Source organism: Xiphophorus maculatus, chromosome 4 (assembly GCF_002775205.1).
Source record: "Xiphophorus maculatus strain JP 163 A chromosome 4, X_maculatus-5.0-male, whole genome shotgun sequence".
Classification (NCBI taxonomy): domain Eukaryota; kingdom Metazoa; phylum Chordata; class Actinopteri; order Cyprinodontiformes; family Poeciliidae; genus Xiphophorus; species Xiphophorus maculatus.
In genome coordinates this window covers 4683921-4828099 of record NC_036446.1, presented here as the reverse complement: position 1 = coordinate 4828099, position 144179 = coordinate 4683921, and the positions used below count along the sequence as shown (strand labels likewise).

The 144179-nt window shown below is 38.1% G+C and overlaps 1 protein-coding gene across 3 annotated transcripts; it reads left to right on the top strand.

The window, feature by feature from the left end:
• The first annotated feature begins 30851 nt into the window (after positions 1 to 30851).
• On the top strand, positions 30852 to 142890 carry lrp4 (LDL receptor related protein 4). 3 transcript variants are annotated; one of them, XM_023332433.1, is made up of 39 exons: positions 30852 to 31207; positions 78598 to 78744; positions 99558 to 99674; positions 105154 to 105267; positions 105356 to 105472; positions 106913 to 107041; positions 112051 to 112170; positions 112262 to 112387; positions 113033 to 113158; positions 114081 to 114215; positions 115520 to 115645; positions 116006 to 116236; positions 116767 to 116923; positions 117458 to 117675; positions 125468 to 125644; positions 128373 to 128498; positions 129689 to 129897; positions 130519 to 130600; positions 130704 to 130809; positions 130894 to 131095; positions 131186 to 131375; positions 131990 to 132121; positions 132604 to 132744; positions 132835 to 132921; positions 133000 to 133171; positions 133286 to 133448; positions 133580 to 133805; positions 134620 to 134923; positions 135118 to 135336; positions 136212 to 136346; positions 136953 to 137061; positions 137365 to 137557; positions 137749 to 137862; positions 138825 to 138936; positions 139464 to 139525; positions 139969 to 140056; positions 140145 to 140286; positions 140457 to 140518; positions 141689 to 141773. In XM_023332433.1, the coding sequence occupies exons 1-38, from the start codon at positions 31147 to 31149 to the stop codon at positions 140496 to 140498; spliced, it is 5457 nt and encodes a 1818-aa protein (XP_023188201.1). In that variant the 5' UTR covers positions 30852 to 31146; the 3' UTR covers positions 140499 to 140518; positions 141689 to 141773. The 3 variants fall into 3 exon arrangements, with proteins under 3 accessions (XP_023188201.1, XP_023188199.1, XP_023188198.1); XM_023332431.1 differs by lacking the exon at positions 140457 to 140518 and having other exon boundaries at positions 137413 to 137557; positions 141689 to 142890; XM_023332430.1 differs by lacking the exon at positions 140457 to 140518 and having other exon boundaries at positions 141689 to 142890.
• Positions 142891 to 144179: the final 1289 nt, after the last annotated feature.

The window sequence follows — 144179 nt, the reverse complement described above, 5'->3', positions numbered from 1 at the left end:
GACACTTGAAATTGAAATCAAACACCATCCCCTTATGGGTGGATGGATGGATTTTTTTAAACAAGTGTGTAGGCAAACTGGATCTCTAATCTACGTGTAAATAACAGGCCTGCAACTCTTTCTTGCCTGTATTTGTCAACTTTTCCAACAGATTCAACATGTTGATTGGGCAATTAAGACATGTAGTGGTGGAGGGCAATGCAAATTTCTAAAGAGATTTAGAGTTTTGCAAAGGAATCCAACTTAAAATACAATCTATCACTTTACTTTCATCAGACTTCACAAGCTCTAATAAAGTTTTTGCCAAGTTCCAGCCATAAGTTATCCACAGACAGTAAATCTCATTGTGTTCTTGGGTTCCTGAACATTCCTTCTCTTCAGCTAAGATGAAAAGTGGAAACTACTCATGATGTACCTCGCCTCTCTTGCACAACCAGGTAATTGTGGGGGGAAAACAGCATTTATCTTTTGGTATTTCCACACTAAATCTTACATGCATCACAGAAAAATAATGCTCAACATCTGGTTAAAGTGTGACTGTAATGGGGAAAAAATCATTTGAAATCTACACTCTTTTCAATAGTCTGAAAACAAGGGTTTATGTAACATTTCTATTATTCATTTTTTATATCTTTTTAATAAATGTCAGACAAGAAAAAATACTTTTATGAAGCACAGGCTTTTTGCTTTATCTTCTCAATGACTTACACATTTTCCACATTGTCTTTTTTGACACCTTTAAAACAAACCCAATATGGCAATTACAAATACACATTCCAGTGTCTGGTATTCCCCCTGTTTGTGTGGGAAAAAAATTCCCTTCATCATTTTTCCCATTGAATACTTACATTGAAACTGAGGAGGATGTTTATTTTGGAAATAAGATGTTCAAATTTCACGTTTAATCATGTGTTCATTCAGTGATTTACAAGTTCGTGCTGTGCCTTGCAATCCACTGAAAGTTCTGGTCACGGAATGGAGGGCGTATGGTGAAGGGCGTTGGCAGGCGGGTCGAACTTGACCCACCAAAGTTAATAAAATTGTAGATCTATGATCTGTTGTTGAAGTCGCAAACTGCAGCCAAGTCAAAATAAAGTCTTTGAAAGCTGAGTGTATAAGTTACTATTGCTATATATCTTAGTTCTGGTCTGTTTTGGAAACTGATTTTCTGTTTACTTCAAACCCAAATTCTTAAAGACTATTGGTTGAATCCTGATCATTTTTCATTTTGAGTTGTGTCTCTGGTTTGCTATATTTCCGTTTACTTCTTTCCCATGTTCCCTGTGTATTCTGTCAGCCATTTCTCCTTTTTCCTCAGTTCAACTTCAGCTACATGCCCTCACCTCAAAGCAGCACCCAGTTTCTAATCAACCACCTGCTCCTTGTTCAGCAATCAACTCTCCTGCATAAATATCTCCCAGTCAGCCAGCTCTGTGTCAGATCCTCATGTTGTGTCACCAGTTTGATTCCTTATGATTTATTCATTTGGATTCATTCTTGGGTTGCAGTTTTTGGGCTTCCTTATGTTTAAGTAAACCTATGACTTTCAACTCTGTGAGAGATAATCATATTCTGTGTTGTTGGTTTTTTTGGGGGGCGGGGGGTTGTAAATGAGTAAAATCAGAGAAAGTTTGGTCAGTCCTGCAGCACAAATGCTGCAGCTCTTGTGTGTAGCACAATATTTTTCACAGTTCACAATTGGACTGGAGAGGATGGCAGCCAAGTAATTTGACATGGACTGATTTCTGATTTTCCCTCTGCATACAATAGCTAAGTTTGTGTGGGGTTTTTCCAGCTAATAGAAGTTTTTATCTTTTATCTTTGCTGTAGGTCCTGCTGCAGTACGGTTCTCTGCTGTTTGCCACAGTTGCACACAAACAGACCTACAAGAGGAAATCAATACCTGCTTCACCATAGTGACTGGTAATGATCCTCACAGCTTTGCTTCTGTCTCTGCCAAACTGCTGAGTCGGGAGAAAAAAATAGATAAGAAATGCATCACACACCTGTCTTGGCCACCACACAATGCATTGTATTGATTTTGGTATTGTGAAAGTAGTGTTTTACAGGTCTTGCAAGACTCTGTGCCATAGAACATATCAGATAGTCAACATGATTGTGTTGTTTACGACTCTACCAAAAAGAGAACCCTTTGTTTTCTGCTAGCAATAAAAAAACCATGAAGGGGAACTTGTTTAGCTATTGACTTCCAAGGACGGGAGTCAGTGGTGCAATCCCTCCTGTTAAAGTCTGACTGGATCTTGAAGAGTCCTAGCCTGGCCAGTGATGCTTTTGTTATCTATAGAAAAATAATTATAGAACAATACCCTTCAAGCTTTTCCTAATGTCCGTACCACACTTTTAACTAGTGGGTATACACTCACAATCCATCGAAGTTACACTATAAGTTCTGGATATCCTTGGACACATTCCTGTCTTGTGCTTTTGTCCACTGCATGTTCCTGACTAGGAAAACTCCTGGCTTATCCACAGCCTCAGTGATAATCACATCAGTTGCAGGAAGATGTGCTTGTCTCCCAGCCATATAACATTTCTTAGAATTCATCTCGACCACTTTCTGGTGATTCAGAATGGTTTCCACACAGTTGCATGCTGGGGGAATACCATATGTGGATGCAATTTTTATACTCTGCTCAGCTTTTGGGATAGAGAAAACCGATAAATCTGTAGACCAAGCAGAGTCACTGACAGTGCAGATAGTTTTAAAGAAAGTAGGTCAAGATGAGCTGCAAACTCAGTATGAGTAGACTGGTGGATAAAAAAAAAATACAGCAGCACAATGATTGAGAGGATAATCCAACTCAACGAGTATGTGAGGATGTTTGTACTGTTGCACTTAAACACTCAACTGCCATCATGGCTACTGTATGATGGTGTATTTTGGTACCAGGGCAAAGATGTTGTTTTGTGTGCATTTTGCACTACACGCTGATTATTTTTCAGTTTTATTAAAGAACCTCTAATAATATATCTAAGATCTCCCTGAAGGTATCTTGCAGCAGAGAGTGTTAAAGTTATGTATAGCGGCAGTTTGGGTTTCATAAACCTTTTTAATAAATGAGATCCTCTCAGTATGACTTTTAAATCGATACGATGCCTTTGCCATAACCTGAGTATTTTGCTCCCTCCACTGATTCTCTTAGTTAATTTGGGACAAAACAAAACTGTATTATTATTTCTGCTCAGAAGAAACATGTTTGTAAAATTAAAAGCCTGCTACAAACCTGAATCTGCTAAGTGTGTGAATACTTTTGGGTACAACTGTAGAGCTGTTTCATGTTGCCGGGTAAATTTTAGAAGTAATATTTAAAGAAATTGAAATATTTAGCTGTCAACATTTCAAAATTATTGTATGTTATATACTTTGGTTTTACTTCTGGTGGTAGTTACACAATGTGATTGTTTTTCATATCTATTAATTCTGAAATAAAAGTCCAAAAATTGGATTCACGGTGACTGATACCGCTGACAACCTCAATTAGTATAATTTTCATTGTCATATAAATAACACAAATCTTGTCAAGTCGATAAAAACCAACAGTATATATTAATATCACTCTGTATCCTATAGATATGAACATTTTTAATTTGACTGTTAAATGTGTAGGCTGGCAGGAAATTAGCCTGTCAGCCTACACAGGCTAATTTAGCTAATTTAAGACTAATTTAGTCTTAAATTAGATAAAATGGGTGCATTCTCTCTGATTAGCTGTTAGCCTCCTAGCGCTCTAAAGAGTTTCACTCATTTTCCACAAACTTGATTTGTTTGGATGTTTTGGGCTTGTTAGAGACATAAAACACATTCAAGCACATGTTAGATGTACCCTCTATGAATATTGGAGGATTAGAAACATGAAGTAGTTCTGCATAATGTACCCCTATACTGAGATTCTGTCCATACGCCTCTTGTACCAAACACGCACCTGCTTCTTGTGACAGGTTCAAAAAAATTGACAAGGGTGACAAGAGTGTCCAACCACAAGATGAAACTTCATCTGTTTACACAAGTGATGTTTTAAATTGAACTGCAGACCCCAACTTGTTTTTTTCTTCAAATCCTTTCAGCATGGAAATATTTTTTTTCTTTTCCCGCAGTAGAACCCGGGACCTTAAGACAACATTGACTTTGGCACAAGGGCAACAACTCTTGAAGTGACAGGACTCCTAAAGAAGTTTTCTTCTTTCATGACATGGAACTCTGATCAGTGTTAGCTCACACTTGACATTCCCAACAAGCAGGCCCGCTGCCTTCTGTCCCCTGGCGTGTGTTCGTGTCTTACAGATGAGGTCACTGACTGCTGCAAAGGTCAGAGCTATAAAGCTGAAGTGATTGCCTTTACTGAGGAAATCAGACAAAGTCTAAAAATATAAAGCATAAAGCTATATTTATAGCTTTATTGTGTAATGATTTCCCATCCTGTTCATTTTGCTAAGAGAAGTTGTCGGTTTTGTTGCTACTTTTCCACTTTAAGTTGATATTTTGTGACAATATCTATTAGCCCAAATTTTTATACTTATTTTACCGTTGCAGATTACTAAAATAAGTCAGAGGAATAACTTTGTCCAACCTTCATACTTAGGTCTTGGAAAACCCTTCTCTTTTTTGGCTCATTGGGAATTTTTGTGGTCGAATGGGAGTTCATTAATTTCTCTAGTGCCTCAGTTGTTAAACTTTCACTCATTCGGACGTGCTGTGGTGGCGTGGCCGTCGCAGGTTCAATTCCCGGACCCGGCGACATTTGCCGCTTGTCTTCCCCCTTTCCTGTCAGCCTACTTTCATATAAGGGACACTAGATCCCACAAAAGACCCCCTGGAGGGGAGAAAAGATAAGATAAGATAAATCTTTATTGTCATTGTCACAAGAACAACGAAATTCAAAAGGTGCCATCAGTCAGTGCACATGCCCAAAAACAAAAAATAACTGTCTCACAATTCACACACAACGCAAGAATCAACAAACTGGCAAAAAAAAAAAAAAAAAAAAAAATTACTAAATAAGAACAGCCACATTCTCACATACATTATTTATGATGATTAATGGTTGTTTTTGATTGCATTTAGTTTTGTTATTGCTATTGGGTAGAAACTGTCTCTGAGACGATTGGTTCTTGTTCTGATTGCTCTGTATCTTCTGCCTGAAGGCAGCGGTGTGAACAGAGAATGTCCGGGGTGAGAAACAAACAAACAAAACTTTCACTCATTCTTGCTCTAAAAATACATGAAATTTTTGGGCTTTCTGCTGCATCGCGGCTGGAAAGGTGTTTTTTTTTAAGTTCACCACTGCTGAATTCACCAGATCTTTGCTGATATTTTGCTCTCAGGCAAAGACTCTGGCTTTTTTTTTTCACTGGAAAGTTTTTCGTCTTCTTGAAGTCTTTACCTTTATGTCCGCCCTTGCTGCCCCGTTTTAAAATATTGCCATGTTTATTTTCTTCAAGGACCATCTGTGTGCCTGATTAGAATACTGTTTGAAATTATATGCAGCTAGTTTGCATGTATTACATTCACAGCTCAGGTTTGTGAAAGTACTTGGATGCCATGTTTTCTTTGCAGGACGAAGAAATTGATTTCCATTATCTTTGGTTATCTGACAGTCTGTTCCATCACATTTGGACCGTCAGACTTCTAATTGCCGTGTTATCTTGCTGACATTTTGTCCTAAAAGTGCCACTTAAGGAGATCTAATTTTTTTATTTGTCTCAGGATGAACAACATTATTTCTTGAACATTCCAGCGTGGAATCGATTGATGTGATTACTCCCAAGGGTAAGCAACAATTTCTCTTTATACTTTCCAGTAGCTTGTATTTTGTTAATTATCCATTATCTGTGCTATATTTTTAAAACATATACTTGTAGTTAGGAAAAAAAAAACATTTTCTATTTTTATTTAGCAAAGGGTTCAGCTGTATTGAATTGCAATAAATTTTAGTCCAGGTGGATTCTGCAGCAAACTGTGAATTTATTCTTTTTACCAATTGTATTTTTCCAGAAACTTTAGTGGGGTGGATGATGTTACATTTGTAAAGCAACAGTCTTTTTCTACTGTTTTGTTGCGTAAGTAAAAATCTATTATTACTCTGACATCGTCACCCAGGCCAAGCTAAAGAAAACCAGCTGATGAGCAACAGTCTGAGGAAGCTAGTCCCCCTGCAGTGCGCAGAGACTGAAGCTGAACCATGGCCTTAACACACACTAATCATCCTCTCTGTCTTTACGGCACCCAGGGGTGAGATTTAATGAGGCTAATGGTGGTATGACTAAACATCCTGCAGCCGTCATCCGTCAGGAGAGCATCAGGTCACAGGCTTTTGATGGCTGCCTGTGTGACTGAAGAAGTGGAAGTTGCTCCCATGTCCTTTCACATGACTTTGCAGTCTCACTTTTGTATTAGGAATGTGAAATGCGATAAAGAGGAGTTTCTGGAGCTTGTTGTAGTAGAGATTAGTAGATTTTGTGAGAAAAATACAAAATATACTCCAAAAGTATGCTAGGATTTTAGAAAATCCAGCAATCAACATGAGCAAATGTGAAGTATGTAAAAGAAGCAAATGTCAAAGCCAACAAATGTATAGCTTAAGGAGTCTTAGTTTGCCTGTTGAAACCAGAAGCCTTCTCCTCAAAAGCCAAGCCTACAAGCAAAGCTGTGCAATGTGGAAAATCCAGTTCAACATGAACAGGGTGATCACTTATAAGGGTTGACTTTCAAACACAGACTATCTCCTCCTGTTACTGGATTTTCTTTTCACTTTTTCTTCAGAGAAGCCCAACAAGCTGATTTGGTGTTTTGCCAGAAATCCCAACACCAGCGTAAGATTCCCACAAGTTAAAGTTTTTATTTCAGCTGTTTAGAAAAGGTTGCATCACATAGCATCACATTTCTTCTTTCAGAAATAAAAGTAATAGCAGAAAATATGTTACTGCATTGATTCCATGTTGATGGTTTTTCTGCAACATGTTGAATAAATAGTAGACTTATAATTTCAATTATTTACTAAAGTAGAACTGACATTAGATATAAAAATAATGATCTTTGCAGTTTACAGATCACACTGTTGAATGTGTTGTGTGTGTGTCAGAGAAAACCCAGATTTATGCTGATCGTACCCATTTTCTCCCTTGGAAGAAGGCTTGCCAGCTTCCACATTCTTTATGGTGTTCTTTGAGAGGAAAAACTGTTCCTTATAAGGATGGTTTTCTTTTCATGGAGTCTGCTAAGAGCACTCATATCTCATGGTTGCACCTGGTTTTCACGGATGAAGCATCAAAGACTAATTAAACCCAACAAAATTGAGTCCCCATGCATGAGAGAGCTGCTAATCCTGATGTTTTTCCAGTTTACATTTTGATCAGCATTTTAAGGTGCCATGACTGTCCACAAAAAAAAAAAAAATCTGATTGCTTCTGCATACGTATTGAGATTCTGATCAGTTCTATGTATTTTCTTTCTCACAAAATCTCACAGTGAAAACCTGAGAACATGTACCTCTGTTGGAGCTGTGTCCTTGCTGTCCTCTACTGTTTCAAGGTTGGTGTCCTGGATTCAAGGCTAATTCATGCCATGTTTTGGAGGGGGGAGGCACTGAGGTGTGACCGGCTCTTCCAAAGTAACCTCACCTTAGGGAAGAAGACAAAGATGGCAGACACATCACAGCACCAATGAATATGAATGTTCTGTGGCTGAAGGAGTTTATGTCCAGCAGCAATATAAAGCAATGATACTTGAAAGTCATTCAGTGTGTATAAATATATTCCAAATATTAATATGATCAATTAAACTTCTGGCTTTATCAACCCTCTTATAGAATGTTTTGCACGCATGAATGTAATGAGAAAAAAAATCAATTAGTTAATTTATCTCTAAGTTGATGTGTGCTTGAATATTTAAATGAACTTAAAGATTCATCTATAATTTCCATTTGACATGCTCAGGTAAACACTGTCACATTTACATAAAGAGTTTCTCTGGTGGAGGTTTGCTCTGCAATTTATCTGAACATCATTTAATTTAGACTTAAATGATGTTAAATTATAGGGTTAAAGAACTGAGATCAGTTCGGTTTCCCCAGTGGCATTTTTCTTTTGGTGTGAAATGTGAACATAAGCAAAGGACCTAGTTAAAACACTGAATGAAAACTGTTATCAGAATTGAAACAAATCCTGAAACATCATTCGGGGAGGAAGAAGCCAATATTTCAAAAGCAACATAAGAAATGTCAAGTTAAACTTTGGAAATGCACACAGTATTAGTACTTTGCATTACCCAAATCAGTTTTCTACATTTTAAGAAAAAATATACATCTCTTATAATATTCAGGCATTTAGCAAAGACATTTTAAATGGCATGAAACAGAGAAAGTGTGTTCTGTTTTAGCATTATATTGTTGGTGAAGGCTTTCTGTGAATGCTTAGAAAAACTCCCACATTGAACCATTCAACTTCAGTCTGTTTTATCCATTTTGAACAAGTTAAGTATATTAATGTACATTATAATGATTTTATAATAAGAGCCATGTGGTTGAACGTCAAGGTTTTCCAAATGTAAAGAAAGCCTTTCTGAGATTTAGCCTCTATCAAACTGAAATGTCCTTTTTTCCCTATTTTGAAATCCTCAAAAGATAAGCAGCAATTTATATCATTCCTGGATCTACTTTCCTCAGCAAGTCTTGTACTGAACTTAAAGGCAGGCAGAGAAATAAATCTTCATCGAATTTTTCTTTGAAATGTCACAGTAACCACTGTTCCTCAGTCTGCCTTTGTTCACTTGCATTTCGTTCAGGTGCCTCGTGCTCTTCGTCCTACCTTGACAAACCTGTCTCCTGTCTTGCTCATTTTTCTATGTCTGACAGCAGAAGACTCTATTAGCTGTGATTTGTTACAGTTTATGGCCATGAAAGGATGTCGAGGAAACGACAACTTAAAAAAAAATCTCACATTAGCTATAAATCTGGAAAGTAACAGAAAAGTCATCTGATGGTGTCACCATTGCTTTATGTGGCGTCTGGAACTAAGCTGTCCAATTACTTGTCTCTCTTTGTTCAGGTGGGGAGGAAATTAAAATAAAATTGCCTTGGCATAGTTTTATTAAAAATATGGAAGACAGAATTTTCTTCTTTTTCTTGGAAGAACTGTTCCAGTTCAGACCTTCACATTGTCTAAAACCCTTAAAGTTTTAGACAATGTGAAAGTCTACAACAAAATTAAAATTAACATCAGCAAAAAAAATTATATGTAAAATAAAGTAATTTTAATTTCTCAGAGGAAAATACACCTCTCTGTGAGCTACCTGTATAAGGAATATTCTTACTTTGTATCTACTTTAAAATTTGTGTACCCTGTACTCAGTTATGTGTGTAAATCACACATGTTAAAGAGGAAAAGAGAGCATGCAATCACGGACCTCTGAGGGAGGAGTGCCTGGGAGATTTAGTGATGATTTAGTGCGAGTTGTTGAGGAGTGGAAATGTTTTCCTAGGGCTCAAAGCTCTTAACAGAAGTGGGTTACAGTCCTGAACACAATCTCACACACCCAAACTCACACAACCACAACTGAGTTTCTCAGCTGCTGGAGAACACCAATAATAAAGTGCAGACTGAAAAGCATTTGATGTGAGAACCTGGCAATTATGGCCGCTCGCACCTACTGTACATTCACAAGTCCATGCGCTGCATATTTACTGTTTGCAGAGTTTTCAGTTGTGAAATATCACAAGCAGCTCACAGCATGCCCTGCACTAAACATGGCAGCGCTAACAGTGATGACAAATATACCGGAGTGAAAGGATGCTTAACTTTTCCACTATAAGTATCTGTTAGCTCCCTCACATCCTCCCCCCTCGGGAGCTAATCTCCTGGCTGGTTCCATCTGTTATCACTGAAACAACACTGCCAACGTTCGTGTAGGCCTCTTCAGTGGAAAACCCATAAACACTAATGTCTACAATTGAGCGTCATAGAGGCAAAGGCTCTTTGTTTTTAAATGTTTGCGGTGAATTTAATGTCAAGCCAGCTATTAGCTGATCAGTGCATGTGTCACTTTTAATTTGAACGAGTTTTGTATCTTAGGTTCATGTTCTTGGTTAAATTGTTCACGCTTGGTACTGTTGCATGAAATGAACATTTTAACACAGCACATTCAGAAATATGGACAACACTTGTTTGTGTTGTCCAAAATATTCCAGTCTTTTTTCCCATGGAAACAAAGAAACTCCAAGGGAAATGGCTGCAATAAATCATATAACTCCAATGAAAATGTTTTTAACTTATTTTTTTAAAAATTATCAGTTTGGGGATCTTAAAGTTTAAAACTATATCCAAAGCAACCCCTCAGATGTGTAGGTCATTCAAAAATATTTTTTGCATCAACATCTGTTATTTGAGTGGAGTGACCAGAAGGATAGGACCATCTCCATGGCCAGTTTTTCTAAATCAAATACATATGCATGTGTGTGATTAGTACTGTAAAACACTACCTGATGTAGCTTGGCTTTCATGTGCATTAATGCTTAGTTGGGTGACATTAAATAAAGAATTTATCTCCAACAAAAGATAAAGCTTAATGGATCTATTGAAAAGGTATGCTGGTTCATTCCGATTAACTGACTCAGTGAGTACCTTCTGGGCCAATCAGCATCTTCTGTGTTGCTTTGTGAGGCATGCATTCAAGTAGAACCTTGTCAGATAAAGTAGCTGGTGGAAAATTGCCTTCAGGTTAATTTCCTCAGCTGAAGCTCAGATGTAAAGCAGAGAATGTTCATAATAGTTTATTTTTTCTCTTTTTGATAAATAAATTCGTTATGATTTGAACTAAGGGTTAAAAATATTTCTTTGTGAATATTACACTGTTACAATAATTTCCCCATGAGGGACGTGGGGCTACTGATGTAATGTAATGGACTCAATTCATAGAACACTTTTCTAGTCTCTTTACCCCCTTTAAGCACAAAACACTACAAGCCAAAGTCATCCATTAACACCCATTCATTCAGGGCTTTTTAGGATGTACATTGGGCACGTTCCTCAGTCATAGACACACTCACACACCACTGAGCAGAGTGGGGTCATCTTCAGGGACAATATCAACATCCTTCCAATTAGTGGATGACCTGCTCTGCCCTCCGTGCCACAGCCTTTCATATACTCAAATCGTTCATCGCCACCACACTGGGCAAGAGTACAGCGAATAAATCCACATGAAGCAATAAAAAGCGGCTCTTGTTCAAATGTGGATTCTGGTCTGTTTTTAGCACTGGATGTGGTTTCGTCTACTGTTATGAGAATAAACACATTTGTGAAATATTTCTGTTTAAGTAATGGCTGCCGTTCTCCTACTGGTAATTTAAAGTAATTACCTGCAGACAACCCTCAAACAGAAACTAAATCTTGACCTGCTGGTGAATTTATATGTCATAGCAAGTGATAGACCCATAACTGGAGTGACTTGCATGAAAACATATTGTCTTGATAAAAAATAATCCTTACTTATCTAAAAGTATTCAAGTGAGTATGGTAAACAAGGTGACCTTGAACACATTATCTGTGCTTGTAGAAGAACTCCTACTCATCTAAAGTTAAAATAACAGTTGAAATGATTTATGTAAGTTTTTCAACACCTTATTTAGCAACACCTTATTTATCACTGTATAGGGAAACATATTAATGCTTTGCTGTGATTTCCACTTGTAATATGAACATACATAAAAAAAAATTAGAATATGAAATCTATGTGAAGTACAAAGTAAGTTATATGCCTTTGTCATTGTGATTAAAAGCACCTTGTTTTGTTCAATAAAATCCCACCTCATACAGCATGCTGACATCCAGTAAAATGTTCTGTCAAAGATAATGGCTGTAAATGAGATTAAACTTCATTTACTGTAATTTATGAAGCTTTAAAGTACATTAAAGAGTCCACAATTGAACAGATCAAGGGATGACCGCTTCTTGTTTCTTTGATGTTCCTCTTCAACTCTCCTCACAACATGGATTTATGAATTGTGAATACTGGGAGGGAGAGCTTAATTTCTCTTTATTGTCTCTCTGACTATCCGTCTTTTACAACAAAACGCTCACTTTGAGGCAGGTTCAGACTCGGGTCTAGTGGAGCCTCCAGCAGAGCTGGCTGCTGTGTGTGTGGGACAATCAATTGACTACAATGGGGGTTGGATGGCATGAGAGTACTCAGAAATGTGAGCGTGTGGAGCGGTGGGATGGGAGGGATACTGGCTGTACTAGAAGTTACAATGTGTAGTGCATCAGTAGTGAGAGAAAATTAGCCTGAGGTGTTTGCAAGACATCTATGAATCTCTAAATTTCAACAACAGACTTTAGCAGCAACTTCATCCTACACCGAGAGAGCAAAATGGGGAGATAGCAGCAGCAAAAACAAACAGGAATACAAGTACTTGTTCACATTTAGCATTTACACCTGCTATCATACTGTTGATGAAACTGATTAGACATTAAGAGGCTTCAGGTTTGAGCAAGTCACATTTATATATATTTTTTTATTTTTTATTTTTTTAAACGTTTTGATAAGGCCAGTCACAAAACACATATAATAACAGAAAAGGTGATTTGAAAATATGCTTTGTCAGTTGGCTGTGTTTTACAGAACTTTGCTGTGTGTACTACTGTAGTTCCATGCAAAAGAAAAATTGTAAAGATTTTCACAGTGCATTAATTTTGACAGGGATGCTTAATATCTGCAAGAATCAAAACACAATAAATCTGATTGACAGGCCTGTTTGTCATCTGCTTAACTTTCAGATGCTTTTTGTTTACATGCATGGAATGAATAACTATCAAGTTCAGTCATGTTTTTAGCTCTATAGGAAAGTTAAATAGATTTGACTATTTCTGTTTTTGCTTCTTTATTTTTTTACTTGTTGAATGTCCATTTTTACATGTACTTTTTTATGTGGTCTATGTTCAGTACTACAGCATAGATAGCATACTGTACATAAAATTCCTTTGTTGTAGTAATATAAGCTGTAGGTGTCTTTAATATTTATCAGATTTCTACATGAGATTTATCTTCATATAAGGGGAAATATCAGAACCCATTCACATGTAAAATTTAAACATGAGGCAAAATGTGTAAAATTCAAATACTAAGAATATTATATGATCTCGCTGTAGCATCTGCTTGATATATGTCCAGCGTTTACCCCAATCTAGTTAGTTTTGATTAATCTGTTTCTCCTTTGACAACTTTTGAAAGCCTGAGATTTCTTCTTGTGTCTCCTAAGTTTTCATTTAAAACAAAAGTTTAATCAATTGTGAAACTTAAGCATAACAGACATGTCGGCAACAAAATGCAAATACTTTTTAAGCAAACATTGTAAATGGAAAGCTGCAAATCATATAAATCGAATGTGCATACATATCCAATTCTTTCAAATTCCTTTTGATCCCATCATCTCTAATATAGCTCTTAAAAGAAAATCTTACTATTGTTTGCTAAATATACCAGCATTTAAAATCTCCCCCCTGATTTAAGCTTCACCAATTTAAATAAAACATGAGGTTTACATTCACAGGAGGTCCCTGAAACAAGAAGTAGTTCATCCTCCAGCCTACATATTGCTCTATTATTTCTGACAAATAATGGCCACTCGTGTGTGGTCCTTTAAAAACACAAAGCCTGAACATCCTAATGAGCTCTGGGTCCAAACAAACTGCTCTCTGTAGCTAATTCAACACTGAAGACAGAGAAGCTGGACAAGAGACCCCAAGTCAGCTGGTTGGAACACAGAGCCGGCAGGATCTCCGAGGCGCCTTCGCCTCACCAATCAGGCCAATTTGTAGGCATTCATTTCCTCCAATCTGTCAGGGTGTGGTGAAGGGAGGAAGGTGGAGCTGTTAGGAGAAATAAAGCCAAATGAGACTCTGGGGGATTGGAGACAACAGAGGAGTTGGCTGTGTCCCTGTCTCTTCCAACACTGGTCTCTACAACATTCTCCCTTTCACTTCCCAATTTCTGGGACAAAATGACTCCTGCAATCCTTTCTCTGCCTCCATCCTAACAGAGGAAAGATAAGCATTCAAACACTAATAGCTGTGCCCTTGAGATCTGCAGGGCTAACCAACCTTCCTTTAAGTAAAGCTGAGCTTGTGCTTCTCTTCCCTTTTGTTTCAGAGGCCACATACTCTAGAGAGATTGATAAGGGTATTGAGTGTTGCTGAATATGTTGCCGGCTTTGTTTCTGGTGAGTGTACCCTCCAGCAGGAGTAGTGAAACACAAGAAATGTCCTTTTTAAACTTTTAAAATGTTATGGTGGTGTGCAAACATTTAACGAACCCCAAATTCTTTTTATCCGAAATAATAGTAATAATTCTGGTGCTTTCAGAGAGAGTCATGCAGAATTTATGACAGCTTAATCAAATTTATTTTTCTGCTGTGCTGGAAATTTTTCTCAAGCTACCAACTGTGCTACAAACTGAAAGCAAAATCAATCTTCTCCCAGCTCTTTTTATTCCTCCTTTTGAGCAATAATTACAGTGCACAGCAACCATTTTCACATTTCTTTTACCTTTTCACACGTTGTGCCACCACAATCATGTCATTGTATGTAATTGGGGGAGGTCTATGGTGCGCTAATAAAAAGAATTACAAAATGGTGAAGCAGAACTAAAATTTTATATTATTTTCCTATCTTTTTGCAAATAAAATTCCGACATATGTTACATGCAATTGCAATGCAGCTGAACAGAAGTCACAAAAATATTTAATATCGAACTATGGTTTTATCATGTGAAAGTATGATGATGATCACACTTTTGATCTTACTGTGGGAATTGTCTTTTTTTTTTAGCTGAAACATGGAAGTTGATCAGAGTTGATGGGAAGATAAAAAGAACTTGAAACAGACAAATCCTGAAAAAAAAACTGTTTGAGGCACCAAAGGACTCAAGACAGCAGCAGAAGTTCGCCTTCCACCTGTACAATGACCTCTAATATACAACCAGAAGGAACACAATTCTATCAATTCGATAGAAAGAAAAAGAAGAAAGAAAGGGAGAAAACAATGAAATAAATTAGATCAATGCACATTTTTACACCTTTGTTTAACCAATTGTATTATTTACAACTGTCTCCTGCCAAAAGCCAAGTTCTTTTGAGGGGGAATAAGAAGAGCTGTAACATAAAAAAAATTAAGTGACGCAATTTGGACAGTATAAACATAAAAAATAATCCATGTGTCAGAATGGTCACCTCAAAGTCCAGACTTAAATTTAACTGAACATCTGTGATAAGACTTGAAAGCTGTTGTGCACAGATGCTCTCTGTCCAATCTTAGTGTCCTTAGATGATAAACAAAACTTCCAGTCTTTAGATGTTGAGACATACCAACCCAATGTACAGCATTCATGGCAGTTAAATGTGGATTGACTCTTGGGGCTGAATATAATGCATGCCACACTTTTCAGATTTCTATTTGTAAAAAGTTTCCAAAAAACTTGCAGAATTTTACTCCCACATAAAAACAATAAAATGTTTTGTGTTTTTGACTTTAAAAACTTTGTTTCCAATTAGGTCCTGGCCAAGATTCAGCAACAAATAAAATACAGAGAATTTAGTTAGTCAATCATATGAAAGTTTTATAAAATACATTTTATGAGAAATATATTATTAGCAATTTCATATTTATTTAATTTGGAGATGTTCAGGGGTCTGCAGATAGACATTTAGAGGAACCTTCAGAGGATACAATAAGACATCTTTCAATTTGCCGTATTTAAATAAAGTTCTGTCTCTTGGTCCATGCGACAGTTAACCTCCAACATTCTCCCTTGGTTGTTTGCAAAGTTTGAAATGTATCAACTTAATGAAACATGAAGCTCTGTCAGCTTCAGTTTTGCTTCTGCTGCCTCTCTGCAGATTCTGAGCCCAGTTTAATTCTTCAGAGGGACATGTGAAGTAATTACACACTGTCTGCAATGCCCAATATTGTAAATTGTTCCCTGAAATTCCTAAACATTTCATCACCATGGACTCTAGCCCACAGCATTTGCTTGGCCTGTTTGACTTAATGTGGAATTATTGAAGCTGGTCTGTGTCGAGCACTCTGGACTGACACAGTTATGTTCTCAAATTTTAAGTGTGGTAGGGGTCTGCTGAGCTGTCTGGCGCCATCGTCTTTCTAAGCGTGTCATTACTGTAACCACGAGAACAGCACAATGTAGCCCCACAAACACACATACACACATATATCTCTGAGCTACCAGTCAATCCATGCCCTTTTGCTGAAACAATAAATACTTATCAAGCTTTGTGAAGCATGCCAAAAATAAACCACAACAATTATCAGATCTGGAAATTGCTGTCAGTTAAGCTATGAAACATTAGAAGATATGAAATGTTTTACATAGCTGAGATATTTGTAATAAATAGTTTTTGTCATACTAATCTGAGTCAGGAAGGATGCAAATTGCTATTCTACACTACAAAGACACATGGCAAAGATTGTTGCTCTCTGTAACGCTTACATTAAAAATGTGTTTTATTTGCACTGGGTTCGACTGCGTATTTATCAGTATGAAAGTAGTTCCAGAAATTTTTGAATATTTTTGCATGACTACATGGAGGGTTACTGCTATAACTACCATGGACAATGTTGTGCATATGTTGTTTGCAATTTTGTGTATTTGAAATATGTCTATAATCGTCGCCGGAGCTAAATAATTTTTTTTAGTAAGAGGACAGATATACTGTAAATTCATGCTTCTTTCTGCTTTGTTTCATTATTTTTTTTGGCTGTAACATGAATTATTCATATTTATTATTGAGTGAATAAAATTAAAAAACTAAAATTGAATGTTGATCATCTTATACCGTTATTTCTGACAAAGCATGATGAAGTTTTTGAGTACCATGACAATATTATGTTTACATGTCTGATTATTATTTAACCATAATTATTATTCATCATTTCTATTTTTCTTCTTTTTCCCAGATATTTATTTTCATGTGTTTCAAAGAAATAAAGATTTAATTTAATCAAATTTCTTGACTAATTAGGAAAAACAATAAATCATGAGAGCAGTTCAGTCCTGAATACAATAAACAAACAGCTGCATAATATACATTACTACATATATTTGCGTTTATGATAATGCAACATCTGTTTTGAATGTCCTTTGACTTTATCCCTACCCTGGAATCAAATCAGGTTTCTTCACAATATTACAATAACATTACCAGAGGTTAGAGTTACAGTTGTGTGTCAAAAGTGAAAAAGCTTGTCATTTCCAGATAGGCTCATTACCTTCTTTCTCTAATGTTTTCATGTTATATGTCTAAAATATATTTGAAACTATGCTGTATCTGATTCCATTACTGAAACTAAGTTACCTAATTTAGCTAATTGCATCTTGTGTTTTGCTAATTTAGTGTATCACGTTCCCTGGCATACTGCAGTAAATAAAAAATGTGCTAACCATTTTCTTAAAACCTTGAAACCTCTGTGGTTACTCATGTAGAGTTAATGATAGCTTTCTTGTTGAAAAGTTATAAAATAAACCTTTTCCACATCCGCATGGAATGTTAAAGATTCCTTTCCTTCCACTACCGTTCAAGTCAATCCATTAGAGATAAGACTTGCCAAAAGTTCACAGGGTCCTTTCTTACCCAACAGGTGCTCCTCATCACTCAACATGTACGCATACACACCTTCACACAACCACTGTCCATGCCTCCCTCTCCAAGCGCAGGTGTTGTATTTTATAGAAAGAGCAAAGTGTAAACAGGCCGGTCTTTTAAACAGAAGGGAAACATAAAAGGCAGTTTTGCAGGCTTTTGAGGCTGCTTTAGATTTGCTTGGTAGCCTATTGACACAGCTGCAGGCCCCACCCTCTGCCCATATTGCCTAAAGAAAAGAAGCTTGCATTGCAGCCTACATGCTTCGCAATCTGTTATTATGAAAGCTTAAAGAAAAACCCTGACACGCAGAAGATATTGTGAAGAAGCCAAACAAAAACCTGACAAGCCTTTATAAGCTCCAGAGGATTCAATGCTTTTGTTAGTTGAAAAATTGAGAATCTGTGTGTACACATGCATACCCCGGCACATTCTTACATACATGCTGATGTATATACTGTAGCTTTGTGGTTTTGATTATGTGCGTGTGATCTTTGTGTGGGCTGTCACTGCCCAGCTGTTGCATAAAAAAAAAATGCCATTGCCTTAGAAAATAAGTGGCACACAATTACAAGTTCCAGTCGGGGGAGCACAAAGAGAAAGCAGCGGGGGACTGGCCGATAAAAGGAGCCGTATTTATAGGGAACTTCTGGGCATTTCAGAGCTTTGTATTTGTGATGGAACATGTACATGAAAGAAATTGGCACGTAATTACACCCTGTTAAGCATATGACCTATCATTTTGTTGGAAAGTGGAAGGCTTGATTTGGTGAGAGCTTGTAGAGATTACAAACTTTCAAAAAGAATGAAAAGAGGGTTGAATGAAGTTCACGTCAGTCACTGGGAGTTTTAAATGATGCAATAATGTATTTCTGCATGAAAAAGATGGAATCTAAAACGCACGAACCTTTGAATCTCGGACTCACAAAGAGATCATCCCAACGTAAACAGTGCATTGCAAAAGTATTGATACCTTATGAACTTTTCTTCAGTCATAACATACACTTTCTTGCTTTTTTTAATTATGTGTTGAACAAATACATAATATTGCATAATTATAGAGTGTAATAAAAATTATACAACAATTTAGAAATAGTTGCATCTCTTTCTACTCTTCCCCTTTTATTCTGATTCTGATCATAATTATTATCAGAATCAGAATTATTATTATTGTAATAGTTCACTGCAAGTTTCCTAGTTGTCACCTAGGCAGTAAATGTAGTTCACATGTGTAATCTGACTTTATTATGAGCACTGCAGTATTAAGTACCTACATTCTTAGGTATCAAAGCTGTAAAATATTACATTGAGACACCATAAAACTTTGTATTTTACAAACTGGGCTATCCAACCTGGTTGGGTTAGCAACCAGGTTGGGAATGATCATTGAAATGTTTGACTGGGGCAAATTATGTCTTCTTCTTTTTTGTGGAGGTGGAATAGCTTCCACAGGTGAAACCCAGAGGACAGAAAATCATCAGCAGCTCTGGTAAACATGAGAGTTTGTGAGTATTGGATGTTAATATTTGGTGCCATTCCCTGTGGTCAGAGCTGCAATCCATTCATACCGAGTTGGATTTGTGCTGCAGCTCCTCACAGGATCTCCAGTCAGCAGACAAACAAGCTGCTGTGCCTAGATACACACTCCAAGAGCAAACACGATGCACTACTGTCTTATTGCTCCAGACCAGCTATTGTGAAAACATTCGTGTGCCACACACTTATCTTTGGGATCTGTAGAAAACTGGCTCAGCATATTATCTAAAGGAAAATGCTTTCTAAAGTCCATTATGCAAAATTGCATTTGGTTCCCCACAGACATACATTGTAAAAACTGATTTCAGTATACTGGAGCTTTCTGACCCCTGCTTAACTTGTTTCTTTCAGTATATACAGTATTTACTGTATATACAGTATATATATAAATATATATATATTTTTTTTCTTTTTTTTTTTGCTGGACCCTCAACTAACATTTAAACAGGTGGAAAGGTGAGGTTCCCTCAAGAAGGAGTGCAAAGGTAGTTGTTAGCTTTAGATTTGATCGTTATATGAGCGGTTTTATTTGGAAACCACCAAGATGAATTGCAATTTCTGCATCTCAGATGGGGGGAGGGGAGGCGATAAACACTTCTGGGTCCAAGTTATGCATACATTGATTATGTTACAGCACAGCCCAGATGTTATGTGATGTTTCTGAAGGTCAGTGAGATGCATAAACTGAATGTGTTTGAAAAAAAAGTCCAGTTTTAGAACCAGTCTGACCCAGCTGTCTACCTATCACAGTTTCACCTTTCAAATAAAGATCATGTAGCACATCAGCTACAGGGACAAAATATCCACTTGCTGATTAATATTCATTTTACCAGTCATAATGTTGTGCAAAATGAATGCAGGAGAAATTATTGTATTGCGAGTTGAACTGAGATAACTCAATAACTCTATCCAGAAATTTCTGAGTTTCGTAAAATTTTAGGAAGTTCATTAACATTTTAGTAATTTTCACCTGCTCTGGGCAGTCTAAACTATTTGTCAAAGTCAAAGATCAAATCAACAAATCAAAATTATTATTAGAACAGAAATGTTGTATTATGCCATATTATGGCCATTACCAGGGGTGTAATTTTGTGGCCTCCTGATTGCAGTAAATGGAACTGATTCAAATAGACACTTAGATTTCCTTAGGATTAGATTTTCAAATGTATACCTTACTAAATCAAAAATGTCAGGTACAACACAATATGTATGTATTTTACTAGTCATTCATTTGTTTAAGTACAGCAAGGCTTAAAAAAATGCTCTTGTTGCTAAGACAAAAATTAAAATCTTTTCTAGAACATCAACTGTAAAAAAAAAAAAAAAAATAATAATAATAATAATAATAATAATAATAAAGCAAAAAAAGAGAAAAGTTGTCTGAGACTCTGTCTTACATAGATTCTTTTTTCTTTTCTACTTTTTTCTCAAAACATTGCATTTTACATTTAATGCTGAGCAGATACAGTAAAAAGGAAAAAAAAGAACAATATGATTGTTTTGCATTTTTAATTATGGTAGCATAATTAAAAATTGGGAGGATGTCTGGCTCCTAAGTATTGTCAACTTGCCAATTTTGGCAAGAGTTTGAAGAGTTTTTGAGGATTCTCAAAGAGTGGATTATGGCAGGATTCAGAGTCATCACACACAGACGTATCCAGCACAGAGGCTGAAACCGTCGCAGTCATTTTGTTTAGCTACTCTGAAACCAAAGACAATGCCAGAAGTGTTTTGCCTTAGCTGCAGGATAAAAAAAAATTGTTTGACAAAAAGTTATGTTTTTGTCAGATTAACCTTTAAGTATTTTGGGCTATCAAACATCTCTGTCAGCATGGCAAAATAATGTAAAATCTTCAGTGGAAGTCTGTTGATTAAAAAAAATCTGAGACCACATCCAAGTTTGTTTGATGCTTAAACCTAATCAGTTTGTGAAAACAAGAACACAACCACAGTAACTCAATTATATGAATAAATAAAACTGCACCATAGAAAGCTCACACTGAGAAACAAATGAGGTTCAGTCATCGAAAAACGAAAGCATATCATGAATGAAGTTAAAATGAAAAGTGCACCTCATAAATCTCTGTTCTGTAACCTTTAGATGCATCCCTGTTCCAATGTGCCTGAATCAGGAGACTGAACTACATCCTCATTACGTCATCAAGCGCTGCAGAAGCCTGGTGATGATCTATTCATCTGATCCAGATGTGTTAGAACAAGGACACATCTAAAAGTTCAAGACAGAAACAGACTTTTCAAAATAGTTGAGTCAAGGCAGGATTTTCTTCAGAACATTTTCCCCATATGTTTTAACCTGTTTTATAACTTTTCATTTTTTTAAATATCAAACCTAAAGAAATGTTCTCACCTTGTAGTTTATATTGCCCTAGAATCATATTTTATGTAAGAACTTCTCTCCTTCCCTTTAGTAGCTTTGCTTCTAAGTGGTATCCAGAGGACATCATGCGGTGAAACACTTTGAAAAGAGGCAGGATTTTAATTATGCTTATTATTATCGACATTTTAGATTTTAATCTTCCTCACGGGGGATATTTCTTCATAAAGCGGCATCAAAACTCCTGGCTGCATTTTCTTATTGAACTGCTTTATTTTTTCTTTTAACAAACCCAAAGTCCAAAGTCACAAAAGTTTGAGCCTCCCCCACTCCACCATGCGCAGGCTCAGATGCGCATGGTGAAGCTAAAGGGCAGCTCCTTTGGTATCGCCGGTGCCTCCAGCTCTGAGTGACATAGAAGATTTGACGTCTTTTGTATGAGGATTTAAAACAGGCCAGGTGTGTTTGGCAAGGTATGATAAACTGGAAGTGTGTGTGCATTTTGCAAGCATGTGCATGTGTTTACTTGAGCATCACCAGACAGATTCCCTCTCATGTACACCTGCAGGAACAAGTGTCTGTGTTTGCTCGAGCACTGGAGGTGATGATAGTGAACCAACATGTCTAAATCTCTCAAGCACCAACTGCTAATATTAATGACACATAAATCATGTTGATTATTAAGAGTAATCCTGTTACTATGAGAAAAAAAATCTATTATCTGTTTCAAACTCAGTTTAAACCAATCAAACGTTTCCAGGAGATGTTTTAGCAGGTGAAAGTAAATCCAGTCGTAAGTGGGCGACTGTGATATGAGGTTTACTTTATAGCGCCGGGGGGTTAATCCAGCTTTTCCCTCAAGAGAACAACTTTCCACTTTCCTCATATCACTTTTTGCACATCTAGAGACTGCAAATAGTACATTTTCTTGTTTGTGAATCAAGTTGGATTAGATGGAGAATATCTGTGGAGATCAATTTTCAATTGTTCCCATAAATATTGAATTGGATTTACAGCTGAACCTTGAGTAGGCCGTTGTAAAATATGAGCACTCTTTCATCTAAGCAATTCCATTGTATTTGTGAATGTTCATTTGTGATTGGGTTCATACTGGAAAGGTCAACAGATTCTCCTTTCTGAGCTTGGATCTCTAAATGAAACACTACCTGTCAGGTGGATGGTCAAGTTTTTGCAGGTTTGTGGTTTTTATAATGTTTCCATATTTCTCTGACAGATGAAATATTGCTCTGTGAGATGTAGGGTGACTGTTTTATGACTTCGTCCCGCTTTTCACTTTTCAACAAATATATCCTCGATGTGTCTGCTGTGTTTCCTGGCCTTCATGACTGATTTTTTCTGGCAAACTTTTGATGCCTTTCACAAAGCACCAGTGTTATATATTAAAGACTAAAATGAATTTACACAAATAATGGACTTCACTTGCTTAATAAGTAACAAAGTAAGCAGCTGAACATAATTTTATTTATTTTTAGATTTTCATTTGTAAAAGAATTATGTGAACAGTTTCTTTTTTCACAAGCATAAAATAAGAACCACCACAAATAACTCATCCTAATTGCCAGCATGACTTTTTGAAACAAAGCAGAGAGTTTGTGATTGGACCTGAAATTATAGTAGATTCACTTTTAGGAAAGAAGACCTTCCTCTTAGGAAATTGTGGTCAAAACCCAAGTCTCCACGCTATGAAAGGTCAACAGTGAGGCAAAAGACTGCATGTGTGGAGCCCATTGTACAAGGAGAACAAGAAGAGAGCAGAGCATCCACAAAAATAAACCGTACACAGAAAAGCCCTGTAGTTATCCAGGCCACAGAACAGGCTGCTAGGCTCCGAACCACACCGCAGCAGGATGGAGAGAGGGCGTGTGTGCGTGTGTGCGTGTGTGTGTGTGGGGGGGGGGGGGGGTGCATGTACCAGGTTTTCATATCCTTATGGGAACATATTTCTGTCTACAATATGGGGTTATGGGGACCATTGCTCCTTGTGGGGACATTCTCTTGGTCCCCATGAGGGAAATTGTTGTTTTTGGGTTTGTAGTTAGGTCTGTGATGGTTAGGTTTAGGGTCAAGGTTAAGATAAGAGTTAGGTATGTGATAGACAGGGTTAGGGTTGTGATCATGGTTAGGGTTAGACTGCAGAAATTAATGGAAGTCAATGTGAAGTCCCCACAAGTGATGAAAATATGACTGCGTGTGTGTGTGTGTGTGTGTGTGTGTGTGGAGGGGGGGTGCGCGTACGTGGTGTGCGTGTGCATGTGCTTGAGCGTGTGTGGGTGTGTGTATGTGTGTGTGTGGTATAGCAAGCCATGTGGACTGCGGTGTGGTCGGGTTCCCCAGCTAAATTTAATAAGGGTGCCTCTGGTTACATCATGGCCAGAAAAACCAAAAGACGGAGGAAAAAAGATCCCTGCATCAACGCTGACATTTTTGAAGAACCACTCAGTGTACTTGAAAGTTCCAGCTGCAGATTAACCACTGTCGTGTGAAAAAAAAGAGAAAAAGAAAAGAAAAAAACAACAACTTTGTGGCCCTAAAGACTATGAGATACGACCTCCTTTCCAAATAAAATATATTGATTTCTTGTTTGTCAGAGAAGATGTTTATTTGTTGTTCTTTCTTTCAAGAAACTCACTGAATTTTGTTTATATTTTATCTTAGTGCTGTTTTCTTCCCAAGGTGGGGTCATTTTAACATATAATTAGCATGATGTGTTAAGAGAAAACAGGTTTTCAGGTCAGGATAATCAGGGAAATAGACCATGAAAATCATTTAAATAACAATTAAGAACACAGAGCTAAAACATATTTTCCAGGGATTTTATTTGCTTTTTTTGCTTCAAAAAAATAAATACTCTCAAGACTAAGTATTGAGGAAAAATCATTGGTAGGTGACATTTTAGACTGGCTTTATGCATATGCAAACCACTGTGAGGTGTTGAATGATCAGAGTTATCAGGTCAAAGCCAACATTTGTTTTTTTACTCTCGTACTTCTGCGCTTCGAAATTAAAGTGTACTATCATATTCAAAAATCAAAAACATGGCAAAAAAAACCTGAGGCAACAATTAAGGTTTATAGGACAAAAAAATGCAAATGAGGTGACAATCAAAAAAGGTATTTGGAAGAACATTTGCATTTTCACAAATAGTTGGAATTTCACTAACACTTAAAATTTGTTTACAAATCATCCATCTATTTTCTTCTGATTATCAGGGGTCAAGTCACAGGGGAGGCATCCAGGAGGCATCCCAACCAGATGCCCGAGCCACAACAACTTTTGTCTTTTAAACATTTTTTTTATTTTTTTCCTGCATATTAAAGAACAATGAAGGTAATTGTTTGTCTCCTTTCAAATTTAAATAGACTTTGCCACACACTTCATGAACTATCTCAGGCAGGAAAAAAGTGAGGGAAAAATAGTTCTGAAAACCAATAAACAGATTTATTGGAGACACATAAGGTTCCGAAATTGATATAAAAACCGCATCTGCCAGTGGCAAAGTCATTTTGAGAAAAACAGTTCAGCACTTTATTGCAGCAAATAGCAGCTGGATGCATATGAGCATCACACCCGCAGTAATCAGGAGAAAGTTTGATGAAATATTAACTAAAATAGCCTGAAGGTATCAAGAGTAACTTGGAAAAGCACCGTCAGTCAACACAGCTTGATGACAAACCCAGAAATGCACCCAAAGCTATAATATGCAAAGTGGAAAGCATCAATTAACTTGTCTTATAAAGTCTGCTGCTGCCGGAACAAAGCTCATCCCAGATGTGAAGGAGAAGGAGAAGAAGACACACGTTGGTCTAATGTGTGATTTGGAAGTTTTAAACTAAATGTTTTTCAGGAAGTAAAATGAAAAAAATGTTTCTCTCACAACTTGCAATTTTAAAATAAACCTTCCAACAATTACATGTTGAGTTTTTGTTCCCTAGCTTTTCTGGATGTGTGATGTGTTGCAGGGAATCGCTTTCATTTTGTTGGTGAATTTTTAGTTTACAGGTTTTATTCAGAATGAGGAAATGTAATAAATTAACCATAAAATAAAAAAAACTACAGATCTTTTCTTTTTTTGGACTCTCAGATTGAATTGTTGTTTATGTTCTAAGCTCAACTTTATGGGAAAACTTTTTACAGTGCTATTGGCACAGATAAGAAAATATCTAATTGTTAAATCACTTTGATAGTGATTTTGAAGAGTTAAACTTGTAATTACCTACTAACTGTGGAACTTAAAGAAAGCAACGAAACATTGCTTAAATCAGAGGAAGAGTTTTGTAGTTGAATGAGAGAACTCAGTTTGCAAAAAATAGAAACACAATACATAGGCTTTATAAGTCAACCTCAAAAACTGCTGAGATTAAACCAGAATGAATGTTCTGTACATTTCCTGAGACATGTGATCCCTCTTTAATTCACCCATCCACACTCATTATCCTGAATGTCATTTGTGAAAGAGGGAACATTTGTGGGAGTGGGAAAAAAAAATCCTCCGAAAATAAATAAAACCATGTGTTAATATCATCTGATGTTTTGGTTAAGCGAGTGGTGAAGAGGAAAGGTCATGTCTCTGCTCTGTACCCCACAAATACACATGCAAATACACACAAACCATTGAATACGTCCAACATTCAGCTGACTCTCGCTCTGTGTTGCCCCTCTGGTCTCCCTGCTCACCTTTTCATTTATCAGCTCAAGCTAAAGTGATTAAGCAGCAGCTGTTCTCTCAACACCTCTCTTGCTCTCTTTTTCTCACATACACATTTAATTTAATCTAGCAGTCAAATTGTGCACCGTCCAGAATGTGCCAGAAACCAAAAGTGCCTTACAGTAACAGACGCCATACAAGTCAGGTAAGTATTGTTCCAACTTTTTGCCACTTTAAATGAAAATGAATGATCATTTTATTTTTCATATACCCTTACAGGTGGATCTGTAATTTATGTCTTGCTAACTAAATCTAAACGTTAAACGCTTTCACCTATTTGGCTTGACTCTGATGTAATGAGAATATGTTTCAGGCTTTCCACACAGTCTAGAAAGAAGTGTGTGTGGAAAAGGACAACTGTTACATGACAGACCATTAGGAGAGGTAGAGGTTAAACCTCAAACCTTTTTAAACCAACCAAGAGGGTCGAGATTGGAAATGACCCAGACGTGATCCACAAGAACGTTCTTTCAAAACGTTTCTAGCCCCATTTAGTTGTTTTTTGTTGCAGTGATCAAAGGTAAACAGAGTGTAATGACATGTTGACTTATTTTTACATTAAATGTTTTCACTGTATTTATATTTTGCTATGGACGCTCCAAAAATTTAGAAAAATGCCATTACTCCACTTTGGGACAGTTCCTCATTAAAAATAGAAATTAATAGATTTTTATTTTAGATTACATGTCAAAGTGAATATTGGCCATACACCCACAGGAGGGGTGAACAGATCTGTTGTCTCTGCAGCATTTTAAATTGAGCAATAGTTGAGTGTTGAAAAGCAGCATTCAAAGCAGTGCAGAAAACAAACATTCCTTTAAAAGACGCTTTGATTGAGTAAAATGTATAGTAAAAAACATACCAAAAAAAATATTGTAGGTAAAACCACAAATGTGACCCTGCTTACCACAACAGGCTCCAACAACATCCTAAAACTTATCTGAAGTTTATGTCAGAAAATTGGATTAATGTAAAATTAAAGATTCATTTCATTTTTATTTAGCACAATCTAAACGGCGCAGTACAGAACAAAAATCGAATAGAAATGTTGATTGCACTGAAAACTGTTTTGAGAAGCAGCTAATTCACAAAGATTTTTCTGCCAAGTTAATTTTTTATTCTACGAAACAAGTTAAATTTAAATGTTTACATTGGGCTTGTATTTTACTGTCCTGGTTTTATATTTGAGGGGTGCAGTTGGTAGCACTGTTGCCTTGCAGCAAGAAGGTCCTGGGTTCGATTCCCGACCGGGGTCTTTCTGCATGGAGTTTGCATGTTCTCCCTGTGCATGCGTGGGTTCTCTCCGGGTACTCCAGCTTCCTCCCACAGTCCAAAAACTGACTATTAGGTTAATTGGTCTCTCTAAATTCTCCCTAGGTGTGAGTGTGTGTGTGCATGGTTGTTTGTCCTGTATGTCTCTGTGTTGCCCTGCGACAGACTGGCGACCTGTCCAGGGTGTACCCCGCCTCTCGCCTGGAACGTAGCTGGAGATAGGCACCAGCAACCCTCACGACCCCATTAGGGACAAAGGGTGAACAGAAAATGGATGGATGGATGGATGGATTTACAAGACAATCAAATTTATACCAAAGAACAGAGAGAAAAACCTCAAATACATAAAGTCTAAGTTAAAGTTGAATTTCACACTCAAGAGTGAAAATCAGAATTAAAAAAACTAGATAGAAACTAAAAATTTCAGATGTGCATCAGTCAGTCAGTGAGGAATAAATAAAAAAAACATTTCTATATACAACAAAAAATGTTATATAAAAAAAATTAATTTAAAAAGATATATGGTGCTTTAGGCTGTTAACAAAGCAAAAACAATCAATCTCAATCAGCAATTGCTCTTTTTATTCACCTGAGGATAATTACACCCCTTTGGCCATGGCTTTGTTTGTCAGAATGCTCCGCATCAAATCTGGAGTACATGATGGCACAAACCACTTCTGTTGGGATGAAATGTAATTCTCTGATGGACGCTCCACAGGAAAGTGGAGGAAAGGCGTGTGCGGAATGATGATGGCCTGTTTAGGAACGTAGAAGCTCCTGTCCCAACTAGAGCTGCTCTATAATTAGATAGTGGGTTCTGCAGCGCCATGTACACTGAAAAGAATAAGTAGGAATTAGACTGTGGTGTGTGTATTATTAACAGTGCAGTTTTTACTCATGGTTACCATGCTTTAGATAATCACCATTAATTTGACATTTATCCAGAGATGTTTTTCTTTGACAGTTTATTGTTTTTACATTTTGGGAGAAATGTGAAAACAAAATAAGGTAAAGCAAAAATAAATGGAAATATACTCTAATGGTTTTGTTAACTTTCATTTTAATAATATGGAGGAAATATACAGTAATTTAATTCCACTCCTTCTTAAATTATCATTTGTTAAAGTGGATAAAGAAGAAGCCTAATTTCAAAATCTGAGAAGGTTGGTGTAACAACACTGTAAATTAATAAAACGTGAATGTAATGTATAGTTGCAGTTATTATCCCAGACCTTTCAACAGCAGCTTTAATTAAATTAACCACTAAACTTTCTTGGAAAAACATCTTTTACTGAATGTGAACAAAAAAAAAGAGATTATTGTATAATTCAAGAGAAACAGGATTGGGTCAAACACTATTTCCATCATCATGGGAGAAGAAGTGCAGGTAGTGGAGGATAAATACCTTAGTGTTCACCTGGACAACAGACTGGAAGGAGATGCAACACTAGAGACTTCTTCTAGCAGGGACAGAGCAGATTGTAACCTTAGGTTATTCAGTGGTCGCAGAAAAATGCAGCATAATCTTCTGTATGTCTGTTGTGGAGAGTGTAATCTCTGCTGCTCTTTTCTTCTGCTAGGGTAGCAGAATCAGAGCCAGGAATTTAAAAAGGTCAAACAAGCTGACAAAGAGAGCTGGTTCTGTTCCGGGGACTATTCTGGAACATCTGGAGATGATTGTGCAAAGAAAAATTCTTTATAAAATGAAGAACCTTACAAACAACTCTGAGCAAACTCTTCATGAGGATGTTATACAACAACAGAGTGTCTTCGGTCAGACGTTTGCTCGGATGTGCTGCAATACAGACCACTACAGGAGACCCTTCCTGCTCACAGCCATCAACCAAATAACTCTTAAAAAACAGGGCTGGTAAAAAAAAAAAAGCTATTTGTAAGACAATTTTACATTTCACATGGATAAATATTTTAATTGTTTCTGAGTACATTTTTTGTGGAAGTATTTCTGCTAAAAGGCAAAAATAAATCAGTTAATTTGCAGACAACTATTTAATTGTGCTTCCTGAGCTAAATTTGTTGAATTCTACTTATTAAGATAATTTCTTTGATTTGGCTTTTTGTGCAACAATGTTAAAAAGAAATAAAACATATCAATTAGTTTCTGATTAAGGTATAATAAATTATTATATAGAAATCTATTCTCAAAGTTGTCATTGACAACCAGCTAATTTGTGTCACACTTCATCAATATGATGCTCTGCTTGTTAATAAATTTATCTTTACCTTTAACACTGATGGTAAATCAATTAATGATGGAAATCCGTGCTCCAACACAGAAATGGTCTTAATTACAGCTCTTAACTTTTACTGTGTATGCAGAGCAGAAGCGGGGAGAGAATTTGTTCTGTTTTTGCTTTTTTGTCACTTACATGTTTCAGACAATCAAACGAATGCTGATTGGACAAAGAACATATGAGTAAATATAAGATGGTTTAGTTTATTAAGGGTGAAGAGTAAAGTAAAGGCCCGGATCAGTACACAACTACCACCATGTCTGACTGCTGTTATATTACATGTGTCTGCCTTTTTATCTTTTAGTGCCTGATGGATTTACTACGCTGTTATAAAGCAGGATCTTTTGGGCCTTTTCTGCCAGGCATAAACTTGTGATACAGTTATATCATTCTCATTCAAGGGGAAGTGGTGCAATTCTAGGAAAGCAAGCCATGCATCTACGGCAACATTGTTGGAATTAATCAGATTTTAATATTACCACCAGATCCCTTTGGTGGTTTTGTGTAAATTTGCGGGATGAATGACTGTGTAATGACCTCATCTTTTAATCATTATTCTCCACTATAAAAACCGCCACTCTGTCATTTGCCTCCATTTACTTACGTGAGAACAGAAAAGCTTTTTATGCTTCACTTCTTCTCCTTTGCAACCTTCATTGTGCAGAAAAAAAAGAAGAAAAAAGAAAGAAAGTAAGAGAAGAAGTTTGCAGAGCAGACAGGGACAGGCTGTTTTATTTATGCCTCTGATGCTCTGCTGTGTTTTCTGCGAACCACCAGCGTTTTAAAAGACGTAATTTAACAAATGACACAAGAGCAGAGATTTTGGACGAGCCCATTTTGTAAGGGACAGGGGAACACAGACAGGCATGAAATGAGACATGACTTAGCAAAACATGACACTAAATCACTTTCATATATGTTCTTGTATTTTACAGCTTTCTAAAGTTAGCCACTCCCTACCGTCGTTGATGTATTATAGTGTTAGCTCTCATTTACTTCATTAGCTAGTTCAACTACCCTCCCGGCTCCATGGTGGTACAGCCCTCGGCTCCTATTGGTATCCACACCGTCGGGAACGACTGCACAACATGCTGGAGACCGTGGCCGCGCTGCTCCTCTCAGAGTTAACTTTTTAATCCCGGTTTTGTTGCTTTATCACTATAGAGGAGGAGGCGGAGGAGACAGACGGGGAGAAAAAGTCAGTCATGCCAAGAGGTTAGGGTGAGAGCCGGGGGAGCGTCTTCTTGTGAAAGAAGCCCGTCGGTATTTGTTTGTGTTGAGGGGGGACAGAATAAAGAGAGACGAGGGGGAAGCAGGGGGTCGAGAAGCCCGGAGAAGAGCCAGAGAAAAGTGGGGTGCAAGATGCAGCTGGCCGCGGTGCTGTGGGGCGTCCTGGCAACTTTGTTCCTCAGCCAGAGTCCAGGTAAGAGAGTCCGAGAGGCGACGCAGCGACGCGGGCTTCAAACTGCATGTGAGCGTGTTTTGGAAGAGGTGCACAGAAATGGATATTTTTAAAACTGCGAATTGGACTGTTTGTGGCACTTTCAGATAATTAGATCCAACAACACTTAACTTCTTCTCGTACTGGGGACACTGGGTTGGTGAAATGTATTTGATTTCCTTCTACAAGGTATTTTCATAACCAAAAATGCGCCGATCAGACTGTAGTCTTTCATTTTTGTGTATGAATGTTAATATGACTTGCAAAGTGCATAATTTTTTTTTGTTAGCTTCAACACTTTGATTTATTGTAACCTTTTTGCATTTGATTGTGCCAGCGCAGTAGCCCAATGCTAGACTACAACAGTACATCCCAAGTTTTGCGCAGAATTTCCCGCATTTGAGCGCATTATATTATGATAAAACGTGTTTCTGGTGTGTGGAATCTGCATTCAGTCTACTCCAGCATAGGAGGTGTGTGCGTATGCCAGTGTGCTGTCAGATCTTCGCCTTGAGGTTGATTTTTACCAGCACAAGCTGATGTAGGAATAAATTATCCGTTCCTAAATCGGGCAGAATGCCTTTGCTTGACTTACTTTCGTAGATGCTGGAAATGAGGCGTCAGATGCAGGAAGTCCAAGATTTTCACATTGTTTTTGTGTGTTTTCTATGAGCTAGAAAGTTCTGAGCACTTCTTTGAGTATCCTCTCCCAGGGCAAAAAAAAAAGGGGGGGGGGGGGAATCCATGGGATTAATCTCTCATAAACCTTTTGTGCTTTCATTGCAGGTGGAGAGATGTGTTTATCTCTGATAGCTTAGATCTTGTGCCCCAACCCTGATCCCCTTTAGCAGCACTTGTCATAAGTATGAGGGTTTTCCACCACCCCCTGTCCAATGTTTCTCCAACTCCTTGTGTTTACAACATGTTAGAACAGCCGCTGGAATGCGAGGACTCACTGCTTTTCCCAAACACACACACACACACACACACACACACACACACACACACACACACACACACACACACACACACACACACACACACACACACACACAAACATAGAGACAAGGCTTAGCATTATTATATACATGGGTGCCCAGTGCCGTGCTGTCTGACACATCATGAAGATTTACCTGACAGCCAAACCAAAATTACACCTGTAATTATCTGGTTAGATCTCAAAGGGAGGTTGGAGCAAATGTGACATCTCCTAAATGTCATCAGAAAACCGTCTTCAAAATGTCACCCAGATAGGAGTCGATATCTCAACTGAAAACAAAAGGTACAATGGATGATCCACATCCTATTAATAGTTGGGCTTTTCATCTTTTTTTCAAATGTAGTTTTTTATGTCCCGCTCCCCAAACACACACGCCAACCCCTCGTTATCTGGGGCTGGGAGCCGTGCTGGTTTGATTATAGTCTTGTTCTGTCATAAAGCAATTAAGTCTGCCGGGCGTGTGTCATGTATCAAACACGTCTTTGTCTGTTGTCTCTGATTGCGATAGGCCACCGCTGGCATTTCAAGTGGAGGATAAATTGTATAGCTCCACTCTCTGTTTATGTGATGACCGCTGATAGATGGTGTTCACCTTTTAATTTTAAAATTATGATCTTAAAGTTTGCCATGTTTCCGGCCAAGTTATTCACATTGATCATCTGTTTTCTACAGCATGAGGTACTTTCTAAGTATTTAACTTAATAAAAAGGAAAAATGTTGTTTGGCTCAAAGGATGAAAAACAAGGGTAATACCATAATTTTAGTGTTGCCTTTTCTAAATAAATGGCAACATTAAAGTCAGCTGCTGGTTCCACTTGACTGGACATAGCCTGAAGCTATAATTTATTAAACTGTTTGTCTGTGGGCGTGGGTGTGTGTGCGTGTGTGGGTGTGTGTGTGTGTGTGTTTGTGTGGTGTTCATGTTAATATGTATGTGAGGTCAAAATGCCTTCTCAGCCAAGTCCACTGGCCTTGCAGTAATAGGCTGAGTTGGACTAATGGTATGTTGGCAAGTGTGTTACACAGTTTAATGGTGTGCTTTGGGACGGTGCGTCTCCTCACCCATTCCTGTGATTCCCACAAGGGCCCTTTTTCATTCAGTGATCAGCTATTGATTGGAGTCGCAGGTTACCTTAGAACCTATGTTTATGTTCCAAAGAAGTCATTCCATGCTTAGCATTTTCAAGAAAGCATGTCAGAAATGAGATTTGATATCTTGTAAAAGGTACAGTTTACACAATAATGCTTTTACTGTAGAATGAGATGTAACACAATAAAGAAAAATACAAATGTTATTTTAAATGCAAACATCTCCTTTCTGTCTTCCTGATCTAAGAGTCTTGGAATTTGATATTTGGTCTAAACTCAGTGTCCTAAGCAGAGATATAAATGAAATAAGACCATCTTTGCATAACATGTTCTTTGATGTCTTTTTGCAGCTTTTTCTGTAAAAGATTTGTCGTAATTGCTGGCAAACGGCAAGAAACTGATCTAAAACCTTTTGGTAAGGTCATAAATGGAAGAACAAGGTACCAACTTACTCTAAGAAACTTAATTTGCATTTGATGATGTAGATTGAATGAGCAAAAACAGATTTGATTTGTAGTTTTTGCACCTATAACTACACTAGATCTTGATTGACTGTTGGAGTGAACAAGATGCAACATCTTGTCCTTGTGGAATTAAGTTTCAAGCTAAGTGGCTTGGAGAGGGCAGAGTGAAAGTTTGATCTTTGGTTCAGGTTGCTTCCACCTGCTGTGCCCTTTCCTGCTTGTTATACCCTCTCTTTGGATTGATTAGTCCCCTGACAATAGACAGTTTAAAACAGCCTCACACCAGTGTTTTTAAAAAAAATGTTTTATTATGAACGTCCAGGCATGGTTGTGCATACCCAGCAAGCTTCAGAATGTAAATTTATGACTTCGTCTTGCAGAAATGCTCCAAGTCACATTTAATTAAGTGTCCTCCGAGTAATTGTGTTGATATTAATAATGTTGCAAGGTTGACATTTATGACTAACCCAGCCCACAGAGAGATTTGTTACACTCTTTGTATTGTTTTTGGTGCAGATTCATCTCTATAGGGCACAGTATTTCTCTCTCATGGGGAAATGTTGACCTGGAGGTTGTAGCTATGGCTAGTTTCTATAAAACAAGTTTTTTCTTTTCTTTTTTTTTCTTGAATCTGATTGTTTTGGCACATGTGCGCGTTCACCTTTAATTCTGGCTGCAAAGCCTATGTTAAAGGCTTTTAGGGGACTTATGAGGTGGAAAAAGCCCAGATTTATTGGGATGTGTAAGACTTAAGCTCCTGTGTTGGGAGGGTATAAATGTTCTATACCCTCTTCAAGTCTAGATGGTTAGGTTGGCATTGGCCAGGCTGTTGCTTACGCCAGAGGAAGGGGGAACAGGCCACCCGATATCCCCGCTGTGCTTTGTGTGTCTCTTCAGAAGGGATGGAATTGCACCTCCAAGGTAGCAGTGGAGGTAACTATGATTACTTGATTTCCACCCCCGCTCTCCCACTAACATTCTCTGATGGATAAATGTCAGACCTCAGATCTCTACCCTCCTCGTGTTCCTCTAAATCACCTGGCCCTCACTCTGCAAGTCGGGCTTTCTCTGTAAGAGACCCCAGGGCGTGATTTCGTCTTCTGGATTGTTTCTGGTTTCAGAACATGAATCTGCGGCCCCAGGGCGTATTTCAATTATGCTCACTGCTCTAATATGTGTCACAGATGTCAGCTTTCAGTGCACACAGCAAACAGACAAACAAAGTTAACCACCATCAGCTTGTACTTTGGAGAACAATTGTTCTCATTGTAACAACAGATATGAGCCACCAGTAGAAATGCTTGCCAAAGTTTAATTTTATCATCCTCCTCAGGCTAGTTACAAACAAGATGAAAATACATATTTGTCATTATTTCTTGTGCCTTCCAAGGTAATTATATTGGAAAGGAAATTTAAAATGTTAAGATTCTTAATCCTTGTCAAAAGTAAGTCACTGTGTATTTTTAAAAGTCTCTCCAGGGACAACAAATGAAAGTGACTCCTCTGGGGAATCACAGGATTAGTTTTTTTCCTGGATCACTTGAAATTTAGTTCATTGGTTGTTCTGGCTAAGGTTATGTGATGCTCTCTGATGCTCCTAGAGGTGATCTCCAGAAGTGCGCATAACGGTCAATGTTGTGCATGAATGTCTTTGAACTTGTAAACCCAACAACACAATTCGCTTTAGAGTCTTTCTTTTAAAACTTAGTTTCGGTTGAATTAAAAAAAGAAAAAATACAAAGATTTTCCGTAATTCGTGTAGTTTACTAGTGGTCATGCATCATATTGGTGGTCCATCAGAGGATTGGTAGTGAAATAGAGTCCTGTCCTTTTCCACACCAAGTACTGTCATTCTGAGCTCCTTGGGGGCTGCAGATTATTGGAAACTGTAATAAACTCTGGTTCTCCGTCTCAGCGGGGGCCTGCTGTGGAGGACAGAAAGATAAGCAGGCCTGGAGACTTGCTGTCTGAGCACACCAGTGGAGGGGGGAGCAAGGACACAAAGGCATTTTGAAGGACACACTCAGGTAGAGATCCATAGTAACTTAATTGTTCATTAGGGCCTCTCCTCACTTTGTGACTAAAGAGGAAAGCTTCACCTGGGACAGTCCATAAAACGGGGGCATGTCTGGAAAAGGACATTTGTGGGGAACAATCAGGGGATTGTTGAGATAAAGGGCCTCTTTCCGTCCCCAGTGTGGTTTTAGTCATAAAACATAAGCCACTTATTCTCTTTGTTGTCTCCGTTTGAAATAAAGACATCATAGGATTGTATTTGAGGATAAAGATAATGTTTTTATGACAGAAGTGTTTGGATGGCTATAGTTTTAACTGAGAGATGAGGGCAATTTGCAGCATACTCAACCTTTTTGTTGTTGTTTTGGGGAATAACCATCTACAATTAGTTTTTGTAAATGAATGTCCATCTGACTTTTTTGTAGCAGTGCAATCTTAATTTTATTATGTAGCTCTGACTTAAAATTACATCATTGAATGTCCATTCAGTGTGATTATATTCATAGAGACAAAACTTGTTCTTTTTTTAGCATCATTTAAAAGAGAGGCCATTTGTTTTCTTAATCAAATGAAACATGAATATAAATATTCTCACAGATAACCTGTTAAAAAAAACATTCAGAACAAGATATTAGCTTTATCGGTAGTGGAGTGCAACAGAAGAAGCTTTGGACATACTGTGAGCAAACTAATAACCCTGATATCCCAACAGTGAAACATGTGCTGGTAGCATCATGCTTTTCCTTAGTTGTGGCAGGGAAGTGGGTCAAAGTTCACTATAGAGATATAAACATCAGCGTCAGAGAGGGTATCATGTTTTTTTTGTTTCTTTTTTTTTGCTAATTGAAGTCAGTTTTTGTTTGAGACTAAGTTTATTAATTAAACTTACTCTTGCAGCTATTCCATCTTTGGATCATCTGTTGAGAACCTTAACTAACATGTTTATATTGAAAAAAATGGTTTAATAATTTAGAAGAGAGGACTTCATAAGACTTCTCTGTTTTAGGTATTTGCTGATACTATGTGATGATATATGTTTTTAACAAACAGGGTATTGTCTGCTGCTATAAAACTCCTGTGGTGTTTTCTAACCTGACCACAACCTGAATTGTTATCAAGGAACCGATTCAATGCAATAGACAGGTAGGATCACACTTTACCTTGGTTTTTCTTAATTCAAGTTCGAAGTAGAGCCTGTTATGTACCTATCATTTTGGAATGATGAATAACATTTTATCTGATCTGCCTTTCTTTCTCCATAATCACAGTAGACCAACTTAAAACTATATAATATTCGAAAAGTTACCAGATTGTCTGGGGTTGCCAAGCTCTGTGCTCTCCATCCTGTTTTGCTTTGGCAGTCCTTCATGCTACCTTTCATAAGTAGTGAGGTGGAATATGAATTTTCTCTCTCAACCCCAGCACATCAACTTTTTCATTTATGAGTCTAAAATAATGCTCCTAAGTGGACAGCCCATACCTCAAATCTTTGGCAAATAATTCCTCACTGTTTTTTGTTTCTACACTAATTCACTTCAGCACATTTATTGCTCAGAGAAAGATATAAATAAACTCCCGTTTTGGAAATGCATTCTCAGCACCACTTACTCTTTTCTTGAGTTATAAATTGCTGTCTGCTAAATCTTACAAACATCATTTTTCTGACATTTAAAAAAAAAAACCCTCACCACTTCTAATGTGCTTTTGCAAATAGGCACGAGTAGATTAAAGCTGCTTAAAATGCTTAGTGGTTTTGGTCCATTCATGGAGTATGCGGAGAGACTTGCTCTTCCCATTAAAAGCAACAGAGAAGCAACATTTGCTAAATCTGCTTGCACTGTTTTCCGTTAACGCCTTTGTTCTCATCCCAGATTGTCGAGTGTTGACAGAAGCAGATTTGTTGAAAGTTGAAGATTCAAATAACTGCAGCCAGAGAAAGAAATGTTTCTTCATTAATTGGATAAAGCTTAATTCAGTACACTCTGAGGAGGTATGGACAAAATGGGTTTGTGTGTGCATATATGGTTTTTGCTTGATTGGATGGTAGCTTGCAAACAGACTGCTATTAACGGAGCCTCGTTGAAGACAGGGAATGAGGCTTTTTTCTGCTAATTGATGTCATCCTAAGCCCACCAAGGGTGAATTAATATGGCACATGCATAAAGATGTCCTCTCCTTTCTCTTAAGTAAATGATAATCTAGATGTAAGTAGCTCACAACTGCTGCCAAGCATTAAACAGTTGTGAACTTGCCAAAAAAGGCATCAAAAGAATGAGTCAGACCAATTTTAGAGCCTGTCCCAATGAAAATATTTAACAATGTGTGAGGCTAACTCTCATTTGATACATCTTAAGTTGTGGTATGGGCTGTGTTTGGGTTCAGAACAGCTGATATGAGTCAACTGAGTTTTCATTGTTTTTTTTTTGTCTTCTGAATTGGGAGCGTTGTGACTCATACAAGCCATCCTCAATGGAGCTCTGATGCTACACACAACTCACCATGGCAACTGGCGAGGAAAAGAAGGTTGTCCTACTTCAGCCTGCTGGTGTTAGAAGTTGTGATACATTCTTATGGCGAGTATAAGCACAGGGGGAGAAAAAGAGGGAGAAATGAAGCAAGCAGACTGACGTGGCAAATGAAAACTATTGATGTGGGAAAGAGCTCTATCCCAAGTTTGAAGTCAGTAGTCTATTTATATAACATTTACCCAACTGGCCTTTGCTCAGGATTCCACCACACTCTGGTTTTAAACACAGTTGATGACTTTGACTAAGGAACTACTTGAATCTGCTAATCATAGGTCATGGTTTTAGTATGCTTTCACATGTTCAAATGGTGCAGTAAGAAATTTAAAACAGCTTATTAACTTGTGATCAATGTCAGATTGCATTTAAAATATTTGATAAAACAATACAAGAAAAGAGAGCACTTCTCTGATAGCAGCTTTAGGTTTAGCAGGGAGACATCTTGACAATGTTAACTTCTGTTTTTGCAGATTAATTATCGTAGAAGCATGGAATAAATTTGTTGCAGACGCTTTTGCTCAGATGAATTTAACCCGTACAAAACCAAGCACATTTTTCAGGACTTACCAGCTAATACATGTCTGAAATTTTAGTGGTTCACATCACTTAGCATATTTATGTTTGAACATTACAAAGGCCAGTTAACGATTATGTGTTAGACTGGCCTGGTTAAGATCCAACCATAAATCCAGTTCATAATTTAAAAAAAACCCCAAAACATTTAATTCTTTCCTAATAACATAAAATGGGTTCTGCCTTACAAAAAAACCCTTTTTAAATCACTTCTCACTTTTTGTTAATTTTAACATAGTCATGCTGACTCTGGAAAATCGTCGCAAATTTATGAATATATTTGTTACGCAGCCGTTCCTACTTTCTTTAGTGGTTTTTGTGTTGTATTCAAAGGTTTATCTCCTTTCTCTTTTTCTTTTCTATCAGTCCAGATAGCCTTCTCAAATCAGCCTGCCCACCTTCTCTGTTCATCAGTGGGGGGGTTTCACATGGGGGCTTGCAGCTGTCTCCCAGATTACCTCCAAAAGGTGGCTTTCAACATACCAGCATGCACAAACAGCCTGCACAGCTACAGGACAGGGTTAGGAACACACACTCACAGCTTCCATCTCCAGCTCCAGATAAGATTAGAATGTGATATGATTTGAAAGAGACCCCACACACTCTTAGATTTCTGCACTTGCTTACCAGCACACTTGTGAGCCTCAAGCAGTAAATTAAATAACCGTCTGTGTGCGCAGTAGCATGAAATGAATTGTCCTTGTTGTGTTCATGCAAACTATAGAAACGAATTTGTTGGGTCTGAATGTTTTAGAAAAAAAAAAGACAAGCTACAATTTAGTCTAAATCCATTGTTGAGCTACACTCAAAATTGTTTTGGTGCATTGCACTCTTTGATACAACAGCTGAAAGAAGTGTGTTTAGATCAGTGTCATGTTTTCCTCCCACACCTACAATTGCAGGGAAGCACCTGCTGAAGATCTGATGTCCCCCTGGCTGTTGAAACCAGTAGGAGGTATGCTGCTGCACTGTGGAGTTGAATTCACATCACCGAAATATAATCTCATGCCCACAGAACGGATTCCTGAATGTGACTCTGATGTTCAAAGGTTACAGTGCATCTCACATGTTTGGCAATGCTGATGACAACGTTGGGGAGGATAACTGAAAACCTTTGGCTATAATTGGACCCATGTGTAGTTCAGCATTCCTATGTACAACAACGTATCAATTAAATGTAATGCGTTCATTATGTTGCAGCAAAAATGTACACGTTTTTAAAGCCTGTAGTTGGCATTGCATCTTCTTTATTATTTTGCTAACAAAATCAAGATTTTTTACATTCAAAAAAATATCTCTTCTAATCTACAAAAGTTTTAGTAAATTGTCTCTTCATCACAATAAATGATACTGTTTGCAAAAAACTCACAAAAACCAGTGACTATTTTAGAGAAAACCAGAAGTGTCACCATGGCGAGATTTGAAAAAGTCAGCATTAAAAAAAGTACAGATTGGTTTTTAAATAAAATGTGAAATTTTATCGATGGACTCCTCCCATAGGCCTATCAGATAACAAAGAGGATATCTACCAGGCTGCCAAACATTTAATCTATAGATCTACCTGATTGTGTGATAATGTCCAAAAATTCAATAAACTACTCTTCTTTCAAGAAATATGACAGTAACAATCACCAAGATGATGAAAGCAGAGGGGGACACGGTTTTGTGATAAGTTATATAAATCCTCTGATTTCTCTTGTGCTAATTTATGACAGAGTGATCGTCTTCATAATTCCTCCGTTTACTCATCTAGATTTGGGTTTGTGATTGGTACATGATGTGAATTTTTAGCTTCTCTCTTTGTCTCTGATTGCCATTTGAAAACTTTATTTTTCTTAAAAAAAACACACCTTTTGGCATCGCTAAGCTAACTGGTTATCGCTATGTTTTGCTAGTCCTTGGTTTTCTGACATACTGTTGGATACTGATCTTAACTTAAATTATGTCAAAGCAATGGCTGATAATTACCTTTTGCTATATTGCATTATGCTTAGATGATGCATCAAACTTCTGACATCTTTAACATTAACTTCAAAAATGAGCTACTCAGGTAATGTTTTCTTTTTTCTTTTCACTTCATAATATAAGTGCTTTCATGCGAGGCATGTAGCTTCCAGTCTTCTTGTGCTTGACACATTTTCTCAATCAGCTCACTGAAATCTACTTATTAATTACTCAAAATGTGTTTGACATTTTAAAATATTGGTCTTCTGTTAAATTCTGCCTTAAACTTGGGTTTTTAGAGTATCATAGAAAGCATTCCCTCAACAGCCTCTGGATAAACTTTCAAACATTCATTTAGCAACTTGGTTTTTATAGTAAACTGATAATATGATGCATTTCTGTGTTTGTGTTTGTTCACAATGTAACAAACTACAGCTGTATAAAGTCTTCCTTCGTTTTACTCATAGTAGTGATTTCCATTTAGATTGGGACACACAGTGGGACAGCTGAGCCTTTCTTGGGGCTTTTTTTTGATCTTTTGCCCTTCTAGAGTGTCATCTCCTACTGATGTGCAAAGATGTAACCTGAAAGTGTGAGAGCGGAAACCTGACTCTCCACATACACACTCCAGATTCAGAGTTTCACTGTTATGTTGCAGGTGAAGTACTTTACTGTGCTATTTCTTCTGTTTTATGCTTGAAAACAGCATAAAAACCTACAAATCTTTCATACTTTGATACGTACAGTTTACACTTCCCTGTTAAATTTTCAAGTTTTTGTGAAGTTTTCCACATTTAATTGTGCATAGTTGATTAAGCCAATGTGTCCCAGTGCTAAGCTTTCGTATTTCCCGTGTTGTCGCTTTTTGACGACTTTTGGCTGAGTGCTAAAATGCTTTTGCCTTTGATTTGTTTTTATTACACTTTTTACATACTTCTCAACTCTCTTGGAATAATAATTGCTGTTATGAGCAATAAGCACAAACTGAAAGGGAAATGGTCATGAATATCATAAAATGGGCCATTTAAGCTAATTTTTTTCCCCCCTTGTTATTTTCTCTACATTATCCTCGATCAGTCTCCCCAGACCCAGGAGGCTGTAACTCGGCTACTTCTGCAATGAGGGAAATGAAGGTGGTGGTTGTGGAGGTGGTGGGGGTCTTTATTAAACAAACAACGAGGAGCTTTGGAGGCCCCATTGAGGCCTGGAGCTGGAATGGGGAAGCAGCTGAAAGCGCTGTACTTTCTAATGAACTTGAGTGCCCCATAGAAGCGGGGCCTTTTCACAGAAGCCAAGGAGGACAAAGTGTCAAAACAAGCCCAGCTCCTCTTCGCTCAGAGGGGCTAAACACCGCCTTTTGACTCTGTGGAGTGTGGGCATCTGAAGGGGAGGCCATGAGGAGAAAGGAGAGGGAGGCAGAATGTACTTGTTGAAACAATGGCCTCTTAAATCAAGCACCCCTCCTTGCCTCTCTTCTTCTCCTTAGCTCCTCTGCTCCCACCTCCCTAAGCCCTCCTTGTATTGCCTCGGCTCCCAATTAGACCAACTCTGGAACAAGCGGTTGAAAGCCTCGTATATTGCGGCGCCTCAAAGGAGATGTTTTGGAGTTGTGTCTGTGTTGCAGTGTTGCCTCCATGAAAGGTTTTAGTATTCAGAAGAGACTCCTGTTTGGCCTTCTCAGAGCTCTCAATCTGCCACTGGGGGACTTGTGTACCATCATGTCCTCTCCGTTCGCCGCCTTTTTTCCTCCTTTTTTTAAATTCTTTTTCCTTTCTGTTTTTCTCCACCCCCTCCATTTCACATCTCTAGCTTTTCGTCCCATTCTCAGCCAAAACTCTTTCTTCTGTTTGTGACCCTTCTATTCCTCCTCCATGCTTGGCTGCTCGCAGGGACCGGGACTAGAGCCGTGCATGGCCGGGCCCGGGCGCTTGCTGCTCCCTCCCTTTCATTGTTTAGCCATGGATGAAAAGCGGAGACAAATATGTCTGTGGTTCAAAGTCCATCCCAGCAATTACAGTCACTGATTAAAGAGCTGGCCTACACACAGGCAGCTATGTATAATACTACAGCTCCCACTCTGTGTTTCATAATGGCACCTTCAGAATAGATTTGAGCTCTGAGCCTGATAGTGACCCATGTTTGGTTGAATACACTATTTACAGTGCAGTTATCAAGAGTCAATACCATAAAACACACATTTATGGTTTTAAATTTATTATAAGTAGCAGATCAGAAAATTGATAAACTGATATTAGACCTGAACTCAAAAGTGATTTTTAAACTAAACATGAAATGGAGCCATACATTTAAAAATAAATGCTCTTTTATGTCCATGCTGTTGAATTTGAATGCCATGCTACATTATCATCTGGATTTGTTGCTCTAATTGTGAAGGGTACATCCATCACCCCATTCCAAAATAGTCAATTAAGTCTTACAGCACTGTCATATTGCAACAGAAGCTGCATTATGCATGGTTTTTAATTTGCAGGTTCTTGCAGTGCTTTATCTTGAACTTTGTTTTCAGTCACATGCTAATAATGCAGAAATCCTGAAATTGAGATGGCTTGATAATTAGCCAGGTTTAGGAATCTCAAGGCTGAAGCTATTATCTTCAAACTGTTTGAACCTAGTAGTGTTCATTTTTTGCTGTTAAAGTAAAATCTTATGACTAGTTTGCTATATTTTTATTTGGCATTCAAATTTCAGATGTTAATACAGGATTTGTCCCATGAATGTTTCTCTAAGTAGTTCTCTAATTTGAAATGTGCATTTCACGTCTGCTAATTAACAACATTATGTCATTATGCTTTCTAGTAATTAAAATACAAATAATGTCTTGGGAACTGAAAAAGTGATTATAATTAAATTCGGCTTCCTTTTAAAGCCTTGACACGCCTCTTTGTACGCAACCGTCTTCTTACAGATGCATCCGAATTCATGTTGTTTTTATCTCACTTTAACCCATGATGTTACATGCAGAGATGTATAGTTGTCACTACAACCGCATAAGGGGTGATAAAGTGGTGAATTGTATGCCATCTGCTCAAAAGACAGGAGGAGGAAAGAATGAATTGATTTCACACCGGGATGTCATTGCAGTTTTTGTGTCCTGTTCATTCTTGAGAGAAAAACGATCCAGATTAAGAAAACAATAACTCTTGCCAGATTCAGATTTTTGAAAATAAACTTTGGTTTTGTTTTTATTGTGCATATAATCTGACTAATTTGTTTTTCTCTGTATGTCTGGCGTCACTCTTTGAATGGAGGTCTTGTCATTGTCTGAGCACGGCCACAGAAACCTGGGCTGGATGATCCTCTGAGTCCCAGCTAGAGCTGCAACGCATACAGTCATCACACTATCAGGGTGTGCAATATTTATTTCGCTAAGGACGGTATGGACTGCAATAATTGTTGTCTAATATATTACAAACTTGTGTAATGTAATAGCCTGTTGGACCATCTCCAGGCAGCAAATTCTCAAACTGGACACATATGACATGTGTAGGAAGCATAGATGAGATGGAGAAGGAATAAGAAAATTATAACTTATTGCAATTGATGTAGTAATTACAATATTTAGTAATGTTCTCACCATTGCAAGATGTTCTAATATTTTGTAGTCCTATCCATAGCGAGCTGATACATGTGGCAAAACTCTACGCTTTAAAGGCGTTTTATTTGACCGGACATAAGCGTAGATCAGGAAGTATGAATCAGGCTGTATAGTAAATAGAAATCTTTTCACTTTTTGGCACTAGAATTTAAGTCACACATAGCCAGTGGTAAGAAGATCTTTCTTGTTTGGTCATGTGAGAGTGATGGTGATGCAGTGCAGCACTATGGGGAGCTTCACTGAAGCACAACAAGGTGTTGTTTATTATATATAAAATATTGGATATCGATATCTGCTGAAATGTTAATAGTTTTGTGTATATAATTTTTATCCTTCATCAGACCTAATTTTTAAAAGAATGGTTTATTAGATTTCTGCACAATTCGCCAACTTGACGATGAGAAAATTCAGATGTGATTCAATTATGGTGCACATGGAACACAACTAAAACACTTTGGAAACCTGCCACTGAAATGCCCGTCCGAACTCTAAATGTTTGCATACAAACTAAACTACAACAAGCTAATTCCCCTCTCCATGTCTTGTATATGGAGAAGCGGCTGAAGTGTTTATGTGGATAAAACAACATGTGAAATATATTGATACTGTTTAAGAGAAGGATGAGTTTGCTAGTAGACCCAATGAATAATCACAACGTGTGTCGTGTGTATTGCCAGTACTCAACTTTTAAACATTTTAAAAGTTTAAATGTGCAAAGCTGCTACTAAAGGTCAGGGATTCAAAAATGCATCACATATATAGAAGCTGATGTACAGATGATTTCTTCTGCATTGCAACAACCTCTAACCCAAACAAGTTTGGCGCAGCATTTTCTTTGGGTCTTTTGTTATAAACCTGTCGAGCTAGATGTGAATTGGATCAAATGGGTCTTAAAAAAGCAAAGAAGGTGGACACTTATTAAAGCAACTGAAAAAAGCAACATTTTAGCATTTAAGAGACAAGGTTTCATTCTTTTTTAAATGGTAAGAAAACAGGAGGGTCACTGAAAGAACGTAGAGAATAACAAGGTAAAGAGGATAAATAATGAGTGCCTCAGTGACTTTGCCTCAGGACTGTTGCAGCCACTCCCAGAGGCCAGATTTATTCTTCAGCCCCAGAGGCAAAACTGAAGACAATGATATCTACAACATAACTCCACAGAAGGAACCAGGAGACTCATCTCCATGGTCAGACGTGAATCTAAGCTGGCAACAAAAATATTCCACTAAGAGCCTGCATTAATTAGGTCAGCATGATTTTCCTCTTTTGTTGCTTGGTGCTTTATCCATGGGGTTTCTATTCTAAGAAGCACCTACTTAAGTTATTGCATTGGCCAACTGGAGATTAATCCAACTATGCTGTGCGATGTCCGCTGCTTCACATCGCCCTAATTCTAATTTATTTTAGAGAACCTGATTTAGTTCAGCCCTGGCCCACAGAGGTTACTCTGAAAGATGCTCACCTCTTTTTTTATTTTTATGTACAGTATAATTTCATTTGGACACAACTATTGTAATTGATGGGGGGTAGGAGTTTTGTGGTTTTCTTAAACAGAGTACTACACTACTTCTACATTAAAGGGATTATTTTGTTGCTGACTCTTGGATAAACTTCATCAATAATTGTAAATCATGCCCCGGTTCAATGTTGCTCAGATGCAACAAAGGAATAAATTCCTGCTGCATTTGAAGCAGCCTGTTGGCTGAGTTTAAAAGTGATTAGAAGGGAACATGCATTAATGTTTTTGTCCAGACATGGATGGCTGGTGCCGCTCGTAGATCTTATCCAGGTGTTGCCCTGGGAGGGAGAGGAAATCTGGAGAGGTTTAATCCGGCCCAGGTCTGAAAGCCAGGATGTGGGTTGGAGCACCAGGTTAGGTTGTTAAAAGGCCCTGACCCGATTCTTTAAAAGGCCCTTTTCATTCATATTCCTTTGCCATGTACAATAATTTATTGGGTTCAGTTTAATTTAAGTGCATCCTCGCAATATAATCACTTTCCAGGGACTGAGCTATTAAAGAGTTATAAAACTTTATTTAGAATTGGACTTCTCAAATCATTATTCTGAAATCTCAAAAAGTTTTATTACTCATACTGTATTTGTGAAGTCAGAAGGAACTGATAAATGGCTTTAAAGTCATTCACTGACAGACATCCATGTTGCTGCAATTATGACAAGTTTCCTTTGCACATCTAGAAACCAGAATATTGATAATTTCTCTTCTGTAAAATAGCTTATTCAATTGGATTGGAGGATACAGAATGTTGTTTTTAATGACTTTGCTTGAAGAATTCACGGGTGATTTTAATTGCATTCATATTGAATGGAAAGACTGCAATGCCAAAATAGTTTTTTCAACATTAGTAGAAATAGTATTTTTTTTTTTGTTTTTTGGACAAAGATTTTTTCACATTTGTAATGGAAATGAAGCTAGTATCTGCATTTTCTGTTTAGTTTACACCACATTGATTCAGTGATTATGGCTCTTTTTCTGTATAATTGAATGGCCTTTCTGACTACCCATCTTTCTGCATTGCAGTCTCAGATTGATTGCTCTAACCTTGGCAGTCAGAGACAAGGTAGGGACACACTCTTATTAAGTGTAGTTGCTTCAGATGTTACTTATTCAACCAGAAAGCTGTGTGAGCTCATTTAAGAGAGCGGTTAAATAGGCTCAAGGCTTTTCCTCCTCCTCATGCCCTTCCATTATTCACATTAACAATATGCCTACCTGTAGGGTCATAGTTAGGCATGAATAGATTTTTCTAACCCCTCCTTGCCTCTCTTCTTGCTATACATCCATTTGAGGGTCATCTGTCAGGAGCAATACTGTAATTCACTACGTATTTAGTAGATGGGCAGATTGAGAGATGAGATTTCATTTGAGAGCAGGAAAGGAGAGGTCATGACTCACGACTTCCTGATATCAGAGGTGTCTCCCTCTTGTACTTTCATAGTCAGTCATAGTAAATCCCTGACAGGTGTTGGAGCTTAAATGTGTCTCTTTCATGCTCCATGCATTTGGTTTCCTTCTGTTGTGTGTGCCTTTATGTCGTGGGTGTGTGTATCTATGTCAGACAGTTGCCAGGATGCTGTCAAGTTGCCCGGCAGTTGCGGCAGAAGTCAGAAATAAAAAAGGGTTCAGCTGGCGCCTGTAACAGCCTATCATGCTGTACTCTGATATGAGCCTCTGGCAGCGTGCCACTAACCCAACACACACACACTGAGCATGGGTAGCGACTCAACTGACCCTGTTGATTGTAACAAATGCACACATGCACTTCAAAGGAAGTACAAAGGCATCTTCCTCTGCTGATCCTCTTCCTCTTTTTCTGACACTGTTGAAGCTGGCACCACTGGCACTGATGTCTTTCCCTGAGGGTTAAGTTAGAAGCTGTCATCAAAGTGATTGGTGCCAGCCGGTGTCTAATTGGATTTAATGTTGGCACTTTGGCTGAGCAAAATTGATTCATGAGTAGGACCTGGCAGTCCAGCCGGCTCTGCTCTGCGCTGCACAGCCCCGCTTTGTTCTGCTGTTTGCTTCCCCTCACTTCTTAACAGTGCTGTGAGTATCTGTAAATACACTTAGAATTATGTGTGCGTTTAAGATTTTGTGGCCCCTCTTAGTCTAATAAGCATATTAAGTCAGTCTTTAAAGTATTTTATTGACTTAACTTTCTTTTTTTTTAGATTGGACATTTTGTTTATTCTATGTTGTTTTTTTCACCCCTTCAGGGGGTCTTTTGTGGGCTCTAGTGTCCCTTATATGAAAGTAGACTGACAGGAAAGGGGGATGGAGAAGGGGGAAGACATGCGGCAAATGTCGTCGGGTCCAGGAGTCGAACCCTCGACTCAAGGCCTTCAAACATGGGTCACGCTATCCCCTATGCCACCACAGCACGCCCTCTATGTTGTCTTTTAAAGATAAATTCAAATCAACTTGAAGCATCTATTGGAAAAAAAATCTTAAGCACCATTCGAGTGTTTTCCATGAAAACTGAAAGTCAGATATGGCAACCAACTTGGAAACTACCCCAACCTTTCTCTCAGTGATGGGTGTAGAGTGTCAGCACCCTGCCCCACCTCCTCCTCTCATCAGCAGGGCTTTTCATGAAGACTATTCTTAGCTGAGGAGTGTGTGTGTTCATCACTACACTCCTTCACTGCTCTTTTTGAAAGCGCTCACCCCCCTCCTTGCATCAGGTGACTTGTTGCCCCTCGGAGGAGGGCACAGAGGTCATGTGCATTCAGGATACACAAACACCTGTCTGGCTATTTAGGCAGCATGGAAGCAGCTTTGGAATGCAAACATATCTACCCCCTTACCCTTGAACTGCTTCTGAACTCTTGTTCAGGAAAGGAGTTATAGCTGGAGTAACGGGTGGATGGATGGGACCATCGTCATTTACCTTCAGCGTGAAACACCTGGAGTGTTTTTCAATATGGACTGCGTGTCTCAAAAGTATTCATATCCTGTCAACCTTTTAGTGAAAAAACTGAAATGATAGATGGCTTTTAATTTCATATTTTACATGAAAAAAGAGCTGAAGTCAGACTTTCATAGAGCTAAATTCAACCAACTGCAGAAATTGACCTCAGAGGTTTGCTAGAGAATATTAGATGGACTAAAAAAATAGTAAGGAAAAAAGCACCAGACAAAAAGAAAAAGCTTAATGTTTAAAGCAGCGTTTGGCCATAAAATATTACAAACATGTGGAAGACAATTTTCTATGAGAAATGGGCAGAGAAGTAAAAGTATGATTGAAAACCTGTTGACAAGACAACTATTTGTCCTCCACTCCACAAATCTGGCCTTTATGTAAGAACAAGACTACAATTAAGTTTTTATCCCTACTTGAAAAATGCAGTAAGGGTAATAATATCTTGAGCACACAATCCCCATATTAAGGTGGGAGCATGGAGCAAGGAGAGGTTTTTCTTCAGCAGATACAGGATAGCTTGTCAGAGTTGATGGAGAGATGAATGCAGCTAAATACAGGGCAAGACCAGAAGAAAAAAATGAGTTGAAACTGTGACAGAGGTTTACCTCAGCAGCAAAAACACCTGAAAGGCCAGAGCTTCATTGGAGAGGTTCAGATCAAGAGTGGGTTAGTCAGAGTCTAGACATAAATACAATTGTAAGTCTGTGACTTAAATATTGATTTTCATACACTTTATCTCTAGTCTGACCAAGATTCAGCAACTAATTGAAGCCATCTATACGAGGAAAGTTGATGGAAACATACCCCCAAAGAGTTAGACTGTAAGACTTGCTTCTCTAAAGCAATATTAACTCAGGGAGGCTGAATACAAACACTACACTTTTTGAATATTTAGTTGTAAAACACTTAAATCAAGAAACAAATCTTAGTCGGTTTTGTTTGTGCCCCGAGCGTATGCTTTGGAAACTTATCTTGAGCCAACCAGGAACCAAATGATGAAAAGCCCCTTTAAATTTTACGAGAACAATATCCAAGCAAAATGGTGAGCTGATCCCGTGCTCCTCTGTATCTTAAGCATGGCGGGGCTCCTCAGCGCTTGAAACTGTTTTGCAACAGAGCCACCATTCAGTATAGCGACAGGCCGCCGAGCATAGACTTAACACATGATGCACTTTTGAACCATCAGAATTTGTTCAAATATACTTCAAACGTGGCTAATTGTGCGAGGGTCATGAACCCAGCATGAACAGCAGCATGTAAAAATAGTTTTTACATGGTTATGCAAATTTTAAAGTGTACAAAGATAAAATCTAAAGTGTGGTAGTAGTTGAAAAGTTATCTAAAGTCTATATATTTTCATGTGCATGCAATTTACGAAATTGCATGCACATATTTGCTTGGTTTAGTCTTTCATGTTGTGGTTTTTTTTTTGCATTCATTGTATTTTTAAAAGAACCATCAGTCAGGTGGTTTTAAAAAAGATGACAGAACACATTTCAATTATCTATAATATGCTTTGTTGTTATAGAAAAACGATCACCACTATTCACCACTGTTGCATGTTGACTTCATTTGTGGATTATTTCTCTCTTACAGTGGATGACTGGCGTCCCAAAGCCTTCGAGGTGGCTTGTAACCCTTTTTCGGATGGATGTTCCTGTCTTTCCATAATTACTTTCTGTTGTCTGATGGGTTCTATTTAAGTGATTTTTTTTTTTTAGTTATATTTTCACATATGTTGCGTCGGAAATTTTTTGCTTTAATCAATAAAATTATCCTTTGAAAACCAAAGGACAAAAGGCCATGTTACTTATGTTTCAAATGTCATTGAAGCTTAAAGGAAAGCCAGCTGGATAAAGGAAAGATTTTTCAGCTCCATAGTACACCATCAGTTCTTTATTTGTCTCATTGCTTTTGTGTTTTCAATGACTCAGTTTGACCTTTGGAGATTTTACTTAACCGATGATGTGCTGAAGTCTTGTCATATTCCAGAAAGTTCTCACAAGTCAGTGAGAACAAAGCGTAGCAACAAATGTTTTCTGTAGAAATTCTTGGTGGACTTACCGGTAATTTCACATGAAAGCAGAGAGACCTCTGAATAGGCTTCACATTCTTGATTGAATTTCCTTTCTCTTTTTTTTTTCTCTCAAGTTCGCAGCTCTCGTTAAAAGCAGCATCCCGTGGATTTCTGTGCCACTCATGAGTCATGTGCGACTTAATGGTGTTGTGCCCTGTTTACTGTGTTTACAATGCCCTTGCAGATATTTCCACACCTTTGGGAGAGCGAAGCACTTTCTTATCTGCAGAGCAGTGCCACTGGAAAGGAGTGGATTGAGAACGAGAGATGGAGGCAGAGGGGAGGAGAAGGGGAGAACATCAAAAGGGGGAGATGCTAAATATACTCATCCCTTTTTTGGCTCTTCATGTGCATCTGTATCTCACAGTGTGGGCTTGATGAGAGGAGGTTGAGCGAAGAATGTGTAACTGATTCATTCTGCTGAGAGGGTGCTTGACATAGAAATGCACTTTCTATCTGATGCCTTTTTATGTGGAAATTGATTTCTTATTCAGATATATAACACCGCAGCAACTTCATCGTCAGCCACTGTGGCGTTTTATTTCCATATGCAAATGGCTAAGTGAAAACCTAAAATGCCAAGTTATAGATGGGAAAAGTAATCTTGCTTTACACCCAAATGTAAACAATCATAAACTCTTCCCTTTGCATACGCTCTTTTCAAGCATTTCATTACTTATATTCTTCCGACCCACACCTAAATTTTTTTATCACACTGTTGACTTTCCCAAAGGCTAATCTTAACCATTGGCAAGCACCAATCTTTAGTGTCTACAGACTTTGAGGCGACGTTGTTGATTGAGCTGCATGAATGTTATCTAGCAAACTGGACTTTGGATCGAGTATTCTGCAGATTTGGGTTGCAGTTTGCATTGTGATGAAAAACCAACTAGAGGTTTTCCAGACTCACCCTTTCTCACTGAAGTTTGGTTGTTTGGCCTTTAATGTGACGTTTGCTGAACAGATGAACGTCAAGTTCTTCATCTGTTCTTTGTCAGAACCAACAAGGCCAGACTGTCGCACTCTGATCAGAGCCTCTGCCTCCAAAATGTCTTGATCTCATGGGAACTGATGGTGAGGTATGCAACTGTAGCTGATGTCAGTGGTTTGAAGACAAAGATGTGGATGAGAGGGGGATGACTGGGAAACAATTGATGGTTATACTTTTTTTTTTGCTCGGTCCATCATGTGACCTATGTTTTTTTGTCTTTACTTGGATTATTCTCCCTTACCTGCCAGTATCATCATGCACATTTTTCACGGCGCTTCAGGCTGTTTCAGCTCGACTCTGCTTTTAACTTGCTGGAAAACCAAAAAGAACCCATGGCACTTTCTTCTCTTTGTTGTTTGTGAGCAGCCAGTTGTTTATAGACTTTCTCTGCCTCGGCCTGTAGGCTTGTCAACGGGTTGTGTTGTTTTTTTTTTTCATCCTCTGTGCCAATTCAATTTCAGCCCTCAGATCTGCTGAGTTTGACCTCTCCAAAATACGGGGCTGGACCCGAACACAGCTCTGGCCATTGTACTAGCAGTAAATGATTCTGCCCCTCCATTTTCGCACTCCGTCTCTTTCAGTTCCGCTGCCTCTTTTTATAGAGTCAGGAAACGGCTTCCCCAAATGGACGTAGCTTCCAGGTCATTGGACTTGGGGTGAAGGGTCATTGTTGGGTTGTGGCAGCCATAAGTGGAACAACTGGGCAACTTTTGTCTGATATTTTAAAAACTTTTTCACTAACATGTCACTGAAATATGCATGCACATACTTGCTTGGCATATGTTTTTTTTTACATACAGAAAACATACAACATGGGTTTTAGTTTTTATCTGTCTCACTTTAACTCCTTTGCCATTTTTCATTTAATCTTCTTTTGCCCCCACATTGTTTTATCCACTTTATTGCTAAAGAACGACAACCATGATAGATCTGCAGTTCTGCTCACGGTGACAATTCTGACTTCAGCCATCCCCCTACACATTAATGGCACACACATACACACATGCTATCCAGCCAAGTGCCTGCTGGTTTGCAGTTTATGATGCTGAACTCCCTACCCTGCCTTGCAAAGCTCTCCCTAGTCAGCACCCCCACTCTGAGATGACAGGAGGGAAGCGTCCAGCTGGATGGAGCTGTTGTGTTCCTCTCCTGAGGGCTTTGATCTTTTGCCCTTCATCCCCCCAAAATCAGTGGCCGTCTTGCCAGCCTTGAAAGGGGCTGGATTGCGGTTTGATTTAACACTTTTCTTTTATCCAGTGGAACACAGATCCACGAAGGCCTTAGCGTTGGACTGATAGCTGGGCGACAGCTGGGCAAAGCCAGAGCCTTTCCCTATCGGTCGTCCCTCTGTGCATCAACTGCCTGCCTCCCTGGCTTAACTTCCCCTGAGCCCCAGCTCTCACTCTTGGCTCCTCTTAGCTCCATGGCACAGACTTATTGTCTCTAGGGCTGCTTTGGTCTCTGGGGAGCAGAGGGAGAAGGGTGAAGCTCCATCGCGCTCCCCTCCTTTGGTTCCCCTGATCCGGGCCCCATTTTTTTTAAAGGCTTTAAGACTGACCTGTCAGCCGCTCTCCCTTCCCTAGAGTCAATGCGGGCCAGCCCCCTTAAAGACCCATCCACATCGGCCTTCTGTTTGAACAGGACCCACCAAAAGAACCCTTGTGCTTTCTTTTGTGTGCGCATAAATAAGATCAGAGTTAAAGTCCCTGTGCTCTTGTGTCCAGAGACGGGCCCTGTGGGCTTGGAGGACTAATGCTTCTTGGCAGGCCTATTGATCCCAAAGCTTCTCGAAGAACGTTCACCAACTCTTTAGCTGCCCTGATGCGCTTGCCAGATACAAAGAGCTTACAGTTTCACACATCCATAGCCAGTAGATACATATTTATTAAGAATTGATGTTGTGACTCCATATTTAGTCCAAAACAATCAAATTCCATCAGTGTAGTTTTTCCTTTTTTTAAAATGATCTAAGATGCGTTAACTCATTCAAGCAGTTTACTTATAGCTGTTATATTTTTTCTTCTTTACCATTTCAAAATGCAGAGACATACAATAATTATGACTTCAAATTTTGGTGAAATGGAGGTGAGTCAGTTGGTCCCAAATAGATGACTTGGAGAATTCAACCGTTCATGGTGAGCTAGACAAGGTGGGTGGGATCAACTAACTCTGCCACTCTTTGGTTACCTAGCAACAACCTGTTGAGTAACTTGCCCAGCAGCAGTTTAAGATTTCGCCACCATGTCTCATAACTGCTTAAAAATAAACGGAGTGGAGTGAAAACTGGATAAAACAGGAAAGGTCACGTTACCAGTTTGGCAGTGCTGCATATATTTAAAACAAAAAACTAATCAATAATTATCAATATTGACTGATATAAAATGCTTATATTGTGATAAGTTTCAGCCATTACGTCCAGTTCTAGTTCCAGTGAAGTCTGCCTTGAAATAATTCTGGAAGGAGACTGTAATTCAATTTGCTAATGTCTCATCTGTGCTGCAGGTGGTTAAAATATGTTCCACATTTTGGTCCATATTAATGAAAATAAATAAAAAAAAAACAAAATAGTTTAGAGAATGAATAAACTCACTGTTACTATTTATGATACAATAACCCCTAAAATTGTCTTCTGCTTGAATTGTTGTCTGAAATATGCCCGGACTGTTATCCATAAGGCAGTAGTGGCAACATACTGTGGAAAGTTCTTTTCTCAATTTTCCGCCAAAATGGGAATGATTATTAAAAAAATGATAAACAAGTAAGTCAAGATCAGTTCCACCCCTTTGACTCAGTGGGTTCAGCTTAGGCTCCATGACGATCCTGTTTATCGCCTTGACTTGGATGAGATCCAAACCACTGAGTTTATTATGTCATTCTATAATTAGAATGTTTTAAACTGCATAGATAGCAGAAGTGGGAAGTTTAACAGATGTATCTGGAATTCTGTTTCATAACGTGAGCGCTGGTGAACAAGGGAAAAAAAATATCTCAATTAAGAAAAATGAGCATCAGATTTTTACTGGTTAACTCTACTGTGGATTCATTTTAAAATGTACATGAATAAAGACGATAACTAAACTACCCAAACAAAATATAGTATCCTATTTTTTCCAAAATTAACAAAGACTGATTACATTTTGGTATCTTAACTGCATTTAATACTCTGTTAAATGAGTTTTCCTCTTAAACGCACAGTAGATATTGGGTTTCTTGCTAACTGCCTTTCAATTCCCATCTTCTTGAGGCTAAACTCTGGTCATACCGTCAGACCCCATCAAATCTCATTGAATCCCTGCAGCCTTGGCCTCATCCAGGAAAATGTCTTTACAGTCTAAATCAGCCCAGATTTATTGCCGGGGCTGGTTGGAGTGGAGCTCTGCTTAAACAATCGTCTGTCTTGTAACTTAAGAAGCAAATAGTCTCAAGTCCCAGCGTCAGGATGGGTTTTCTTTTAGCCGGAGCCACCATATGTCTGTATATTAAGGGGGGGGGACACAGTGCATGTTGTAATACTTTAGTCTTTCTTTTGAGATGAAAGATGAGTAGTGAAATACCATGTTGAAAAGAAACACTAAAGATAATTGGGAATGTTTACCATATTAAAAATGAAAACTTTTTTTATATACCACTTTTTGTAATATTTTGAATTTCAGAATACTTTAAATACCCGAGATATTTTCCAATTTCTAGGATTTAATATTGGACACAAATTGTAATTTGTCCTTCTTTATTTTTTTACTATTAAGAAGTTCCTCTGGAGCTTGTTTATTTCCCTTCATAGCAATTACAGAAACCAATGTTTAAAAGTTTGTACACAAAAGACATCAAAACACCTAGTTTTCCAAGTTTTTATCTGTATCATGCTAAAAATGTAAACCCCTACAGAAAACAGACAGTTGGGGAAATGTATATGCATGGCCATGGTTTTGGTAAAGGAAATGAGATGCTACTTTTGGTACAGTTTGTACTGCACGCCATAATCCCTCAGTGTTGATGGTAACATGCATTCCCATGCGTCTGGAGCCACTGTACCACCTGTTTTCATTCCATCATGAATGGACAGGGCACACTGGCATTGGGTAGTTTGGACTAGTGGTTGCCATGTACTGAAGATGGGGACACAACGTTTCCCAGACACGGTGCATCTTTAGCCTTTTCTTCAATAGGGTTTATAAACCTTAGAATAGCCTTTAAAGATAAGAATTGGCACATAAATGTCATTTTGCAAGTGATCAACATTAGGCCATTATCACCAGTTGGAATTTTGCCTTTGGAGGTTGTTTTTATGGCTGATGTCCCTTTAGTCCTTAAAAAAAATTCTCAATTTATATGCTCCAGGTTCTTTCAAGTTATTAGGAGTCAAATGAAAGCCAATTATGATGGCAGCATCAAAAGTGTTTTGTGTTGATCCACGAGATGTTTAGATGAAATGCTTCAAAACAAAACTGCTCTCTACTTCAGAGTTCCTCTAATTAGGGTCACTCTTTTGTCTTTAAGGATTTGTGAAGGATGCCTAGAAAAAGTGTCTTTTAATGAGTGTGAATAGTGATCTTTAGCTGCCTCTGTAATTCATTTGAAACTCCACTATTTTTCCTCTGCCTCTAATCAATCATCAGCCCCCCTTCTCCCACGACCTTCTGTTTTCCCTCATCTCATTTCTGCTGGTAGCGGACTTTTTTTCACTCCCTTCTGAACATACAAAGAAGTGAATAGGCGAAGCTGCTGGTGTTTGTGGGGGGTTCAGATAAAAAGGAGGAAAAGTGAGTAAAATACAGAAAGAAATGAGAACACAAAAGGGAGAAAGAGTTCTGCCAATGTTTCTCAAACATGTCGAACGGTGATCCAGGCTTCCTGGGGGCTTTTGTTTGAAACCTGAGGATGCCCACTGGGCTTTGTGGTAGCTGCATAAAAGCAGTAAGGATTTTGTTGCAAATATATGTAACCATTTGCCAAAACTGGAAAAAATAAGACTCAACCAACATTTCTTTTCTTGTTCAACAAATGTGATAAAACCCTAAATCTTAAAAATCTTAAATCAATATTGTCTACAATTTTCTGCCTTGAAGGCCAAAATTATTTAGCTATAAGCACCTGTGGGCCACATTTTTATTTTATTTTTTATGAAAAATAAAGTACTTGTGTCTTCTGCTTGTGTAATTGCAATCAAAAGAAGCATATTTATTGTAGAAAAGGAATCTGTAACTCAATGTTTATTCAAAACATAAAAAGGGTCTTGTGTTATCACCATGTCAAAATGCAGGCATGCAATTTCTACATTTTCGTATTAATTATTGTGGTTTCTGTGCTAAAATAAGCTTTTCATCAAGCTTTAGCAACAACATTGGGATAAGGTCAACGTTTCCTTCATTCAGACTTTAATCAAGGAGAGGGCGATGAGATGTTTGGGATTCTATTTCCTGCCAAGTTAAATTGAAAACTGAAACATGACTAATAAAACATTAGCCCTAAGATTTTTATCATTATTATTATTTGAAGAAAATTTTGTTTGAAAATTTCACCCTAAAAATTGCTGATCTGCATCAACCCCTGTGCTTGGAGGTCAGATTGATTCATTCTCGAATTGTGGTCAGGCTGTCACAAATGACCCCCGGGTCGCTCTTTGAAAAACATGTTTGTTACTCAAGTAAATTTTTTGTCATCTTTTTCCAGGTTCTTCGGTCACATATGTTGTTTATTGTTTCATCAAAAGCTCTGTCAGTCAGAAACTGATCACTTTTTGATGTAATGGTGCTCACAAACTCAATCAGACCTGTATGATATAATTTATGTTTTGCACCTGATTTAACAGCTCACCAGGTGAGAAAAATCACGTTGTACTTATTCACATTTCTCTTACATGTCGTAGCAGTGAATGTTGCTGTCAAGCATCCTATTCCTATGAAACATGGTGACTGTGGAAGGTTGCTGCTTGACGCTCATCATTAAATAGGACTCCAGTGGTTTAATACTAAAAATGTCTTAAGTGTTGCATACAGTAACAATCTAATAATACTTTGAGGATGTATTTAGACTTGAATTAACTTGCATACATATGGATTCTATTTATCAACTAGATTTGGGGTTGTTTATGCATACATGTGGTCATATTGTGGTAAATGTTACACATTTCATTCAATTTAATTTCGGACAGAGAATACTGTCAAGGTGATGAGCGATCACTGGGGCAAGGTGTACTTTGCACTCAACTCATAAAAAATAAGAACTAAGAAACAGCATGAGGGTAGAAAAGCTCTATGCTTGCATCTTTATTCCATGCAAGTTGCCTGAGTCTCGATGGAGGAGGAAAAACTGCATTGATGAATGAAGTTGCTCCACTTTGTTGCATAGATTTAGCTTGAAAGAACCTTACTTAAACACAAACAATGTTCTCATAAAATTAATGAAGAGATATTGCTGTTTTGGCACAAGTGCAGGTGATGTTTTGTTGCAGTAAGAATGAGATGGATGATGGTTGTGTTGTCCCAGTTCAGACCTGCAGGGCTTTAATGGCCTGATGGAAGCAGAAGGGAGAAAGTGTCACCCTGCAAGGGAACTGGGCTATTGATCTCTCCCCTCTTCTTTCAGTCTGTATTATTCTCACACAGACATCTGCGCATCCTGAAAGTGGCCGTGCAGTTAACTTGAGTTCATAATGGTTGAGACATCGCCGGTTAAGGATATGTGGTGGGACTGGGGTGGGTGTAGAGGGCGCTAAGGAGGAGCAGTAATTAAAGAGCTTTTGGAGAGGGGCCCCTGTTCTCTCTTAGATGCGTTTCACCCCTTCCCCCGTCCCCATAATCCCCACAGGAATAAACAAATTGGTCTTTTCAGCCGGCAAACTGGGCATGGGGGCTCTTGTAATGGGATAGACTTAAACTGCATGAGTGTGTCCTGCAAAAGATGATTTTGTGAGTGCAAGATATGCGAGAGAGAACATGTGTTACAGGGCCTCTTATGTGTAAGAGGTGTGTGTGCGCATCTGTGTGTGTTTCACCACAAACGCTGTAATTGGCTAATTGCTCTCTGCTCAGTGGTGAAGTGTGTGGACAGCCAAAGAGGCCTCAGCCTAATTTGCTTAATCCACATGTTAAGTATCTGAGCCAGATTACAGTGTGATACCCGTTAACCAGCTGAGCACCCAGCAGCCTTTCCTCCCACTGAAACTTCTGATGCCACATTGTTCCCTAAATTTACCCATATTTTCACGTATTTAAGATTTGTTTTACTGGTCTGCGGAGCAGCTGCTATTCTCATTTCTGCTGTGTGATGTGACAAAATAACAGGACTCCAAAAACAAGCTTACACAGTTGTGTGCATTTATTGTCAAATAGACGCAATAAATTAGGTTGTTTTCACTCCGAAGAGATGCACTTATGTTTGACTTTTTAGTAAAGTTTCCAGTTGGCAGTTTTTGGAAAGCTTTGACTAGCCGATACTGATTTAAGTCGATTAGCTTTTATTTTAGAAGTTCAATATGCATTAAGAAGATATAGAAATTGTGAGATTTTTCCACGCAGTCTGTGTGAGAGAGCAGTCTCTGTAAAACATGATTTTACTTCTATTTTCAAAGGAAGACAAATGTAAACTCAGGAGTTTAAATTTTCTAATAGTCTTTAGCATTTCTTATTAGCAATTACACTAGCCGATAATCATTATTTAAAGAGTTGTCTCTGTGTTTTCCTTAAAGTATACTGTAACAAGGCATATTTCACCAAATGAAACAATAGGTTTTACTGAATCAGTTCAACTCTGACCAGTCAGCTGAGCTGGTTTCTTTAATTAAAAAAGATTTAAGAAACATATTTAATGTACAAAACGTATCTTTGTTTAAACACCTCTTTTTCTGCTTTCTGTATTCAGCTGTTGTTATTCATGCTTGATGTTACTGTTGTTTAGATTCAAATTAAATGTAATATATATTTTTTATATATTTACAATTTTACCTTTACATTGTTGCTCCCACCCGTATGTGGATCCTCAACTGCTTCTATTCTAAATCTCTTAGCGGTCGTGCCTTATGTCTTCAAACGTCTTAATTGGATCAGAATCCCAGTAAATGCAATGAAAGGCGAAAAGGGAGAGCATCTGAATTTTCATCTTGAAGCTTTAATGTATTTTACTGTCCATGCATGTCTTTAACTTTAATGAGACCAAACTATTTTTTGTTTGTGTTTTGGTAAGGGGTGGGGCATCAGTTGAATTCAGACTCCTCCTAATGAGCCTCAAAGTCATTTCATTTTACTAGCAGGCACTTTTTTAAAAAAAAAGATAGCAGATAAAGACCCTTCTGTCTTTCTTCCATCGCTGCAGATTCAAATTTATTTGTATCCCAAATGGGCAATTGATGTTACAGCAAGTACAAAAAGCTAAAAGACAAAGTATCAAAGATTACAATTTTTTAAAAAAAACAACAAAACATACCAAAAGGACATGAAATACAAATCAATGCACTCTTAGTGTTCAGTTTGTGTGTTTGGTCATTTAAAGCAGTGAATGATTTACTCTCTTTTGTAATCATTAAATGTTTTTTTCCCCATCTGGAGGTCAGCCTCACTGTATTTGTTGAAATGTTTGAATGTTCTTCAACAGACTGCAGAGACATGGATGGTTTTTGTCTACTTTGACACTGATGAAGATTACAGATGTTTATATCAAAGCCGCCTTTCAACGCAAATTAAAGAGAATCTCAGGAAAACTTTGTCAGAGAGGAAATGGCATAATCTCAGAGAGAAAGCAAGTTTGCTCACGTCACCATCCTCGTCTTACCGTCTTTATTGCTGCCATCCTCCTCCGTTCAGCTCCTCCAGATGCTGCGACATTGAATAAATCAGATCTCCCAGCTCATTGTTGAATTATCAAAAGATTTCTTTTGCAAAATGTGCGTGCCTCCTCTTCATTCGCTTCCTATGTTACATAAAAATGACGAGGATGGGAGCTGGTAGCATAAAAGCAGAAGAATAAAAAGCAAGACACTGGATTTGCTCTGATCCTTTAATCAAAGTCTAGAATATTCTATCAGTGGCAATGTTTCTCTCTTGCCGCTACTCTTTCTGCTCCACATTCCACTTTTTTTTAAAGCAAAGGGGGTTTGCAAGTCTTTCAGCCCCTATCTTGTGCTTCCCCCCACTTTCATTTTATCTCTTAAATGGGCTGCATCTCAGAGTCTGAGAGGATATGCTTGGAAAGAAAACTTTGTGCCTTTTGTTTTCCAAATGATTAACTGATTGTGAAGATTTTGTCTTTAAAGGATAGTTTGATGGTTTCACACACCTGCTTAAAATTAAACTACAATACATTTAAGCAATCGCTGTTGTCCCAGTGCTACAGATGTAAGTGGATTCACTAATGCTGTGCTGTAAAGCATTCAGGCACCTTCAAAGAGTACCGTCATGCAAAGCTGCCAATGATTTACCCAAAAGTCCTTTAATCATTAAAGGTTTTATTCCTCTGACATTTCTGAAGGTCATTTTGCTTTTTTTTCTAAGCAGTAAAGCTCTAGTATTGTTAGATAGCTGACAGCTTGAAGATGAATTGAGAAGAGAAGTTTTTCTTGTCTTTTATCTAACCATAAATGGATTGTAACAGTTTGACTCATCAAATTAATTTAGGCATGTTCACCTCACTGATGGCAGCACAGAAGATCTGTGGGCTACATTTCTGTGCTTTCTTTTGTCTTTTAAAAAAAAAAAAATTTTGCCAGCAGGCAGGTCTTAGCAGGCCCGACATTATGATCTGACCTCAGGCAGCCTGTCTGTGCTTTCTACAGTCTGAGCTCTTATCTCCCTTCCCGCATGGCGTTTTAGCATGTGTGTTTTGTCAAAGTGGCCCAGGAAGGTTGGGTTTTTTAATCAAACTGGGCTTCACCCAAATGATTTGACTAAAAAATGAGAACAACGTTGATACAAAGTTATCCAAATCAAGGATGTGCTGACTGAAAAGTTGACATGCATTTAAACAGTAAGTTACTAAGATCTTAACCACCCAGTAAATATAACAAAATCTAAATATATCGTTTTCAAACAGAAATGCAAAACAAATTGCTCTAGGTGCCGAAATGCATAATAATTATGATTATAGAAACATTTAAAACATTTCTTATGCATTTTAATCTTGATTTATTGACCCAAGCACAAATGTAGAATTAAATCACTCTACTTTTCAAGTGGTCATTTGATCATTTGTTTTTTCAAATGGTCTGCTTTTTAAAGAGTAAGAAATAAAGAGAAAACTGTTAAAACATGAGAAAGAACAATCCTTGCCTTTTAAAAGTTTTATTTCGAAAACTTGAAACTTTCAAGGTTGTGTCTCTGCAAGACAGACAAGCAGAGCCCCCACTCGCAGCTGTGCACAGTTCTTTATACATTTCGGGTAAAACCACATTCTGTTTTTACACACACACACACACACACACACACACACACACACACACACACACACACACACACACACACACGCACCCACACACACACACATATTGGAAAGAAAGAACATGGGGGAAAGCTTCAGTCAGTAACAGAAAAGGGAAAAATGAACGTGATGCATCGACGCCTAATTTGAACCTTTCTTGGTTATCATCTGTCATCTGGCCTTTTAAATGCACCAATTTCTTGCACAGTGTGCCTAAAAACTGCTTACATGCATACTTGCAAAAAGACATAAAACAGACATGTATATAAAATAAGAATGCAGACATACTGTATGTATCAAATTTTGCCACTTCATCTAGGAGTATCTTTCTCCTAGATGAGAGAAAAGTGTATCTCTTTCATCCAGCTGGTTGGTGGTGCGCAGCAACAGGTTGGGGTAGATATGTGTTTAGTAATTTTAGCCTTGCACATTAAGCTCAGAGGGAAATACTTTGTGTTGCATTAAAATAGAGAAAATCATGGTGCAGTGTCTTGCTCAACTTGCATTACAAAACATACAATAGTTTGCCTATGTTCTTCTTATTAGCCATTTTAAAAAAGAAGGTTGTTTAATATGCCCTTCTATTTAGTTTCATAACAAATGAAGAATAAGTTTTATATGATGCTGTGTATGTGATAATAAATAGTAGAACCAACTACTGGAGCCTTATCAAACAGATAGTTAATTATACTCGGAAGTAGCAATAAATGTGTATTGTCATTTGATTGCATCATTTCGGTGCAACTCTATTGCTTTACTGCTACAAAGAAATGCCACATTGGAATTTGTAAAAATGTATGATTGTGTTATTATTCCCTCTTCCATCCCTTTGGATTTATTTTTAACAGCCAGGTTCTCGGCACAAATTATAACTCTTTTTGTAAAATGGAGAGCTTCATTTCTTTAATGCTGATGAAACTAATGACTCTGTCACACTCTGCTGTCTCACATGGGTTATTTGGTGTGTGTGGGGGTGGGTGTGTTGGGTTGTGGCTACATTAGGATTGATGTCTTTATTCTCTGAAATGCCTTGGGCCAAATTAACATTCATTCGGTTACATTTGGATTTTTGCATTATGAAAGTCTAAAATGGGAATGTTATTGCAGAGAGAATTGAAACAGATAATGGATTGGGACTGAAAAGCTGACAAACATAAGCGACATTTTAATTGTTCTTTGGCTTTCAAGTTTATCAAGGTGGGCAGCTTAACTACAAAATTGTTTTTTAATTCAGTGATTGCCGCGTCTACAAATTAGACTTTGCTGAGTGTCATGTTTCCACCTCCTTCTGGCATTTGATGATCCATTAAGAGTTATTATCCTTCAGGATAATTGTTCCTTACCCAGAGGGAATACGTAACTCTATCTTTGGTGCAGCTTATCTTATTTTGTATTTCTGTTATGTCTGTAGATGGTTATGGAAAGCAGAGTCAGCAAGTAGAGAGATAAAACAAAAAGCATCTCATGTTTAATCTTACTTGTGTTTCAATGTAGCCAAGCACACATCAGTAACTACATTAGGGTACAGAAGCTCATAAGTGCCTCATTTGCAGACATTTAACAATATCAGCTTCAAATCTTGCACAGTCGCCTCCACAGTTATTGGCACCCATGGGAAAGCTTATGCAGTAGAATAATATCACTGAAAAACTCAGATTTTTGTATTTATTTTGATCCACTTATTTAAACAAGCCCACGTCTCCTAGTCACTTTTAGAAATGGGAAAATAAGGAAAATTTACATGAATATTTTTGCAGACGTTCGTTGATCTTCATATGTCAGGAAATGTAAATGCTCTCCTAGGCTTGCCCTCACCTGTAAACATAACAATAAAATATGTAAAAACATGTATTTGTAAATGAGACCAAGGGAGGACATCATTTTATGGAGGATTTTTAAACCAGATGCAAATAACCTTTCCTCTAGAAAACAGTAGCCAACACTGGCATCTCTAGGTTATCAAGTTTCCATAACAACCATTTCTTTAAGGCTATTGTACAGATCTTTTCTATGGGGTGCCAACTTTTGTGAAGCATGCTATATGTATCCTTTTTTATTTTTTTAGTATCCAAGAGTCTTCAGACGCAGACAATAAATTTTGTGCACCATAGCAACCAAACTAGAGACTTTGGAAATGGTCTATAATTAGCTTAAGTGAAGCTGTACCTCTCCAACCTACACACACACAGGGGAAAATTGGAGAAAAAGTATGTTTAGTGGGAGTTTTGATTTGGTTCCTACTTAGAAAACTGTTAAATTACTGAGCATTTATCTATAATTTCTTACAGAAGGGAGATAAATGGCTGCTGCTATCCAAGTTAGAAGTTGGTCCTATTTTTACACCTTAATTCAAACAATATTGTATGTAAAACAGACAAGTATTGGATATAATATTTTGGGTATGGCTATCAATTTTTGGAAACTGCTGTTGTGCATGAGATGCCTAAGATGCAAGCAAGTAAAAACCATAAAATTTTCAAGACACAAGAATTTTGTGCACCATTCTTGTTCCTATATTTAGACTAGCTGTAGAGGGTTTCATACAACACATCACATCTTAGCTCCAGCTTCTCTATGCATTTTTTCTTATCTGCTACCTCAAACAGACATTTGGTCTCTGTTGACTTCCCCTGCATAATTCCCAAGATGACTCATCCTCCTGCTCTTGGAATCCTTCTCCAAGAGGAAATGCTTTCTTCACATTTTTTGCCTTTTTTTGTCTTTTGGTAATGCTTGTGAAGGTGAAAATACACTCTGGAGCTTGATGCACAGATTGGTTCCTCACGATGGTAGGTGGGTAAGATTTATAGTGTATTCATTCTTTAAGAGGAGTAACAACATCTTTAGTGGGGCTAAGGCTGGCAAGAGGTGTGCTGTAGCACCTCTGAGGAGAATTGGGCCCTTCTTGACTGTTTTGTAAGCGTTTGACAGGTGAAATAGTGTGGGAACTGCAGGGAGTGTTGCTTTAAAACACTTTTTGTTGTGCTTGTCGAGGATGTGGAGGTGCCGCGTGAATGCTCAATAGCTCTGTAGGAGTCGCTGGTGAATGGCTGAGGGGGAAAAATGGCTTCTTGAGATTGTTTCTTAAGTTCCTCTGACATGGAATCTGTCCACATCTCTTTTCCCTCCAGTGATGACTCCCACAGAGGATAGCAGAGCCATTTTGTTTTGTTTTGTTTTTTTGTCTGACCGGGCTGAGTCATATTTTCTGTTTTTCTCAGTTAAAGCCAATCGGTCGCCGTATGAACCTGCCATATGAACAGATTGCTCTGAAGCACTCTGCCTGACGAATAAATGTCTGGTGAACTTTATAGAAATGACATAAAACTGTCTCACTGTCAAAAATAAGAATAATTATTTTTACTCTTTTGTACCAATGTTTCAGGTACACTACATTGAAGTAATTTGCAATTTTGACCCTGACTAAAATGCTACCATTCAAATCAATAACAGTTCATCTAGTGTCTGTTTGGCCCCTTTTAGGCAAGGAATGGTTGAGCTGATTATATGGTGATCTTTTGATTAAAGGGGCATTTGGACAATTAAATGAGGCCCTGAGAATCTTGAAATATTTTATTCCCTTTGTTTTCCATTTTGAACCAAAATGTTCATCTTGCAGGCACAAGGAAACTTGAGGAATGTTGAAGCCAACAAACACTGATGGAAAGTCTTGTAGAGATTTATGTAAAGGTGGAGAAAGGGGATTAAAAGGAAACTGTTGAATATGTTGGGAAGCATTGGATGGGTGAGTGAATGTAGGTTTTACAGGAATAGCTTGTGGTTGGTTCTCGGGATAAGGAAAGTAAGGCAGAGTGAAGCAGGGAAAGGGATTGTTCAGAGCCACTGCCTGGCGAGGGCCATTGTTCATCTTCTCCTTTAGAGTTGAAGGAGACGGGAGAGTTTCACACGCCACTCGCAGACATCCCGCTGGGCAGCCCCGGAAGGGGGCTATTGCAGCCGGTAAAGAAGGCCTGGCCGTAGGGATAAATTACTCTGAATGGAAGGGTCTGTGTTTGCAGTTTTCTCCTCTCTTTCTAAAAGGAGCCAGAGAGAGAAGGAATTCAACCCCAACCACAGGTTGTCCGCTTCGTTTCTGGAAGGCTATGTCTTCCAAGTCACCAATTTAACATCTCTCCACCCCCAACGCCCTGAAAACCTCACCCCTCCCACTATCACTGGAATGCTCCAGGATTTTGTTATGTAGGGGATCAGGGTGGCTGTCTCAGATTTTTATAATTTTACAATGTAAAATGTTTTCCTATTTTTGCTAATGTGTTCTAAGAAAACGTCTATGGCAAGAGTTCTTCGGGTTTTTTTGATTTGTCATAAAAAAAATTGCAATTGTTTGTCTTGAATTAGGATAGCATTTTTTACACATTTATCCAGAGAACCACTGATCAGATTTTAATGACTAGTTTTTGGTTTTATTTGTGGTCTGATGTACTGATTCAGATTTTTCCCTATTCTACTTTTTCCCTATTCTAATATTAAAAGAAAGAAACGTTAACCATTAAAGAACAACATTTTGTAAGTTAACTGCTAGATGTAGAAATTTTGAGTCAAACATAACGTAGATAACGTAGTTACAAGATTGTGTATGTGTTAAAGCTGCTCCCCGAACAATCACGAAACATTGATCAAAAAATTTGTGAATTTGATCTTTTCCATGTGGGATGGTCTGGTATGTGGGACTAATTTTCAGATGTGCACCGATCTGGCTTTTTCTTGGGGAGTTCTGCTTTCTGGTGGTAGAATAAAACAACTTTTTCTTTTCCTTTTTTTTTCTGTCTCCCACGACATTATGATGTTTACATTTATAAAAGAAATCACATTTTTACTCATTTCTTTCAGGATTTTAAAATCACAAGTTGTCCATGTCTGAGCTACAATGGAGAATTAGGGTCGTACTGAGAAAAAAAAAGAAAAGAAAAAATGAAGTTGCAAGAATAAGCAGTTCAGATATTCATTAGTAGTAGTAGTATTTTTCAGTTTTTTTTTCTTTTTATTCCACCCCAAGGAGTCCATGTTTTTTCCGAATTTGCTACAATTACGATGGTTGTAAAAATCTTACTGCCTTTAAATTTTGTTGGATGGCCACATCTTGTTCTTTACTTGTAAGACTTCTACTTCTAAAAGCTTTTCAGCACTAATTAGAAATTGGCAGACTCGAGTATGTTTTTACATGTATCTGCTAGTGCCCCCTTTACACAATTGGGTCATTTTAACTGTTGGCGGCAAGACTGATGTAAAGCAAAACAAAACAAAACAAAACAAAAAAATAATAGGGGTCAATGTTGTGGAACTGGCATGCTTTCCATTAGACATCTGAAAGTTATAAGCTCAGTTTTTACCCTAAATTCCACATGTTAACAGCATTGGGAGTCCTGTCCTGAACCAGAGAAGGCTAAAACTGTGGAGCATGCTGTGTCAGTTAATAACTGGATATTACAGAGCTGGACCCCAGTGCCTGCTCTCCTCATCCAGTCAAAACCCATAAAGTGTGTTACTGCTTGCCCGCATGGAATAATCTCCTCTTATTACACTTATCCCTTCACTGTGGGTTCACCCTCACAGACATGGACTAAATTACACTACTGATACTCCTCTGGCATATGAGACCTGTTCAGGACCACGGTTCCTGTTTTTTCTTGAGAATTATGGTATTAGGGAATTATATTATTAGGCTTTGGTTGAGCATTTTTGGAAAATGGTTAGACACACTAGCCATTTTATTAGGTACACCTTGCTAGTAGAGCTGTACTGTATATCAAATCACAATTAACACATCAAATTAAATGTGTAGTGTTTCAATCACAAAGCACAGTGCTGCTTTTGAATAAAGAATGTGGGAAAGCTACTTGAAGGCAGGATTAAGGCAATCTTTTGCCTTCTCCTTGTGTTATGTGAAATGATCTAAGGGACAAAAAGCGTAGAAGTCTGCCTGACTCATCAGGCGAGGAAGTAAAACGCCCGCATCAACTGACTTGCATAGGGGCAAGCCCGTTTTGCGGGCCGGAGGAAGGGTATAGTTACGACAAACATCCAGCAGCAAGATTTAAAAGCTGTAAACAAGACTCGAATTATGTCTTATGAGAAGAGTGAGAAGCCGAGATACTATTATAGTTTTGAAATCAGTGATATGGGGAAACTTCTGCCAGGTTTTCTGACATTGATACTACATGGCACCTCCTGCCGTCCTGCACCGCTTGATTTAATTTGAAAACTCAGCTGTGGGGGATATCTCTGTCTCCACCTGGGACTTATGAATGGCCAGAAGGACGCCAAAAGGGTCTTGGGATTTTAAATAACCAATAGAAATACAACACCTTCCACTCATGTTGTTGCTGCTATTGGAGCTCATTCCAGTTATCACATTGATTATATTCTTTATCTACCTACATTTACAAAACAATCAAATAGGTTAGGGACATATTCAGTAATTTGATAGAATAGTGATAATATTGTAATCCCTTAATTTTCAGTTTTATTCAAAAGTACTACCTAGGGTGGTCATGAGAACAAATTTTGTTTGATGATAAATTGTCTCAGAGGTTATTCCAATAAACAATAATATTGTTGAAATGTTGAAATGATAAATCATGGAAATTGAACTTGTTTTAATTTATTTTGTGATTAATTGATTTATTGTTTATTGCAACAGTTCTAATCCTACCTGTGTCAAGAATCCTTCACCACATTTATTTATTGTATTATCAACTGTTAAATGAAAACAAAGTTAAAACAAAAGAATTTGAATTATTTATAATCTTAAGAAATTAACTCTATCAGCCCAAAAATGACATGAGCAACCTGAAAGGTGTGTCTGATCTGGATGTGAGCTGTTCTGTGAAAACACTAAGCTGTGGAAGCTTTGGCCCCGAACAGAGGCCTCGGATGGTGGAATTTGGGGTTTAAATCCAGGATGGTGGAAAGTTGTATGCGCATGTCTTTGCTTGTGTATGTGTGTTGGGGAGTCGATTGGCCAAAGAGTCAATCTGTGGATTAGAAAGAGCTCGGACACCAAGTGCTCACTCAGCACATTGTGCAGCAAGTCTAATGTTCACAGCCAGAGGCAGAGCTCAGAGCTCTGCTGTGTTTACATTGTTGAGTTTGATGCATGCATGCACCCTCTTGCACACAGACACCCACCCACACACATAAACAAACCCATACGTACCAAAACCAATACATGGATTTATGCTCCAAATGTCTCAGGTTCCTCACAGATCTGCAGTGGCACTTCATCAGTAAAGATGTGTAAATTTGGAGGACATGTAAAGAGTTCTGTGTTAAATTTTCAATGCTTAGCTATTGTCTGTTAGTGTTCCAATACCCTGACATTTCCCCCCTAGAAGCAGCCTCTTTATCATAGTGGTTCATATAAAGGGTCTCTTTGCCCACCCAACACAACTCTGATTCCTTTCTTAACATTTCCTTTCTCATCCACTCTCCATAGAACCACCACTACCACTCTCCCTCTCTGGCTTATGACTCTTCATCTTTCTTGCCTGTGTTGAACCGTCATTATCTGCATCACAACTGGCCAGCCAGCCTTTCCTTTGATCAACTCCCGGCCTTGCACTGGGAGCACGAATGGAAGCAGTTATGATGTATCTATTTTGTGCATTTTTGCCCTTTAGATTATAAATGCATAGTATTTATAGTGTCATTCAAGTTGGGCATATTACATAGAGACACACATGGAAGTCCCAGAGCCACAAAAGTACAGTGGGCAGCTGCCAGAGCCATCACAAAAGGCTGACAGCAGAGGAAAATAAAACGTTTTAGTAGTGCATGTTTGCACCTCTCCTGCCTTCACCCCCCACTTGTATAAACATTTCTGAAAGCTGCAAGTTTGAGAGTTGTAATTTTTTTCTCCCTCTTGTGTATTTCTGTTCTGGTTGCCGATCCACATGCTTGTCCAGCAGCCATTCAGTCAACTCAGGCCAACTAAGTGCTATCTTTGAAGTGACTTCAGAGGGACGGCGGCTCTGGCCGTGGACAACAAAGTGTGTTGGTGCGTGTGTGTGTATGAATGTTAACTTGTATACAACTCCTGTTTATTGGTCTTTAATTTATAACCCTCAGCAGCAAGATAATGATACATCGCCATGTGCGTAATTATGTTCTTCTGGTTTATTTCAAGGGAATAAAAAAGCATCTGCTCTCAGGCCTCTGACTTGCACTTGGGTTAATAGGCACTGATCTGTTTAAAGGCGTTTGTCATTACTTGAGTTAATCAAGCAATGTGAATCGGTTTTCATTGTGGTTAAAGAAGTGTTGCCATGCTCTGGCCTTAAAAGGCAAGCCAGCAACACACACACACACACACACCCACGCACCCCGTCATGTTCTCTTGCTGAGTTATGTTGTAAGGAAGTGATTGAGTCCTGCAGTGTGATAAGGCTGAAGTTTTAATGAAAGTCTGAGATGAGCAGGCGTGAAAAGAACCCTGCTGCTGGATCGACTCCTTCAAATATCTGACGCTGGCGTGTTTGCGTGTGTGTGTACACAACTGAGCACACCAGGAGGAAGGAGGTTGTCATGGCAAGGCAGAAGTGGAATTTTTTTTACAGTCCTTTGATGATTTGGTATCAGCTCTAAACTCGTTTGACTGGTTCTTTGTTTATGTCCTCTTTAAAGTTTTAAGTTGTTTTTTTCTATTTAAAGTTGTGTCTTCTATTTTTTATCTTTCCTTCAGTGGACCTCAACATGTGTCACTGTGGTTTCTGGCTCATCACATTAGGGTGGCTTAACCTTCACTGGCTAAATTAATAGGTGGAGATGAGCTGGTACTGAGGGGGACTGAGAGGAAGGATGAGCTGTTTAGCTCCTAAGTGTGTTAGGCTGATCTAACACACTTTGTTGTTAGGCTGAGCTAACAACAAAGTGTGTTAGCTCACCCCAACCTGCAGACATCGCAACCACAAGGAATTTAGTTACTGGAAAATGTGGGTGTCAGAATCAGCTTGCAGGTGTTGTAATGAGCAATACCTTGGATCTACATAATATCTAAAAAACTAAAAGCAATTTTCTATTCTGCCACATTTATTTAAAACTTAATGGTTACAAATACTTTAAGAACTACTGTTATGTTCTTGTAAAACATGTCCAAGTACTTTTACTCATTTGTATAGATGAATAAATGCTTAAGAGCTGTTTTATACTCCTGACTTGGCTTGGGCCAAACTTAGATGATCACACTGTTAATTTTGAGTTTCACAGCAAGTTTAAGCCAAAAATGTGTAACTTGATTTAATTTGTTTTAATTTAAAACAGAAAAGAAAAAGGAGTATCTTCATTTTTCACAGCATGACCATCCATGTTTGTGTGAACACACAACTAATATTTCTAAACTGTGAAATTTGACTTTGTTAGCTTGGGAAAAGTGTTGTAGGATTATCTCAGCCAACTAACCAGCAGTATGCAGCAGCAGGTGGGGGAGGGGCATCACTGTGGTGCTCTATGGCAGCAGGAGAATGATATGATGGAATCCTTTAACTGATCTTGGAGCATACACTTTTTAATATCTTAGTTGATACAAATATCTAGGTTGTGCATACTTTGACCAACTGTTTCCAAAAAAACAAAATTGGTTTCTGGAAAGCCTCTCAGAGCAAAGCAGAATCGGAACAGATGAATAAACATCAAGTTTATTTGCCTTTGGTGGAAGAAGTAGAGCTCAAAACAATCAATTCCTCATCTACACATTCATTTATTCCACATTACCACTGTCTGAGAACATCTTTTTTTTGTCGAATATAATTTTAGACAACCAGTTGTACAATTCTAAATTAGATGTTTCTCCCAAAGTAAACATTCTACATAACACTGAGCAAACTTCAACACCTGTAAGAGACATATGGTTTGTATCAGGTCATGCCCAGTGCTGTTTCATCTCTTTTGCTTTGCCATGATTTCCGTTGCTTGATTATTATGAAACCTACAAAAGAAATACTTTGTTTCTTTGAGGTGCTAGTGATGTCTTGCAAAGTCTATAAAAAAAATGACAATGAAAATCTTGTGTGAATTCTGTCATTGGTATCGGTATGGTATCTGGCTCAGAAATCTGAAACACAGAATTTCACTGGCTCATTATGGTTTGTGAGTGACAGTTGCTGCAGGTGAGCAGCCTTCCTGTAAACGTGCTCGGCCATCCGTCGCATTTTGCCAGCACACTCACGCTGCGATAAGTGACAAATGTTGAACACTGTTGGCCGACAGAGACGCGGGACGCCAGTTGTGTCCATTCTCAGTGTGCAGTGCTGCACAACGCTGTGCTGTGAGGCTGAATGCAGCAGGTTGGGGACAGTGCGGGCCAAGCAGTTGCTGACATGCTGAGATGCAGCTGTCTCTCTGAAGCTACGCCTTTACAACTCAATACCAGCAGAGGATGGAGGTCAGACAAAAGGGTTGACTCATTCCTTCCGTGCTCCTGTCAATGCCTTCTCATTGTTCTCGATGCTGAAATTTCCCTCTTATCACCTTTTTACAGCAGTCTTCTGACGCGCTGTCAGGGAGACACAGCGCCGACCCTCCAGGTAGTCTCACGGGAGGTCCATGCCTAATTAACTGGCAGCCTTTTGACATCATTTAAAGCGTGTGGCCACCCGCTCTCTGGGCTGGGTTACCATTGTGTTTTTTGGCCTCCTTGCTTCCTCCTCAACTCTTAACACTTACTATTTAACCATTTAGCCAGAGCAAATAAAGAAATGCTGGAACAGACCTTGAATAGCATTTGGTTAGCTCTCCTACGTCGTGGCAGCTCCAGGCTGGTCTCAGTCGAAGAACTCTGGCTCTTCCTGTTGGTGGGTCAGGTTTAAATGTGATGTCAGTTTGGGTTTGTGGGTTCATCTTTTGCACTAACCTTTGGGAGACCACCTGTCTTGTTTCACACCAGGCCTGGTCGGACAGTTTAGGGTGTTGAGAAGGAGAAGTGCGTGATCATTGGTGGTCTGTGCTTTCTTTTTCACCTCTGGATGCTGTCTTGAACTTGAAGCGTGACTCTGCCCACAGCAGATGAAGACACACCATGTCTCAAACATACAAGCTCACTCTTACGTGTTTCAGTGAGCATTAGCAAATTACTGGAAGTGAGCATTGGGCCTTTCTGTCCAGCTGTTGGGCTCAGCAGAGGAGGGATTTAGATAAATTAGTGTAATATACCACTGGGGTTGCTGTCAGCTCACCCCTTGGTGGTTATTTCTTTTTGACACCAAATGTTCTCAGTCAGCATTTTTCTAAATTTGCTTGGCATTCAGGTGGCATAATGTTACTCACTAGTAAAAAAAAAGAAGAAAACTCTTTGGTGATTCAAATAAAACAAAATCTATTTAATTTCTGAAATCAAATAAATTTTAGTATGAACAAAGTAACCAGTCAATACAGAAAGCATTTTTTCAAAGATTTTTATTTATTTATTTATTTATTTTTTGCTAAAAGGAAACTAGCCATTCAAACCAACTTGGCACTAATGGAAACATATTTGCCACACTTGTTGCATAAATCATCAATTGCCATGATTCATGTAACTTTTGGTAAAATTTTCAGCCACAGCAATGCTTGATTATAGTCAGATGTGTAGAATCAAGAACTTCCTTAAATAGAACCCGTTTGACATGATAACATGATAAAACAATGAAAATAATGAAGTACAACAAAGCAAATCCCAGTTAAAGAAAATCAGAAAAGAATGAAGAACAAATTCATTCATTATAATTAAGAAATCATGAATTTCTGCCATAACATCCTGAAGAACATTATCTGGTTATTACTTTATGAGGATTATTAATGTCCATTAAACACCAGCAAGTCCACCTCTTAATTGCTCAAGCAACCCTCAAAAACAATGTGCAGGTTTGGAGAGGACCAGGAAAAATCTGAACCTAACCTGATTGAGATTCTATGACTTGCCCTTAATCAGACAATTTGTGCTCCATATCCCTCCAAAATGGCTGACTTGAGAAATTCTGAAGGTGGAACAGCATACCTTCACGAAAAGGCAAAAATATTTGTTGGTAATTGTCACAATTGCTTGATGGCAGTTAGTGCTGCCAAGCTTTGCACAACCACTTACAGAATTAGATTTAGGGAGCACGTTTTTTATTGTGCCATGTTGGTTTATTTAGTCTGTTACCCTTTATAATGACGTAACTTGAAAGATGCATTTGTATCGACTCAGACTGTCTGGTATTGAAACTTGTTCAATGATGTGGACCATGTAAGTAGAACAAAAAGGTAAAAATAAAATAAATTCATAAGAGGAATTGTTTTTCTAAGCTCCGTTTTGAAACCTGACAAGGAAAAAAAACACAACTTCAAAAAGATACAATGTTGATGTTGGCCTTTTATCTCTGATCCTTACTTTCAGTTCTCCCAGCTCACCTTCTTTTGTTAAAAAAATCCAAACATCGCATCAGTGAACAGCTGAGGCAGTTCTTCTGTTCATGCTTCATGTGAACAGTCTTTTGATATTTCGATAGTTTGTTGCTAGACCTGTATTTACAGCACAAAGTGACCTACTGTGTCTACGAAAAAAGCCTCGCTTGTGATCTGTTATCTTTGTGATGCATCAGAGACTTGTCACGCTGGCGCTCTCCAAAGGCGCTGGCCTGCCGGGCCTGGCTGCTGCATCGTCTGTGTGTCTGCAGCCTTGCGTAGCAATCTATTGTGTTCTGATGATCTCCCTTTGCTTTCTCAGTAGTTGTTGTTTTTTAAATCATTAATAAAGATAAAGGTATGTCTGTCTGGTTTGGGCATACATTTATACTTTTTAAACTAATGTCTGTGTTTGCTTGCTGTTTTAATTTTCTTCTCCCATTATGGGCCGTGGCAGATAATATTCTGGTCCTTTTAGAATTTTTTGATTTCTATTTGTATCACTTGTAATTATTTCTAATAAAGTGTCAAGACCGAACCGTGGTGTCACAGTCTCCATCATTTTGCCACTTGTCTTTTCTTTTGCAACTTGAATTTTTTTTATTTTTCACAAAATAGTGAGAATGTGAACAGAACGTTCTGGATCAGCTGCAGCTGTCTGATTGACCTTTTCGGCAGACATTGTTGCAGTAATCAATTTGACTAAAGATAAATGTCTGGATGAGTTCCTCAAGACCTTGTTGAGACATTAGTCCTTTAAACCTGGAAATGTTGGTCAGGTGATAGAAGGCCGACTTTGAAATTGTATTTATGTGTTTCTGAAGCTCTGTGGTTCTTCCACAGCCTGGTTTTATGCAGATGTCATTGAACATTTGATTAACAAATGATTTGATTTAGAAGTTCTGGTATCGGCTGTCCTTTAAATTCTGACATTGTGATCAGAGCCTAAAAAAAATTGCATTGAATCACCTCTGATTTTCTTTTGTGCTTGTGACTTATCCATTAGTTTTGTTGTTTTTTTGTTTTGTTTTTTTTTACTTTTAAGAATCATTAACACTAACTCCCACTATAGCTGTGGGGAAAAACAGTTCTTCATCCTTCAATTTTCTCTGTTGAAAATGTTTAGAGTTTTCCCCCTGGCAGGTGGCATCCTGTAATATCACCACAATGACTCCATCTGCCTGTGCAGATTGCGGGAACACGGTTTCATGTATACTGCTTTAGAATAATTAATGTAAGTTTTTTGCATGGTGTGGTTGGTGGCTTCCTGCTGGTCTCCGTAGGTTTCTTTGGCTCTGGTCAGACCTAGTGACCTATGCTTTTTAAAGCATGTCTGACAAATGCAAGTCCTGTGATGTGGCTTCATGTTGAGAAGACTTCTGCTCCATCTCACAGACTCTAATTTAGCGCTATGAAACCCACACGCATCTGACTGAAACGCACATTAGCTCAACGTTACAAATTGAGCAGAGCTTACTGCTGTACGGTCTAAGCTAAACAGACTGTGCTGACAAATGCCAAAAACTTGTTAGAGACTTTAATACTGTCTCTTTGTCCTCTGTTGTCTCTCACGAGGTAAACGCCACGGCCCAAGGGTCGGAGACTTGAGGAATTACAGACTGTGCTAGAAAATTAGAAAGACAAGTTTAAAGACAGGAAGACTCGGATGACGCCATCCCCGTTTCACTCCCATTAGTGGGGAGCTCTGGAAACAAGGGGACGGGAAGGGGGGGGGAGTGGAGAAAAGAAGGAAGGCAACTTAGGGGATGGGGGGCAAATGTGAAGAAAGGATGGTGGAAAGAGGAGAAAGAGACGGAGAGAGCGAAATGAATAGAAAGAGGCCATTAATTTAGTGCTGTGGGAGGGATCTGAAGCTTACTGAGCTCTCCCTGCCAGGCCCTCCTGGGTTGACTGATGCCTTTGTGAAGAGGCCAGGAACCACACACGCACACACCCCCACACGCCCCCACACACACGCACACACATGCCTCAAGAACTTTGGGTTGTGGCCGGCCAGTTTCAGCTAAACTGACACTCAAACACACACAGATGGTCATTAATAGACTTCAAAGTTAGAGCAAAATAGGGAAACTTTTATTTGTTCCATCTCATGGTCTAGCATCGCTGTGATGTGTGTGATCATGTGGTATTTTTATTTATTTATTTATTTTTGTTGCTGTGGCTAAGTGTTGGAAAACGATTGGTGTGGATTTGGCTTTTTTATCATTTTGGGGGAAACTGTTCAATTTCTTCACATGCAAAACTGGTATACCATAAAATGTTTATTGCTTATTACACAATTGCTGTTTTTTTGTAGATTTGCTGCACATGGAAATGGAGCATACACTGAATTTGGCAGATTTTTTTGGATTTTTCACTGTTTGCTTTTGACAAATACAGTCCAATTGACAAACTAAACATAAAATCTCAAGCATTAAAAATTGAAATATATCTAAATCTAGATTACCTAAAAACAAAATCCTCCTGATGTTGCACACTAGGAGGAACCTTTAGGTTTTATGCTTTGTTTTACTCATTGATAACTTATCAATGGTCTTTCAGTGATTTGTAGTCTGATTTAGTTTATAAATTTGAACACTCAAAGCTCATTAATGATTGTCACTTATGTAAGCCATCCGTGCTGTCCTACATTTCTTCTTTTGTTTTGCAGTGATTAAGCTTAAGATGAAACAAAGTCTGTAAATCACCAAGTGCTGCTTTTCATCTTGTCTCAGAAGGCACATCATCTGGAAAAGCATCTGTAGCATCCACATGTATTGTCACACTGTTTATGTCACAGTGCTGACAGTTAATTCATATGGCGTCAGTTATTCTTTTCCGCAGTGTTGCGTAGCAGATTAGAGGAAGCTTCCTTATGCCTTAGTGTAAAGTTTGTACCTCAACTGTCAGTATCGACAAAGGCAACTCAAGAACATCCTTATCTTCAAAAGAAGAGTTTCAACAGATTGTCAAATGTGAAGCATTCACTTTCTTGGTCAGAGCTTGTATTGACAGAGCTTCCATCTATTTTTATGATGATGTCGCATCCTGACTGTGATTAGATAGTTAGGATTCAATCACAGTTGGATAGTTTGTTGCGGGACAGACGGACAAATATTGTGTTATATACAGTATATATATATATTGCAAGATCTCTGGTTACAATGGCTTGTTACACCCCTAATTCAAATAAAGCCAAACTCTTTGATGTTATACTTACGCTGAAGACCTTTTCTGTTACTGGATTCAGATTCAAGTGTTAACATTTAATACTTACGGTGCAGCTCCCTGAAAAGCAGCACAGTCTAAAGACACTTCTTTACCAACATAAATCTAATTTTATACTAGATCAGAAAAAAACATATTTTAATTTCTATATTTGATTTAGTTATTTCTTTGATTAAAGCAAGGAATTGTTGCTCATCTGTCCATTTACCAGATAAGGTCTTGCACTTTTGGAGAAATATCAGCAAGAGAAGTGTTTTTTGCTGAAAAGCATCAACTCATAAAAGCACCTGTGATTTTCTTCAGAAATTTCTAAATGCAAATGTCATAAAGCAGGATGTTATGAACCTCTGCAGAGTTATCAAATTGTTTACTGCTTCAGATATAAACACGTCGTATGAGGAGAGAAGGGTAAAAATCAATTTTTACAGTCTGTTTTGAGATTTACTATCGTCTTGTTACTTTAGACATCTTTGACGTCTGATGCTTTCTGCAACTCCTTTGTGTCACGCATTATGCTTTATAGAGCAGTGTAAAACTGTTTGGAAATGATCACTAAACCAAACGATTCGGATCACCAGTTTATGTCACATGAACTATAACCTTTATTTCTGGTCTTTTGCAGGTGTTCAGGGCAGTGCTGACTGTTCGTGCGGGAGGAACCACTTCACATGTGCGGTCAGCGCGTTCGGGGAGTGTACCTGCATTCCGGCCCAGTGGCAGTGTGACGGAGACAATGATTGCGGGGACCACAGCGATGAGGACGGATGCAGTGAGTTTTTGCTTGTGGTCAAACATTCTCTTCTAAATGGGTTCAACTTTAGTCTTGGTGTGCGCCTAATTTCCTCTTTCCTCTCTTTCTCATGTCTGCTTTTTCGCTCTATGAGCTTTATTTTGGGGAGTGTCATTTTTGTCCTGTATGAACATCTGCTACCATGAGACTCTGTCCAGCTGGCTAAATGTTACATTACTGTATAAAATGCATGTCCATAACACTTGGAATGTCTTGGCCAACAATTATTGCTCTCCAAACAGTCCTTTATGATGTGAATATTGCACACAATAATCTTACAATGATGATGTATTTGCAATATTTTGCTCTGGGCTCTCTCTTGCAGCCATTGCTGCAGCACCCTCGGCATACAATATCAAAGTAGAATGAAGTGATTATATATTGGACTGAAATGCAACAAAAATCAGATTAATTGGTGTTGGCTAGTTTTATTCTGTTAAAATGAATTCTGTATTTATTTTGATCATCTTTAGAACTGAACATACAGGACGTTTTGACAAAGTATTGGACAGATACTTCATAGATGGATCAGTTTGTCCTGTTTATTTTTTGGCAGACCGATTAATTGGTGGCACATTCCCAGTGTAATTTTCTCAGAAACAAAGATATGAAACTAATATTTCCAGATAATTTTACTGATAGGGATGTTGTACACCACAAATCTGGAAATAGCTGCCACAGTTGTGGTGTCTAGGTGCTGAATTGAAGCTTCCTTTCTTGTATTGCTTCTGCTTTTTTTCCCCAACCCTAAACCCAGTTATCCCTATATGCTTTCATGTTTTTAGTCTAGCTGTTAAAAACTCAAAAATTCCAGTTCTTTTTTCTTTTTGTTTTGCAGCAAATGATCTGAATATCTGCATATTAAAGTGCTTGTGGAAGATTTTGTCTAAATAAATAAAAAATGTGAGGAAGTAAACATGATCAAAGCTTTTTAGATTAACGTTTAGTGCCAGGCAAATTTTGATCACTATGAGAATAAACAATAAAACAATAAAATGGAAATGATACGAACCCCAATACTGTCTTTAATGATAAATTCTTTTAAAATATTTGGTATAATTTGAAATTAAATTTGAAATATTTATGACGCGACCTGCGGTTTTCTTAGGAACATTATGTACCGTCCTTTGAGCAAGGCATTAAACTACCTCGAGACTGCCTAGACGTGGCTATTCTTGCCAGCTGCCTGACTTTTTAAATTTGCTGTGGATATGAAAGTGTGCTCAGTCGTTTTTCTTACATAGTGTAAAAAAACATTAACAAAAATATGGAAATTGACCTGATATTGATCCAATCTTTCACCAGTAAAACACTGAATGGCTGACTTTTTTGGAAGGTACGATTTCTAAGGGAGACTGTGTATGCACAAAACGCACACAAAAACAAATGCTTGAGTGACTTCTGGCACCAGATAAATTTTGGCCGGAGGGGAGTCTTGGCAGCGGAGGCAGACAGGAGTATTTTCTTGCAGAGCATGTCAGTTTGTCAAGTGGAGGAGATCTTTGGTGCTCTTCTTTTGCTCTTCTGTGTATGATGGGAAATGTCAATGCGAGGGCCTTTTTTGTTCTCATCACTGCCCGCTCTTTGAGCAGACGGGTAGATGCTGCCCTTTTTTGTTGGGCACTTCCTCAACCTCTTTCAGAGGTTTGCGGATCAGTATTCAATCTCCATCACTCTTCTTCTGTCATATTAAGCTTGTTAGGATTAAGCAGAGGGAATGCTAAGTGTTATTGATCTCTTGCCAGTTGAATGTTTAGTGAGTCCGATTGCCACGTATTGATTTGCAGTACGTTACTTATTTAAAGAGACACATGGAAGCAGCTGACAGATATCAGAGCATCTACCTAGACCTTCCTAATCCATTAGTACTGTAAGATCGATTCCCTGCTTTATCGCTCTGTGGTCGGACGATCACTCGCTTGGACAACTCCAGTCAATCTTGTAACAGCAGTCTTCATGTCGAAGGCATTCATTCTGTTTCTCAGTAATGCTGTTTGATCACAGCAGTGTACCCATCAGAATTTATTATATTCATTGTTACAGTTGTAAAACTGAAAAAAAAAAGTTTCTGTAAGTCTTGCCAACACTGAAAAACAATTGAAGAAATTAGTGATGACTATTTTGAGTCTAATCTATATATACTTTTTTTTTTTTTTTCACGAACAAAATCTTGAGCTTGTTTAGACTGGAATCATTAGTAGTTTCCATTTTAATGCTCAATCTACTCAGTAAAACTATTAAACATTTTTCTCTTATTGGCTTTCAGGTGTTATGTTGTTGTTGTAAACACAACATTTAAGGATTAATTTGAAGTGAATGAGATGTATTAATTGCAATTGTTTTTGATAGTCGGTCATGTTTTTTATCTGGTGGTTTTACTATTTTAGGCTTTGATTCTTGTAAAACTAAACAAATATTTATCACTGCAGGATACATATTTGCTTAGTTTAGGATCCTGGCTCTTATCTTGCCAGGATCCCCTAGAAAAAGATAAGAACCTCTTTGGCTCTCAGTGAGGTTTTATTCAGTTGATTTCTCTGTATATCTTTATGTTATTAGGCATTTCATCCAAATCTTTTCCACATTTACTCCAAACTTGGGGAACTGGGGATAGGAAAAGAAATGAGATGGAACCTTTAAGAGACCAAAACTTTGACATGCCAACAAACAACAAAGACAAAAGTGGAAACATAATAATTTTATGCATTTTCTATGAAACAGAATAATGCTCACGGGATGAAAATATTTCAAATAAATACATCTAAACAAAAACACCTAAGCATGTTTTAGGTATGGAATTTTATTTTTTGTGGACAGCACAAACAAGAAAATACAATTTCCTACTAAAATCTTTGAATTTATGAATAACATTGTAACTGAGTTTCTGTATATTTGCAAGTGATTTTTTCTAAAGTTAAATTAAATTTTCTGCTAACTGAAAGATCAGGTAGACGCTAAAATTATTTTTGCGTTCTGAAAATGAAAGAAATTGCTTGTGCCATTCAATGCAAAAACATCGCAGAGCACAGAAAAGTGAGTATTTTATGAAACCACTTCTATTGCACTGATTGAATTAACCGAGTCCAATCGTAAAAGTGAAGAGTTAAATTTTATGGTTTTCAGGAAGGTTCTGTGAAAACATCGATAAATTGAATTTTTGGAGGTGCAGCTTCAGTTCAGAGGATAGAGAGTGATTTTCCTCAAGGCTGATCGGCAAAGTTGTGTGACCGTGAGAATATCCAATCACAATGAACACACACAGGGAAGCACAGAGGGCTGTGTCTTTTCTGCTGAATCGAAGCAGTGTAGTATGTGGCATCCAGACTTTTTTTGAACTTTAATGTGTTTATCATTTATACCAATTTACCAATTTCCAGACAGAGTACAACTGTTTTGAAACAGAGAGCAGGAATGTGTGTGTTTGTGTGTGTGGAAGTGGGGAGGATGGGAGTAAAGGCTGACCGTCTTTATGAAGCGATCTAATTACAATGTGGAAATCATGTGGAAATAGAGCAGTTTAAAGATGTGGTTCGTGTGCGTGTGTGTGTGTTTGTGTTTGTGTTCTACCAGATAAAATTTCATAGCTGTAGAGACCGAAGATGGATTGGAAAAAAAGGGTGATGAAGGACTATGAGGACTATTTAAAAATGTTCAACATGTTATTGTGTGCGTTTGTGCGGGTACGTGCATGTGTGTGTGCAAATGTACTTTAAGTATAGTGATCTGGAACAGTGATCATTAGCATACTCCATCTCACTCAGAGCTCCTGGTGGGTGAGGAGGAAATGGACTTTACAGCCATATGTTCTCCTCTTAAACCTCCTGTAACATCGGCCTATTTGTACTGGACCACACTGGCTGCAGAGAGCTTTACTTGATGGCCATAAATTTACCCTTTCAGGCAGACTATTTAAAGTTAAGGGTCCATACCAATCTGTTTCCAATGTGTGCATCTTGGCTGCAATCCTTTTATTGTTGTAAAAAGAAGGAAAATAAAACAACATTTTCAGCTTTAAAATCTTGCTGACCTTCAGTATTATGGAGGAAATGTGTTAACGCTGGGTATACTGTTTGCAACACATTGACAGTGTTGCAGTAAAAATAATTCTTTACGGCTAACTTGAACTAAATACAAAAATATATTTTTCTATTTTAACTTCAGCGAAATCCAAATAAACATGAAGTATGTTAGTTGGTAAATCAGTGGTGTTTGAATGAAGCCATAAGTTAACCAGTGATGGCCGAATATGTTGCTTCTGAAGCTGGTTTGTTGAAGTTAGAGAATAAAAATCAAAACATCTAGGTTGAGCTTTCTTCTATTCTCCATTGTGGGAAGATTTCATTTCTTATTCATCTCAAACACAAAGACAATCACGATGTTTAAACAGTAACTTTATTCTTTCTGTTTTATATTTAATTTGCATCATTTTGTCTTTGAATTACCACCGTTTTTTTTTTTTTTTTTGGCAAAGAACATATATAAATATAAGATATTTTTAGTCCACTTTGCCGCTATTTTGGCATCTTGATGTTCTTATATCAATGTTTCAAACTGGATCTGTGTGAGGTTTTAAACTGCAATTCATGGCTTTTTTTAAGTCTTGAAAATGTGAAGATATCAAAATGACCTGTGCTTTACAATACTTCAGTCCAGAATTGAATAATCCAAGTGTTACAGATTTTAAGATGGAGAAGATTGAAATTAGCTTTCTAAATATGTAGACATACTGTGTATAAAAGTGTGAGGTCTCTCTTTATTTCAGAGTGAAACTTGTCATCTAATTTTGTAAAATGTATAGTACCCACTGTAGTGCCATTAAAAATAAATTTGATCTGAAAGATGTAATAATTATATTGGTTTTCTGAAAGAGAAAGCACACAGGTTGTAATCTGGTGCTAACTCCTCCGTATCTACTACGTCCGCATTCCTGTGACATCATCAGACTTCTCATTCAAGCAAAAAGGTTTTTTTTCTCTCCCTGATGAGAAAATGTGTGTCTGAACAAGGCAGCCTGAAACCCTTTCAGACTTCTTGTATGTACTTTCTCACCTTGTTCCAACAATGGTGTCACTTTGGTATTTAGGGATGTAAAGACCAACCAAGGTAAATAAATTGAAAAACTGTATAAAAATGTGAGCATCTCATTAAACATTCAGGTTTCTGAAAGGATACGCATATTTATAACAACACAAAGTTAATCAAAGTGTTTGGATTTCTTCGACTCACTCGTCGAAACTCTCATAACTAGGCTGCACACCTGAAGGACAGGAGACTAATTAGCTTTGATGGAATTTATTGAAGACATAACTCATGCAGTTCATCAAATATTTAAGGCCTTGCCATCTTTACATTTTTTTTTTCTGCAAATACAGCTGGATGGCATATAGGAGTGCCTTTTTATATTTGACGGCTGGCCAAGCACATGAGCTGTAAGAGACTTTGCTTTGAAGCTTTTCTTAATTAAAAGAGGACATGTTTATGTTCTTGGCAGTATGCACCACATCCATAAACCTCCATAAGGAGAATGAAGACTGCATGCTGCTTGCGTGTGTCTGGTTATCTTATGAAATCACGGTGCGGGCTCTGGAGGTACGGGGAAGTGGAATGAGAGTGATGAAGGACAGAACGTTGTCTGGTTCATGTAATGGTTAGTGCTCTCAGCTAAATGTTTCACCACTGTCCTTATTCTGTTCCTGCTCAAACTGTTGTTTTGGGTTGAAAGAGGACTTATGGAAACATGGGCTTGGATAAGATCAGATGAATTCTTCATCTTTTTGTCTCACTGTCCCGTATTCAGAAGACATACAGAGGAATCTTGGTTTGAATCACCACTTATTTGAATTTAGACTGTCAGCTCTTTGGCTTGTACATCTGCATGGACGGAAGACAGGATAGCAGACGTTTGACAAGTTTCTTACCTCACACCAGAAAGCCATAAACATTGCCTCTCTTGAAAGGGTGAAGTTTATTGCTGTAACCTCCAAGGATTGATTATTATTGGTTGGTAATGCTGTTCCTTCTACTTAACCAAGACTAGTGCTAAAGACAGTTCAGTGACAGAACTGGAATGATTTTCTACAGCCATAGAAAGTAGTGCAGTATGCCATGTCAAACGCCTCATAGAGGTAAAGGATTGTTGTATTCTGAGTATGTGGAAGGTAACGCCATAAATCACAAATGTCTTTCTCACCATCCCTGCAAACACATTTCTCTTATTATCATCTTATTTTTTGCTGATTTAAACAACATTTTGTGTTTGTAAAAGCTTCAGTATCTTGTCCAGCTAATCTCTGATTACCAGAAGCAGTGCAAATGAGGGAGAACTGAGCATTTACAGCAGGATAGGTCAGAAATACCTGATGATATTGAAATATAAACAATGATTTGGAACAATGTTGAAAATGATTTCAGTAGAAACCACTGTAAGCGAGGATTATTTCTTCACGTTGACCTAATCAAACTCCATCCTGTTAAGAGAATGTCAGCTTATGTCACTTCAATAATAATCTGGCTTTTTTAAAAGTTCAAGGTGTGTGTCTTTTTCTCGAAAAGACTCACACTTCTACATCTGCTGTCCTGTTTCTGTTTAACTTTCACTTTATGGGAGGGAGCCATTGACTGATACAGTGCCGCAGATAATTTTGTGGTGTCTTATTAAAGGTGAGAGACACTTTGTCTAACCTTGTCTCTCTACTTAACAAGGCCATTTAAGAACCTATTGCAATATCTCAGTTATGATCAGTTCATCTATTTAACTATGTGTCTAAGAAAAGCTGCTAAAACTACAGCTATAAATAACTCTGTATGTTTTCTTTAACATACAAAGTATCCCAGAACCAATGCTTCAGTATTCTGTGTGTCTGTTTTTATGTCTCTGGTCCATCTTCTCATACACCCAGTCCAGTAGGTGGTGATTCAATCTGGGTTCAGTTCTGAGTCATTCCCATTGTCACCACATGCCTGCTCAAATTGAAGGGTTACTGTGACATCAGCGACTAAATGTAACTTTCTATGCACTGGCATTATAACCTAATTTTGCGTTTTTGCACTTTATAACAATGAGGATCAAATTGGACTATATATAATTAATTAGTATTTCTGAACTGACCTCGATATACTGTATAAATTGGATGTTTTTTTCTAGAAGGTTTCTTGAGGTGACATTTGTTATGAATTAGCTCTATTCAAAATAAACTGAATTGAATAACCTTGAGCAGATCTAAAGTAAAAGTTCCAGGATTGTATAAACATGAAATTCATGTCATTTTGGTAAAATGTTGTTCTTAAACTCCCAACACCTTCACATTAAGAGTATTTCTTTTTCTCGGGTCTTTATAAGAGTTGGTGCTGCAATAAAGCCAACTCTTAGACTACAGAGTTTTTCTGGGGTTCTGGTGTTTGTGAAGAAGGAAATGGAGCGTGGGTCAAACAACCACTGGCAGCAGTTTATCGCTCAAACTTTTTTTTTGGTAGGAAAATGTCCCATGGTCTCACGCTCTGTCCCAGAGGGGCTTATCATCATCCTGGGCCCGGTTCATAAGTTTTTCATGCCAGGATCTTCAGGTCAGATGTTGCAGCACCGACTCTGTTGGATATAATTTTGGTTGCATCTGCTTCCAGTGCAGTCAGAAATAGCTTCTGGGGCAAAATGGGTATACTCATATCCCCATAGTGATGCATTTTAAGCTGGTGCAATTAATCTATCCAGACAGATGTTAAAAAAAAACTGGTGAAAGCAACAGATACAGATAAGGTATTTTATTTGCTGATGTTTCACCTTCTCTTTCCTTCTAGCACATCCATCAGTTCATTTTTTTATTTATTTCTCTGTGCTTTTCACTTTCTGTGACATAAGCATATGGATTTTTTTTCACAATTATTTTAATAATCGGTGAATTTGATCATTCTAATGATTAATAGATTAATTGGTTAAAAAATGTGAATAAGATGAAGCTAAAACTATGCTTCATCCTTTTACTTAAGGAAAAAAGTAAAAGTTTTGGCTAAAACATATTAACAGACAAAAGTGTTTTTTATCTTAAATGCAATATTCTTTGTACAGTTTTTGGCCTTATTGCTGTGAATGTTTACTTGTGTCATTACTTATGTTTTTTTTTTTCACCAAATAGCCTTTTTTTGAGTTTGTATACTCCAATTAACAATTAATAATTTACTTACTTAGTTGATGATGATTTTAATAAAATATTAATCACTATTAATCCGATTAATCATTTCAGCCCTAGACACTTGTATACTTTAGTGTGTGTGTCCATTTCTACACTGGGTAGGATCATTTAATCAGTGATGACATCAGATGCTTTCTGTCCAGCAGGACTTTAACTGGGAGCCAGGGTGGAAATGAGATGAAACAGAAGAGGAAATTCTCTGTCTTCTGTGATTTTTAAAAGCACCATGTGAGGTTTGGCTTTCTGTCGGCTCACAGACGTCCGTGAGCTTTGGCGAAATGAGTGTGTACTGAAGTCACATAAACAGCTCTAGGGTAAAGTGGGATATTTTCTACCGTTGTGAGTAGTCTGCTTTAGATGCACCTCTGGAGTTCTGTGAAAGCAGGACTTGTTGGGTGTAACATAGGAATGATAGAAACCTGTTTGAAATGCCAAATTACTTTGGTTTGGACATGGTAACTGCAAATGTTCTGAAAGCTCACAAATTTTCACCTCTTAGCTGTGAAATCTGAATTAGAATTGTATCTGAAGATTTTCTTAGATGTAGCTTTGAACTTTATACACTTAGTATGCAGAAACAGAGACCTGGCAAGGACTTGGCAAGTGATATTTGTTTTTTCAAATCATCTGAACATTGGCACCTGACTATGTCTTGTATTCTTGGGAGAAACCAAAGAAAAACCTAAATAAAAGCATTCAGACATTTAGATACATTAGGAGAGAATGACCAGAGTTAAAATGGATTCTCACAGGTTCACACTCCGATGTGAACCACCAGAAAAAAGCATACCCCCTCTGTCCTTTAATCCGCCATCCTGCACTGTGGCAGCCAATCAGGAAGCAGCTGGGACCACAGGAGCTCAGCTGATCTAAAAGCAGGAGCGGAGAAGATTAGGACCCCATTCGCTCCTTCTCCATGTGTTGCTTCATCTTTTCCTCCTTCTGCCCTTGCATCCCTCTCTTCTTTGCCCTGGGACCACAGGAAACCTGAACAACCAACTCACTTTTCTTCTTCCCCAAGACTTTCTCATTTATTTCACACTGTGTACTTGAATTTCTTCCTTCTTTTCATCTGTCCTTTGTCTTGCCTCTTTCTCCTTTTTGGTTGTTTCTCTTTTTGTTGCAACCTTCAAAGTAGTTGTTTGGACACATTAGCATAATCCTCCCCCGTCTGTTTCCCCATCTAAAGGTTGCTCAGTGCTTTCCTCCGCCTCCTTCCTAAATATTTACTTCCTTCTCACTAAATTAGCTTGGGCACGCTTGGTCACATAGAAGAGGACCTAAGGGGTTGATGGAGGACAACGTGACAAACACAAAAGCAGGACTAAGAGTTTTTTGTCTTGACCAGTGCAGTATATGCTTAAGTACAGGTTTCAAATGTGATCCAAGTAAATAAAACTGAAACCGTGGCATAAAGTAAATACAATCTTTTTATATCCGACTGAGAAATAAACATGTGCCGTATGCATTTTTTTTTTTACCTACCTTGAGTAAAAAGAGTGCTTCCACAGTACCAGGAAAATTACACAAAATGTAAATCATGATCTAATTGCTTTTCTTCAAATCTTAAAGCCAACAATTGTTCCTATTGCTTCTAAATTAGGATATTTTGGTTATTAAAATTAGGAGTGTTCTGGACACCATATGTGCATTTCTTTGATACAGACTTCAGAAAAATATTCAAATAAATATTTGTTAGATCTATTAAAGAAATATTAAGCAAAGCTGTCCAGATAAACTCTGTTGTAAACTTTGAGTAATGCAAGATAAACAAGCTTGTATTGATTGTTTACTTCATTGGGCTGTCTACCCAGGTAGAGAGCCCACACTCAGCTGTTTTACAGACATGTCTTCTGGAGCTTACTGACTTTAAAAGCAATGGCTTAACACCATGGACGCTGTTATTGAAGTTTCCACACCATGACTGCTCATGTTTTTTATGACCAGAAATATTATATCTAAGCAAATAAATTAGCTTTTCTTGTAAGCAAGAAAGACTTCTGGCTTTCTAACCAACTGGGCAATTTAAAAGTAAAAGTGACTTTTTTTGGCTTCATCCTAAATTATAATGTTATTCCTATTCCAGGCCACCTAAATGCTTACAGCCAAGTTTTTGCTTCATAGAGTATCACTCACTTACGCCTTGTCAACTCCTTCAGACTAGCGGCAGCAGGAATTGACAAACACCTGGTGGAACTGCATATCTGCTAAACTTATCATGCAAACTATCTCTCTGTCCAACGCTTCTACGAACGGTTGTAAACAGGGTAATGAAGTAGACTTGTTGTGACGACCTACTTAAGGCAAAGTATCGGAAAGATTGTGAGCTTCTTAAAGAGACAGAAGCTAATTCCATGGCATCAAATTGCAAAGTCACATTTCTTTTAAGTTCTATTTGATATAAACTGCATATTTATGACCACTTAAGGTAACATATTTACTTGATTGTGCTATAAAATGGCACTATGTGAGTGGAAAACACATTCTGCCACTTTCAGTTCATGCTTCATAAGTTCCTATTGGTTACTTAAGCAGATTTAGAGTTGGACCTTTCATCCACATTTTATTGGGTATAGTGGCATCCAAACCATGTCAACATTGTCAGTTATATTTCTAAATGTACCTTTTTGTTTCCAAAAATGCCCTGAAAATAAATGCAGGCTGCCTGTGAGGGGTAGAAAGTGTTGCCCGTTTATTCTGCCTTTGACAACATTGATATAATTGAAAAGTCAGACGTCTTGCTGGAAACACACAACATGTTGGGTTATGGCTAGATTTTAGGGAGAACATGCAACGTTGGTGGGGGTTACCACTAATTAGCCACATTTAACTAAATAAACAAACCAAAAAATTTTTTACTGAAATTCTAAAAATAGAAGTTTTGTTTTGAAGAAATAAAAAGTGAGTTTTAAAAGAGCCAATCCACCCATAATTTGCCTCAACCATAGAAAGATGTGTCTGCGTTCTTCCTCCGCTGACAGGTTTGTTGAATTTCTGTTTTAGCAGCAGTGGAGCTCGTTTTTGTTGCGACTAAATGAACCTGTATACAGCGATGACACAGATTAATATGTTGGCTTTGCCGAACTCTGAAGAAGGCCAGCTCATTCATCTGATGTTTCGCTACAAGACAGATAACCACAGCTGTGTTTGCTTTAGTTGAATCGGTTTTAGTTTTGCCACACTTGACATTTGTTTGCCTGTTTTATTATTTGCTTGAGTTCTTCTTGACTTGTCCTTTTGTATGAAATCAAAGCTGTACTTGAACATAGATTCAGTATTTTCAGCTCCTGTTGGCTGAGGGAGAGTTATGCTCACATAAAAGGACGTCTTCTGCATTCTTGAATAGATAAGCAAACATTTGAGACAAAAACAGATAATCGTCTGAGATTTTTTTTTTTAGTTTGATCCTGTTTGGTCATAATTTACTAAGAATCTTAAAAAGAAAGAAAAGAAAATAGTTGAAAAGGACTGAGAAGATAATTAATCCAACTTTTAAAATTAAGATATCACAACTTTTATCTCTAGCTACAGTCAGGATGAGATTAGATCAATTTTATACATGAAACTGAATTGTTCTTGCCCAATAATGGGACAATACTGTAAGTGTTATGTGTCGATTACCATCTGTAGGTGGGTTTGCACTATCACAGGAAGTTATTGCTGAACAAATGACTTAATTTTAGCTTTGACATATAATCCTAATAGTCTAATAATGTCATGATCAGAGTATTTACTGTCATTTAGGGTGGGCTCTGTAGATGACAGCACTTAAGGGCTACTTGTTAAAGTCCCTCAGCAGAAATTTGTCATGGCAACAAGCAAATCCTATAACCTTAATCCATCACCACAGACAGAGTGCTTCTTGGGAAGATAATTCTGTTGCTAATATTTCCGATTGAGGGATCTTGGAAAAAATTTTTATTTCAGAATTAAATAAGGTTATAATAATTTTAATAAGGTGTAACAAGCAGATTGTTGTGAACTTTTTCTTGCTTTCCTTTTAGTCCCTGCATAGCTCAAATATTAAGTTATATTAGTCAGCAACACAAAACATCAGGTTTGTGCTTGTAATTATTTAGAAGCATGAATAATTACAAGCACTAACCTGTCATATTAAACAGGTTTATGCCATGTCACATTAAAGCTGGCCAGCACACCTTACATGACGTAATTCAGATTTGGACAGGAATGACAGACAAAGTCCATCTAAATGACCAAATATATTATCAAATTACAGCTGGTGTTACACTTGAAATATAGTATCCTACCAAATATTTCTTCCAAAAGTGCTTTGCGGTCACATTGTTGCACTGTAGAGTTTGAACATTTGAGAGAATGGAAGACAAAAATGTCTTCCCTGTTGGCAGTTTATACAAGGTGTTTTTTTTTTTTTTGTTAAATAAGTTCTCATCCACTCACAGTATGTCTCTAAAGTACACACAACTGCCTGAAGAGAGAGCTTTGATCATAATTCATATGTTTTTATACAATTAATGATGTGAAATTTTACAAGGATTGATTTGAAAAACATGAAGTAACTTCATGCTCTCCCTCTGATAGTGCTATTCGATATTTTGTGCCACTCCAGTTAAACCCTTTTCAAACTCCACTAAATTTGAAATGAAACGATTATACAAAGAATATAGGACTTTGAGTTGCATTTACTATTTTTGGTCTTCTTTGACTTGAGTTCTCATGTGCATAAAAAAGCAAGAAACACCCTAACAAGATCCCAAAACTGTATTTTCTTTGTTTTCAAACAAACATACTAATTTTCCATTTTCTAAACAGCAGTGACAATATTTTCCTGAATCTGATTCTGATCCCTTTTAAAAGCCTCATTTTGTTATAGTGGGCTTTAACCTTTTAACAGCTGTTCATAATAAATATAACCATCAATCTTATTTTATGTTACTGTCTCTCTCTGAATCTAAAACATGCTCAACTTGGGTGTGACATCCTTTTCAGATCCGAGGTTCCTTAGATCTTTTAAAAGGACGTAAGAAAATTAGTTTTTGAGGTCGGCCAGGCTGTTTTTGTTAACAGTACCAGGAATTGACTGTTAAAACTTATTGTTTTTATAATGTTGGTAATGGTGGGGCTTTATTTGAACTGTTGGTTTCACTTTATGGAGTCATGGTGGATTCAAAGAGCATCTAAATGGTTAACTTTAACTATTTTATTGTTGTAGTTCTAAAGAAAAATATACAAAATGCTTTATTTTTTTTAGACCAAAGGATAAAATATTAAACAAATGTGAATGTTAGCCTTCCAAAAGCTGCCTAATGTAATTACACTGGTATTATTAAACATCAGTTGGAGTGGAGTAATGGATAAAGCAGAGAAAATGCTCTGCCTATCGTTGATGGGAAAGACGATGAAGGGAGCCTATCGCAAAGCTGCTGCTGGACACAGCGCCAAGAAAAACTCTGCAGGCACAACCCCTTCACTCTGATGGAGCGAAATATGTGCTGGCTACTGACCAGAGCTGCACAGGATCAGATAAGCCACCTCTGTCTGGATCAACTATGAGAGGGAAATAAAAAAGGGAGTGGAAGAAAAGAGACTGAAAGGGAATGGAGGGATTGAGAGGATTAGTTTGAGTTTGAGGTGAAACGAGGGAAATACTTTAAAAAGAAAAAAAAGAATCAAACTCTTGCAGTCTTAATCCATAAATATTTAAGCATTTATTGTGTTTTAGTTTCTCAATTAAAAATTAACTACATATAATTTCCTAGTTTTTATTAAAAATTCTTTTACTTGCATTTTTGCGTCTGTATGATGGAAAGCTCCTTTTTGATTTAATTCTCCAACATTGTGAACACATTACTACTTTTTATATTCGAAGATCTCTTTTCATCCCCTGAAGTCGCATCTGTTATTTTTATCTACTTCTCACCGTCTCTGATCTGTCCATCTTTCCATCCTCCTAGCCAGGGCGCTAAATGACGCCTAGGCAGATATATTGGTCCCATTAGAGCCACTTGATTCAGCTGCTCTGTAGTAAAGGCGAGGCCATTAACTCTGCTGTTCGAGGCCAGTTAGAGATGAGCACATCCATCTTCCTAAAGACCGACAGGCTCAAGCATATGTGCATCGAACATGTGCTTCCTTATCCAGACTGAAATGCACATAACAGGAAACTTGCAGAAATCTGAATTAGTTGATTTTAAAAGTGACTAATGAAGAAGTTAAAGCACATTGCAATGTACTTGTACCAAAAACGCAGCAAAATCTGAATCTATGAAGAAAAACTAGAAGAGTTAATAAACTTAAAAAAAAGGTTCTTTCTGGTTGCAGAGTCTTTGATTTTTTGTTAAACATATTTCAAAGAATAAATTGGGTCTATAAACTTGAAACCATTGCAATATAACATAGAATCTTGAAATTAAATGGTACCCAAGAAGTCGCAGAAACCACTAAAAGTGCATCAGCGGTTGTTTATCCTGGATGTTAGTATTTATGCTGAAGAAAAACTGCCGGATTCACTCTTTGTTCAGAAATCTTCTAACCATGCTTCATGGAAATATTAAACTTTACAAAACCCTAAGTCTTTATATTCCTTTACTGATGTGCTATCAGCTTTGAAAAATGTATAAAAAAAAGAATGCAGTGGCTCCCAGTATTTGCGGGTCTTAAGGGACCACAACCGCCCTCTAACAGCTAAAATCAGGAAATAAATGAGAATCCTACTAGGCTGTTTCTAGGTAACAAGTGAGTTTAGTTGATGCCTCCAACCTGGGGGTTGATGACCCAGGTTGATACCCAAGTTGATGCTTTAGGAGGAAAGACCTTTCTTCTGCCTTCATCCCTCAGAATCCTGTGCAATTCTTGATCAGATTTCAGTGAAATTATTGAATTTTCTATCAGATGTAACATCTATTTATTGTTGACGTTTCTATCGCAATACACATTATTATTGATTTATTGTCCAGCTCTTTTTGGGTGGATTCTTATTGAAGTTTTGGGTATTTTTTATTTATTTTTTTTTCACACCAGCTAGTTGAGTATTAAAAAAAACAAACTGCTGACTTGATGAAGTTTTCACTCACAATTGGCTCCTGAGTTTCCAAAGAAATTATCAAAAGATAAAATCCTATGAGCCGTAATAGCGTAGCGAAAAGGATTAAGATGACTTGAGGACAGTAGCTCAAGTAACGACTTGCTACAACCAAGTTACTGAAACACAGCGACAGAAGACCACACCTGGTGCCATTCTTCTCACTTAATAAAAGAAACCTGAAACAGTAATTTACACAGGCTTTATGCATTTATTTCTGCATAATTACTTGGTTGTAAATTTGCAGTCATGGTTAATTATTTCTGTCTGCACAATTGGCATTAACGACCAAGTAAATCCCAGCTTCTCCAGGACCTGTCCGGTTTTCTCGCTGGGTGTGCCATGTGTGTATCAGATAAAAGAGCCTTGTGATGATGGGACTTGCAGGTGTCTGCGCCTGTTTCTGTGGGAATGCCTTTGGAATGCATGTGGGAATTCTGGAGCTCAGATGAGAAAAACCCACCGGTGAAGGTCAGTGTGTTTTTAGGATGTCTGTGTGTGTGTTCTGACACATGTAAACCAAGCAGCTCTCAGGGGATAATTGTTCACAGGAAGTGTTTGGGAAATCCCGGGGAGTGTGACGAGAAAAAAACACAACATTTTGTATGTTTGTGTTACCGCGTCACTTCAGAGTGTCATTCTAAACCGTAAAGTAGGCCTGTCATAATAACAAGTTTTGCTGGACAGTCAGTTGTCCTAGAAGTTATTATGATAAATGATAACATTGTTATTTTGAGGCCATTTTAAGTAACATAAAAGTTATGGTAAAATAATGCAAGGACACATTCTCAAAGATCAACAAGTTTTAAATTCTAGTGAACATTTAACACTGAAACTGGAAGACATTTTAAATATCCTATATGAATAAAAAATTAAAACAAATAAAATGGACACTGAAGTCTCTGTAAGCAAAAAGCTACTTGGAACCAAAGCACCAGTTTGAAGACTTCTATCATCCAGTTTTAAGAGAAAAACGAAAAATGGTAAATCATGCAAACGGAAATTATTGAGCTTGTTTTAATTCATCATACAGTTTATTGATTTATTGATTATTGCGAATGAATTGGAACAACTGCTTTTAATTTTGCCGTTACCTTATACCAATAACCTGGACGATACCGCTGTCTGATTAACTGAGAATTGCAGGCAGGAAATGGAGCAGAGCTCTATGTTTGTACACCTGCTGTGAAAATTTGCTGAGACATCATTAATGTTGATGTTAATTCTTTATCTGAGGCTGTAAAGATTGCTCCTTAATATTAGTCAGCAGGTTCTGTTATATATGTGAGTACATTTGGTAAATAAACAAGGCAGGTGGAGTGTGTAGGAGTGTAAAGGCATTGCTGGATCTACTGGACAGCAAACAGAGGATATTATTAGTGTTTGGTTGGCTCTTGTGAGTGAGATTTATGTGTGTGTCTCAGAAGTAAAGGAATGCAGCGGTAGTGAGAAGAGCAGCGCTGAGCTGACCAGAATCTGTGCGATAAAGGAGATCAAAGCACCCAGAGACCTCACTGGCCTTCCAGTTTGCTTCTCACTGATCCACCTGATACCTGGAACAACCCAAACACTTTCTGGATCTGAAGTAGTGAAATATTTATTTCCTTTGCATCTTTTTATCGTTCGGTTTGTGCTTAAGCAGTTTTCCTCTGAATGATTCTGAGCCTGCAGCAACATTTTTGTATGTATATTTGTAGAAGTAGCTGTGTCCGTGCTTATTACCTCAGCACTCTCTTCTGCAGATAAGCTGAATTATTTATTGGAATACTAAGTTGCAGCATTTCCCAGGTTTTTTTTTTGGCTAAGGGCGTCACATTGCTGACGTCGAGTCCGACGTACATCCAAAATGTCGTGAGCGCCTTCAGTTTATCCAGAGTTGAGCGTAAGTGTTGTGACTTCACTCCCAGGCTTAGAGAATGCTCTCAGCATCTCAGCAGAAATTCTGCAGAGGATAATAAATCAGCAAATTTTACGTGTTTTGGAGTTCTACTAGCATCTCTGGGAAGCACTCCCAGCAACTATGAAATTTATTACTTTGAGCTTTTCAGAAGGATTTTTTTTATATACCTGGGAAGAACCTTTTACTGTAAGGCATTAAGTAAAACCCACAAAATAATTTTGACATTTAATTGTGAAAAGGTAAATGTATTCTGAGTTATATGCTGCAAATATTTGTTGTATTAAATATTCAAACACATTTTCATCATTTTGTGAAAGAAGGATAATCCAGTTGATCAAATATTTAAGCTATCTAAATTTCTGGCACGTCTTAAACACAGACGCACACACACCAACACACACTTAAATTGGACTATTTGCCTTTAGTTTGAGGTGAAAATCTTAAAATTGTAGTAAATTGCTCAACCGACTGATAAAAATAATTTATTTTTATTTTGCAGTCAAATATTATGATTGAAATGAAATATTATAGCCAGATAGTTTTCAGCTGTAGGGATTTTGTTTGCTTTTGATGCATTTCTTATACTTCTGTGCTTTCTTAAATTTGAAACAAACTAGACTGTGTATCACTTTCCCCCAAAAGAACTAGAGATGCACTAATCAAACATTTCTCGGTAAATTAAGTTTTAATTGAGGTGTAACCAGCCAATTCCGTTTTTTGACTATTTTCCTTCCTTTTCTACTTCTATATCATAAAAAGCAAGAGACAAAAGCTTCTTTGAAAGCGATGGTTTTTAATCAAACCGTGTTTGATTTCTATTTAACTCAGAGTTTAATGAGATGGAGAAACAATGTCTTTATATAAGTCACTGATGGTTTGTGTTATGATTATTGTGGTCTATGCATCAGCTGTGCTGGTTAGTAAGACGTTTAATACTCAGAGGCAGTTTAGATTAGTTTGAAGTAGGATTTTGCTAAGAGGTTATGAGCAATCGATGTTTTACTTCAGATAACTGACTAATCTTGTTCATGTTGATGAAACAGAGATTAACCTGACAGCCAAAGACTAACCCTAAAGGACAGACAGCAACGGGTTTCCATCGTCCTAGAACAACCTGTCTGAAAAATCAAAGTCTCTCTGATCAAAGTGAATGTAACAAATTAAATTGAGATAACACCTTAATCTAATCACCTTTTTTGCTAAACTACTTGGGACATTTTGACACAATTTTAAGTCATAAAGTGATATACAATTTTCTAAAGTCTTTACCTGAGAGAAGCCAGCCACTAACTCTTATAGCTGAATAAATCGTGGCTGTTGTAGTTCAGATTTCTAACAGTTAACCTTTATTAATGAAATTAATCCTCGAGGTGCCGGGAAGTGAAGAAAGGCTGCAGAAATATAATTTCATGCGCGCCTAGCCAAAGTGTCAGTGTGGCCATTAGACAGGCAGCTTTAACAAAATATTTCTGTAGATGACTCGGATCTTTGTTGTAAATAAAAGAGAAGCTTCCAGACGGAAGTTCTTTGGTTACATCTGATACATTTGGTTCTCTTGTACTGATGTCATATCCCTTCAGGGTTATGTGGGTCAGTGGGGCTTTATTGTTCCCGAAAAGCAGAGTGTCAACCTAACCTATACACACACACACACACACCCCTACACTCACATACAGTTAATTCAGCCCCACCCGTCTGCCTCGCTGGTTAACTGTCTGCATGACATCATACATTTTTCATATAGTCTGTGTCGCTTGGTCAATATTTCATATCAGTAATCGACAGGCAAGTGAGAGTCTACTGTAAAGGGGGGTTTGTTGCTCCTCTCCTCCTCCCTTCCCTGTTTCTCTGTCCCTCTCTGGCCTGTAATTTAATTAGCTCTGTCTGCAAATGACAAAGGGCCAGTCATTCGGGGTCAGCTTAGACAGCGAGTAGCTGCACTTGGAGCGGATACGAAGTTAGGGAGGAATGCGCTGAGCTGAGCGCGCTGCGTTTAAAAAAAGGTGAAGATTGCATGGGTCCAGTTCAGACTTTGGTTCTGAAAGAGCTGAGGTCAGGCAGAATGATCCTGACTGCATTTAGACTGTTGGTGTCATAGTTTGACACCAACCAAGGCAGCCAGTGGCCAAATAAGGCTCCTGACTGAGTGGTTGTCGCCATTGACTTTTTTCCTCTAAAAATGGGTTTGTTTCAGTCAGTAAAGAAGAATATGTTCTAGTAATTATGTTTCTTACAATGACAAATCTCAAATTCAGACTATTCTATTGAGATTATAAGTGATAGAGCAACATAATGTGGCTCATATTTGTGAACTAAAAATATAATGATGCATAGTTTTCAGATTTCTTTTGTCAGATATGAAATTTTAAACATGTGGTTTCTCTGTGTTCAGTTTTCCGGAGTCAGTACTTTGTAGATGCACCTTGTGTTGTGGTTTCAGTACTTTTCGTTATGTCTTTACTAGTTTTGTACATTTACCGACCAGAGAATAGTTTCCAATTTGTCTTTGCAAAGTTTCACAAACCTATTCAGGTCAGATGAAGAGAATCTGTGATCAGCAAGTGTCAAAGTACCGCCACAGATTCTCAGTTCTGAATAAGTTTAGACTTTGAAAGAGCGATGCTAACACATGAACAAGCTTTGATCTAAGTATTCTATTTCGTCTCTTTAGCTGCTTGTCCTGCTGGAAGGTGAACTCATGTTAAAGTCTGAAGCTTTTCTCCCATAATCTTACTGCATTTAGCTCCATATGTATTCTCACAAAAATATCACCAAATATTGTGCTTCAACTTTAACTCCATATCACCAATCCCTACTAAAAAGTGCTTTAGTACTTTTAGTACTAAAAGTATTTTAGTATTTCTTGGTTTTATGCTTTGAATATTGTTATATATCCTAACAATGCTTTAAACTAGCAGCTTTAAGGGGGAGGTTAGCACGCCCCACATTTGGAGGCCTTAGACCCGCGGAAGTCGCGGGTTCGACTCCCGGTCCCGACGACCTTTGCCGCATGTCCTCCTTCAAAAATGGCGCCGGCTCAGCTGGCTGCCTGCAGACGCAGCTCCCGTCGTGTGTGTGTTAATCTGTGTATAAAAAATTCTTGCTGTAACTGCGAAATAATTTCCCTGTTGGGATGAATAAAGTAATTCTTCTTCTTCTTCTTCTTCTTCTTCCTCTTCTTCTTTATTCTTGGTTTTCAGAATTTTTGTCCAACAGATGAGCTGGATTTATGCTGAGATAAACTATGCATTAGTGGAGGGTAGTTGTATCTCCTGGGCTAAATTTAGGGTCATCATGATTAAGTAAAAAGTAAGCAAAAATACAAAAACAATAGTTAATACAAATACAACACTGTTCAGATTTCTCATAGTAAAATATTTAACAGAATATAATTTTGCTTCCTCTTCACTGTTGTATTTTTTGGTTAAAAATGGCAGAGCATAAAGAGGGTATGAATACATAAAGATTGTTAGTGAAAGAGTGAGTTTAGTTTATTTTTCTGGATATGGTTTACATTTTTAACTTCCAGTGTGCTGTTATGTTGGGACTTGTCTACAGAAGACGGCAGCTTCTCTGTGCCTTCTCTCCTGGACTGTTTGTTTGCACGTTGCTAACAGTCTCGTCGTCTGTACTTGTGTGCTTGCAGTGCTCCCTACCTGCTCACCGCTGGACTTCCACTGCGACAACGGGAAATGTATCCGTCGCTCCTGGGTTTGCGATGGAGACAACGACTGCGAAGACGACTCAGACGAACAAGACTGCCGTGAGTACAGATCCTCTTCAGCAACAACACACGCAACGTGTTGCTTTTGCATACTGTGAAATCCATGATTAGTCACAGATTCATGCAAACTTTTTTAACACTCTTGAGTGCAAAATAGGGATTTATTGAAGTGGGCAAATGTTTAGGACAGCCATGCATACTAAATTGTATGTTTTATTACTTATTGGTGCAAATCCAGCAGTTTATCACACTGAACAGATAATACTTTTAAATTCTTATTCTGTTTCCATTTTGACATGGTGTGTGTTTTGTGTAAATATGCGTGGGTGTGTGTGTCTGTGTGTCTGTGTGTAAGGCTACACCAAAATATCCCCCAGCTGTCAGCCAAGCAAAAGTGGACCCAATGGGTGAAGTCAGCACCGTCTATTTCTGAGACGGGTATTTATGTATCAGTGCATTGCTGCCTGGTGAATGTGTGCTGCTACATTTCCATCTTTGTTAGGATTCTTTTGAGAAGGTAGACATTTTCCAAAATATTTCAAGAAAATTTCTTGAATTGATAAAACATTAATAAAAACATTTGCAGCCAAATCCTACCAAGAAACATCTGCACTATTAACTCCAGCTATGGGATCATAAATAAGGTGTAGGACTGGATTCAATGTTCTTGAAAATTTTTTCTGTAAATTGAGACAAAATATTAGCTTTTTGACCACATAAAAAGATATATAGAGAACTGCAGTTGTTACTTTCAAACCTTAAAGCACAGCACCTATTGTACCAAGGTGATGGCAACTTACAATTTCTGGGGGGTTTTGTTGTTTGTTTTTCTTGGGGTGGGGGAAGTGATTTACTCTTTTTTTCTATCTACACTGACCCACGTCATGAACTTTATTCATGCCAAAATGAATAAGGAACGGTTAATGTACAAAACTAGAGAGTAGAATCAGTTTATGCACAAGTGTCTGTAGACATTTAATTTTGAGTTTGTACTTTTAAATTTTCAAATTACAGTAGTTTTACATGCCCTTATTTCTTCCTATTAGATCACTTTTCATTGAATTGCTTTTAACCTGTCTTTGCTTTTCTTTGAGCTAATGCTGAGTTCAGGACTATGTGCAATGGGAGTTAACTGGCAGCGCCTGCCTGAGGCTCCTGTCTACAAGCTCAGAACAATTTGTCTTACTTACTTACGACAACGTGGAATTTGAGAAGATCACAAAATCTTAAATGAGGAGGTGGCTTTTCAGAGCTGAAGCCATTAGGTCAGTTGTGACTGCTGTGGCTGTAACCCAAGAGCCTGCTGGTGGGTGCTGCTGGAAGAAGCCATTAAGCAAAATAATGAAGCGTTTTGTGTTTGATTTACTCCGGAGTGACATGGTGACATTTTGACCTGATAAAGAGCACTTAACAAACACTCAGAGATCATCAGTGTCATTAGGATTTATTCTCTGGTTACCAAAAACACCTGAAATGAACTCCAAAGCAGCATAATGTTTGCATTTATGTTTTAGTTTGACCTTTGTTTGATCTGATTCAGAGTCAGTCATTTATGTTTAACCTGAGAATTGCACACATTGATCTACTCTGTCATCTTTTGTCAGAATGGAAGGGGGGATTAACTTGTCTCTAATTAAAAAGCAGCTTCAGCCATTAAGAGTAAAAATGAAACCTCTTAGAAAATCCAGCAGACACAGCTGTCACTCTGAGTGTTTTCTGTAATACTTCTTGTTTTTCTATGGCAGGTACAGGCTACCTCTTTGTCCTCTGAAAGCTGTTTCTTATCCATCATCCAGCGATATCTCCTCCTCTCCTGACCCACATACTGTATCTGCCGCCAGACACTGAATCACTTCCTGATGGGGGGTCTGTCTGCTCCTGGCAAAGCTGGCTATGAATTTTTCATCCTCATGCCCAGTAAATTCCCCCCTTATTTTTGCTCTCCCCTCTCCACAACGAATTGGCTTTATTTCATTATTTAGAGACGGGCAGACGATCCTCCACGCTTGGCTGGAGATAAAGTAGTTTTCAAGATGCCAGACAAAAACCTGCATCTGAGGTGTGTTGTTTCTGTGTTGGGGTGTGTGTTCCTACGTGAGATATTCTGGATTCATGAAGTTTGAAAAGACAATTCACAAAGAAAAAAAAAACACAATTGCATGACATACACACACACACGCCCACACGCATGTTGGGGGGCCTTGTAACGACTCCCAGTGGCCTTTGCCCTTTGACGTTTGGCTGCTGTGTGAGTGATGAGCGTCTCCAGGGTTTGTTGACCTTTGACCTCTCTCTGTTTACCTCATGGACGGAGGAGAGGGATGATGGAAAAGACAGAAGAAGGGGCAAATCAATTGTTGTCTTGCCTCCTGAATAATAGATCAAATGAGAGCATTTGTCAATTGTGTTGAGGAAATGAAATTTTAATTTGGACCCACTCAAGAACTTCTGTGCTTTGAAATGTATTTATTTTTAATAAAGGACAGGATGGCAGGGGTTGGTGTTGGACAGGTTTAATATAAAGCGCAAATCAAGAAAGGGCAATTTCTTGCAGAATGTTTACTTGACATTCATGATTATTAGCTGGAGTGTTGTAAAGAATTCCTGAAAATGTCTGAACCCACTGTAGCTTTGACCCTTAATATTGATATTACTACTTTTTATATTATGTGCAAATGGCTCACAATATATGTAGCATTTGATTTTTAATAAAAGTGTCAGAGTAGCTAAAGGATTTTAATAGAGAACAAAAAAAACAATTTTTTTTTATGTCATACTTTGTAAGATCCATAAAGCATATAATTGCACCTGCCTTTTCTTTTTTTTCTTCTGCCTTAAACATGAATTTCTCTCTATCATCTTGCTGAACCTTTACTTAAAATAACTGAAAGGGATTTACAAAAAATAGTCTAACATGTAAAACAAAAACAGAACACACATAGTTGAATTTTTTGAACAATTTATTTTTTTGATAATTTGCAACCAGAATTCAACAATAAGTCTCAGGAATTACATAGCTAAAAATAAATACCTTAAGTTGCATTAAGTGATCACACAATACTAAAAAGTCGCAATATTACAGTAGCCTGATAGTGAAGTATATAAGTTTAGTTGCTATGTTTGCCTGACTTTGACAAAATGTGTTAAAGTTTATTACACATTTACAACAACAGCTGACCAAAGTCCCCCAAAAATTATAAAAATGAATTGTAACTTAAACAAATGAAACTCAAATAAAAAAAGAAAATAAATGCCTAAAATTTCTATACTTAACTAAAACTGAAAGCTTTTTTCACCTGCCTCTAAACTGTAACTAAATATGATTTTTTTTGTAAATAAAATAATTTAAGATAACAAAAATATTGCACATTGTCATATTTGTTACTTATGTTGCTTGGTTGTGATTAAACCATTTTACAAACATGCAGAAATAATTCACTATATATTATGCGTAGGGACACATAAATAAAATATTAGATTGTGTTTTGACTGTCTGCCCTCCTGTTAGGTCTTTGATCTCAAAAGTCCGGTGCATCAGTGCTGCTTCTCAGGTACGCTAGCAGAATGTTGTGTTACGCCAGAGGATAAAATGAAACATGGAACAGGATTACAGTAGAACTTTCTCCTCCCGGTTTGTTCCTCCAATCTTTAGGCATCCTGCTGGTTTTGCCTCGTCGACTCTACATCAGTCTGTGTCTTATGCACACACAGTAGTGTTATAAATAAAATATTACCTTCTATTCGCCATCTATCACTGGTTTTCCTTGATGAACCTGTTAACTTGGCCCCCGTCGTGCCCACAGCTGGGAGTCGCCATTGATTGTGGCAGCAGTGATTTTAGAAACTTAATCAATGGCAAGAAGATTCCCAATGGAAATCACTAATATAATAATTCCTTCCTAAATGCTTCATTGTGGATTGAGTTTAACCTATTAACTGAAAAATGTCTTTGCACATATAATCACATTTAGCGTGATTGATCAAGAGAAGAAAACAGAGTTTCTGTTAATTGGTCGTTCATTCAAAGTGGCTTGGAATTAAAGCAAGCTCAGAAATTCATAATTGAGTACAAGACTTTTGATAATTGGTGTACTGATATACTGAGTTCATGACCCCTTTTTCGAACACCCATGAACACAACATGATGAATCATTAAACACGCCCTCATCGGTATTCTCTCACCAGAAAATTGTCCTCATTTTGTTGCTGTATTTGTTAGTTGAGTTGGTAGCTCAGTCGACTGATCTGCCCTTGACACACACAGAGCAAATGCAGTTTTACTGGAGTGAGTGCGTTTTTCCACTCGGTGGCAAAACACTGAGTTCAGGGGCCACAAATAAATGGGAACCCCCCAAATTAAAGATATGCACTCCACTGATTAATGAATGCCCTACGGTTATTGCTTAATAAGCTCCTCAGGGTTTTTGGCAGTAATGTGATGCCATAGGTTAGATTATTTAATGTATAGAGCATGTAGGCATTGTGCTTTGTTGCATTCCCATTTTGCTCCATTGCTAGATCTTAAATCATCATCTATAGGTTATCCAAGAGAAGAGCAATTTATATTGTAAATTACCAGGTTTTAAAATTAGATACATTTACCTTGTGCACACAAACACACATCACAGATTCCTCACTGTTTCGTATAGGGATCGGAGGGAGAAATTAAGCCAGAATGGAAAAAGTCAGACCAAATGAAAAGGATAAAACAGAGCAACTTTCTTAGAATATCTTAAACCTGCCTGCTCTCTGCTAAAGTCCTAATGTTTGAGTTGGAGCCTAAATGAATATCATAAATGTCTCAACTATTGTAGAAATTACTGCTACTTCTGTGCTTCCTCCAACTCTTGAAAGCCTTACTGACCCCAAAGGCAGCTAAAGCTTGAAATATTGATATAACTTGATTGGTGATGACTTCCACCCTGAAGAGGGTTGTGATTTGCTGACGCATTTGTTGTCTGTTCAGAAGTGATCCTTTGGTTTGTTTTTCTTTTTAGGGCAAGTAGCCTACTCATCTGACACTATAATTTAATTATCCTTATGTAAACTTTTTACTTTTAAAGAGCACTCTTGTCATCCCATCCCATTATTTTTTTTTTCTTGGTTGGTGTGCAATTGGTTTAGTCTGTTCAAAATGACCTATGTCACAGTTTTTTCAGCTTTTTAAATATTGAATTCAGTTTTTCCGTACTGCATTTGTCGATAATCCAGCAATTCTGCTTTATCAATAATATTTTATAGGTCAGTGACTGTGAAGATAACCCATTTATTTTCTTTTCAAACTATTTGAGATTAGCTTTCATTGAAAGTTTTCTAGCTGAGATCAAACCTCAGTGTACTCTGTGTTTGATCGGCTAAATGCCCTTCTTTGGAGCCCTAAATCAGTTTTGGGGGACAAAATGTATTTTCTCTGCTTTCCTCTGAATCCTACAAAAGAGGCAGGGGTTTTATCTATTTCTCAGCAGAACACTGTATCTGTACTTTTATTATTTTTAAAGCATTTCTTTCCTTCATGCAGCTCCCAGAGAATGTGAAGAGGATGAGTTCCAGTGCCAAAATGGCTACTGCATCCGCAGCCTCTGGCACTGTGACGGCGACAATGATTGTGGTGACAACAGTGACGAGCAGTGCGGTAAGTCCTCCGTGTTGGTGTGTTGTAAAACAGGCAGAAATTAATTTGTGCAGCCTTCATCTGTAACACGTGTTGTTTTTCATGTCAGATATGCGCAAATGTTCAGACAAAGAGTTCCGGTGCACAGATGGAAGTTGTATCGCTGAGCACTGGTACTGTGATGGAGACACGGACTGTAAGGACGGATCAGATGAGGAAAATTGCCGTAAGTAATAAAATTAATGAAAAAATAATTTTGTAGAGTTAACAGTGAGGAATAAATTTTCAACTAGAAACTGGCGTAGTTCAAGGAAAACATAGAAACTGACGTAAGCATGGGATGTTTTCGTATACGAGGTTCTGCACTAATTTTATTTAGATAAGGTCTCGAGTTTTGGATAAAATTATCAAACTAACAATATCTACTCACACACTGAGAACCAGATTTATTTATTGATGTAATTAAAAAATCAGTTGTTTAGCTTTTAGTCTTTTAACTGGAAACATGAAGACAACTAACTTTTTATTTTGGTATTCTTTATTCTGTATTTATGTAATAAAAACCAAATAATCCCTTTTAGCAGTCTTACCATAGCATTGTGTCCCTGTCAGGAATTAGAGTGTCAATTTTGACCAAAATCTTTGCTTTTAACTAAGGATTCACTCCTGTGAAAAATTTAAATTCTCTTCTTCCTTCTGCAAACTCTGAAAACTTAGGCAAATCTTGATCTGAACCCATGCAGAGAAACTGGAGCATGCATTTGTACCCTGCAGGCTCAACCACTGTTTTGCACTTTTAGCTTTATTTGATGCTAGTTCCCATAAAGCTCTCCAGTTGATCACCAAATATGCAGAGATATACTGGCTCCCTCTTGATTCAGGATTCATAATAACATATTTCTTAGAACATAAAAATACTGCAAAAATGCGATAAATTTTCACAGTTGGAAACCTTCAACGGGGATTCATGTAATTTACAAATTTAAACTGGAATGTTTGGGAGTTCTCTCAGAACACAAATCTGAGACTCTTGAGGAAGGGATTTGAAGGATGCTGACAGGGTCCTGGAAGAGGCTTTAGCTTGAGAAGCTTGGGCTAAAAAACAGAAGTTTGGCTTTAAAAGTTTGAATGAGTTTTTTAATTTATATGTTGACTGGATTGGGTCTTGACAGCAATATTTTACTCAACAATATTGTTGAATGAAAAGCTGAATTGAAAAAGCCCATGAAAAGGGAGATTAAAAGATGAGCTGTGATTAATTAATTACAAAGCTTCTAATTAATCAGATTAAATTGTTTCATTCCATCATTTAATTACTTCAAGTCTTTAGTCAATTATCCAGGAAATCCCATTATTCAATTGTACAGTTGCCAGTTTCAAAAATCTAACTTTTAAGGGAAATTTTCTGGGAAATGGCTGACCCTTTGTAAACCTACATACCAAGAGGCAGAGATTTTAGTTTTGTGGCCATCTGTGATCCAATACTAAGAAACTTTATGCAATGCATAACAAAAAGTTTAACAGGCCAATAGAGATGTATGATACTCATACATTTCATCTTCAGTTGCTAGCAGAATAGAGTTAGAGCTTCAAAGAGTTGTAGACAGCCAACTGCTGCAGCGCCTTTCCCAGCATCTGTTTAACGTGCTGTTTTGTTCCGCTGCAGCCTCAGATGTGATGACGGCCACCTGCAGCGTGGAGGAGTTCCAGTGTGCATATGGCCGCTGTATCCTGGATATCTACCACTGCGACGGAGATGATGACTGTGGAGACTGGTCAGACGAGTCGGACTGCTGTGAGTTCATCGTCACTCAGATTCATAAACACGTCCAGTATAAGATGGTTGGATTTCACTAATTTATAACGACATACCATTTGGGGAATATTTGATTTACTTCAGACTAATATGTAAGGCTAACTCTAGTTTTTTTCTTAATCTTAACTTTGGTGAGGGACAGATTGTAAACAGACCGGTAAAACAAGAGATTTGCTTTTGGGCTCAGCAAAAGTTTTTAAAGAAACATAATTTAACACCAATCTCAAGATGTTAAATTATGAAGTCACATTTCTTTTAAGTCATTTATATATATATATATATATATATATATATATATATATATATATATATATATATATATATATATATATATATATATATATATATTATAATTTTCATAACAATAGAAGTTAACATAGTTACTTAATTGTGACAAAATGACACTATGTGCCCAAAAGAATACATAATACTGCCATCATTGAGTTGGGTGTCTGAAATAATTCAACAAAATGCAGCATTTGTGAATCTCAATAATGCTGATATCTACAGAAGAATTTACTGAAGTTGACTCAATGTGTTTGTGATGAAACAGCAACTTACCAGACTTGCTGATGGTCATTTTGAACACCGAGTGGTCTGCACACTTAGGGTAGATTTGAATGCCATTTGTGAATTAAATCAACTTAATCCAAATTATCCTGGATACTAAGTATCATCAGATGTCAAGAGGGCCTTTGACTACTTTGGAGAAAATAGGGAGGATTTCACACTTCTTTTGATAGCTGCATAAGTGTTGTTCTACCACAGAGGGTGAGCAAGTGGATTCAAGGGCCAATAACAGCTACTTCAAAACTTCTAGGTCCTCCTCAGGGTTTATTGGGGTTTATTCAGGGCTCTCTTGGGGCCAGAACCAGCTTGACATACACTATTGTAATGTTCAGTGTGCGGTGGCCTTCTGCAAAATATCAGAGGAGGATGAGAGATCAACAGTGCGTGTCCTGATGTGGTATTTTCCACAAACCTGGCCCTTCAGGCACACCATCGTGCTTGTTTGATGTTTCTTTGCTCCAAAACACGTGATTTAAAGGAACAGAATTACCTCAGCAGCTTCTTCTGTAGTTATGTAGAGGCCTGTCATTTAAAAATCCACTGAAATCAGATTTCTTAGAGGAAACTTCATAATAAATGTGTATTGAAACACCTAAATGTTGATCTCTAGTTTTCTGACCTATAAGTAAATAGTGATTTTTTGTTTTTTTTTAATAGTAAGACAGTCATGTTATTCTCTTTAAGCTTCTGTTGTCTCCTGTAGGTTGTTGATCTGATGTGATTATTTCCTGCTGCAGTGCGCCAATTGCTCACAGTCCCACTCTCAAATTAAAAAGCAGCTGCTGCCTCCGGGTGCTATATCTCTTTAATAAAGACAAAATCCAACATTCCATGTTATTTATTTATTTATGCACTGTTATTTCAATCAGCAGGAAACCTGTTCCAAATGCAGCGATGGGACAAGAACAAGTTCCAAGGGACTCTGTGAAACCCCAAACTAATAACATCCCAATAACTCACAAAGGACCATATTAAGTGTTGTGCGTAAAGTGGTTCAGTGGCACTTATTTGGTTGCAATAATTATTAGTCTGCATTTGCATGAAGAGACTCCTCTTAAGGGAAGGACTTTGAAGGTTGAGCGAAAGCAGAGAGACAGAAAGACGACGAGCTGCATTCGTTCAAAGTCCGTTCTTTAGTTGAGATTTCCAAGTTCTGCTTTAAAACATCTGCCAACTGCTACTGCGTTTTTGCATGTTGACATATACTGACGCATATCAATTCTTGTGACTTAAAAGTAAGAACACATGTTTGCAATGCAGCTTGCGTTGTCAGCTAATAAAGCTTCTAAATTGTCAGTCATAGTTTATTCTCCTTCCTACACAGAGAAAAAAAATCCTCCTATAGAAATGTCTGTTGCTCTCTGTCCTTGATCTTCCATGTGTGATATTCTATGCTCCTCTTACTCACTCCGTTTCATGTTGCTCCACCTTATCTCAAGCATACACACACTCAAACACAGGCAGTTCTATGCCTTTGAGGAGTTTATCATCAGCATGATAACCACAGGTTCAAGGTTTCTCACTGCTATTTGATCAATCATCACTAGATATACCTAAATCAGCCAGAAATCCCTGGATCAGCTCAGGCTGTTGATCAGCAGGTCAAACATGTGAAAATCTCCACTTGTGAATGGCCTAACCAGAGTTCAATGCAACTAAAAATGTCAGCTTTCAAACGCTGCCAGTCCAAACGGAGTGGGATGGATGGAGAGGATCTGCAGAGACAAATGGGAGCTGATATCCCAAAATAAATTGTAGAAACAACAAAAATCTGTGAAAATGTATTCAACAAACAGAAAGCCATGGGTGTGAATACTTATGAAATGCTGAATTAGAAATGTTTGACAATAATAAAAAAAGACATAGAAAAGATGTCCATTTGGCATATTGCATCTATTAAAGACACAGATATAGAGCATTGTGCGTAGATCTTTGAGGAAATTGTTTATACAAAAGGTCTGTAATGAAACATAAACATAAGGAAATTCTGAAGTTTACAGAAATGTAAAAGAAAAACAAACATTTCAAATTTTCGAATAACATTTCAGCATCCTGCTCACAGATTGTAGGTCCTGACAATCGCTCTGACCTCTGCTAATTTGCTGCTGTCCTTCACTCTCAATCTGCCCACTTTATTTTTGTTACATTTATTTCTGGCCCACATTCATCCATGTGAGGAGGATTTGGGGCGGGGCTTCCAGTGAATTCTGTTTCATATTTTGTGGACACACTCCCCCTCTTTCACACACCGACACCCTCAGAGGAGGCATTCCTCAGAGGCATAAGACTGCCCATCCTCAGACAGCATTCCTTGGCATCCACTCTCCAGACACATGAAGGGTGCTTTGTTAGAGGAGAAGTCTCTCTCTCCCCCTCTTGCTCTCCTTCTCTCCCTCTCCTCTTCTTTTGGCTCATGTGGATCTTCACACACACACACGCCCACGCACACATCAATAGTCTCAAAAATACCCCAACTTGCATGTATCATTACCACATGGGGACAGCTTTTGGCTTCATCGCTGAGCACATGAACTTGGAATTGTTTACGAGTTTTGTGTGTCTGTCTGTGAGGGAGAAAGTTGTGGATGAATCTTTGGGCGTAGGCGTGGGCGTGCGTGTGTTTCTCCTTGGCGTCCCACACTGATTCACTCACTTTTCCATCTCCGTTTTTGTCTGCTGGTTTCTCTGCGGGGAAAACCACCTGCTGTTTTGATCATCCTTCTCTTCTCCTGCCCAGCTGATAGGCGTGCACATGGAAGCTTCAAGCTCCACATCAGTTTCCCCCTCTCTCCTCTACATTTCCTTGCTTGTCATTTCGTTCCTCTTCCATCGCGCTCTCGCTGACGCTTCGATGGGAGCTCACTCCTGCTGTCAGGAGGAAACATGTCAAAGGCGTACTCACACACACAAGCTCAGGATGAGGATGTAAGATGCTTATGTTTGATTCAGCTTTAATCTTTTCATCCACCTACATCCTTTTTGTGCTGCCATTTTGGGCTTCACTTTGATCTCATCGCATGTAGTGAGATGGAGAGAGATTTAAAGTTTGAACAGCCAGTATCCGCTTTCAGATAATCATGCAAACAGACAGATTAAACAGGAATAATTAATGATGGTAAGGAGGAAGTATTGCTGGCTTTAGAAACTACTTTTATCTATGAAACTGAAGGATTAAATTTAGAGGCAGCATGAGGATAAGACGCCTCTACAAGTCCATTTTTAACAACCTAATAAAAGGCAACCTCATGGGAAGCCTTTCTGAATCATATGTACATAAATTATTTTAAGTTATGTACATATGATAATTAATTTGATTGAACCCCGTGACACGTGGACCCTTTTAGGACCCTTTTAGATTTATTCATCCTAACAAGAACAAAACCCACAAACAAGTCCAACCATAATTTAAAGCTCCTGAATTAGTAAAAAGTTATCCAAAGTTAAAATTTGTATTTTCATTCATGTTTTGAAAATGTTTGATTAAACCTCTGATTACTAATAACCTAGGCAGTTTTACATTTCAAATACTTTAATTCAACCAAGGCGTTTTTCTTTTAGCAAATGAGATGAGCATCTCTGAAAATATAATGAAATACATAGTTATTGCTGATCAGATTGCATTTTCCACTGGTAGTTTGATACATTTCTTTCTGGATGAGCTTCATGTCACTGACCATAATCTTTAGCTCCCTTCACAGATCATTTATTAAATTCCAGTCTGGACTTTGACTGGGTCACTTCAATATGTCTGTCACTTGCAGTGGAAAGAAACTGTCATTATACATGCTTTTAAATTAACTTGGTGAAACAAGCAAGGAATTGATTGTATAAACAAAATAATTTTCAAAAATCACTTTCTATTGTAGATCGTTTAAGTTTGTCAAACTATTAGAGTAGAAAGTCTTGAAACTTGTCTCATCTCTAGTTCTTAAGCCCACTACTTTTCTTTGTTCACCCTCCTTTAAGCAGCACAACAGTACTTTATTTTCTTAAACTTATTACGAGATTGGAACACATGGTTAGCGAGATCTTTGGGAATTGCTCTATTTAGCTCTAGGTCCATTTTTTTCTCTCACCTAACTGCTTTTATTACGTGTAGGGCCTGAGATGGTTGTGGAAGGTCAACTTTTAGCTCAGTGCAGTACATCTGTGTGGATTGGATCTTTTATTTTGCATCATCATTGTACAGAAAAAGTAAATGATCATCCATTTTCAGTTTTCTGTCGGACGTTATTAGATTTTTGGACAATTCATGATGTCATGTTCTCTCATAACTCTGAGAATAGTAAAAATCTCTGAGAATAACAAGAGTCTATAAAAACATTACAATATTTAATCTTAACCTATATAACCTGAATATATTTCTGTTTAGGACTTACTCTTAGAGCTAAAATCTCTAACTGTTTGTATTTGTACAGCTTCCCATCAACCCTGCAGATCAGTTGAATTCATGTGCAGTAGTGGCATGTGCATCAACTCTGGCTGGAGATGTGATGGTGAATACGACTGTGACGACCAGTCGGACGAAAAGAACTGCAGTAAGTATCCGCCGGTCCTAAAAATCATCGCTAAGTTTTGTTAGAAATACTCTACAAATATTTTGTTTAATTTTTTTTTTTCCCCCTGTAGCTTCGTCAATGTGTACAGCTGACCAGTTCCGGTGTGGAACTGGACGTTGTGTGCGGTTGTCATGGAGATGTGATGGTGAGGATGACTGCCCGGATCGGAGTGATGAAGAGGGGTGTGAGAAAACTGGTAAGACTTGTAGTTATCTTGTTTTTAGAGGCTAAATATAACCTTCACTTTAAAATGTAGTCATGACAACGGCTGTGAAGAGTCATTCTGAACTGAGAAAATCCCTGTTTTTTTTGTTTTTTTTCTTTTGGATGAGAGATGCAGTTGTTTCTAGAAAACAGTCTTATTGTTTTGACTTCATGTTGATGTGAGATGAACACTATGTTCCTTGAGCCACTCTTTGAAAAATTTACAAGTATTGTGAAAAAACACAAAATAACTTTCTCACTCTTAGAAACTGTCTTTATTCAAAGAAAAAAAAATCTTAGGAGAAAATTGTAAACCAGGACACCAGATCTGGTTTACTATCCTGCAGCTTTTACATGCATACCCAACACACCTGAAGGAAATGAATGGCCTCTGCAGAGCTAAATGACATCCTGATGGGGGAATCGGGCAAGTTGATTATGGGATATTGAAGAACAGACGCATTTGAAAAGTTTTCTTTCACACTGTGCCACCCACTTTGAAACATTTACACTGTAGAGCAAATAACAGAATTAAAATAAGATCCCCATATTTTAAATAAACTATAAACAATAGATGTCTAATAAAAACAGACAGTGACTCGTGTTTTATGGTCTGTATTTTCACACCTCCTTGCAGACAGTCCTCCATGTGCTCCTGATCAGTTCCAGTGTGGGAATGGCCGTTGCATCGGACAGAGAAAAGTGTGTAACGAGGTCAACGACTGCGGTGATGGGACAGATGAACACCCACACCACGACTGCAGTAAGTGCTTCAAGAAAATCAGCACCTTTTATTGCAATTAGTCATGAATCCACCACATTAAGTTTAGTGCTTACTCCGTAATTGCTTGGTCACTTCAGTTTACATAATAGATGTTTTCTGATGATCAGAGTTTCCCATGAAAATGTTTTCCTTTTAACCTGGGAAGTTTCTCCTCTGCCCTTTTTTTGAAACCTTTTTCTCAAATAAACATAAGGCCCTGTCCACACCACATTAATACCTCAATAACCTCTTGCACCATTTGACCATTAGTACACTTTTTTCTTAATAGCTAAGATTTGTATCTGCTCTAGATGGTTAGCTCACATGGAATTTCCTTAAAGATATTGGAGGTTACTACACCTGTTATAGGTTTAAGCTTTTGGTTTAGAGAAAGAAGCATCATTTGTTTTTTTTTTCTTAGCTATGAGCTGTCAAGCAACAATAGCTTTCTCACCATCTAACTAGAGCCTCTTCAAAACCATTTATGATCTGCCTGATTTTAGTGTCATGATCCAGTCTTCCAAGCAGTCTGGAGTTGGCCTAAGATCAGAAGTCAGCAGATATTTTTGCAAATATTTTTGCCACTGAAAAAACTCTGATCTTAAGAGGCTCAAACAAATGCTACAATGTTCTCCAAAACTCCCAAAAAGTCAAGCAAAGGTGAGATTTAGACTCTGGTAATGAAAGAAAGGTCATGGTGTCAGCAGAGTCCTTCATGGAGCAACTATATGTGGCTTCAGTAACGTTTAAATATATTTCTGAAGGAGCATATTCAGTTTGTGTTGATAAAGTTCAGTAACCTCAACCCTCACTCCTAAAAGTATTTCCAGGTCCAACATCAAATGTGCCAGATGCTTTTCACATTTTTACTGAATCAGCAAGCTGTGTTTATGTCCTTGTAATCTTTCTGCACTTCCTGTAGGGCCACGGTCCAGTGAGGGCAACTGTAACCAGAATAATGGAGGCTGCTTACAGAAGTGTCAGATGGTCAGAGGACTGGTCCAGTGCACCTGTCACAACGGATACCGACTGACCGACGACAACAAATCCTGCCAGGGTAATTCTGTCTTTGTGTGTGTGTGATGTGTGTGGGGGGCACAGGGGGCGTGGATTACAATGTGACAGGGTTTGCTGGTGAAAGTGAGTGAGCAAAGGTGTTAATATTTATGACAACTTGCCAAGTGCTATGTGTTCACTGACTTCCTGGGGTTGACATCAATCCAACATTATTCTGCATGAGGTGCCGCTCTTACCTCCCACTTATGAAATTTTCATTTATATCCTCAAGAGAGTCTTGGGAAATTCCAGAAGCATAACTGATAAGTAAATGGTTTAAAATGTCATTTTTCTTTTCCCAGGAACCAAATCAGAAGGAATATATACAATACCATGCTGACTGGGCTATGTTAGCTGTTTGTGCACCAGGCATTGTAACTGAATCTGGTCTGGTTGAAAAAACAGTAGTTGTATATTTAGAACCAAATTACTAAAATGAAAGAAGTTATTGTGACTGAACTCAAAACCTTTGGCCAAAATGCAGAGTACGGCATGTTTTAGATGTTTCGATAGCTGCGTTTCCATTGACCGTATAATAGAGCAATTTGACTTTTCAAAAATAAATTTCCTTAATTGAAACATGAACCTTTGGGAAATCTCTTGTTTATTGATAAAATGTTTTAGCGCCAAGATGATTTGGTTTTTTTGGCTTTATTGAAATTGGTCTATTTCACAAAACTGCAAAGGAAGCACTTTTTGTGCATCACAAAAGTCACATGATCAACAACCAGGTGTTACTATTGGCGGAAAAGACGCAGAAGACAACAACAGGAAGTATTTGGAGGATGACGGCACGGCATGTTTTTTAATGACTTATCATGTGAACAAACGTATCCATGTGTAACTTTAATTACGTTTCTTTTTTAATGGAAACACTGCAATTGCAAAATTGTGTTCTTTCATCATTAGCAGAATGTTAAAGTTTTTCACACATTTGGAATGGAAATGCAGCTACTGCTTCAAAAAAACCTGAATGAAATTAAGCCATTAGCAGGAGCATGTCATGCAATGGGACATTTGCATCATGTAAGTGCAGTCGATTAAATATCCAGCAACTGTAATATGTGGTCGTATTAATCTGTCATTTTCTTATCCTGGAGTTTTCCAAAAGTAGGAACTTCTCCTTAAGTCAAAAGATTAGATGCTTGAAATAAATTAATTCAACTCTCTATCTCAATTGTTCTAAAACTGTTAAATTATTTTGTTCTTTGAACTCCCTTCTGGCAATTTGTCTCTTCCATTTACTTTTAACCCTAAAGGAAAATTATTGCTGCAGTCAATATTTCCTTCTGTGTTTTTTTCCAGATGTGGATGAGTGTGCGGAAGAGGGTTACTGTAGCCAGGGCTGTACCAACACGGAGGGGAGTTTCCTGTGCCGCTGTGTCCACGGCTACGAGCTTCGGCCTGATAAGCGCAGCTGCAAAGCTCTGGGTAAAAATTACTACTCCGCTTTTCTTCCTTGACATGTCACCGGAGACTCCTCAAGGCTTGACCTCCAATAAAAGTTTGGTTGCACAGTGGTTCCACTTTTCTTAAGTTGTAACTCTATCCACTCAGCTGCTCCGGGGGCTCCGTTTCATTCTGAGGTAGATTTAGCCGTGCTCCAGAGGTAGAGTGCAGGACTGCTGCAGCAAGCCATCAATCTGCTGCAGATCAGAGTTAAACCTGGGTTAGGAGCGCCTGCCAGGCAGCTGCCACAACTCAGCTGAAATTATTGCCTGCTGTTATTAAAAGCATCCTTTGGTCCTACCTAAGTGTTTTATTCTCTTTTGACCACGAACTTTTCTTTAGGTCCAGAGCCAGTGCTGTTGTTTGCAAACCGCATCGACATCCGACAAGTTTTACCACACCGCTCAGAATACACCCTCCTGCTCAACAACCTGGAGAACGCCATTGCGCTGGACTTCCATCACAGCCGAGAGCTCGTCTTCTGGTCGGACGTGACGCTTGACCGCATCATGAAGGCCAACCTCAACGGCTCCAACGTGGAGGAGGTCATCTCCACCGGTCTGGAGAGCCCAGGTGGGTGTGGCAGCCAATGGGTTCAGCTTAGGGACAGCAGCATCATTCATCATTTATCCAATTTATTCAACTCTGCTTCTCTCTGTCTGACGATACTCAGCCCTGCATCTTTCCTTCCATCCATCACCTGATTCATTTTGGAGCTGAGCCAAAAAAACTTGAACTTTTTCCTTTATTCTACATCAGGCCTCATGATTATTTAGTGCAGTCACATTTCTGTGCATCAATCTCTGATGCCGTCTTCTACTTCCCCCTTAGGAACCCTTATCCTGACTTCAGATATTTAAAACAAAAACATAAACAATAAAGATAGACAGTTATTGATACCTACTGAAATGTAGAGCTTATATCATAAGTTTTTTATACCATATTGTCCAGTCCTCATGCGCAATAAAAAAGAGGCCTGTAATTTTAATCTACAGTTTAGGTTTTTGTTTTATTCACAGGATATGTGGTTGCCAACATATTTCCACAAAATCCAACTGAATAATTTTAATTAGGTAAAAAAAACTTGTTTTCTTCTGTTTTAGGGGGATTGGCAATAGACTGGATCCACGATAAGCTTTACTGGACAGACTCCGGGACGTCCCGCATTGAAGTGGCCAATCTGGATGGGACGCACCGAAAAGTGTTGCTGTGGCAGAATATGGAGAAGCCCAGAGCCATTGCATTGCACCCCATCGAGGGGTACGAGTCGACATCCACACACACTTCATAATTCACCCCAGATGCTTTCAAATCCACACACATTCATATATGCATATCCCCTCTGGACATGTCCCAGTTGTAGCGCAGCAGCAGCAGAGCAGCGATTAAAGTCTGGCAGCACGGCATTACCCACAGGCGAGCATCTGTGTGGAACAAGTATTTCACAAAAGGAGCAGCAGCTAACTGTGTCCTCCTGCCTGGTTTCATGTTGTTCGGTGGCAGGAGAAAGTTTCCTAAAAGGCCCCACTGAAATTTAAAAGTGGAAAACTCGTGCGGCATATTAGAGAGCTCATTAGCATGGGATAATTAACAAATGAGGGGGGGGAAAGTTTCTGAGGTTACACATAACAGATGAGTGACGATGAGGAGGACGTAAATGTTGGAGGCAAAGAAAACTTGTTTTTGTAAATCAAGACATCTGCTGCGTCTGAAATCCTGACAACAATCTGTTGTATGCCAGCTTCAGCTGTACAAGCACGAAACTCACCACGAATGTCCCATTTTCCCCTTCAGTAAGATTTACTGGACGGACTGGGGGAACACGCCACGCATCGAGTACTCTAACATGGACGGCTCGAACCGCCGGGTCATCGCAGACACACACCTGTTCTGGCCCAACGGCCTCACCATTGACTACGCCAGCCGCCGCATATACTGGGTGGATGCCAAGCATCACGTCATCGAGAGAGCGGACTTGGATGGACGCAACCGCAAGGCCGTCATCAGCAATGGTAAACCGAGCCGCCGTTTGTTTTTTCAGGCTTTGGATGATGTAAGGACGAGTTCAGATCCAGAGAGAAAAGTAGAATACTGGCATTTATTTGTGAGACTGAAGGAGACGTTGAATGCTTTTTTTCTTCCACCTTCTTGATGACAGCATATTTTTATGGCTGACTAGACCTGATTCATAAAACCTCCTGAAATATTACAGCAGTTTCTATGATTTAAAGATGGTGCTAAAGATATATAAAATAAATTATGGTAATGTTTTATTTCAGTAGTAAAGTAGAAAAAAGTGAATAAACATTTAGTTTTTGTACATTTTACAGAGTGGGAAGAAATCCCCAATTAAAACACGGTCTTACAAAATCACCAGTACCACAATTATTGGCACATTTAGCATTTTTAAAAATTAATCTGAGTTTCTAGATCCTTGTAAGTTGTAATTTTTTTCTTTATTTTTGCTTCCTTGTGGTATAAATAAGATGTGACTGAATCCCCTTAATCACTCTTCAAAATGGGAAAGAAAAGAGAACCTCTCATTCAAGAAAGGCAGACACATATTTATCTTCATGAGTTGAGAATAGTTACTCATCAAAAAAACATACCCTAATATTAAGTTTGGAACTACTAAGAAGTTTGAAAAAACATAAGAATACAGTTTAAAAACTAAAACTACTTCCTGCAAAACCCACTCTGTTGTTCTTCAGCAGAAAACGAGGATATTATTTTTCTAATTTCTCCATTTCAAACATAAAGAATGATTCTGTTGTTTTATTACAAAGGCCTAATGAATGTTGAGTGGAAACACACATCTATAAATACGTATTGACACACTTTGAGCTGAAGGTGTGATTACATGAAGTGATGCTAGGGTTGTGATCATAAGCACAAGCCATACTTCAGTTCATAACTCGATTCTGTGTTCATGGTTCAGCATGGTTGATGAACAGCATGGTTGAAGGAAAAAAACAATATGCAAAGGAAATCTTGCATCTTTTACATTATTTGAAATATAGTCAAATAGCAAGTTAATTTACAGTAACATGCAATTTGCGCAGTTATAAAAGTGTTTCTAAATTGTATCTGTTTCAGTCAGTTTGTGCTTAAATTCATTCAAAATAAAAGGAATACAGGAAAACATTCTACAGAGATCAATTTACTGTCTTTTTGTAGAAACTGTTCCCTATTTTTGGGGAAAAAATTACCTTTATACTCCACATTCTTTCAGTTTTTTCTCCAAGAATCTTAAAAGAGATATATTTATTTAATTTAAATCTGATTACAAGGTAGAAGAGAGGTCAGGCCAGAGTTCAGTTTCTCCCTCAATTCTCATAAATTATCTCACTCAGATGCAAAGAAGCACACATACACATATTCACAGATGATGTACTGTAGCACTGCTGCACTTCTCCATGTGGAGTTAATTAGTGCCGTATTTCCCTTAAAGAGCATGCATGTGTCCACCAGTGATATGCACAGGCACAAAAAGCATAAATAAGAACAAAGAGCAAAGTGCATGCCTCTCTTCATGTTGCTGCTCCCTGCTGAGAAATGTGCTGATGTACATCAAAGTACAGATCTGGTTTTTAAAAAGCCACTCACTCTCACACACACACCAACACACAGAGTTGAAGAAAACGGACATGTTTGTTTCTCAGGTTTTTATGATAGTAATGGTGGTTCCCCGGTGTGTTTGTGTTCAGTGTTTCTCGGTTGGCAGAGAGGCAGCCAGGCAGAACACTCTGATCACAGTAGGTTGTTAGTGAAACCATTGAATTCAACAGTGATGCTGGAACTGGGAGTAATGGCACCAAACTGGATAGCCACTCTTCTTTTCAAGAGAAAAGCACAAAAAGAGCTTTTAGGTGGAGATCAGATTGGATTTGTCACTTTCTGATCCCATTTCTGTTTATAAATCTTGGAACTGCGTTGGGGCGCCATGAAGTAATTGGAGATTAATGCAGTTTTAATCAGATTCGAATCACATTCTGGACTGTGCTGTTGCGGTGGTTGGACATTGTGTCCCCAGAACACAGTGGCAGTCCAGCGGTGGGAGCTGCTCAAAGTTAGGGGAGGTAATCTACGTAAGCAGCTCAATTTTTGGACTTCCCAGTGGAAGTCCAAAAATAAAACGCAGCCTAGGTAAAAGAGATGGTTCCAGGAAATTATGTTCCAGTGAAAAGACAGTCAGGAATCCATAGTGGACACACATTATATTGCAATATTTCTTTGGTACTATTGTGGTAACAACAAAAATGAGTAAAAAGCTATTTATTACTTCTTTTTCAGTCCTGTAGGTGCATGGTGCAGCATTCATAGAACCACAAACGCAAATATTGTTCTTGAAAAACATTCCCACTTGAAATAAGCCCCTTTTGGATGCCATTTACTTTCAGAAGTGTGATTTACATGACTAACCTGCACACAGTGACTGTATTTAATCATATTTTTGAACTGAATGACATTTATTGTGACTCTTTTGGAATAAATAGTAGAAAAAAATAGCAAAAATAATATTTCTGAATTCTGTTAGTTTTGTTTTTTATTTAACATCGTTAAATAAAATATCAAGACAACATTAAATCAAAATTTTTGTAAGAATTTTTTTGTGATAAATGATATAATAGATACGTACACCCAACACATAGCTTTATATCTGTTCTGCATTGGGGCGCTTAAATAACTCAGATCTTTAAAATGACCAGTGAAGTGGTCAGAACTCAATTTACGCATCTGTACTTTAAGGACTGTCAGTGGAGAAATTTCACAGTTGTCCTTCCAATTTCTGCTTTGTAAACTCTTACTGCCAATATGTGACTAATTTAAAGTCCAATTTGTATTAGTGAAGTTTGTTCTCTCTGAAACAAATCCATTAGTCAAGCTCCAGAAGGGTTTTTGGGAGACTCGCATGTTGGACCAAGAAAATAACTATCTTGGGTCTTATCAAGAGGAACTCATCCAACAAACAAATTTGTTTTTAATAGTGATACAGCCCTGTGTAGACACATTTTACAAATCTGTCATGAAATCCGTCCATCCAACATGCGAATGGATCAATTTGTGAGTTATACTCCACAGAGAAATTTGAAGTGTGGGCATTAACTTGTATCTGCCAGAATGGCCTCTAAGCTTTGGAGTGTTTTTTTGATGAAGTGGAAAGATGGTTGAAGCCCATCAGTGATGATCAGGGTGTTAAACAGTGGGAAGAAAGAGGACAGGGGAAATGTTTGATGTGGGTGTGTGTGCAGGGCATCATTCCTGTGAGCTCTTCTTAATGATGTGTGCTCTGAGGATAAAAGGCTGTAATTGGCCCTGTCCTTCCTCCACAGCTTGTGTTTGCTCAGACAACACACAGGACAAATGGGACATTTTCCTTTTCGTGTGTGTGTGCGCAAGAGGGTGTGTTACACTCTGAGCTGCTGTGCCCAGGAATGTTAACGAGTACTCATCCCCCTGCACCTATAGATCTGCGTGTGTGTTTGTGTGTGTGAGGGAGCTGGCTGGATGTGGGCCAGCCCCCTGTGGTGTGTGTCACGGATGGTGGCGCTATCCGGCCTGCACACCTGTTCAGCTGGAGGTGGTGGGACAGGAAGGACAGTCTGGTTGTCTCTGCAAGTTTGTGGGAGTGTTTATTAATTAATTTAGTTATTTTTGTGCATTGTCATGATCATACAGTAGCTCTGCCAGAGACCAAATACGTCCAGCTGGGGTTTCACAAAACTGTCTCCTGCAGTTTGTCTCCTGGCTGACTGATGTAGATTTAGGGAAATATTCATGACTTCTAAATGTTTTCCATTAAATGTATACTTTTATGTCATTTATTTATTATTTTGTGAATGCACAATTATAGTTGACCTGAACAGTTTTTATTATTTAATTTAGGATTAATGCATGCACATAGCATATGCTTAAGATGTAACCTAAGGTTGTCGGTGTCTAAAACGTAACTATAAAAACCTAAAGGAACTATGGCAGAACAGAAGAATAACTCATTTCTTAATTATTTCCCAGCTTTTCTTTTCTCAAAATCTCTAGAAGAGATCATCTTTTATATAAGTAGCCTAGTTTCTCTCTGTAATATTTTAGAATATCCATTCCTTAAGTATATTTCTTTCAAAAACACTTTTTGTGCATGCATGCTGTTAATAATTTGCAGACCCCCCTTTGTGCCAATCAGAACACACTTTGTCTTTTCACAAGATTTCACTAAATTTAAGCATGAGAGGAATATTTCACCATTGCTTATGTTGCAATCAGTTGTCCAGAGTTCTAATTCCTTAATGCAGTATTGCTCACCTCATGTTTTTTATAAGATTCATACATAAGCGCTTGAAGGGCTGAGGAATGGTTAATTTTGTTGGTAAGAATGATCATTATCCTCTTTACACACTTATTGATGATGTATTTTCTGTGTTATCTGGTGCAAGTCTCCAGATTGTAATTTACAATACTGCGGTATTACAAAAGGCTTATTATGTGAAGCATTATATCAAGGTTCCTTGGGCCTTTGAAAGAATCACAGGCCCACAACATGCCTTGTATACCAAAGTTCCATTCCTGGGACACAAAACATGTTGTCTTATATTGTCATTTTGAAGAAGGACTCAAGATTATTATGTCACATTTATACCGTAGAGAAACATGTCATGTATGACCACATTTTGCAACACTCTAAAATTTATATAAATTAAAAAATACTATTCACACGTTTGCCAGTAATGTGTAAAAACCTATTACAGATGTCACTACTCTGCTTTTGTTACATTTTCGGTGCCATTTTTGCTTCTTCATCTCCCATTTTGTAAGTAAAATGAGGCTAAAACCAAGACATAATTTGTTATGATACATTGGGGAATACGAGCAGAGCAGCAGGCTGTGGATCTCTCTTCTATCAAAATTCCTTTTGATTAAGCTACTTCACATCAGAGAAAATTCATCTCAAAGCAAAATGAAATCCACAAATAAAAAATTCAACAAAGATGACTCCAGCCTTTTTCTACCATCTTTCTGTCCAGCTGGAGGCGACGCTGTGTTGCTGATGAGCTCTTGAAACAAAGTGCGACAGATTTTGTTGAGGCGTTTGAGGACAGGAATGTGCCACATGTAGGTTAAAGGTGACATATCTGTGAAGACTTGCTGGAGCGTTTGATGCCCCCGTCCGCCTGCAGCTGCTCCTCCAGCTGTCCCGGAAAAGCAGGGTGTGAAGAGGATAAGAAAGAAGGTGACCGTGTCAAAACCAGGCGCCATCATTGATGTCGAGAACTTAGGAGGAGGAAAGAGGGTGCAAATGTTGTCTCCTTTACGCTGCGATAAGATCAGAAAATACACACCTTTTTATCAGAATTGTTCAGACATGCACCTGGATCTGTTTGAGAAGGCTGGGGGGCATTTTTAATTATAAAGACTGTACAAAGTTTGAGACCTCAGAAGGAAAAGTAATTTGTATTAATTTGTAGCTAAATTACGTACATTCATCTGTATTGTTGGGTAAATAAGTTTGTACCTTGCAAAGCATGCCGACTGAAACAATGAAACTGTTGTTTTGCTGAGTTTACACTCGAGTACACACAGTCACTCTGGTTCTTGTTGCTCATTATCATTCCAGTCTTCCTCCCACTTTGGCCATTTAGCAATTGACATTTATGTTGTGTCGTAAAACACTGTCATTAAACTAGCCGTGGTGTTTTGAAAAGCTAAGCACCAGCATGCCCGCCTCAATCACCGCAGCCACTCTGTGAAGCAGAAATCACTTTTTCCATCCATTCAGCAATCTCATCCAACTGCTTTTTCAGCTACAGTTCTGCAGAAGGATTAGGATGGAGGAGAAAAAAATACATTTGAACTGAACCAGCATGGCACAAGAGTCCTCCTCAGTACTTGACACGTTTTCTGGGATACTTCCATCCTCTGGTCCGTATTCAGGTGAAGGTCTAGCTCAGACATTTGTGTAATTAGAAAAAGTGACTTCATACTGCAAGGATCTTAAATTTGGATTTTTTTCAAGGGTTCCGAGACACAAATAGCAGCCTGCAAAAAGCGATTTTAAGATTTATTTAGCTGATTCCCAGACAAGTTTATCAGAGTTAACTAAAACTAACAAAATAACAAAGTGAAATTGAGAAAACTTTTTTTTAACTGAAATAAATAAATAAAAATGGTAATAAATCTGGACTAACTGGAACAATATGGAACTGTATTGTATGTTTATAAACCTAAAACATACTGAAGTTATATACATAATAACCTTTGTTTTTGTTGTGTTTATGCACTTACTCTGGTCTGCAAACTGACGACGGCAAAAGTTGGGAGAAATTACTAGTCAGTTAATTGTTCGATAATTGAATACATTTTCTGCTGAGATTCAACACTTTGACCTTTTTGCATTCTGCACCTAAAAATTAACCAAAGTATGAAAAAACAAAACTACTACTAAACCTAACGAAAGCTAAACTAAAACTAAATATTTAACCAATATAAATTAGCAAACACACTCTAAGAACTATTTAGACTTTTTGTCTGAATTAGACAAAAAGTTGCAACGAAATAAAACTAAATCAAAAAACTAAAACAATTACAGCCCTGTTCCAAACCTATGGACTTTGACTAAGCCATTTTTGTGTCTGGCTGTACATTTAGAGTTACGTACTTGTAGAATGGAAACCACTGCTTTAATCTGAATTCAGCTAGATAGAGGAGTCCCATTTTTAACTCCATCTATCTTTCCTTCAACTCTGACCATCTTTTCTCCCCTTGCTGAGGGAAAAAAAGCATCTCACAGCATGACTCTTCTAACGCTTTTTCATAGTGAGAATTGTGTTTTCGGGGTGATGTGGAGTGTTACTATTCCTCCACAAATACTATGCTGTGTGTTTACCAAAATGGCTGGAGCATCCTTTTCCACATTTCCAGGATTTCTTTCAGCAATAGCTAGTACTTTTCCACGCAACTGTATGTTAAACCAAAATGGAGTTGAAAAACTGGGGGTTTACATGCCTTAACTAGCATGTAGACCAAGGGTGTCAAACTCCAGTCCTCAAGGGCCGGTGTCCTGCAACTTTTAGATGTGACTCTGCTGCTCCACACCTGAATAGAATAATTAGGTCATTAACAAGTCTCTGGAGAACTTATCTACACAAGGAGGAGGTAATTAAGCCATTTCATTCTAGTGTAGACCATCATCTGACCTAAATAACCCAACTTATTGGCCCACATGGGTAACTGTTTCATGATGGAAACCCAAATAAAATATATGCATGTCTTGAAGGCTGTGGTGAAAATCTGGAATGTATTACTGTTGAGATTAAGATCTTCCATCAAAATTTGCACTGGCAGACTTAGAAACGAACTGGCCATTATTTGTCTTATTGTGCTCAGTTTAAGGGTTGCCTTTGATCTTGCAGTCAGATTTTGTACAGAGAAGTCAGATTATGCAATGCCCTTGGTTTTTAGATTGATTGGCCACAACAAAACCAGCTATTGGCTAGATGAGAGGCTAAGTAATTCAAAGCAGTTTTATATACAGACAGCATGACATCAGTCAAAACCACGGCACTGAATAGGGAAATATTAAGTATTTTCATAGAAAGAGCCAATTGTAACATCATTCAGTTTGTTTGTTGTGTTCTCAGCCAACACAAGTCATTATTTTTGCTCATTAAAAGCTGTGAAATTTGACGTCGATCTTTTTGCACATTTATGAGTAACTTTTCACAAAATAATTTTATTTTTTATTAGAAAGTGAGCTTTGATGGTTGTTGCTTCGTTTTCTAGCATTTTTTCATCTAATCTTTCTCTGGTTAGGCCTTCCGCATCCATTTGCCATCACGGTTTTTGAGGACAGCTTGTACTGGACTGACTGGCACACCAAGAGCATCAACAGTGCCAACAAATTCACAGGCAAAAACCAGGAGGTTATCCGCAATAAGCTCCACTTTCCCATGGACATCCATACCCTTCACCCGCAAAGGCAGCCTGCAGGTCAGTACACAACTTGAGCAGAAGAATATTTGCATGACTTTCTTCTAACAGGTGGCATAGAGAAATACACGGAGGTGAAATCAGTTAATGAAGGTGATGTTAGCATTGATGAAACCTGTTCAACTTAAAGATAATGGACAGTTTGTGATTTGCACTAGTTGCAATCTGAAATGGCAGTTCTGTAATGGAAAACAATAAGAAATTGCCAAAATTTAATTTAATCCAATTAAATTTTTTATTTTTATTTTCTGTCATGTTCTACAATTCATTGAGGTCAAGTTTTATATATTTGTTAGTTTACAAATTCACAACATGAACAATCTGCAGCTTTCTAACAACTTACAGCTTGAAGAGATATCAGATTTATTAATGAGACTCAAAACTAGGACCCTCTCACTGCTGGTTTTAAGGTACAGATTGCCATATTGAAAACCTGTCAATGGTTAAATTAGCTTCCATATTAACAATTGAGAAATATGTTAAGTAGCTTAGAAATGCAAAGAGGGGCAGAAAGAAGCCAAGAGCATAAGTAGAAGAAAACTCTACGCTGAATTTGAATTCCTGAAAATGTATGATTGTTTATCTGTTGAGAAGCAACAACACAACAATGGCGTCATGTGAGAGGACTAGGTTAGAGACCTAACAAATGAACACCCTACACCCACAAATTTAAAATCTCTGTGGCTTTTTTCCAGAAGTTTTATGATCAACCTTTGCGAAATGTGCTCCATTTCTGACCAGCATTGTTACTCTATTTGATTTCTCTATGGAGTGAATTTGCAAGTCTGACTTTACTGCACATATCTGTGTTTTAGTAGTAAAGGTTCCACTACATCAAGGCAGCTGTCACAACAATATGCTTAAGATGCCATCAAGTCTGTTTGGTTTCCCTTGGCAACATGGCCCTAAAAGACACTTGCAGGTTAAGACACTATTTACCCAGATTAAAATTTATTCCATTTCCAAAACCCAAACGGAGTTGAATTTATAGGCTTGTGTGAAACATTCATTTTTTGCAAAAGAAATTTAGCGCTCCTAATATGGAATCTTTTAAGGTCAGACCTTTGGGCTTTGACGTCAATTTCTTTGTGGTTTCCCATAAATAACTTCACGAACCAGATGTATGACTCTTCTTTTTGTTTGTCTTCTTTTCCTTAATGTTGTCTGGGAAAAAAAAAAGTCTCGCCAAAAAATGCCTGACCAAATGCCTCAGGTAACACAGTGAGCTTTACTACCTTTGCCTTTTAATTGTGTTTTAGTCAGGTGTTTGCGCTACCTGCATTACACTTCTGATTGGCGGAGCAATCTTGCCTTGGCGTCATGTTATTTATCAAAGCTAAATGTTCAGGAATAATGTTTGGAGAAAGCAGTTAGTCATTTGTTCAACAAGCAAATATGCTTATGCTGACAAAGAAAACATAAAAAGTAAACATCCCTGTAAAAAAATACATTTTATTACGAGACAATCATATGCTTGGGAACCACACCCGCGATTGTGTCAGTGAACTGATTGTTGACTCAGTCACAAGACTTTCTGTCATAGCCATTGCATAAAGTGTTTTGTCCTTCCATCAAATCCAACATTCTAGTTGCTGAATAATCCTGGATAAAATGTGTTTCGAACAGAGAGATTGGGAGGAATCTGTTCTCTTTCCTTGTTCCATGGATCTTTCTTTCATAGATGATCTTTCTTACAAATGTGTGCAACGTAGCCTTTTTCTGTGTTGGCAACAAATGGGCAAACCTCCTTTTGATATATTCTCACTAGGAAGTTATTTATTTGGTCAAGAAAACAGTCCTTTCTGTTTGCAGTCAGGGAGTGTTAGCCTCCCAGATGGTGCTGAGACATTACATCGTCATCGGCATATGGTTTGTCTTTCTATTTTAGACAACGTGACTAAGAAAAATTAGAAAAGTGCTTTTTTTCCCCCATTACTTTTTCTCTCCAAAAAGCAATGGAAAGACTGTAATCGGTCTTTTATATTTTATAAAATAATAAGTTATGATGGAAAAAGTTTTTTTGACATCAATATTGGTAAGTCACTTGTGGCTTTCAGAAAATGACAATATTAAAATAATATAAGCATCTGCAGTACACAGGTACAATTCTTGAGGTATTATCGCGCAGATGAGAAAGCTTGCCTTACACAGACAACATAATAATCTGCTGCAGTAGTATTAGATTATGTTGTGAACTGTTGAGCTGCGAAGGTTTTATTAAAATAACAGTAAAGCTTGTATTCTTTGATAGCAAACCATGTTGCACTTGACATGCAGCCAAGAGAAAGTTTTTGTGTTTGTACTGTTAACAGGACTGTTACTGTCTGACTCTAAAATGAACTGTGAGCTGCCTCTGCAATGCCAGAGGGAGGTCAGGCACTGGTGTTTTTGTTTTAGATGATGTTCTGTCAGTCATCTGAGCTCATATTGATGTAGAGCTTAAAGACCAAGTAAAGGGCAGACAGTGTGGCGTTCCAGTAAAATCCAAACATACACCTTCATTCTAAAAGGACCTGACATTCTAAGTTCTTTGGTTATGGTACTGTAGGTGTAACACAAAAGAAGTGTTGCAAAGTATGCTATTTGATTTTTGACTACAAGTTTATTTGTATCAATTAGAATACAATGGAAAACTGTGAGGACAGAGTCAAAGGTTTGCAAGTATGGCCTCTGTCAAATTTCACAAAACAACAGTAACATGAGCTTTGTGTGACTTCTTGTCCTGAAGGTGGCAGAAACCGCTGTGGATTCAACAATGGAGGCTGCAGCCACCTGTGTCTCCCCAGCAACAAGACCTACACGTGCGCCTGTCCCACTGGCTTCAAAAAAGTGGACAGCAACAACTGTGCTGACAGTGAGTCAATTTCCCACTGCAGATCTTCCTGTTTTTTGTTATAGCAGCATAATCTTACTCTAAAAATGCTGAAAAAGCTAGACTTTCATTTAAGTACAGTTAAATATTAGGAAAACCTGCCCCATATTAAAAAATAAGTGATATGCACAAAAACAAATCACCACAATTACTTGGATCCTGATCGCATCAATAAATACCAGTAACATTGAAAATGCATTTACGCACGTAGCAGTTCAGTGATTTAAGTCACTTCTTTATGTGAGTGGTGTCCTAAAGACATGGAAATGTTTTTCAAGAGCAGTATTTGTATTTATGGGCTATAATTGCTGTGACTCAGTCACACAGTTGCCTAAAAAAGATGCAATAAATGGTTATTGTCAATTTAATAGTCATCACAACAGTACAACAAAATTTGATAAATTCAAATCATATTGCCCACCCCTAGATAATACCATCAGAAATGTAAATATGACATAATTCAACCAATAATTATAGAATGTATGTCACATGAGATTAAATTTTACTATTTGTATAGCTATTTTTGTCACCAAAACCTACATTTATCAAACATAAAACTGATTTGTGTTATTGACAGATTTATTAGCCGGAAAAAATATAATCCTTAAGAAGGTGACAAATGATGTAAAATATTTGATTTCGCCTTTTGCAGCCTCTGCTTCTTGACAATTTTATGATAAAATAGTCCATGCTGGGCAGCTAAATTAGAAGAGGTAATCCTGTAACTGTCACATAATTGGATCAACCTGAGAGCTGAGGTGTGAGCTGCTTCAAGAAACGAAATTTTAGAGGACAAATGAGCATGCAGATGATAAGATATCTACCTTATTCAATATGTGATAAGCATTTTACATTTCAATGTAGTCTAATAACTGCTGACCTAAACTAAATCTTACTTTTATAAGCTTTTAATTCATCTTTTTTTTTCTACTAGCTAGTTTCACAAGTTGAATGAGAAACATCTTATGTCATATCTTACATGACCCCTAACTTTTAATGTAGGCCATGCCTCTGTAATTATGTTGTGATTCATTATGCTAATCAGTTTGTTTAATTAAATGTTCCTTTTAAGAGCTGCTAGATGTCTTTGTGGTAATGCTGTTGTTGTTGTTTATTGTTGACCTCATTGTTAAACCTAGAGGACTGACAGAAGACCTTTGGTCTTTAATCAGGTCTTGACAAGTTCCTGCTTTTTGCCCGAAGGACGGACATCCGACGAATCAGCTTTGATACTGAGGACATGTCCGATGATGTCATCCCCCTGGCCGACGTGCGCAACGCCGTGGCGGTGGACTGGGATGACAAAGATGGCTACATTTACTGGACGGACGTCACCACAGACTCCATTAACAGAGCGCTGTGGAATGGTACCAACCAGGAGGTCAGTGACATTTCCAGTCTGTCTGAACTCTACATGTGACTCGTCCTTCCAACAATGCAGTCAGTGAGAGCAGCTGCAGAAGATGATTCTATTAATTTATGCAATACTACCATCTGCTGGAGGTGTTATGAAATTACATCATCAGGTGGTTTCATTCCTTAGAAGATTAGCCCAATATATTAACAAGATTTTGTGATATTCACGAGATTTTATTTTACCTGAAGGATAAAATATGTTTAATGCTGTTGGATTTTAAATCTGTTGGACAATAAGAGGGTTACATGCATCCATCTGTGGAGCTGTTTGGTCAGCCATCTTTTTATTTGTTAATTTGTTCATACAACCTCCCACCCATCTATTTGGACATCTGCCATCTCTTAATCTGTATATGTGATTACATGTTCATCATCTAGTTATATGTCAGTCCGTTTGTTTTTCATTTTGTCCTGATGTTTTGACCACCGCGAAAGTTATTAATGAGCACTTCCAAAATTGGCTATAAAAGTGAATGTGAATTCTGAAAATGTGTGTCTGGGAAAGAATATAGTTTTGATATAAAAATGTGTAGCAACACCCCAAGAAGAACAAAAAAGATCATACTCTAGTTTTCTTTTTCTTCAGGTGGTGGTAGATACAAGCCTGGAAAGCCCTGCAGGCTTGGCAATTGACTGGGTGACCAACAAACTTTATTGGACCGATGCTGGTAAAATGCCTCAAGTAGCAGAATATTTCTCACGTAATAATGTAGAATAAGTAATGTGAGGGTGCATTTCATGAGAATAAAACTGTTCTACTTTTGATGCCAGGTACAGATCGTATCGAAGTTTCCAATGCAGACGGCAGCATGCGGACTGTGTTGATCTGGGAGAACTTGGACCGACCCAGAGACATTGTGGTCGACCCAACGGGAGGGTAAGAACATTAATCATGTTATAAAATGTTTTATTTTACCTCAGCTACTACATGCGCATGCTGAATGTTTTGTTGTCTGGTTAGTTTCATGTACTGGACCGACTGGGGAGCCAACCCAAAGATTGAGCGTGCAGGAATGGACGCCTCCAATCGGATTGTCATAATCTCGTCCAATCTGACGTGGCCCAATGGACTCGCCATCGACTACGAGACCAAACGCTTGTACTGGGCCGATGCAGGCATGAAAACTATTGAATATGGCAACTTCGACGGTTCTGACAGACAGGTAACATATGCTTACTTTTCTAGGAAATAGCATTTTTGAAAATTGATTTTGCCAGTTTTGGGAAGTTAAATCTCAATATTTTGTTTTTAGGTTTTGATAGGCAGTCAGCTGCCTCACCCTTTCGGGCTCACTGTACACAAAGACAAGCTGTACTGGACTGACTGGCTGTCCAAGAGCATCCAGAGTGCTGACAAACTCACTGGCTTGGAGCGCCACACGCTGGCTGAAAATCTGGAAAATCTTATGGATATTCACATGTTCCATCGGCACCGGGAAACTGGTCAGTCTGTGTATCTGGACATGTAGACAAGTCTTTAGCTGATGCCATTAAGTGATTTTATTATTTTACCTCTGTAATAACTTTTGCTTGAAAAGAGTCTAAATTGAAACTGTAATACAGGATTTGTTAGGCATCTGAGCTACAACTAGTGATTAATATTTTTTAATGGAATCTGTTAGAATTAGATTTGGAGAGTATACAGTATGTGACATATTTTTAAAAAATGTTCCAAGTTTCAATCCCGGTGCAAAATTTTTCATGTGCGTTCTTAAATTAATTTAAATTGCTTGAATTCCCCACTAAATGAAGGATATCTATTTTTCTATTTATTTATTTATTGCATATTGGCACTTACAGTTTGTTTCCTGGGGCAAAAAATACATTTAAAAAAAAAAATAAAATGTTTTTGTGGTGAATTATTTGGAGGTTCTCAATTCCTTTGTTTTAATAATCTCTCTTGACATTATAACGGATTCTATTTTGTTTTTTCGCCTCACTTTGTTTTGATTAAAATTACTCTGGGGTAATCACCACAATTTAATTCTTTTTCTATTGAGCATACATTACAAGTAGGTCTTTGGGTGATCAGAGCCTGTCTGTGTGTCTATGTGTAGAGAATAATCCATGTGCAGTGAATAATGGAGGATGCAGCCACCTCTGTCTCCTGGCTCCTGCTCCCAAAGCTTCCAGCTGCTCCTGTCCCACAGGAATCAATCTACAGAGCGACGGGAAGACCTGCACACCTGGTACAGAAAACCTTCTGGTTACATTCTAAAAATATTTAAACAGGTGATATAACAAGAGGAGCTCCAGTTGGCATATTCACAGATAAATAATAAATATTCAAAAATAGGTTCAGGTATTGCATTAAAATGTCTGTTCGTTATCTTTTTTTATACGTTTACACCAAAAAAGGAGCTAGATGAGACCAATGCACTACACTGAAGACTTTTGTCATTCAGTCTTTGTTTTTCTAGTGGTTCTCTCTTTATACCAAAGATGGTATAAAGAGCTCCTTTTAATTTATCATGTTATTAATTGATTGATTTCAACAGGCCAATACGGTTTGATAAATTCATAAGCTATTGTATGGAAAGTATATTTGTAAAAAGAAAGCAAATAAAAACAACAAAATGTCTAATAAATGTATATTTTTTTCAGAATTTATTACTTTAAAAAACTGTTTCACCTGTTTTTATAACGAAACTGTTGATGCATGTGTGTACAGGAATGAGTAGCTTCCTTATCTTTGCTCGGCGGACGGACATCAGGATGGTTTCTCTTGACATTCCATATTTTGCTGATGTGGTTCTGGCCGTCAATAGCTCAATGAAAAACACTATTGCTATTGGTGTTGACCCCAAAGAAGGTTTGTACACCCTCCGATGTTTTCTAAATACTTAATTATCAGACTAAGTGGTGCAGAAATGTGAGTTTTTTTATGTGTTGTCTGTTGCAGGTAAAGTCTACTGGTCTGATAGCACACTAAAGAAAATCAGCAGAGCCAACATTAATGGAACAGCGCATGAAGACATCATATCTACAGGTATACAGAAAGCACACACTACAGTGCAACTCCACTCCGTTTTGTTGTGGTTACTGCACCTTTGTTGTCTCTCCGCAGGCTTGATGACGACGGATGGACTGGCGTTGGACGCTGTTGGCAGGAAGATTTACTGGACCGACACTGGAATCAACCGTATTGAAGTAGCCAACCTGGATGGCTCAATGAGAAAAGTTCTTGTGTGGCAGAACCTTGACAGTCCCCGAGCCATAGCTCTTTACCACGAGATGGGGTGAGACAGCTAAATTGTTCTGCACGTGCTGAAGGAATCTGATTGTGATTTCAATGTTCACTTTTAATTTTTTCTTACCTACTTTCTGTTTTTTCTCTGCTGCTTGCTTTCCAGGTACATGTACTGGACGGACTGGGGAGAGCATGCCAAGCTAGAGCGCTCAGCTATGGATGGGTCGGACCGTGTGGTCCTCATAAGTAACAACCTGGGCTGGCCTAACGGGCTGGCTGTGGACACGGCCGGATCCCAGTTACTGTGGGCCGACGCTCACACTGAGGTCAGTGCTAACTGCATTGATCTCTTCTGTACAAATCATATATTTTAATGGTTTTGCCACACAGGTCACATTTCTGATGTCTTAAAATGAAAATAATGATATCATTATGGTAATCCGTCATCTCACTGTAGCGCATTGAGGCAGCTGACCTGAATGGGCAAAATCGACACACCCTTGTGACTCCCGTCCAACACCCCTATGGTTTGACCCTTCTGGGCTCTCATATATACTGGACGGACTGGCAGAGCCGCAGCATCCAGCGAGCCGACAAGAACACCGGGGCCAACACCATTACTGTGAGAGCAAATCTGCCTGGCCTGATGGACATCCAAGCTGTGGACAGAGACAGACCACTTGGTAAGACTGAGGATGAGATGTGGATTCATTTCCTATTTTTAGAAGGGTTTGTGTATTTTTGCTCAGAGGAAGGATTTCCATCTCCATCTGTTTTACCTATCCATCTGACCAACAATTACTCGTTCATCTATTTATCGATCATCAACTAAAGCTGCAACTAACTATTATTTAGTTAGTTGCAACCAACTAAATAAATCAGAATAGTTGATTTAAGTAATCAACTATTCTGACAAGTAATCAGATAAAAATTCTGCTGATTTTTTATTTAATCACTTAAAACTTTTTATACAATATTAGAAATACATTAAAATGTGCAAATAAATATGTATATTTTTTTAGATTAGACAATAAACACTTTGACTAAACTGCAACAATATAGATTTTCTTATGTTTTTTTTTATTATAAATGCAAAATCTTTCAGCAAATAAACTTTTTTGAGTCTGTATACTCAACAAATAATCAATTACTAAATTAGTTGACAACTATTTCAATAATCGATTCATCACAACCAATACGATTAATCGTTTCAGCTACATCCATGCTTCATTTTGTATAGCCTACAGTTTTTGCCTCAGGTTGTTTAAAACCTCTCCTTAAAGAAAAGCCCTGCAACAAATTCATAGTGAATTTTGTACCTAAACTTTCACAATGGTCTAAAACATTTACATCTTTCTGTCTCGAAAAGTTTGGAATTTGCATAAGTAAATTAGTAAGAAACTGAAATAAGATGCAAGCATGCTTGTTATGTTGTACATCTGATTCATTATACCTTTGTTTTTTCTCAATCCTTCTGTCTTTGACTTTTTTTATTAGGTTTTAATAAATGTGCACGAGGGAATGGAGGGTGCACACACCTCTGCCTCCCTCGTCCTAACGGCACTTCCTGTGCGTGCCCTACTGGCATTCAGCTTAAGGGAGACGGCAGGTCTTGTGAGGACTCCCCGGAGACATACCTGCTCTTCTCCAACCGCGTCAGCGTGCGCAGAATTTCCCTGGACACCAGCGACCACACCGATGTGCACGTGCCAGTTCCTGAGCTGCACAATGTCATCTCACTGGACTACGACAGCGTTGATGGAAAGCTTTACTACACAGATGTTACTCTGGATGTTATCAGGTGAAAAATGCACTTAATTCTGTCTGAAAAAATCATTATATCTCACTTTAAATTTAACTTTCTATGACTTTTCTGCTCATTTAACAACAAACTGATAACTAAACGGAGAAGTGATCCATGTTGCTGTAGTTTAACGAGAAGAGATTTATTTACTCATTACTGTTGTCTGGCAATAACTTTTTTTTTTTCTGTAGGAGGGCTAATCTGGATGGCAGTGGCATGGAAACGGTTATCAGCCAGGGCCTGAAAACCACAGATGGACTGGCTGTGGACTGGGTGGCCAGGAACATGTACTGGACTGATACCGGGCGGAACACAATTGAGGTGGCCCGCCTGGATGGGACATGCCGCAAAGTCCTGGTGAACAACAGTTTGGATGAACCACGAGCCATTGCAGTGTTCCCAAGCAAAGGGTGAGAGTGGAGACTTGCGTATGCTTCATTTTCAAATTAAAAGCTTAGGTTTCACCTGGTCACCTGTTAGCCATGACTATGCTTTTGATATTAAACTGCTTTTGTTCATTTATAACAATGCCATAATGCGCTTCTTTCCTGTCCCCAACGTTGCTACTTTTTCATGTGATCCCATCACATGTTTTGGTGCCATACGATGTTACCAGTTTTTAGAAAAATTATGCTTAAGCATTGCTTTTTTATACATCTTATACTGTCGCATATGTAAACTACGAGTTTTATTTGGAAATTTATAACACCATGAATGTCACAACTTAGAGACATATTTAATCAGACAAAATGCTATAAAAATGTCACAAAAATAATGTAGTAATAACTTTATTTTTTATTTTATACTATACTATCCTGACATGCTTCCTTGACTGATGAAGGTTCACTCACCTCAATGGGTCAAATGTCTGACATGGCAGCTGAGTTCGACTATTTTTTTAGATTCATTTGTAGCAAATAATTTGACCAGAAGGGGGCAGTCACTGACTGTTTAAGAGCATTGAATTTGCATTCCAAGATGGTCAGGTGATGATTGTGAGTAAGCAAACAAAATGGTCACACCACAGCAAAAAATAACTTACTTTGACCTCGTGCAGTAGCACACTGTAAAATTTTCTGTCCTTCATCTCAACTTTAAACTGCTGGAGGTCATTGTAGTTTTCAAAGTGGAAATGAACAGCTGCCTTATTGTTGATGCTGAACTACAGAAGACAAAAAATACAAACAAATGACAAGAATAACAGTTTACTGCGTAATATTTCTATTGTTTTTTTTTTGTTAATGTAACCTTATGACAATATGAAGTTTCTGCCTTGTGTCTGAAGGTTTCTCTTCTGGACGGATTGGGGGCACATTGCGAAGATTGAGCGATCCCATCTTGATGGCTCTGACCGAAAAGTTCTAATCAACACGGACCTGGGATGGCCAAACGGTCTTACTCTAGACTACGACACAAGAAGGTTTGAAACAAGCAGCTGAAATACTTTCATTTCATTGATGTCGTGATTTAATAAGGTTTTAGTTTGTTTGATTTGATTGGAGACTAAATCTCACCCAGCTGGAAAGGACATTTATTAGTGTGCAAATGAAACTGCAGACACACACATTACTGATTCACCTATTAACTTATTGTGCTGCTGCAAATAGTTTTGTCAATTGAATAGACACATTGCATTGATCAGCATGTTATTTGACCACTGACAGGCTAGTTAAATAATACTAATTACGTTTTCATCGTTGCTCCTTTTAGACAGTGGAATATGGTAGGGAGAAAGTGAATATTGTGCATTGCACTGGTGTTTGAGCTTTGTAATGTAGCCTATTTTATAAATCTGTCAAAAGATGATGCTGAAGCCTCCTAATGATATCAGATTAATGATTAGACCTAATAAATAAAGTCAAAAAAACCCCTGTTTGGTTTAGATAGTGTTCATAGCATTTATAGTGTATGAACATGTTTGGTGATGCAGTGCAAGTGTGTTTTAGTTTGTTTTTGTAGCAGGTATTTTCTTAGATGGCAGAAGTGAACCATGTTGTTCCTAATGGCTCTTTGATTTTCTTCCCAGGATCTACTGGGTGGACGCCCACTTGGACAGGATCGAGAGTTCGGACCTGAACGGAAAGCTGCGTCAGGTCCTCGTTAGTCCCGTGTCGCACCCTTTCGCCCTTACACAGGTAGACGCCTTAATCCTCGCGCCCCCTCAGCTCGGCTGTGAATCACAGGGCTGACCCTCCCTCGTGGCTGCCTCCTCCACTCACCTGCTCTCTTTGACTCATCGGCTCACCGTGTGATTCTCATTGTCGCCTCTCCGTCCTCATATCGAACTCATTCAACTTAACCATTTCGTCTGCTTTCCTTCCACTCATTTTTCTTCCTCCTCTCTCTCTCTCCCCCCTTTACCTTCCCTTTCTTCCTCTCACCCCCCTTGCTCCTTGTCTGTGTTTTTCCTCCTCTTTTCTTCTCCCCCGTTTCCTCAGTCGAAGCCGGTGTCCTCCCCTCTAACTCCTTTCTCCCGACTCTCGCAGCAAGACCGCTGGATCTACTGGACGGACTGGCAGACTAAGTCCATCCAGCGAGTGGATAAACACACTGGCCGCAATAAGGAAACTGTGCTGGCCAATGTGGAGGGCCTGATGGACATTATAGTGGTATCTCCACACAGACAGACAGGTAAGGCATTTCTCCTGATTCGGAGGAAGACACCAAAGCCCGCTTTCCACTCAGTTGGTTTGTTTAAAGTGGTGAAGTAGCAGAAACTATAACAGGAATGGAGTGTCATTCAAAGTAAAAAACAATACTTCCTCTTTTTTATAACAAAATCCAATTCTTTCATGCCTCTTGTTTTCCTTCCTGACCATTAGGTACTAACCTGTGTGGAATAAATAATGGGGGCTGCTCTCACCTCTGCTTCGCTAAGACCAGCAGTTTTGTTTGTGCCTGCCCAGATGAACCAGATGGGCGACCCTGTTCTACTGGTTAGTGTTCACTGTTACCATTTTATAGAGACCTCAGCTACACTACAGTCACCAATTCATAATACTGTTTGTTAGGATTTTCTTATCCACAATTTTGGACAACAAAAACACAAGACGGCTATTAATTATTAATTACAGCTATTTTCAGTTCTTCTTTAAAACTTAAGCACTGTTTTTTAATTATTCATCATTCTTTTTTTTCAATAAAAAAAATAAATATTTTCCAAAATTGCAAAGCAACCAGATCCAGCCGTAGGGATGGAGCAACAAAGCAAAGTCCAAGATATTATAGCGAATTGATCAATTTAGCCATTATCATAGCAACATGAAAAGTATGTATTGAGAAAGAAGGATGAAGAGAATAGACTATCAGCCTTTATTCTGTCTCACTATTTAAAAGTCTCCATTTATCTTATAGTCTTGATTCCTAATGATGTTTTGCATTATTACTTTAAAAATGTCAAGAAAAGGGAAGAGCGGACTTTAAATCTGAGTGATGAAAAACATGGAATGTTTTGATATGAACATGTTAAGATCACTGAAAATAGCAGTAGAAAGACTATCTCAATATTTGACAAACCTTTTTTGAAGCAAATTCTATTGGCTGTAAACAAAGAAGCAACAATATGAATTCATATTTAGAATATGATGGACAAGTTCATCATACTGCTGTTTGAAACATTGCTTGGATTACACCAACTTAAGTTTTGGGCAGTGATGTAGTGCTTCAAGTCCTGACCACAAATAAACAAATGTATTATGTTATAACTTAATTTTCTTTAGGTAAAAGGTCTTAGCCATGTTCATTATGTTTTGACAGAAAGGTATTTTTGGCCAGTCCTCATAACAAGGTGCAAACGGTTCAAAATGCAGGTTATGTTAATTGCATAGCCAAAAAATGAAGACATGAGTTCCAGTGTGTTTCTACATACTCACATTCTTATGTGGATTTGTTGCTTCAGTTGCAGGTTACATTCCCACTTCTCCCTCCAAAGGTGCCAGCAGCACTCCTGTTCCCAAAAAGATTCCCAACAGACCGACAGACGCGCCACACAGGGGACCCTCTCTTACCAAGTATGTCTGTTTGTTTGAAAATGATGACTTTCCACAGAATGTTCTGAAAGACAGAACAGTAGGAATGCCAGCATAGCATATATAATTATAAAAACCAAATCAAATTAGCTCTGGATTCAGTTGCATCAATTTGACTGTATTGGATATTGATGCTTATTGAACCAGTTTCTCCTTTAAAGAGCTTTGAAATTACATTAGTTGGCAATCGGAGCTATATAATTAAGTTTCGGAGAAATTAATTGATAAGAGCAGCATCTGGTCCACACGGCTTTCACTGAATGTTCTGACATAAAGGAAAGAGCTATCACTGGTCTGAGTCTACAAAAAGCTGCTTAGTGGTTTCAAGCTGCTTTTTTTTAAGTGCTTGGGGAATTGTCACTATCCCATTAAGGATGTAATAAAAGTTACAAAGCTGAAACACAGTCGTGAAAGGTTTCCAAAGAAAAACCACCACAGATGTATTCATTACCCTTTTTTGTGACGAGACAAGATTATGACAAGCTGGGCTTTCTTCTTATTTTCCTCAGCTGCACTGACAAGGATTTAAACGCTGGAGGCTGCTTGAACACAGTGGTGACAGCCCCTCATGGTGAGAACACAACAAAACATACTTTTGATCTTTGCAGACTGGCTATAAACTAAAAATCATGCTTATGTTTTTCTGTCAGTGATACTAAATATATATTTTTAAAAAGTTCAAACAGTTTTTATATTTCCTACACTGAAACACAGTACTGGTTATAGCATTAAGTTAATTGTTTCTTTCTGTCCTATAATCTAATTTATTTGTCTTTTTAATGTTTTCCAAAAAATCACTGAGAAACTTTTTTTGACACAAATGTTGCAACCTGCAAAGAAAAAAAATTATTTAACTGGGAAAATCTGCTAATCTGTTGTGTAGATAATGTATTCTGTCATTCTTATTTAATTATAAATGATTAAAAAAAGGCAAATCACTTAATTTGTAGCTATACAATAAAACGCCTCAGTGCTAATGTAAAATGTTTGCATTTTTTATTTGACGACATGTAGGAGAAGGACTTCATATCAGCTATGTGATTGGTGGGGTTCTCACCATCCTGGCGATTCTGATCCTGATTGCTGCTTTTATCATTTACAGGTCAGTATCCCACTTATTGCTCAACCCAGGCATACACTTAAACTAAATATAATTTTGACACTTGGCAATTGTTTTTCTTGACCAACAGACACAAAAAGTCTAAATTTGCTGAACCCGGTGTGAGCAATCTGACCTACAGTAACCCCTCCTATCGGACATCCACACAAGAGGTCAAGATCGAAACATCGCAGAAGCCTCCGATATACAACCAGCTTCGATATAAGAAAGAGGTAAAGGGTATACTAACAGCAGAGTCATTGTAAGGACGACTAATGAAATTTTGGGGATAGCGTTAATGTTCCTGTTCAGATTCTTCTCTCTGAATGTTGCAGCTTGTGGTTTTTACAGCCCACAGACACTAGTGCTCATCTTCTCCCCATTCTTTTCTTCATCGCTGCAGCTCTCTCATCCCTACAACTCTCTCTCCCCCTTTATCTTTTGACCCACTTGTCCCAAGGAGAGGTAGCTGCACAGCATGAAGGAGTGGTGTCCCAGTGGTTTTAGATTGTTTTTCTTTACCTTAGTTTATTACTGCATGAAAACTACTATCCAAAGATTAACACCTATTTTGTGCAGTTTTTCAAGCTTAATAGTGCATAGATAAAACATGACTGAATTGATAAAAATGCTATCTGAAGCATGCAAAACAATCTCCTCAAGATCTCCCTGTTAAGTTTCAATTGTCCAGTTCCAAAATCCACAGATTAAACATAGCAACTAAAAACTAGTAAAAACTAACAGAAGGGCAAGCATCATTACTAAAAAAATAGCCTCTTTCAAGCTGCAGTATATCATTTTTATAAAAGATATATTTTGTCATTTGTTGAAACTGTCACTATGTCATGGCAGTATGGTATGAGACATGTGGTTTCTCCCAGTTCCATATAAACAACCAATCAGAGCCAGGAGGAAGGTCTTAGCGCGGTCAATCAGCCTTGTGTGCGCCTACTCACCTTCCCCCTTGGTCTCTGCTATGATATAGCTTCTCCCCGTCAGTAGAACATGTGGTGTATGCTAATGCTAGTACGCATGACCATTGATGATGGCAGATAAAATAATTTCCTGTAACAGTGGTTTCTCCGCCATTAGCACCTTTAGCGATACGTATATTCACAAGTTGGATTGAGAGCACTCAGACCTTCCTCCTGGTTCTGATTGGTTGTTTTGACCAGAAGCAGCATATTTCTTCAGACTGCAATAGTGGCACATTGAGGAGGTGGAGGAGCTCGACCATTTCTATCTTTCTAATATTATACTGTCATGACATGATGAAAGTTTTAACAAATATGTAAAAAAAACAAAACATTTTTTATAAAGGTTAAATACTGCAGCTTTAACCCATTAGTTCTGACTTATATTTTGTATTGGAGTGACAAACTGCCTGCTTTTTGATTAATCCAACTAGTAAAATGAGTTTTTCACATGTTGAAGATTAAGTATTTCATAATGTTGCACATTTAAATAACGGAAAAACTAAAAAAATATATATCAAAATGAAAACCCATCATTTATCTTTTATTTCATGTCTATGTACCTATCATCCTGAAATCTCCTGCATAAATATAAGGGCATGATGCTTCTTTGAAGGCACTATGGCAACCAGTTTGATCAACAGTTTGTCTCCTCATCCAGGGTGGAGTGGATGGAGGCTACACGAAGGAGAAGATCCGCATTGTGGAGGGTGTGTGCCTCCTGTCCAGTGAGGAGCTTTACTGGGACGACCTGAAACAGATCAAGCCGTCCCGAGGCGGCCTGCACACCTGCATGCGCACTGACACAGTGTCCCTGCAGACTAGCAGCGCTTCGCTCGACGATGGCGAGACGGAGCAGCTCCTCCAGGAGGAGGCGTCTGAGTGCTCCTCCATAACCACACTGACCCCCTCAGCCATCACCCCGCAGCGCCACGCCCAGCACAGCCTGCCCGACACCGGCTGGGCCTCCATACGCAAACCCTCCACCGAGAGCGAAGTGTGAGAGAAATTCCCTCTGCGCTTCATCTCAACTATTCATCACATAACACATACACACACACACATATGCAGACACCTGTGTTCAAAGCTGATACAGATTCAAAGATTAACTGAAGCAAATGTAAAATAATAGTTCATATGAACCCGGTGAGACACAACAAACAACTTCTGTCTTTGAAACTGGAGCTCCGTCCTGGTTAAACACGTACACACCGAACAGCAGAACTCCCAGTGCCACTTCCCTCCAGGCAGAGTGATAAACTAAAGGAGCATGCCAGTGTAAGAAAGCAAAAGACTCCTGGGAGGATGTAAACAGAGACACTAAAACTACCTGGAGCCGATTTAAAGGACGGAAACTCGACAAGACAAACGCTTCTCTGTGTACCTCACGTCTACTTTTTGGAACTATTTTTGGGACAAAACTAAAGCTACATATTTCATTCAACAACAGTTCTCACTCGGATGCCAGTCATGTCTATATGAACTCTATTTATAAACCTTTTCTTTTTTTACTTGAGTGGGTTTTTGATGAGTGTTGTGTGAGCAGTTTGTGCAGCAGGACTTTTGTGTTATGACGGTGCCAAAGGGCGAGACTTCACACGGTCTCCACTCTTCCCTCTCCGCCTTCACTTGCATTTGAGATTCATGAAAACTCTTGGGCATTTTTTTTTTCCTGCGCTTACTTTACAAACTCGCTGTTGCAGGTTGGAAACCTCACTCCAGATGTTTTCTCCTGATTCTCATAAAGCCTCCAAACAGGAAAAAAGTGATCTACTCTCAGATGGTCTACGCCAGGGGTGTCAAACTCCAGTCCTCAAGGGCCGCTGTCCTGCAACTTTTAGATGTGGCTCTGCTGCACCACACCTGAGCAGAATTATTATGTTATTAGCAAGGCTCTGGAGAACTGATCTACACAAGGAGGAGGTAATTAAGCCGGCCCTTGAGGACTGGAGTTTGACACCTGTGGTCTACGCATTTTCTGTAAACATAGCTGAAAGTCTTTTAGTTTATATTTCAGAGCATGTTTTTTTTTTTTCTTGAACATAGAGAAACAAGCTTCGTGGATGCAAAATCCTGAGTGTGAAACACTTTAATCTTTCTCCTTCGGTTTTATATTTAATATTGTATTAATTAAAATGTTGATGACGTTTTTCTCAGCTGCATAGCCTTTCAGATAGACGCAAACATCTGAATACAGCTTCGTCATTCTCATTCAGCATATCATTCTTTGATCTTCCCCCAAAAAAGAGCAATTTTTTTGTGCTGAGGTTTTCTATACGGTTAAATATTACCTTTTAGTAGCACTTACTTTTAGAATGTAAAGTTCTTTAAAATTAACTAATTCATTATGGATAAAACAAACTCCTCAGAATTCTGTTTATTTATGTTCCCATTTTAAATATGTTATACATTGGTTTTTACACAGTATTCCCATGTCTGTATGGAAATTATCATATTAAAGCTCTTTTTAGCAACTTGATCACAGTTCAATTTGGCTTTCTGCATTCTTGGCTTACATTTTAGATGCAAGTGGGTCAGAAATCTGGCACAAAAGTATTTGCTTGATGAAATGCTGCTTGGTTAAAAGACAACCTGAGTTTATCAGTTTGCATCCTTAAAGCAGCCATTAACAAACGGTACAGCGTGCAAATCCCACCACCTCAGTGAGGATTCTCATTTCTCTACCAAGCGTTTTTTGGGTATTGCTTTAAAGTTAGACTACAGTCCTTGCTGTTTAAATGCAGTACGTAATCCTATATCACTATACAGACAAATATATCTTTTAGACGTAATAGAGACGTGTATTTTGAAGTATCTGCTACAAGCTCAGCAACTTGCTGATTTGCTGCTAGACTTAGCACTGAGGCCAATGGAAGAGGGTCTTGGCAGCTACATAACTAGAGTCTCTAAGGATTAGTTGACAGTAGGAGCCTTTGGAGCATCGTGGCGACCCAGTATTAAGTTATCCCGGCTCACAGTCTCTCCAACTCTGCTGCAGGAAATGATAGAAACTGTACAGATTTTACCATGTGGATTGAAGCAAATATTTCTGTTAATATTGTGTTAATGGATTTGTAAAGTCTTTTGTACAAAGGGATTTCATGACCATTTTTAGACTTGTATTAATTTTACTCACTGGAGAGAAAAAGTTT

Coding starts and splice junctions, on each gene's coding strand:
- lrp4 (XM_023332430.1), top strand. CDS start 31,147: ATGCAGCTGGCCGCGGTGCTGTGGGGCGTCCTGGCAACTTTGTTCCTC. Junction 78,745..99,557: donor CAGCGATGAGGACGGATGCA/GTGAGTTTTTGC, acceptor GTGTGCTTGCAG/TGCTCCCTACCTGCTCACCG. Junction 131,096..131,185: donor TCGACGGTTCTGACAGACAG/GTAACATATGCT, acceptor TTTTGTTTTTAG/GTTTTGATAGGCAGTCAGCT.